The following is a 135,101-nucleotide window of genomic DNA, read 5'->3' as shown; positions in this document are numbered from 1 at the left end:
ACAATAACATTATAGCATATGTATCCATGCTTGTTAACCGATGTGGTTAAACTTTTTTTTTAAAAAAAAAAACTTACACTGTGTTTTAGTACACATGAAAAACTTAGAACAAATCCTTATTTGCTGACAAATAGCCTTTGGACTATAATGTAACTTAAACAGAAAACTATCTTTATAAAGATTTTGTTTCCTGCAAAAGCATTTTATTTTAAAAAATCCAATTTAAATTTTTAAAAATCTGATTTTTATTATTATTATTTTTAAAAATCACTGATTTTTATCCATCCTGTCCCCAACTACATTAGGCTGCTGAAATGAAGAAAGTTAGGAGCAGGCCTTTGTGCGAAAGGTCTGTGGTCTCAGTTCTGTACCGGTGCTAAAAAGAAATTCCTACACTCAAAATGTGCTCCCTCATTTTTGCACTCGGCTCTGGTTAGCAGATCTAAACAATACTGGGCAAAATGGACGAATACCCTGGCATGCCAGCTACTTCCTTCCTTTCCCTCTCTCATCTCATCAGAAAGGAGGAGCACATAAGCTGGGAACAAACCCTGTCCCCGTCAGCTTGCTGTTCCTTTAAAGCACTTTTCTCCCAGCCCAGCTCCAATAACTTAAAGGAGTCAAGGTGAAGAAAATGTTTTTGAAGCCATGGAATGCAGCCAGGTAAGGTGAGAGCAGGTAAGAAGGGAGCTGCATGTGTCTTTGGTGTGTTTAAAAAGGGAGCGACTGCCTAATATCTGCATTTCATTTTCCTCCGTTCTCATGATTAACATTTTCTCTCTCTCTCTCTCCTTTAGATGTTATCCTCCTTTCATCTACCTATTTAATGTATGTGATGGAGTGGAGTCCAGACTATGAAAGTTTATGCTGTAGCAATGCGTTAGCCTTTAAGGTGCCTTTAAAAATAATAACTTTTTAAAAAGAAGAAGTGTTCACTGTAGACGGGGAATAAATCCATAGTAGGATTCCTTCATGTAGCTCACTGCAGCTGAGAAATTTTCTTGTGCAATAATTTTTATTAGTTTTCAATTACAGTGGCACCTCAGGTTACATACGCTTCAGGTTACATACGCTTCAGGTTACAGACTCCACTAACCAGAAATAGTGCTTCAGGTTAAGAACTTTGCTTCAGGATGAGAACAGAAATCGTGCTCTGGCAACGCGGCGGCAGCAGGAGGCCCCATTAGCTAAAGTGGTGCTTCAGGTTAAGAACAGTTTCAGGTTAAGAACGGACCTCCGGAATGAATTAAGTACTTAACCTGAGATACCACTGTACAATAACCCAATAAAAGCCTCATTGTCACAATACCAAATTATAAAACAATCAGTAATGCCAATTGTTCAGATGCCAAATTATATTATTTTGTTGTCGTCACCCCGCATGCTAGAATTGATGGTTTGATAATTTACTTTAACTCTGCATTCCAGAAACTTATAAATTCCAGTTACACACCAGTCAAAATAACCAGCTGAGGAATTTTCAAGACATGCTTGAACTTTCCGAAATGGGAGCGAGGGAAGAGTTAAACTGTGCTGTCCTGAATTTACACGGAGGGTTTGCTCCCGTGGTTTGGGGGGAAATTGAGAAAGTGCATACATATCCTTCTGATTGTAGTGTGTCTCCAGTTTGAGTCCAGGAAGAAAAAAAAACATGTGGATGTGATAATAATAATAATAATAATAATAATAAGAAGAAGAAGAAGAAGAAGAAGAAGAAGAAGAAGAAGAAATAATAATAGTAATAATAATAATATTAGCAAATAATAATAATAATAATAATAATAATAATAATAGGAAAATACTGGAGACTGAGTTGCCTCAGTAAGGGTAACCCGTAAAGCAGGGGTCAGCAACCTTTTTCAGCCGTGGGCCAGTCCACTCTCCCTCAGACCTTGTGAGGGGCTGGACTATATATATTTTTTTTGGGGGGGGAATGAACGAATTCCTATGCCCCACAAATAACCCAGGGATGCATTTTAAATAAAAGCACACATTCTACTCATGTAAAAACACCAGGCAGGCCCCTCAAATAACCCAGAGATGCATTTTAAATAAAAGGACACATTCTACTCATGTAAAAACACGCTGATTCCCGGACTGTCCGTGGACCGGATTGAGAAGGCAATTGGGCCGCATCCGGCCCACGGGCCTTAGGTTTCCTACCCCTGCTGTAAAGGGATCCGGGGTGTGGATCCTGTCTGAAGCCTGGACGTGGGCTAGGGCCATGTCACAGCCCCTACAAGGACCCCTCAGGGTGCCACTATCTGATGTAAGTCATAGGGCGCCCCCTATCGGTGGTTTGCCCTTAAGTGGACTCCCTGCAGATGGGCAGGAGTCAAGACATAGACTGGCTTCACCCCAATGCCTAAGCCAAACCGCTCACATCTGTAACCCATAAAGCTGTGGCCTGCTTGAACCCATAAACCAAAATCCTTCATGTTGGTGTGTTTTATTGTTCTGCTGGGAACTTTGTGGCTAGGGTGCCTTGGCACACAATTCTTTTTTTTTTTAAATGATATTTATTAATATTTCACAAACAATAAAAACAAAATAAAAAAATTCCTTCCAGTAGCACCTTAAAGACCAACTAAGTTAGTTCTTGGTATGAGCTTTCGTGTGCATGCACACTTCTTCAGATGCACATGAAAGCTCATACCAAGAACTAACTTAGTTGGTCTTTAAGGTGCTACTGGAAGGAATTTTTTTTATTTTGACTATGGCAGACCAACACGGCTACCTATCTGTAAATAAAAACAAAATCCAACATTTAAACGTTTAAACATTTAAACTACAAAAACAAGACAAATAAAAATACACAGTAGAAAAACAGTTGATAGAGGAAAGAGAGAGAGAGAAAAAAGTAAAAAATGGAGAGGAGGAAGAAGAAGAAAAGCCAAAAAACAAAGCTAAAAATGAATTAATATTTTCAAGTCTTATATTTTCTTCACTAGTTTCTTGACCTCCTCGCACCTCCCATTTTGTATTCCAGTTCAAATATTAAATTCAGCAAATCCTTACCCTCTAGCATTTATCCTTACTCCATATATTAACCTATTATTATAAATATCCATTTCCAATTATCATTCCCTATTTACATTTTCTTAAGCATCTCTTTACCAGTACCACTTATTTTCAATCAAACGTCATTTCAACATTCCTTAATTTTACAGTGCTTCTGCAGGTAATCTTTAAACTTCTTCCAATCTTCCTCCACCAACTCTTCTCCCTGGTCACGGATTCTGCCAGTCATCTCTGCCAATTCCATGTAGCCCATGGCTTTCATCTCTTGGCACACAATTCTTTGAGGGGAATGAATGTGCTCCAAATGAGCTTGAAGGGTAGAGTGTATGTACACAATCTGTTTTGTCCGAACTGGGTATCCACTCTCCTCTGTTCCTACAGAAGAGAAAACCATGTCTGACTCACTAATGCTCACATGCAGCTAAATTCTCTGTTGGCATGCAGGGGATCGGACATCTACTGCAGAGTGTTTCAGTATTGTTATGTACTGAGCTGAATCCTAGAACAGTAGGATCCAGCATGCAGCAGTCTGATTGGTCCGCAGGAGCCACCCAATCCAGCTCCAGGTGGAAGTGAATCAGCGACCTGATTGGCCTGCAGGAGCAGCCAATCAGGCCCATGGAGGAAGTGAATCAGCGACCTGATTGGCCTGCAGGAGCAGCCAATCAGGCTCCAGGTGGAAGTGAATCAGCCACCTGATTGGCCTGCAGGAGCAGCCAATCAGGCTCCTGGATGAAGTGAATCAGCGACCTGATTGGCCTGCAGGAGCAGCCAATCAGGCTCCTGGAGGAAGTGAATCAGCAACCTGATTGGCCTGCAGGAGCAGCCCAGAATTAGACAATCACGTGGGGCCCATTGTGTGAATAATGTATATATAGCTAGACGTTTTGGGAAAAGTTTGATTCATTGCTCCTACGAGCTGAATAAAGAGCATGAAATTCACACTCGACTCCGAGTATATTTCATGCATACTTCCGTGTGCTTATAGTCTCCCCTTTCCTGTCAAATGTTAAATAGCCATGACTGCTGACCAATGGCTAGAAGGAGAGAGCCCCTTCTCCCCGTCCCTGGGGAGTGCATTCCACAAATGAGGTGCCACTGCAGAACAGGCTCATTCTCATGTTCCCACCCTCCTGACAAAAGCATGAGGAGGCACCAATCACAATTCTCCCACACCTCTTCGCAAACACCCATTGTACATCCAGGACGAAGGACAATGTGCCTCAGTGACTGGCTATTGCTTCTTTATTCTCTCTAGCGCAGCCTTTCTCAACCTGTGGGTCCCCAGATGTTGTTGAACTACAACTCCCATCACCCCTAGCTAGCAAGGTCAGAGCTCAGGGATGATGGGAGTTGTAGTCCAACAAGATCTGGGGACCCACAGGTTGAGAACCGCTGCAAGTCTAGCGGGAAGCGGGTGGCGCTATGGTCTAAACCACTGAGCCTCTTGGGCAGGCCTAGGCAAACTGGGCTCTCCAGATGTTTTGGGACTACTATTCCCATCATCCCTGACCACTGGTCCTGCTAGCTAGGGATCATGGGAGTTGTAGGCCAAAAACAGCTGGAGGGCCGAGTTTGTCTATGCCTGCTCTTGGGCTTCCTGATCGGGAGGTTGGAGGTTCAAATAACCGCGACGGGGTGAGCTCCCGTTGCTCTGTCCCAGCTCCTGCCAACCTAGCAGTTCGACAGCACTCCAGTGCAAGTAGATAAACAGGTACTGCTGTAGCAGGAAGGTACACGGTGTTTCCGGGCGCTCTGGCACTTGTCACGGTCCTCCATGCACCAGTAGCAGTTTAGTCCTGCTGGCCACATGACCTGGAAAGCTGTCTGTGGACAAACGCCGGCTCCCTCAGCCTGAAACCAAGATGAGCGCTGCAACGCCATGTGGACTAGACCTAACTGGACCTAACTGTCCAGGGATCCTTTACCCTTACCTTCACCTACTCTCTCTCTAGTTGTACCTCTTCTTGCTCTCTGGAAGGTATTTGTTATATACTGAAGTTCTCACCCTGAGCCAGCAGGGGGATACTGTAGATAGTTTTCACTCAGGTCCACATATGCAAATAAGGAATTGAAAGTGACATTCAGTGATTGGATAGTTACAGAAATTTGTTACAGTTGCGTTGTAGTTGAGCTCTATATAAGAATGTTGGCTGAACCCTTCAGTTCACCCCCAACAAGGTCTGAGGGACAGTGGACTGGCCCCCTGCTGAAAACATTTGCTGACCCTTGAACTAAACCTATTGTAAAACTAGTTTCTCATAATACAACTGAGAATGGTGCTTGGACAGTTTGCTTCATATTTCAGGTTTTATAAATGCTAGAAACATACTTTAAAAAAATAAAAATAAAACTATGGTTCATTGAGTGGGAAGCAATTCCCAACAGGGATCAGCACCAGGTTTAGGGCAGTCCAGGCAGCCCCCCACCCCAGGGTGATGAGCCAAGGAGGTGCAAAAATTGAGAAGAACCATAATTGAGAAGATCCATTGGGGGGTGACCAAATTTTGGCTTTGAACAGGGCGCCATATTGGGGACGCACAGATGCAGAGAGCTTTCTGAGCTCATAGACATTGACTGTTCCTCTAGTTCCCAGAGAAGGCTTTCTCAACCTTGGGTCCCCAGATGTTCTTGAACCACAGTTCCAACCATCCCTAACAGCTGGCTAGCGTTGATGGGAGCTGCAATTCAGCAACATCTCGGGACCCAAAGTTGAGAAAGTCCCAGACTATGAGGGGAGCAAAGCTTTCAGGGTGCACAAGGTAGGGTGGGGACTAACCCCAGGGACTGTCAGTGGGCAGCCAAGCCCATGAATGCTGCAGAGATATTGCTTCTCTATACCAGGGCTGGCCTATCACAGTAAACCACATCATCCTAGTTAAAGGTAAAGGTAAAGGACCCCTGGATGGTTAAGTCCGGTCAAATGCGACTTTAGCGTTGTAGTGCTCATCTCGCTTTCAGGCTGAGGGAGCCGGCATTTGTCCACAGACAGCTTTCTGGGTCATGTGGCCAGCATGACTACACCACTTCTGGTGCAACGGGACACCATGATGGAAACCAGAGCACATGGAAACGCCATTTACCTTCCCAACCAGAGCAGCGCACGGAAACGCCGTTTACCTTCCCACCATATTTACCTATTTATCTACTTGCACTGGCGTGCTTTCAAACTGCTAGGTTGGCAGGATCTGGGACCAAGCAACGGGAGCTCACCCCGTCGCGGGTATTTGAACCGCTGACCTTCTGATCGGCAAGCCCAAGAGGCTCGGTGGTTTAGACCACAGCGCCTCCTGTGTCCAGCATCCTAATTATAACACATTGCAAGGGGAAAACAGTGACAGACAGCATGCACTGGCAATAAGCAATTTGAAAAGGAACGTGAAGGATTTAAAACCACGAAGCTGACCTTTCCAAAACCGGACGAGCATGTTCTTGAAATTTAAAAACAGAAAGAAAAAACAGCTGAAGTAAAAATGTTTTCATTGCATGCTTTTAGAGCCAATCTACACATCAAAATGAAGCTACAGCCTGCTGAGGCTAACATTTTAGAATGCAGGTGGAGACATGTATGTATATGGAGAACATTTCTATACTATCCTTTCATTCAGAAAAAAATATATTGGGGCAGTTCACAATATATCGTGAAATCAAAATGATCAGGTCTTCAATAACAAACACTTTAAACACGTTCAGTGGTCAAATTTTAAAAAGCCTTCAAAAATCAAAAGCTTGCGAATTATTAGTATGCTTAATTATTCACCTGGTGCTGACACAGGAAAGCATCTCCATAACCTGTGGAAAAACTTTTTTGTGAAAAAATCCCTAATCCCTAACCAAAAATCTGAAATATCCAATTCACTCAAAAATGGTGCCAAACTGCTACAAATACTCCCCTGCAAGGTTTGGCGGTGCAAAAAGCATGCTTTATCATAGATCAAACAGAATAGCCCTCGGTGCCTGAACCCGCAGAGAGATATTTTTTCGAAAAAAAATCCCTAACCCGCGGGGTCACAATTTCACAAAAAAATCTGGCGTTACCCAATTCACTCAAAAATCGTGCCAAACAGTTGGAAATTCTCCCCTGGAAAGTTTGGTGGTGCAAAAAGCACGTTTTATCATAGGGGGGGGGGAAATCAGAGCACAGAAAATCTTTTCCCCCCAAAATCCCTAAACTGTGGGGTCACAATTTCACAAAAAAATTTGATGTTACCCAATTCACTCAAAAATGGTGCCTGCCAAACTGTTGCAAATTCTCCCCTGCAAGGTTTGGCGGTGCAAACAGCACGTTTTATCATAGACCAAAAAAAGCAGACCTCGACGCCTCAACCCGCGCGCTCACAATTTTTTTAAAAAAATTGCTAACCTGCAGGGTCACAATTTCACCAAAATTCCCTCAGCGCCTCACAATTACAGGGTTCCCCCTTTCTTTTCTTTCATTTTACTTCCCCACTGAAGTCTCTGTCTATCTGTCTGTCTGTCTATCTATCTATCTATCTATCTATCTATCTATCTATCTATCTGATCTGCAAGTTGGAGACCACAATAACAATATTCTCTCCCTAGTTTCCACCTGGTTCCGCCTCTTCCCCATCTCTTTTCTAAGGTAAATATTGCATGAGCGGGCTGGCCATGCATACAGATTTCCATCTAACTGTACATTCTAAAGCAATACACTTTCTCTGTGGAGAATATTCTCTGTAACGAAAAAAACCACCATGGGAATACATTTTGCTGATTACAGAAGAAATAATACTTTCATCATTTTCTCTAGAAATGCTTCACTTCTCTAGAAAACCAGGAAGCAGACTTACTTCCAGGCAAATAAACTTTTTAGATTGGATGCTATGAATTTTTAGACACATTTCTGTGTGTCTGTAATCTGTCACAAAATCTGCAGAGTCTAATAATACACATAGCATCGCTATGCGCTAGAGGCACAGTTCAGTAATTTTAGACTCTGGGCTTGATGGTCTTACCAGAGGTGTGCTGTTTTTTCAATGTTGTGTATTACTTTCCTTGTTTCAAAGTGTGTTAAGAGAGCATTGCTGTCTTGGGTAATCTTCATTCTCATTCTGGTGACTGAGGCCCTTGCCTTCTCTGTCCATATATTCTTTCAGGTGGACCTTAACCTGTACCAGTGCCAGATATTGGGTGGTGTGGGCAGTTCCACTGCACAGGGCACTGGGCCAAAGGGGTGCAAAATTGAGAAGATCCAAAATTGAGACAATCCATTTTGTGGCGCCAAATTTTGGCCTCACACTCGGTACCATATTCCAAAAGATTACCAAAGTCCAGCCCTGCCTTTCTGCATATAGTCGTACCTCGGCTCCCGAACACCTTGGAAGTCGAAAGTTCTGGCTCCCGAATGATCAAAAACCAGAAGTGACTGTTCCGGTTTTCAAACGTTCTTTTGGAAGCCGAACGTCCGACAGGGCTTCTGATTGGCTGCATGAGCTTCCTGCAGCTTTGGTTTCCGGACATTTTGGAAGTCAAACAGACTTCCGGAACGGGTTCCGTGTGACTTCTGAAGTACCGACACTTATGTATCTCTGTGCATTGTGATAGTTTTGGAGAAAGTCTCAAAATTTCCATGATTCTTGTTAGCTATCCAATCTCCCTTTACACTGAATTTGTGGATAAACTTGATATAGCTTTAATCTTACGTATTTTGTAACTGGTTCTGATGGCAGTGGACCGTTAGGCCATTAAGCATTTTCTGAGAAACAGTATGCATGTGTGAATGACGGTAAACTTTGACGGACCAGAACAGGGATCTGAGGAATATTGAGGGGACCTGGCTCCCTCCATGAAAATTTGGGGTCCCTCGCCCCCCCCAGAAGGCACCTCTGGTTAGGAAAGAAAAGGCCTGCTACTTTTTCTTCAATACTCAAAGGACCTGGCTGTTTAGCCTAAGCGATTGCTCTTCCTGCAATGCCTTGTGAGTGTTTCTGGACACTCCACAAGAAATGAATTTTCTAAATACCTGCAAAATCCATTTTTATAACTGGATTGACCTTTGGAGAGAACAAGTGGGCCAGCCTTGGAAACTACCAAAAAGCCCACATTTCAGTAGCTGGTTTTCCATTCAAGGCTTTTGTGATTACCTGAATGAGGACAGGGTCAACATGGTGCAACAGCTGCCAAGACTGAATATGCAGCAAACCTCCGGGTGCTCCCCACGTTATGATGAGACTTGAAGGTTTTGCTACCTTTATGAAGCAGATGAAACCATTTTGAAATACTTGTGGATCCCTGCAAGACGCAGGTGGCGCTATGGTGTAAACCACTGAGCCTCTTGGGCTTGCCGATCAGAAGGTCGGCAGTTCGAATCCCTGCGACGCTCCCATTGCTCTGTCCCAGCTCCTGCCAACCTTGCAGTTCGAAAGCACACCAGTGCAAGTAGATAAATAGGTAGTGCTGTGGCAGGAAGGTAAACAGTGTTTCTGTGCCCTCTGGTTTCCATCACGGTGTTCCCGTTGCACCAGAAGCGGTTTACTCCTGCTGGTCACATGACCCAGAAAGCTGTCTGTGGACAAACACCGATTTCCTCGGCCTGAAAGTGAGATGAGCACTGCAGGGGGTTGGACTCGATGGCCCTTGTGGTCTCTTCCAACTCTATGATTCTATGATTCTATGATTCTATGAACCCCATAGTTGCCTTTGATGGAACTTAACTGTCCAGGAGTCCTTTACCTTTTTACCTTTTCTTGCATAACCATTTAGTTCCACAAGACTTCAGTTGGAAAAGTTTGGTCCAGTAGTTGGTAAAGTTCATTAGGACATTCCCTGAAATGAACTAGAGTTATGGAGAACAATGGCAGGTAGGTGTGTTCTGTCCATCAGAAGCGGAATTAAGTGACAGGTCACAAAGCAGCAAGAAAGCTTTTGAACTCATTAGCACCCATTCACTCTGGCTATTAAAAAAACATGGGCGGGGATGAGAAAACAGAGACTGTTAATGGGTGTGATGGGAAAAAACACTGGTATGAACTACAAAATCTGACATCACATCAAATAACATTGTTTCTTCACGCCCACTTCTTTTCTTATGTAAGTAACGTCCAGTCTGAATAAGAATTCTGGTGAACTTGAAAGCTTAGCTCTAATAAAAGCTTTTCCATCAGTTTATGTCGTAGTCTTAGCTATCTCACCTCCCCAGGAGTAAGCCCCATTGAGCTCAGTGGGACTTCCTTCTGAGTAGACATGCCTGAGATTGTGGTGTAAAGAATGCTAATCTTCACCAGAGTCTTTAGTTGTTGGCCAAATGCCCACATAATTCAGAGGCTGCTGTAGGTTTGTCATTTCCAGAAGAGATGTATCTGATTTGCAGTTGTTTAGAAGAAGAAAAAGAGTTTGGATTTGATATCCCACTTTATCACTACCTGAAGGAGACTCATAGTTGCTAACATTCTCCTTTCCCTTCCTCCCCCACAACAAATGCTCTGGGAGGTGAGTGGGGCTGAGAGACTTCAGAGAAGTGTGACTGGCCCAAGGTCACCCAGCAGCTGCATGTGGAGGAGCGGAGACGCGAACCCGGTTCCCCAGATTACGAGACTACCGCTCTTAACCACTACACCACACTAGGAAAAAAGATCCTGCTACTGATCTTCTACTTAAGGCGTACAGTGGTGCCTCGCAAGACGAAAAGAATCCGTTCTGTGATTCTCTTCGTCTAGCGGTTTTTTCGTCTTGCGAAGCAAGCCCATTGACGGATTAGCGGATTAGCGCTATTAGCGCTATTAGCGGCTTTTAGAGGCTTTTAGCGGCTTTTAGCGGCTTATCTGCTGATCGGATCAGCTGATAAGCGGCTTACCGGCTTACAAAAGGGGGGGAGGAAAAAAAAACAGCAGGAACTCGCAATACATTTTCGTCTTGCGAAGCAAGCCCATAGGAAATTCGTTTTGCGAAGCACCTCCAAAACGGAAAACTCTTTCATCTAGCGAGTTTTCCGTCTTGCGAGGCATTCGTCTTGCGGGGCACCACTGTATTCAGGAGCAGCCCATCCTGTTTCGCAGCCTGAGGTGAATTGGGAAAGGGCTGCCCTGTGTGTGCAGCCCCTTGCCACCCCTGCCAAATCCTTGCCTGCCAGGGCTCCAGCAATATCTTGTGGGTTCTCATGAGACTTGCCAGTTCTTGGAAGCCACTGCAGCCACTTTTCTTCACTTTTCTGGTGGCAGATGCCCACAGAGGTATTGAATTCCACCGCCTGAGGCAGCTGCCTCAGTCTGCCTCATAGACAGCCTGGCCCTGGTTGTATTACACTACAGTGCACTTTAATAAGTTCATTGACTTCAGTGAGTTACATTGCTGTATTAAAGGTAAAAAGGTAAAGGACCCCATGGCGTATAATAAGGTTACCAGATTTTTTTCAATGAATCCGGGGACACTTTTCAACTTCAATGGATTTTGTAAGGGGACTGATTTGTAAATCCTGGGACTGTCCCCGGGAAACGGGGACGTCTGGGAACCTTAGCGTATAATCCAGTCAAAGGCGACTATGAGGTTGCGGCTCTCATCTCGCTTTCAGGCCAAGGGAGCTAGTGTTTGTCCACACACAGCTTTCCAGGTCATGTGGCCAGCAGGAATAAACCACTTTTAGTGCAACGGAACACTGTGACGGAAACCAGAGCGCACCAAAATGCCGTTCACCTTCCTGCCACAGCTGTACCTATTTATCTACTTGCGCTGGCGTGCTTTTGAACTGCTAGGTTGGCAGGAGCTGGGACAGAGCAATGGGAGCTCACCCCGTCGCGGGGATTGAACCACTGACCTTCTGATTGGCAAGCCCAAGAGGCTCGGTGGTTTAGACCACAGCGCCACCCACTCCCATTTACCATTGCTCCCTTTACCCACTCCCTTTACCCAGAAGGCACTTCTGATGCAATATTAATTCAGTAATTCTCTTTCTGCACTGTGCCAGAACTTCCCGCTCTCTTAAACTTCCTGTATTTTCACAGCACGCTCACACTCTCTGCATTCATTTCAACATTTCTTCTTTGCAGCACAAGGCAACCATATGGCGAAGGAGTCTCATAAGCGAGCAGGTCATGCAATTGTGTGGGGTTTCCTGTGAGCAGGAGGTTGGGGGGGGGAATGGCTGCTAGTTTTACCAGGCACATCTCAAGAGACAGAGGAGAAGCAATGCAAATACAAGAATCTCATATATATTCCAATATTTACTTCCAGTATTGATGGGTCCGTGTGGGCTGCAGATATTCTGATAAATAAATGGGAATGGTCTGCAAACAATTGGAATTTCTCTCAGGGGTCCCACTTGTCTGGGAGATACCTGCAGTAGGTCTGCATCCCTTTTCTACATTTACCTTCCATTTCTTTGCTGCATTTAGAGTTGTTGTTTTTAAAAAAGAAAGACTAATTTTGACAAAATCACATGGGGACAGTGGAAAGGCAAGATAATTAAAGCATTCTGGGAAATGATTTATAATGAGTTAAAGAAAATGTATCTGGAGACGTGTGCATGCACACAAAAGCTTATACCCAGAACAAACTTAGTTGGTCTCAAGGGACACGGGTGGCGCTGTGGTCTAAACCACAGAGCCTAGGACTTGCTGATCAGAAGGTCAGCGGTTCGAATCCCCGCGACGGGATGAGCTCCCGTTGCTCGGTCCCTGCTCCTGCCCACCTAGCAGTTCGAAAGCACATCAAAGTGCAAGTAGATAAATAGGTACCACTCTGGTGGGAAGGTAAACGGCGTTTCCATGCACTGCTTTGGTTTGCTAGAAGCAGCTTAGTCATGCTGGCCACATGACCCAGAAGCTGTACGCCGGCTCCCTTGGTCAATAAAGTGAGATGAGCACCGCAACCCCAGAGTCGGTCAGGGGTCCCTTTACCTTTATGGTGCTACTGGACTATTTTTTTTAAAAAAATAACATTTGCGGAAAAACCCCAGAGGCTTTTTTGTTAGGCGTTTTAGGCACAGAGATTCCGAGAGCAGAAAAGATGATTTATGTATGCGATGACAGCAGTGAGGATACTACTGGCTCAAAGATAGAAAGAAGACAAAGGTCCAACCAGGGAAGAATGGCTGATGAAGATGATGGACTATGCCAAAATGGCAAAACTGACTGAGAAAATCAGAGACCAGGAAGAGAAGAACTTTATGAATGGAAAAAATTATAATATATCTAAGAGAACACTGTAAACAACTAAAAACTTCGGCAGGATTAGAGTAATGCTTGTAGTGTACAAAATACAATGGGAAAATGGGGATTTTAAAAAAAAAAACAAATTAGAAAAAAATAACATAAGCAGAATGAAAAAGGGATTGATAATGGTAACCGTGGAAGGACGGAGGGAAGTCAAGGGATTCTGAGAATCCTAAATATGAAGGGGAATGATATGTTCGAATTTAAATTTGTTATGTAAAACATAATAAAAAATATTTTATACAAAAAGATTGTGTGGGGAGCAGTACTTTTTCAGTTACCTGACTTAAATAAAAACAGTGCACAGGTACTATGATAAAATCTATTGGGAACATAGAGTGATATTCAATGTAGAGATGATTTTGGGACCTTCTGAGTGCCAGGCAGGGACATTCTCACAGCTGCCTAATTTGCCTAAATCTCTAAGTGCTTCCATTGGTAGGAATGTTTTGCAGGTATCCACTTGTTTGAGGAGACTTTAAAATGCCCCTGCTCATTTCTGAAAGATGCAACTCTCAAGCTCCTTTGAAATGTTCGGAAACCAAACCAAACCCCAAAACACAAGTTTGAATAACAGCTACAATTAAACACTTTTTATTAAAAAAATGAAGAAATTCCAATAAATATCAGAAAAAGTGAGAGAAGATGATTACACACTATATCTTTCTGGCCACACTCGTTTGTTAACAGTTGGTGAGAATTGAAAGTCCCGGGTATAAGATGGTATATAAATTCAAATAATAATAATGATAATAATAATAAGTCATCAAATAATAATAATAATAATAATAATAATAATAATAATAATAAGTCTTTGAAAGTGCTTCGCATGCCTTCAAGTTGCAAGAAAGGAGATTCTGACTAAACATTCAGAAAAACATTCTGTTTTTTTTAAATAATATTTTATTGTTTTTTTCCAGATAGAGATTATTCAACAAGTTATACAGAAAACTTATGCATTTACAGAAAGAAAAAGAAAAAAGAAAAAAAAGAAAAGAAATTGGTTATTTCCAAGCTTGTTCCAGTCCATTATCGAACTTCCCCACGTCTCCCCTGCATTGCATTCTTAACAAATAAAATTTCAACAAATTATATCCTTGTTTCATACGTTTCTTTCTTTTACCTTAAAGCTTACTTTTTGGTTTAAATTACTTATTGTCATATTACTTTAATCAGCCAATATACTTATCTTTCCACCCTTTAAACATTTATTCCTTTCATTAATTCATTATTTATTTTCATTGTCCTTCACTCTCATTGCTGGAGCTGTTTTTTCCCAGTCGTGCGAAATCTTATAATTCATATAATTTGTAAAACTTTTGCAAATAGTCCTTAAATTTTTTCCACTCCTCCTCCGTTACTTCTTCTCCCAAGTCTCGGATCCTGGCAGTCATCTCAGCCAATTCCATGTAGTCCATCAGCTGCGTTTGCCATTCTTTCAGAAAAACATTCTGACAGGAAGAGCTGTTCGGCAGCGGAACAGACTCCCACAAGAGGTGATGGACTTTCCTTCCTTGGAGGTTTTTAAACAGAGCTTGGATGGCCATCTGCCATGGATGCTTTCACTGGGATTCCTGTATTGCAAGGGGTTGGACTAGATGACCCCTGGGTCCCTTTCAGCACTAAGATTCTATAATTCTTTTGACAATTTACATGTTGCCTTAACTATCTAGCTGTGCCTTTAAGTTCAGGCTGCTTAACAAAACAAAAGAAAAAACAAAAGAAAACAAAACACAAATTTCTAGTAGGAAGGACTCATTGCCATTTTTTTAAGAGGCCTTTAGCCCTTTAGTCCCTGCTGTGGTCCCGGTCTGGGTCCAGGCAACAGCTCCCTCCCAGGTTTTCTGAGGCAAGGGAGTGGGACTGAAGTCCATGATGAAAGCTGTCTTCCTTCCCACACCTGCCCTTGTTCTGCTGCTTTTGTCACCCTCCTGGAAAAAAACTGCTCTTTGGTGCTCAATTGGAGCTAACAGGAATCTGGATTTCCCCCAGATTGCCGTTTGTTCTGATGTATCACTAAAGAGCGGGTTTTTCCTTGGAGAGGAACTGGGCAAGGGGGAAACTCCTTGGAGCCATGCTTAGAAAGCGTGGGTCAAGCAGGAAACTGCCAGGACTTGTGCTTTCTAGGCACAGCACATGTGGAAGTGTGTATGAGCCCTGTATTATCTATCTATCTATCTATCTATCTATCTATCTATCTATCTATGATCCGTAATTGCAGTCACCTGTGTATGACAGCTATGTACATTGTACAATTTTTAACGCGCTGTAAGCCGCCTAGAGTGGCTGGGGAAAGCCAGCCAGATGGGCAGGGTATAAATAATAAAATCATTGATGAAAGTGATGGACTACATGGAATTGGCAGAAATGACTGGCAGAATTCGTGACCAGGGAGAAGAGTTGGTGGAAGAAGACTGGAAGAAATTTAAAGACTACTTGCAGAAATACTGTAAAATTAAGGAATGTTAAAACGATGTCTGATGGAAAATAAGTCGTATTGGTAAAAAGATTTCTAAGAAAATGTAAATAGGGTTTGACAATTGGAAAATTGATATTTATAACAGGTTAATATCTTGAGTGAGGATAAATGCTATAGGGTAAGGACTTGCTGAATTAAATATCTGAACTGGAATACAAAAAGGGAGGTGTGAGGAGGTCAAGAAACTAGTGAATGAAGTATAAGATATGAAAATACTAACCTATTTTCTGTTTGGCTTTTTGGTTTTTCTTTCCTTTCCTTTTTCCTTTCCTTTTTTTTCTTGTTAGCTGTTTTTTAGTGTGTATATTTTATGTGTTTTGTTTTTGTATTTTTCCATTTTTGTAGTTTTTCTTATGTTTAATCTTTGAAACTTTTTATTGTTTGTGAAACTTTAATAAACATTATTTTAAAAAAATAAATAAATAATAAAATCATCATCGTCGTTCTGGCAGGGAAGGAATTCAGGATCAAAGAGCTAGCTCAAACGTGCTTGGCTGATGGCAAAGCGAGAAAACAGCATAGACTGGATGCTCCACATTCAGATCATAGCATATGGCCAAAATGCTGACAATGTCCATTTCATTTTATTCATCTCCGTCTGTCTGCACGCACCAGCAGTTCCTCTTCTTGATGTGACCAAGTCCCAGTTAGACTGCTGTCTCTTCAGCTGCGATGACTCAACTTTGTTTTTTATCTGGAAATGCAATACTCTACCTCAGATAAACTCAATCATGGGTGAAGGTTGTGACCAAAGTCTTTAGAAAGGCACTAAGAATTTAACCATCAAAATACAAGGCAATATCATTTGAAATTTTAAAATGAAAACAGTCCATCCACTCCGAAAACCAGGGGGAACCAAGAATTCAACTAAGTATATCATTGGTTTTTCTTCAGAAACATCCCTTTTTTGTCAATTGCATCACGTCTCAAAGAGATTCTGTGGAGTTTTCTATTCTCTGTGTGACATTTGAGACCTCCTGCTACCTACTCCTTGTTCTCCGTTTAGGGTTAAAATTGCAGTTGAAGAGCAGTCCAAAGATTGTTACTGCCCCCTTCTGATTAAGGTAGTTTATTTTATTCTTTTTGAAGTGGACAAGGCATTAAGTGATGGCAACAAAAACCAAGCAAGTTGCTGCTTTCGACTCATTTCCCATTGTGCCTGCAGTTCAATCGTCTACATTTATTTGTCTATATAACTCACATTTCTTATAAGGTTGAAGCATACTTTTCCTCTGTACACTATAGAACCTGGCTCTTTTCGATTTGACATTTGTGTTAGAGACTATAATAAATGCCGGACCATTAATTGTACTATCTAAATGCCAAGCTGGGGTAACAGGAATGGTAGCAGCAACAGACCAAAGTCTATTGGTTCAAGAACCCAAATAATTATATTATATTTTTTCCAGATGTTTGGTAAAACAATCTGCCTACTTCAAGCTACTTCCCTCCCTTTATGTATCTGAACTACTTCATTTATTTTATACTTGCCATTTACCTATTTCATGCTGATTTTCACCTTGCCTTGCTCTGTAGATTCAGAGTTCTTACAAAACTTTAAAGTTTTCTCCCCTGGGTCTCCCCTGGTCTAATAATCTTTCCTTCATTACCATCACCACAGTCCAAACAACTAGCCCATCAAGATTAAATCTCATCTAAAGGTAAAGGTAAAGGGAACCCTGAAAGTTAGGTCTAGTCGCGAATGGCGCTCATCTCGCTTTATTGGCCAAGGGAGCCGGCATACAGCTTCCGGGTCATGTGGCCAACATGACTAAACCGCTTCTGGCGAACCAGAGCAGCGCACGGAAACACCGTTTACCTTCCCGCTGGAGTGGCACCTATTTATCTACTTGCACTTTGACGTGCTTTCAAACTGCTAGGCTAGCAGGAGCAGGGACCGAGCAACGGGAGCTCACCCCATTGCGGGGATTCGAACCGCTGACCTTCTGATTGGCAAGCCCTAGGCTCTGTGGTTTAGACCACAGTGCCACTCGCGTCTGACATTAAATCCATGCTGGCTACGCGTAGCTTTTCTCTTGCCCCTCCATATTCTCATTATTTAAATTTAATTAAATTAAGGAATGCTGAGGGGGAAATCTCATGGTTTGTCCTAATGTAGACCAGAAACACTTCTGGACCATGTAATGAGGTCCCTTCACATGCCACTATGGAAGTGAGTGGTAAAGATATGGCAAGTAATTGTGGAAAGCCACTTTTTCTATTTCCTGGTCCAGATTTGGTTATGTCTCCTACGTAGGCTGAAGCGGACCCAGACAATTACTCATACGCAATCTGTTGAGTTCAATGAAATGAGAGTAAGTCAGTAATTACTAATTTGCCCTATTGATTTCCATCGGACTGAAATGTGACTAGCTTAGTCTGGATTCACTTGTCGCCAGCGATGCATACTTAAATTCATGTCTCTGTTCTTCGTCTTCATGAGCGATACCCGGCAGTGAGTTTTTTCATGCAGAACTTATTTTCTGTGTTTTAGCCACATCGTTGTTCTTCAGATGACTCAGCTACTGAAAAGCCCAATAATCCCTTGCTTATATAACAAACTTAATGATGGTCATTGAAAGGAGTGCCTGGTTTTAACTATCCTTTGAGCTAAAATGGGACTGAATTTAACATTTTTTAATTGTTTCCATGCAGTCATAGACAACATATAACTAAACAAGGTTCCGCATGCCGCCGCCCCCCCCCCCGACGCAGCTGATAAACTTTGCTGAAATACAACCCTACAGTTCTTGTGGTTGTCTGAATTCTGTACATTTCCACTACAGCATTCATGTGGAACAGATTAGAAGTTTATGGGGACCATAAATACAGTCCTATTCAAAGCACCTGTTAATACTTAATTGGAAGCAGTCATGGAAGAGAAGGCAAGGGCGAAGACAGTGAAGTTAGGTAGCAGAAGTGTTAGCTTCCTAGCACAGGACTTAATTTTCATGCCAAAGGTCCTAGTAACAGAGCATCCCAAGTAGGCTAGGAAAAATCTTGGTGAATACAGTGCTAGGCTATACAGCAGGGACAAAGGACTCAGGATATAGGCCCATGACACAAATTTGCAGAAGTTTACATGCACTTAATACTGTATATAAAGGTAAAGGTACCCCTGACCATTAAGTCCAGTCGTGGACAACTCTGGGGTTGTAGTGCTCATCTTTACTGGCCAAGGGAGCTGACATTTGTCCGCAGACAGTTTTTTTCGGTCATGTGGCCAAAATGACTGAGCCGCTTTGGCGAACCAGAACAGCGCACGGAAAGGCTGTTTACCTTCCCTCTGGAGTGGTACCTATTTATCTACTTGCATTTTGAGGTGCTTTCAAACTGCTAGGCTGGCAGGAGCAGGGACTGAGCAATGGGAGCTCACCCCGTCATGGGGATTCGAACCGCCGACCTTCTGAGTGGCAAGTCCTAGGCTCTGTGGTTTAACCCACAGCGCCATCCGCATCCCTGTTCTGTTTACTATAGGGGTGCTATTTAAAATATCAGTTGGTGTTACAGAACGGGAAGGATAAGCTGTTTGTCTAGGTTATTTGTTGCTGTTACAATCGGGGCAATGGACATTTTTCACAAATAAAAAAGGTGGTTCCTAACCCTAAGCAAAAAAAAAAAAAAAAAAAAAAGGACCCCTGGATGGAATCAAACAAAGGAAGAGTGGGGATAGAAAAAGGAGTTTAACAGCATCTGGAATGTTTAATTTGTGGAGAAACAGGTTGTCAGGGGTTCAGGAGCAGAGGCGAGGGCAAGGGAGGAAACAGAGAGCGAGGGGGAGGAGGCAGAAGAAAGGATGAGTGATGACGACGACCCGAGAACTCCGAGTCTTTCCAGTGAATCAGAGGATTCACAAAAAGGAGCACCAGTGGCCAGGGCAAGGGGGGAGACTAGGGGGACACCCCAGGAAGATAGAGCCAGAGGGGACTCAGAGGAGAGCAGTTGGAAATCGGGACCAGCGTCACCGCCAGAGAGTAGGAAAGAGGAAGAGCGCCAGGGATCAAGCGCTGGCAGCTCGCAACAGGAGGGAGGGCACGAGTCAGGAGTGGCCACACCTTCATCGGGGAGCGAAGTGACGGTTAGACGGAAAGTGGAAGGTTGGGCGCGCGCGCCAAGTTCAAATGCACAGGAAGGTGGCGCAGTAGGCAGCCCGGAAAGGGAGCCAGGTCCTAAAGCCCGGCGCAAGGAGACAGGAGAGTCAGGGGGGGTCAGCGTCAGAAGAATCCCGGAAGGAAGAGACCCAGGGGGGCAGAGGGACCCAGAGGAGAACTGTCAGGCGGAAAAGGTGGAGCAGGGCTAGGATATTAAGTTGGTGCGCAAGGGGCGGAGACTCAGACGGAGCTTCGCCGATCTAAGCATAAGACGTAGGGTTGCACGCAGCAGCTCGAGAATGGAGACTGTAACTCAATAAAGACTTTTATTTAACAATCGCTGGCTAGCGTGATCCTCTGTGAGCTCGGATCTGGAAGTAACCCTGACACAGGTGAAAAAGAAAGCTGGGCTCCTGCAATTTTAACAGGTGAGAAGAAAAAGGAATTGTCACGAAGCTACAGCCACAGAAATTCTCTATTCTACACATCTATTAAAGGTCCTGGAGCCCCTTTTGCTACCTTAATTAGTGATGAAGCCTTTTTCTGTTTCGGAAGAAGTGACTTTGAATTTGAAGGAAGATGATATGATCGATATCATAACAAGGGAGAATCAGCAGAAGTCCTGAGTCGAAACCCTGAGAGGATTTATTTAGATTTAAGTGGCTCAATGGAATGGAGAATTTCACCAGAAGCATTTGTTTCCCAGCTGCAGATACATGACTGAATTTGTCTTCAGTTTAGCTCTTAAGTCTCCCTTACAAGCTGGAACTGGAAATGCTAGCTTGTTGTGTGAGATACCACGGGAATGATAACATTGAATTTTGCATCAGTATCGTCAATTTTCTGCTACTTTCCCCAAATACATTGCCGTCTTCATCTTGCCTGTCCTCACAACAGCTCTGCAAATGTGGCGTTAAAAAATTCCACAGGTTTACATAAGGCTTCCATTGTTTCTCATTTCCTTCTTACTGTAGTCGGAGACTCGTCATCTTTTAATGTTACGGGCATTTTGGGGCATGACCAGATATATTTCTTCAGCCTGTACTTTTCCATCCCTTTGTTGCAATACATAAATGTGTAAGAACCTCTTGAGGTGTAGGAAGAGCCCAAGGTGTGACTTTCACAATCTGAACAGAAGTCAGAATACAGTAGATTCTCAAATATGGTTTGCTTGACTTACCTGAACAAACAATCTGCTCCCCCCCCTGCATTCTCAGCAATGCCACAAGGCGGTGGAGTCCTTTCTTAAGGTACTAATTGTGATTCCAAATTTAGAAAGAAAACATTAAAGCAGAATGTAATATTCTTGCTAAGATATTGCGCCAGGCTTTTTGGCCCATCATTTATCCACTATAGGATTATCTAGGCAGTATAATTTGTGAATAATTAAGAATAACGAAGTGTGATTTTTGCAGCTGTTGTAAAAGTTGCAAAACAGTGAATCACGGGATGGAGCAATGGAGAATTTCTGAAACAACAATGGTATATTAGCTCCACCCAAGGCATGATGGAGAACAGCAACAACTGGGGAAAGATAGACATAATATTTTAAAAGGACAGGAGGAACCGTCACAGACAGAATAACGGCCACACACAGGAAGAACAAGGATATAGTTTGAGTGCCTCACCTGTAGATTTAGAAATCATTTAATGTGTCAACATAAATGGAAGTTGTTAATATTGCAGTTGTTGTATAAGGGGTTGTTATTTTGCCTGGAATGTAATTGAAATTAATCAGATTTGGGAAGGCGGAAATAAAGTAAATCGACAAACCATCAATTCTAGAACACGGGGAGCCACCTGAATTATGTAATTTGGTATCTGAATGATTGGTATTAGTAATTGTATTATATTTTGGCATTGTTATAATGAGGCTATTATTGGATTATTGTAATTGAAAACTAATAAAAATTATTATTACCAACAATATTATTATTAATAATAAAGATGTAACCCATGGCATTAAATTGTGTTTGTGTGTACAAATTGTTAATCCTTGAGCAATACAGTAGGACAGATGCTTCATGTGGAAATACAGGACCAAGTCAATGTGAGGCCTCTTTGCTAAACACACTATCCTCCCTGTCTAGATTTGGGCATGAAAGAGTCAGTGGATGAAATATGAGTTGCAAGCAAGCATTATTGATTGTGGGGAACATCGGTTATGGCATTTTCCTTGGCCTCTACTTTTCTGGCTTTGTAGAGCTTGAACCAATATGAGATAGCTTTAACTCTGGTCTCAAACTGTCAAGTTGTGTGGTTTTTTTTAATCATTTGTGTTTGTTACCTTTCGGGGCCTGGCAGGGAAAAATTAGGTCAGAAAAGATTAATGCTAAGGTTTCCAGCTTCACTTACCTGCTTTCTTTGCTAATTCCTATTTTTACTGCAATAATTATCTAACAGCAGAGGACAAGGTTGTGAGCGCTATATTCAAACTCTTCCTTTGTTCTCATACAGAATTTCGTTTGCAAATGATCACGAACCAAATTCTCTCTCTCTCTCTCTTAAGCAAATGCAAGCAAATATAGCTGAAAGAAAAACAATCCATTATTGTATTCGTTCTTTCTTACACTTTGCATTTCATTATTATATGGTCCTATGCACTTGCGATCAAGGCCCACTAAATGCAGTGAGGCTTACTCCTGAGTAAGCGTAGAACTTCACTTGTCAACTTATTTGTGGCTCCTCACCTTGCTTGACACATAGAAATTGAGCAAAGGAAGCTTTTCCTGATGTTTATTTATTTCATAAACTTTATACAGTCATACCTTGGGTGACAAACGCTTCAGGTTGTGTTTTTTGGGGTGAGGATCGCAAAAACCCGGAAGTATCAGAACAGGTTACTTCCAGGTTTTGGCGGTCGTGCATGCGCAGAAGCACTAAATCACGCTTTGCGGATGCGCAGAATTGCAACCCGTGCGTGTGCAGACGTGCGCTGCGGGTTGCGGACGCTGCGGGTTGCAAACGTGCATCCCGCACGGATCACGTTCTCAGATCGGGGCCACGGCCGAAAAAGCCCTGGCTCTGGTTGAGGCCAGCCTAATCTCCCTGTGGCCTGGGATCTCCAGGATGTTTTTATTTGAAGACCATAAGGTCCTCCGTGGGACATACCTGGAGAGGCGGTCCCGTAGGTATGAGGGTCCTAGGCCATATAGGGCTTTGAAGGTTAAAATCAGCACCTTAAACCTGATCCTGTACTCCACCGGGAACCAGTGCAGTTGGTATAGCACGGGGGGAATGTGATCCCATGGCGAGGACCCCATAAGGAGTCTCACTGCGACATTCTGCACACAGTGGAGTTTCTGGGTCAGTCTCAAGGGCAGCCCCACGTAGGGTGAGTTGCAATAATCAAGCCTGGAGGTGACCGTCGCATGGATCACAGTGGCTAGGTCAGGGCGAGAGAGATAAGGGGCCAACAGCTTAGCTTGGCGGAGATGAAAAAATGCCGCCCTTGTTATAGCTGCAATCTGCGCCTCCATAGAAAGGGAGGTGTCGAAGATTACACCCAAACTCAAATTGGTGCTGGCACTAATTGTGCCCCCGCAAGAGATGGGAGTTGCTCCCCCCAATATCATATCGTCCTGACCCAGCCAAAGGACCTCTGTCTTCGAAGGATTTAACTTCAACCAGCTCCCATATCCAGCCACAGCTTCAAAACATCTGGCTGTAGCGGCAGCTAGCCGCTCTGGCACCTGGAGCAGTACACAGGGGGGCAGGGCGAGACGCCCAGCAGGGCGATTGGCGTGGCAATTGACCTTCATTGGGGGCAACTGGTGCGGTGTGTGGCGCCCAGGGTGGCAATTGGTGTGGCAATTGGCGCCCATTGGGGCAATTGGTGCAGTGATTGGTGCCCAGGGGGGCAGTGTGGTGATCCGCCCAGGGGAGATTTTGTCACCCACCCCAGGGATGACACCTGGGGCGGACTGCCCCAACCACCCCCCTTCCTACGCCCCTGGCTGGTTGGAGTTAGGTGTTATGTACTGAAGTTCTCGCCCTGGGCCAGCAGGGGGATACTGTAGATAGTTTTCACTCAGGTCCACATATGCAAATAAGGGATTGAAAGTGCCGTTCAGTGATTGTATAGTTACAGAAAATGGTCACTTTTGCATTCTAGTGGAGCTTTATATAAGCAGGCTGGCTGAACCCTTTAGTTCAGTTCTGTTCTGGCCTGTGAATAAACAAGAGCTGTTTGAAGAATCACTGTGTTGTCTGATATGTTCACCCACAACTTAACACTGGCGACGAAGGTCGGATTCCTTCAGGCTCATTTTTGTTTCCAGGTTCTGTTCAAAGTGCTGGTTTTAACATTTAATGTCTTAAACAGCCTGGCCCCTTGGTAGGCCAAAGACAGCCATATTTTGCATGTTCTTCCCCACATACTCCATTCAACAGCCGAGGCCTTTCACAAGGTCCTGCTGCCAAATGAGATATTTTTGGTCGCTACAAGGAGTAATTTCTTTTTCATATTGCAGCACTGACAGTCTCTTATTTTAAGGTGCCTAGCCAAAACACGTCTTTATCAGAGTTTTAGTCAGTTGTTTTCTTGGCTGTGTTATTTTAGTACAATCTCTCCATGGTTGATGTTCGTGATATTTGATTATTATTATTTTTGTAAGAAGAAGAAGAGTTTGGATTTGATATCCCGCCTTTCACTCCCTTTAAGGAGTCTCAAAGCAGCTAACATTCTCCTTTCCCTTCCTCCCCCACAACAAACACTCTGTGAGGTGAGTAAGGCTGAGAGACCTCAGAGAAGTGTGAGTAGCCCAAGGTCACCCAGCAGCTGCATGTGGAGGAGCGGAGACGCGAACCCGGTTCCCCAGATTACGAGTCTACCGCTCTTAACCACTACACCGCACTGGCTCTCGAGTAATTTTATAGTGGGTATATTTTTATTTAGGGTGTTACGCTCTTCTGCTGTAAGCTACTTTGTAAGTTCACTCGTGTGGGGAAAGGCAGGGCATGAATTTCAGTAGCAAGCAAGAGTTATTTTCCTTTTCCTTAGTGCATATTTCAGAAGGTGCACTTCAAATTTCCTGTGTGGTTTCTGGTAGAATGGAATCTGTTGTGTAATGCATTTTGTGATTCACTTTCTTACCTATCAGGATATTGTTGAACATGGAAGAGTTTTTTCCCCCCGTCTGAAGGAAATTGTGATGGGTCACTACACTGATCTAAAGAATGTTATTCAAATATGCCTTATCCTGTTGCAAGAGGAAATTCATTTCAATGGATTCTTATATCTGTTTTGTGTTCTTTCTTTTTTTTCTTGTTATGGCTTGTTTAGGACCATAAAGAAGGCTGATCGCCAAAGAATTGATGCTTCTGAATTATGGTGCTGGAGGAGACTCTTGAGAGTCCCATGGACTGCAAGAAGATCAAAACTATCCACTCTGAAGGAAATCAGCCCTGAGTGCTCACTGGAAGGACAGATCCTGAAGCTGAGGCTCCAATACTTTGGACACCTCATGAGAAGAGAAGACTCCCTGGAAAAGAGACTGATGCTGGGAAAGATGGAGGGCACAAGGAGAAGGGGACGGCAGAGGACGAGATGGTTGGACAGTGTTCGCGAAGCTACCAGCATGAGTTTGACCAAACTGCGGGAGGAAGTAGAAGACAGGAGTGCCTGGCGTGCTCTGGTCCATGGGGGTCACGGAGAGTCAGACACAACTAAACGACTAAACAACAACATATGGCTTGTTAATCAGCAGATTGTCACCATTTTATCATATTTCTTCGGGGGGGGGGGGAGGAATCAACCATACCTTGGAAAACTTTTATGATGGCATCTATGTTTCATATCATGCCCCTTTACCTACATCTCTGCCCCATTATGACATTACGCAACAGTGGACTTTCTCCGCTAAGTCCTATAAATGCATTTGATTCCCTGCCACCTGCCCACTTTCTGGCAAAACTCATAGCACAGCCGTTATTTATCGTTTCCGACAGTTGTGGCTCCCAGCTATTTACATTCGTTATGTGCTAAATACCACCGGAGACTGAAACATGAATAATAGAGCTAATTGTCCTTCACTAATCCAGTGGAACGACAAAATGTTAGACAAGGAATCTTTTCCGCAGGAAGCCCATAAAGATTTAGAATTTCCATGAGTGCAATTGTGTTTTGTGTAGTTATGGCACACTTCAGTCAAACAGGATTGCACGATTCCGATAGAATAAGACTGTGGGGGCATTCTTCTGCTGGTTTAACCTTTGTCACTTCTGTAATGGCTTTCCATGAAGATGGATGTCAGGGAAGGAAAACAAAGCCAAGGCGTTATAATGGGGAAACTTTAAATGCCCACTTGGAAGAGATAGCTATTGCAAATGTTTCCCAGGTTGGGCTAGAGTGTTGTATCCAGTGCTAGTCCTGCTCCAAATAGACCCACTAAAGTTACAGAGCAAGACTAAACTAGGCCCATTAACTTTGACTGGTAGTGCATGAGACTAGGTCTCTAGGGTCGTGGATTTGAGTCCCACTGTGCTAACTGTGCACTGAGGGCTAACCGTGCGGCGAGGTCGGAGTCCAGTCCGAGGTCGAGGGTGCGGTATGGAGGCTGTCCGTCAAAGCTGAAGCGGGGTCCAAGGCAGGGAGTTGGGTAAGGTCAGGAACTCTGGCAGAAGAGCAGGACAGGGTGCAGGCAAGAACAGGCTAGCAACAACGTTGCTCCCACAACTTGGGACTGGGGCTGGCCAGCTTTTATCTGCCCCGAGGCATAGGGCGGCCCCGATCCTCTGGTGACTCGCCTCTACTGGCCTGGAGGCGAGCACTCCTCCTGCGGAAACTTAGTTCCCTTCACCTCTCTGCTCTGAGCCTCTGCAGCTCAGGAGAGGCTGGAGGGTTACCGGACCCAGAGGCAACTTCAGTTTCCTCTGACGGGGCTGAGAATGGAGACCTGCAGGCAATGGGTCCTCCATCACCTCAGGGGCCAGAGCAGACTCAGCTGGTGCCGGCACCTGAGGATCCAGCACAGGTGAGGACCCTTCAGGCTCAGGCCCCAGCCCCGGCTCAGCTGGTACTGGAGGCGGGTACTCCTGTGCAGGCTGGGATTCCTCAGGTTCAGCCTCCGAGTCCAAATCCCAGGCCATCACACCCACATTAGGTAAAAGATTCCTACACTGCGGTCCCTGCCAACTCTACAATTCTTCTGTTCATTCTACTCACAATAGGAGTTAGACTGGCAAAAATGTATAAAAACTGTAGTGATGTCTGTTGGAGATGCAACAATGGGGCAGAAACCTTTCTACACATGTGGTGGGAGTACATTAAAAACTTCCCAGGAGTTCCCTAAAGGAGCAGTTCTCTACAAAAACTCCTGGGTAATGTGGCCATTCTACAGCAATAGAAATTCTACATTTTCTTCCATTGCCTAACATCCTTCAGTTTAGTTTTTTCCTCATCAAAGGGATGTCGTCGGCTTGATATAATTTATTAAGCTTTTGGGGTGCTATTACCCCCAGATATTGAAACTGTATCTAAGGGGAGTATAGTAAAACTAATTCTTGCTTAACATAAGGAGGGAGCGCTGCCAGTGGGTCATTTAACACGATTGCCATGTTGTTGGTAAAGAGATTAAAGTTATGCTCCCTTCTCTCGTCAGATATCTCTTTGCTATTAGGATTTACTTATCCATACATATCAACAAAAGTGAACAACGTTTTCAGAGGGCTCTTGAGATCTCTAGCCCAAATCAAAACATTAGCTGTATTAAACAGGAAGTTGCAAAAGCCAGCAACAGATGTTTTCTAAGTGATGTCAGTTATCAGAGAAGCCAATTTCCAGGTGCTTAGCACGTTACAGTGGTACCTCGGGTTAAGTACTTAATTCATTCCAGTGGTCCGTACTTAACCTGAAACTGTTCTTAACCTGAAGCACCACTTTAGTTAATGGGGCCTCCTGCTGCTGCCACGCTGCCAGAGCACAATTTCTGTTCTCATCCTGAAGAAAAGTTCTTAACCTGAGGCACTATTTCTGGGTTAGCGGAGTCTGTAACCTGAAGCGTATGTAACCTGAAGCGTATTTAACCCGAGGTACTTTGTAGTTTGAGAACCACAGGCTTAGCAAATTCTCTGCTGAAATAATAATAAGAATAACAACAACAACAACAACAACAACAACAACAACCACCCCGGGCGGCTCCCAACATAATATTAGAAACAAGCTAAAACATCAAACATTAAAAACTAAAGTTCCCTAAAGGAGTAGTTCTGTACAAAAACTTCTGGGTAATGTGGCCATTCTACAGCAATAGAAATTCTACATTTTCTTCCATGGACAATCCACATGTTGATTTTTTATTTTATTTTATTTTATTTTAAAAATTTCCATAGACAGGAATTGGAAGAGACGTGATTATCCTCCTCAAGAGATTTTTTTTTGCATTCCAATATATTGTTATAGATTTGGGAGGAGGACCCCAGCCCCAAAATGCTAGAAATTAATAAATGGCAGGACTTTGATGACGTGAAGGGAGAAATACAAACTGCAGAGGAATTCCTGGGCTAGCCTATGCAGAATGACCTGGCCAAGCTAGCGTCATTAAGAAAAAAATTAGGGCCATTGACAGTGCCGGAGTACTGTCCTTCTCCCTGCCCTGGGGTATGAACAGAGACTGGGGGTTTGGAAGGTTCCCAAGTTGTGAGGTGACAGGAAAGGAAATTTTTTAGTGGGGTAGATAAAAATCAATGATTAAAAAAAATAAATTCGGATTTTTTTATTTAAATCAGAATTTTTTGTATTAGAATTGGATTTTTAAAACAAAATGCTTTTGGAGGAAAAATCTTTCTAATGATAGTTTTCTATTTACCGGTAAGTTGCATTATAGTGCAAAGGTTATTCATCAGGAAATAAAGATTTGTTTTAAGTTTTTCACGTGTGCTAAAACTCAGTCTAAGGTTGTTGTTTTGGAAAAATTGTTTAACCACATCAGTTAACAAACATGGATACATATGCTATAATGTTACTGTTTTAGTTAAATAAATTGTTTAAATTGTTCTTCAGGAAATGATCATTTTTATCCTTCCAATAAAGTACAGCATAAAAGTCTTCCAAATATAAACAGTTAACTTATTAAACTTCCCCATAATTTAATAATTATCTGTCTATGTATTTCTAATAGTATAACCAAATCAGTAATTTTTGATATAACTGTAAAAACTACTCTGAAATTTTATTATTCCAAAAATGAAACCTTCATCTGGTTGTAAATACAGTGGTGCCCCGCAAGACGAATGCCTCGCAAGACGAAAAACTCGCTAGACGAAAGGGTTTTGCGTTTTTTGAGCTGCTTCGCAAGACGAATTTCCCTATGGGCTTGCTTCGCAAGACAAAAACGTCTTGCAAGTTTGTTTCCTTTTTCTTAACACCGTTAATACAGTTGCGACTTGACTTCGAGGAGCAACTCATAGAACGCGATGTGGTAGCCTTTTTTGAGGTTTTTGAAGACTTTGGTGATTTTTGAAGCTTTTCCAAAACTTTCCCGACACCGTGCTTCGCAAGACGAAAAATTCGCTAGACGAAAAAACTCGTGGAATGAATTAATTTTGTCTTGCAAGGCACCACTGTATTAAGATTATACCAGCAAGAATGAGTCCTTTTGTAAAAAGAAGAAGAAAAAGATTTAAATCAAGTCTTACTGACTAGTGATTTAAATCCATTCGATTTAAATCAAATCCACCCTGGTTTTTAGCAAGGTGTTCTTGGAGGAAGAAGGAGGAAGAAGACAGACTGGGATCCATCTTGGGAAGGCTGGCTGGGAGAGATACCTTTAGCTTCAGGGCTGCACTACTATGAGGTACAAGCCCCTCTGGAAATGACCGTGCTCTATGCAGACTGAAGCCATAAACAGGTGAATAAACCATATTTCCTTACCTTTCCCGCCCCGACCTGCCCGCAGTGATCCATGCGACGATCATCTCCAGGCTTGACTACTGTAATTCGTTCTACGCGGGGCTGCCCTTGAAGCTGTCCCAGAAACTCCAGCGAGTGCAGAATGCTGCAGCAAGGTTCCTCACGGGGTCTCTGCCATGGGAGCATATTCACCCAGTGCTTTTCCAGCTGCACTGGCTCCTGGTGGAGTACAGGGTCAGATTTAAGGTGCTGCTTTTGACTTTTAAAGCCCTTCACGGCCTGGGACCCTCGTACCTACGGGACCGCCCCACAGAGGACCTTAAGGTCCATATATAGCAACACCCTAGTGGTCCCGGGCCCTAAGGAAGTTAAATTAGCTTCAACCAGAGCCAGGGCCTTCTCGACACTGGCTCCGGCCTGGTGGAACGCTCTGCCTCATGAGACCAGGGCCCTGCAGGATATGCTTTCTTTCCGCAGGGCCTGTAAGACAGAGTTGTTCCGCCTGGCCTTTGGCTTGGAGTCAAGTTGATTCCCTCCCCCTCTTTCTTTTTCCTTTTTCCTTTCTCCTCCTGTGATGAGGCTGCATTTTAATATTTTAATGTTTCAATATGTTAATTGTATTTTAATCTTGTTTTTAAGTTGTATTCATTCAACTTGTTTTTATTATTGCTTGTTAGCCGCCCTGAGCCCGGCCTTGGCTGGGGAAGGTGGGGAAATAAATACAAATTATTATTATTATTATTATTATTTCTTAAAGATACAACAGCCTCTGTCATATCTCAGTTACCAAAGGATCACAGACCCTGGGTGAGTGTCTGCAACGCCATGAGCTCTGGCCACCACTCAGCAGAGGAGGAGGCACCCAGCTTTGGTAACAATATTTTTTCCCCCGCAGGTGTTCCTCTATCAAGGAAAAAGCAGTTGTGTTGCAAAAGGCCCTGGATAGATGTTGACCTCAACATAAAAAATTTCCTTTGAGTTAGCACTAGAGGGTGCACTATGTTTAGGACATAAATGCCAAACCCTACCACTCTCTTCTCTTTCTTTGCTGCCAGCTAAGATCTACTCCGGGAACTCTGGTCTACTAAGGGAAAGCACGTTTGGTGCCTTCTGCCAATGGTTATGGAAGCTGGCTTCCGCAAATTTGCTCCTAAAATATTGGTAAGGACAAAATGATCTGTATGTATAGTTTTTGCACAACCTTCCCCAAAGCCAACTTGTAGTACAAGTTGGGACGCGGATGGCGCAATGGTCTAAACCACTGAGCCTCTTGGGCTTGCCGATCAGAAGGTTGGCGGTTCAAATCCCCGTGACAGAGTGAGCTCCCATTGCTCGGTTCCAGCTCCTGCCACCCTAGCCAGTGCAAGTAGATAAATAGGTACCACTGTGGCAGGAAGGTAAACAGTGTTTCCGTGAGCTCTGCTTTCTGTCACGGTGTTCCGTTGCACCAGAAGTAGTTTAGTCCTGCTGGTCACATGACCCAGAAAGCTGTCTGTGGACAAACGCCAGCTCCTTCGGCCTGAAATTGTTTTAGCCATCAGACGTGTGTCTGCTTACAGATCAGAGAACACCAATGGAATATTAGGAGCACGTAGAAGGATGATATGTCAGAGCATGACTGCTAAGGGAGGAAAATTCAATGTCAATGTCATAAGTAGTTAGAATTGGTAAGCAATATATGTGGAAGGTGACTATCAGAGTGGTACAAGCCCCGAATTATTGACATTTCTTCCTATATACATAAAAATGTAAGGCTGTTGTCACGCTGCAGTTGGCAAGGCCACTGATAGACACCCACTCCAACATGACAACAGAATGGCAGGCAGGTAAGTGAGCAAGCAGGGGGCTATGGAGTGGGGAGGGCATTTTAGAAATCAGTTTAGCCCTCACAGAATTGGAATTACCAGAGGTGCCATGGGCTGTGAAGACGCTCAAACTCAGGACGAAAGGGAGAAATGTGCTAAGAGGAAGGCATGTTGGGCAAACCCTCACCGTGATCAACTCCCACCTGGAAACCTATGTCCCCACAGTGGAAGGATGTGTGGATCCAGAATTGGCCTCCACGGTCACTTATGGAAGACAATCTTACTCGGCTACGAGTGATCGCGAAAGAAGAAAAAGACCTTGCCCACCCGCCCAACTGCTTCCACCACCACTGGAACATTCCCCTCTCACTGAGTTTCAGAGAGAGGGTGGCATTCTGGTGGGGTGGGCAGGGTGTGGTGGAAGGCAGCATATTCCCATTAGCTTCTGGTGGCAAAAGGAGCTGGGCCAATCCTGCTTGCAACTAGCAACCAGCTGAAGGAAAATTGGAAAGACTGGATACATACATCCTGGAAATGTGCCCATTTTTCAAGTAGAAAAGCTCACTTAGGGATTATCTGCAGGTGTAAACTTATTTAAGCCATTTCCACTCTTCGGGAAACCCTAGGAATTGTATTGCTGCTGGAGAAGGCTGGACCTGCCTAACAGAATTCTTCACATTCCAGGTTCCAGGAATCTTTTATTCCACGGCACTTAAACTAGTATCAGAACCATACCCTCCAACCTTTCTCCGATAAAAACAGAGGGATCCCATTATGCTATAACTTTAATAAACTTACAGAACCAATTTCTTTCTTGTTCACCTGTTACCTGCATTCTAAGAAATTCTGAAGTAATATACCCAGGAAATGTGTGTTTTTAACAGCTAATGGTCTGACTGAACCGTTTCCAGCCTAGGGCAAAGCTTAAGGATTGTTCTTTCTTTCTTTCTTTCTTTCTTTCTTTCTTTCTTTCTTTCTTTCTTTCTTTCTTTCTTTCTTTCTTTCTTTTAAAAAAATAACTCTGGAAATGACTAGTTTGTTTCAAAGTAGTGTTGGGAAATGGTATCTCTAGCTTGCAGCTCGGAGCATATTCCAGTGTTTCCCAACCACTGTTCCGCGGCACACTAGTGTGCCGCGAGATGTTGCCTGGTGTGCCGCGGGAAAAATTTAAAAAATCGAATTTTTTTTTTTAAAAAGTCAAATTTTCGATTGGGGCGCCGTCACTAGATGACCCCTGGGGTTCCCTCCCTCCCTCCCGCTCTGCGCCTCCCTCCTCCTCCTCCTCCTCCGGGGAGGCCCTTCCTGGCTCTCGGCCAAGGCTTGGCGGCTGCCACTCACTCACTCGCTCGCCCACCCGTCCCTCCATCCCTGCACCCGGCCTCTCCCCCTCTGTCCCCGGCGCGGGGGCTGCCGGGATCCGTAGTCCCCTCGCCCTTGGGCTCCGCGCCCGCACGGGATGCGTGAACTACGTTTCCCAGCGTGGCCTGGCGGGCCGGGCGTTTTGTTTGAAGCGCTCTTCTCCCGGCCATGGAATGAGCGCGGCGGCGGCGGCCGGGCAGGGGCTCTTCCGCGCAGACCCCGCGCAGCCTGTCTGCGTCCCCGCGGAGATCGGGCGGCAGGATGGAGCCCGGGGATCCCCGTGGAGGCGGAGCGGCGGAGGCGGAGGCTGCCCCCCAGGTAGGGCTGCATCGGGGGGGGGTATTTTTGCAATGCTGCATCCGCGCCGGAGGGAACGCATCGGACCGCGGGGAGACCCCTTGGCGGGCGTGCAAGGCAATGCATGCATGCAGGCGTTGCATGGAGTGCAGTGCAATGCAATGGCAACGCGGCGCCCTGCATGCATGCATGCAACTTCCACCGGCGCTCCGGACTTGGCAGGTGAGGGGGGTCCCCAGTGGGCGGCAGAGAGAGCCGGAAGGGCGAAGGGGAGCCGGGGGGAGCAGCGCTGCTCCCCGAGCCGAGCCCGGGGGGAAACTTCGGCGTCGTTGCACCGGGTGTTGGAAGCGGAGGCTGGCGGGGGCCCCTCACCTGCAAAACCTGGTCGCCTCTCATATATTTCGTGCATTGCATTCATCGCCCGCTTTCTCCTCCAAGGAGCTCCCGGGGGCGCGCGTGGTTCTCCCCGTGTTATCCTCGCAACAACAGCCCTGCGAGGTGGGTCAGGCGAGTGGCCCAAGGGAGCACCCAGGGATTGTCCTGGCCAGGTGGGGTGATTTGAAGCCTGCTCTCTGCCCGGTCTTCGTCCTCATTTAGCCCCCACATGTGCATGACTGTGCATGACTGAGGTTTTCCCCCCTCGTCTTGGCTATGGTGTGAGTCTGTGCTGTTAATTAATGGGGTTCTGCCTTCGGAGAAGATGAGCCAGCCCTCAAGGAGGTGATTATGTAATTTGCTAGCAATTCATGTCCCTCCCGGCGTGACGCTGCACGCTGACGTCATGGGGCTGTAATGGTGGTGTGCCTCGAGATTTTTTTCATGAAACAAGTGTGCCTTTGCCCAAAAAAGGTTGGGAAACACTGGCATATTCCTTCTGCTGTGTCCATTAATCTTTTAATGCCCTTCAAAATGTGTTGGGTAGAAGCAACCTTGCATGTCTCCCGTCGGCAAAGGGCAGGGTTGAGACTAACGGATAGTTTGGACTCTGGAGAAAATACACTTCAAGGTTTTCCATTAAATTTCCACGTTCTCTCCCTTTGCCTTGCTCTCTCTTTCCCCTCCTATATGAGGCAGCCATGTAACTAGCTTCTGGCCCGTGGGCTTAGGATCTGAAGCTGTGCTTGTAAATATGTAAGGAAATAACATTTTTTCCCCTTTACTAATGGAACCTTTATTTACTCTTTTTAAACAATGAGACAGAACGGGTGGTGGTGGGATTGAGTAGCTCCAGTTTCTAAGTTTTTTAAAAAAACCTCTGCTATAAGCTATACTATTTTGTTGTTGTTTAGCTATACTATATATTAGCCAATTATAAAAACAACTGAGGAGAGGAAGGGGATTACCGTATTTTTTGCTCTATAAGACGCACCAGACCACAAGACACACCTAGTTTTTGGAGGAGGAAAACAAGAAAAAAAATATTCTGAATCTCAGAAGCCAGAACAGCAAGAGGGATCGCTGCGCAGTGAAAGCAGCAATCCCTCTTGTTGTTTTGGCTTCTGTGACAGCTGCGCAGCCTGCATTCACTCCATAAGTCGCACACACATTTCCCCTTACTTTTTAGGAGGGAAAAAGTGAGTCTTATAGGGCAAAAAATACGGTATTTCCTCCTCCCCACCCATCAGTTGATCAGTCTGATGAGTGTGGAGAGTCAATGCACATCTGCACCAGAGCGCTGGTGTCGGTGGAGGGTTTTAAATCTCTTTGCCTAGTCCAGAAACATGTTTAGGATGGAAACTGCCCTGCCTCTGCTTGTCTTCTTCGGTTCCCCATCCTCTACCCCAGGGGTCAGCAAACTTTTTCAGCAAGGGGCCAGTCCACTGTCCTTCAGACCTTGTGGGGGGCCGGACTATTTTTTTTGGGGGGAATGAACAAATTCCTATGCCCCACAAATAACCCAGAGATGCATTTTAAATAAAAGCACACATTATTCTCATGTAAAAACAGGCCCCACAAATAACCCAGAGACATATTTTAGATAAAAGGACACATTCTACTCATGTAAAAACATGCTGATTCCTGGACCGTCCGCAGGCCAGATTTAGAAGGCGATTGGGCCGGATCCAGCCCCTGGGCCTTAGTTTGCCTACCTATGCTGTACCCCAACCCCTGTGCCATTGCTAATGGAAAATTGATTTGGGGGAGCTGGGGGAACTTAGTGGGTCAAATCATCCCTGCAGACTGGCAATTTGCCTTCTTTACATTAAGTGTTGAACTCGCTGCAGAAAGCTACACAGACACTCCAGTATAATACTTAAATGTAGAAGCAGCTCCAATAAAGAATAATATTCCCTGAGCAGAGGTGCCAACAGGGCTTTCAGGGTCCAGTGCACTGTATGTGGATTTGGGGATGCGGGTGGCGCTGTGCTCTAAACCATTGAGCCTCTTGGGCTTTCCGATCAGAAGGTTCGCAGTTCAAATCCCTGCGACGGGGTGAGCTCCCATTGCTCTGTCCCAGCTCCTGCCACCTAGCAGTTCGAAAGCACACCAGTGCAAGTAGATAAATAGGTACCACTGCAGCGGGAAGGTAAACAGTGTTTCCTTGTGCTCTGGTTTCTGATACAGTGTCCTGTTGCACCAGAAGCGGTTTAGTCCTGCTGGCCACATGGCCCAGAAAGCTGTCTGTGGACAAACACCGGCTCCCTTGTCATGAAAAGCGAGGCGAGCGCTGCAACCCCATAGTCACTTTTGATAGAACTTAACCATTAAGGAGTCCTTTGACTCTTTCACTGACCTCAAATAATCCTCTTCAGTGAGGAAGGAAATAGCGAAGTCTCCCCATTGCTCACAAATCCTGACTTAAGGGCGTATTTGTGTATGAATAGGGTGAGCCTGTGACCTGGATTCAGGAACTAAGTACAGTCATACCTCAGGTTGAAGTAGCTTCAAGATGAATATTTTTAGGTTGCGCTCCACGGAAACCTGTTAGTTAGATGGAGGCCCGTGGCAGTGAGATAAAGGATGGCAAGGCCATCCTTGTCCAGAAACATTTCAGTTTTTACTCACATGTGGTTATCTCAGTGAACTTTGCTCTGGTTGAGTAGTTGAAAATGGTGTTATCTGAAAGCAAGGATTTTATATAACCTTCCTCTCTAGCTTTTGCTAGTCCAGAGATTAAAATGCTGAGCAAATGATACCCTCGGGGCATTATGACCTTTTTGTCTCCCTTGTCAGTGTTGGTTGAAAATTTACAGAGCAAAAGCGGTATTTCCTTTTTGTATTTTGCCTTTTTTCCTAATGTGCAAAAGATGCTTGTGTAAGCATCTGCCTCAGGGTTTTGTGGACACTTACTGGATTCCAGGAGAGATTTTTTTTTAAAAAAAAATCAGATTGGATAGGAAATTGAGACAAAAAGAGGAAATCACTTCATCATCTGTTGAAATAAAACATTTTGGCTGCTGGATATATTTGCAGGCAGGGAACACACACACATAGAAAGAGAAAGGGGGATGTATGCAACAGCAGCGGCAAAAGTCTTGATAGCACAAGGATGGAAGAATGAGGAAATCTCGATAAAAGAACAGTGGCAAGAGAAATTGATGAATTATGCAGAACTGGCTAAATTGACATACAAATTGCGAGACAAGGACAACTGTGACTTCAAAGAAGAATGGGGACTTTATACAAATTATTTAAAAACACAACAAAATGAATTGGACTCCTTGGCGGGTTTTGAATAAACACACACAAATTTATTGATTGATAACATGGTAGATAGATAATGTAAGGATTTGCATAATTTTATAACATGCAGAGAATAATATGTATTGAGAAATCAGAGAGAGGAGCTGAGGGAAGTCTCTGGGGGAGGGAAGGGAGGGTTTGAGGGGGGTGGGAGAAAAGGGGGGGAAATAATGAATACGATATGTGTTGATAAGTTGTTATGTTGAAATTGCAAATAAAAATATTTTTTTAAACAAAAGAAAGAGAAAGGGAGGAGGGGAATCAAACTGAGAGCTGAAGTTGATGGTGAGCAGAGCCAGAGCTGTCAATGAGCAGTTTGCAGTAGCATGCATAGCGTTTTCTGTGCTGTTATGGTAGTTCAGAGGGACATAGTACGAAAGGGAAGGTGAGGCCAAACCTAGTGCAAAGAGCTGTCAGCAGCCCTGGGAAGGGGAACTAAAAAAAAAGCAGAACAGATCACTCAAAAACACAATCCAAGCCAAAAACCACAGGTCAGCTTCCATACTGCAGAGCAGCTGAATCGATTATTTGCATCTGTCTCCACAATGGAAAATATTGAGCAGAGCTCAGTGCCTGAATGAACTTTTGCAGGGAGGGAGTCTGAGGAACTGAGGCAGATAGGGGTGACGAGAGATGAAGCTCTAAGCCTAATAGACAGAATCAAAACTGACAAAATTGATGGGCGTAGAGGGCTCTGAGAGTTCTCAAGGAACTCAAATGTGAAATTCCTGATCTACTCACAGTACTCAGTTCTCATTAGGATATTTGTCCTCTTGGTTTATTTTAAAATGTGTATTGTATTCCTTCAAGGATGCTGATACTAACTTCTTATTTCTGTTTGGGCAACGAACCCGACATCACTACAGTGGTACCTCGGGTTACAGATGCTTCAGGTTACAGACGCTTCAGGTTACAGATTCCGCTAACCCAGAAATAGTACCTCGGGTTAAGAACTTTGCTTCAGAATGAGAACAGAAATCATGCTCTGGCGGCACAGCAGCAGCGGGAGGCCCCATTAACTAAAGTGGTGCTTCAGGTTAAGAACAGTTTCAGGTTAAGAACGGACCTCCGGAATGAATTAAGTACTTAACCCGAGGTACCACTGTAATTGGGTTTAATGGGGGGCGGGGTAACTGGAATCAGGAAAATGGAAACACAAGCCTCTTAATCAGTGCTTTTAAAAAAAATGTTTAGGGGTACTTTCATTTTCCTACTCATATTTAAATACTAAGGCCAAACTTAGATTCACAAATTGTTTAGGGGTATGTGTACCCCTGCGTCCCCCCAGAAAAAAAGCACTGCTGTTATTTGAGAATATATTGGCAGGCCACAATATATTGCCACCTCAATGTAAACATCAGGAAGAATTTTTTGACAATAAGAACTGTTCAACAGAGGAATCAACTCCCTCTGGAGATGGTGGACTCTCCATCAATGGAGGGTTTTGAGCAGATGTAGGAAGGCCATCTGTCCTGGATGCTTTTGCTGAGATTGCAGGGGGTTAGACTTGATGTGATTCTATCATTCCATAAATAGTGGTGGCTGGATTGGCCAAAACAATTTGGCTGGCAACTCTGCCCTTAAATGTGATGCAATGCAGACTTGTTGAACTAGCAACTCATGAAGGCAAAAGCAGACTACCTGCAGCTCACCAGGGGGCTCAGTCTATAGGTTTCGCTGTCTACCTGAGACTATAAAAATGGAAACGGAGGTGGGGGGGGTGTCAACTGGGCAGCCCACAATATATTGTTACATGCCAGGGACGCAGGTTGCGCTGTGGTCTAAACCACTGAGCCTCTTGGGCTTGCCAATCAAAAGGTTGGCGGTCCAAATCCCCGCGACGGGGTACGCTCCTGTTGCTCTGTCCCAGTTCCTGCCAACCTTGCAGCTTGAAAGCACACCAGTGCAAGTAGATAAATAGGTACCACTGTGGCAGGAAGGTATACGGCGTTTCCGTGAGCTCTGGTTTCTGTCACAGTGTCTGGTTGCACCAGACGCTGTTTAGTCATGCTGGCCACACAACCCGGAAAGCTGTCTGCAGACAAACGTCAGCTCTCTTGGCCTGAATGCGAGATGAGCGCCACAACCTCATAGTTGCCTTTGACTGGACTTAACAGTCCAGGGGTCCTTTGCCTTTATTATTATTAGTGTTACACGCCATCCCTGAGAAGTGCAAGATTTCAGGGGTATCAGCGTCTGTGTTTTCTTTTGGAACAATGAGACACAGCAGAGTCTGTCGCGTCTTTATGATATATGGTTTATTTACAAATATATTTAACCTGCATCTCAGTGGAGATGTCCACAAAAGATCCTGTTCCTCCCATTGCTGCAACCTCGGATTCTAAGAGACTCCAAGCATCGCTCTCTCTACGGCATAAGCCTCTCTTGAGTTCTTATACCAATTTAGGAACTGTGTCACCCTTGTAAATAAGCCAAGTTTTACTGCCTGTGCAACTTTTTCTGGATGCCGTTTGGAAAAGCCCATGAATCTGACATTTGGAGAGTTTATAGAACAAAAAAGAATAGAAGAAAAGATAAGAAAAGAAAAAGAAAAAACCAAACCGTTTCAACAACTTATTTCAACTTTCTATCGAACTTCCCCACACGTCCCGCACAGTGCATTCTTAACAATAAATTTATCAACAAGTTAAAAAAAAAAAAACAAACAAAAAACAGAGAGGCTTTCCCCATCTTCTGTTTGGCTCAGAGAGTCTCTGTTGATGGCCTTCTTAATGAGTTGTTGTTGATCATCTGCCAGGCCGTTTCCTGGATATGGAAAAACTGGTTTAAACTCTAGAACAGGGAACCCTTTGCCGAATCCAGATCTTTTAGGGGAGTCTTACTGCCCCACAAACTTATAACAATATTTGTGGCCTGCATCTGGCAGGGTTTGCCACATGTTGTGCAGGCATTGTGAAGAGTGTCTTGATCTCGCTAATGGTGCATGCTCTAAGGGGAAAACATGCTTCTGGTCATTTTAATTTAAAATGCATCTTTTTAGGAAGTAAAATAAGTGTGCTGTTATTCTTTAACTGTAATACATGCATCAGGAAAGCCAAACAGTATTTTGAAAACTAATGACCTGTGTTGCAATTAATAAAGTGCTAAGAGGCTACCAAATGTCATACAAGGTTATTCATACAATTCATTGAAGTAAATATCCAATAATAGAAACTGCAACCAGCATCTGCTGGAGAAATTTATACAACACTGGGGCCCAAGTGGTGGTTTTCAGCAACCCAGGCTTTGATGAATGAAATCTCTGCCCATAGCAATGTGTAAAATGTGCATTTGAAAGTTTCAGTTCAAATCAGGGAAGTTATAGAATATATTTCAAACGTGGAGGAAGCTGAATGTGTATGTGTTTTGCTCTAGCTTAATTTTAAAATAAAATTGTAGTCAGTGTAAATGCAGCTGACACTGTGATGCCATGCAATTGTTTCAAAACACTAACATAAAAAGAATTAATCTAAAAAGAATTAAACTTTGACAGGAAGTCAAAGTTGAAGAAAAGATTTTGGAAGACAAAAGGGGGGAAATATTTACTTTCATTATTATCATTTTGTGTGTGGGTGTGGGTGTGTGGGTGTCTGCACATATGTGTGTTTTTGTATGGAATGTTTGGGAGGAAGTAAGACGGTAAATAACAAATAACAAACTAAATATTGATGTATATATTTTTTATTTCTTAATTATATTTAGTGGTAGTATGGTTGTATTTTTTTTGTAACATAAAATCATTCAATAAAAAATATTTTTATTTTTTTAAAAAGAATTAATCTAAATTTGCTGGTGACACCATAACGATAACGATAAAGATATCTTTATTGTCATTGTCCCATGTGGAACAATGAAATTGAAAAACTACATAAAACTACATAAAAACTACACAAAACTACCACAAAACTACATAAAACTACTACAAAACTACATAAAACATTTAAAAAACCCTAAAAACTCTAAAACCCCATTTTAAAATACACTATACTATAGAGACCCCTTATGCGGCATTTAGAACCAGAATCGCAAGGGGTTATTCTCACTTTCTCACTAGGAAATTTAGATTAATTCTTTTTATGTTAGTGTCTGAAGTTGGGTTTTCCACTCTCCTTTCTGACCACTTTTTTTTCTCTCACTTGACACCACCACAAAATCTCTCAGGCCTCCTGCCTTTGCTATTGATCTATTGCCATAAAGTAGGCCATGGAAGACTGGGGATTAACCCTGGGCCTGCAACAGGTGGAGAAACAAAATAATAGCGCCCCAATTAAATTCTGTACCCTGGAATTAAACGGTACCCTTCCAAACAAGAATATTTATGGCAGGCTAAAATATTGACAGAAATGATGTTGTTTTAATAATATTCGTATGTTTTACACAAGGTGATGAGTCTTTCAAAAACTCCATCCAGTATGTAAGAGACCATTTCATACGGAATGACATTTTTGAAAAGAATTATACCCAAACAAAAGTCCTGCAGAGAGATGCAAACAGTCTTTAGGGCATGTGATGGTTTTCTGATGTTGATGGTTTGCAGACTGGTAGATTTAGGACAGGAAGTTGATGTTATCTGCCCACAAATTTCACAGATGACAGAAACCGATCTGTGAGTCTAGTGAGAAAGAAAGAGCTAAGTTAGTCCAACAGCAAATGACAGAAAACCACAAACTAAAGGCCACCTTTGTGACTACTTCTTGTTCAGCAGGATAATTAAATTTTGCATTTGCATTCCTACTACTGAAGAACTGCTAGTTATTCCCCCCCCCCAGATGTTACCACAGGGATACCTCCACCATTAGTTTCACATTTTCATAAACTCAAAACTTTCAGGCTACAATGGCCATTGTGTAAGGATGGAAAGGGTTCAGAAAGACAATGTTATATCGCCAGGAGGATATGGCAACAAGACTCCAGCTTCTTATTTTCCTTCCAAAACAGGTTACTTGTTTAATTGAGCTCTGATTTCAGCGAATGCAGCTTTGGTTCTCTACATAACATCACAGACATCTCCTTTTCAGCTGGCAATTTCTAGAGACAGCCTTTTTCATTTTGTACTCACATACAGAGAGGCACGTACAAAATAGCACAAGCACATGGCAGATGAAGATGATGGACTTTTGGAAGCTAGCCGACCTGACTGGAAGAGCCCGTGACCAGAAGGAGGAGGAGTACCAGGAGGAAAGGATGAAATTCAAAGACTATTTAGTTAAATATGTTAAGATAACTTAATTGGGAAAACTTGCAAATAGCAGGTAGGCTTAGGATTTAAATATGTGAAGTTAGAGAATAATATGTTTAAAGTCAAAAGGAAAACAAAGAAAGATGTTAAGTGATTAAGTTAATTTTATGAGAAAATTAGTTTTGGAAAACTGTTACAATGATATACACTGAAATTCAGCCAGTGGGATTTGAGGAAGTCACTTAACAATGTTATAGTGGTACCTCGGGTTACATACGCTTCAGGTTACAGACTCTGCTAACCCAGAAATAGTGCTTCAGGTTAAGAACTTTGCTTCAGGATAAGAACAGAAATTGTGCGTGGCAGTGGCAGCAGGAGGCCCCATTAGCTAAAGTGGTGCTTCAGGTTAAGAACAGTTTCAGGTTAAGAACGGACCTCCAGAACGTATTAAGTACTTAACCTGAGGTACCACTGTACCAAAATTGGATTAAGTACAGTTAAAATGTATGTATGTTTGTTTGTTTAATTTTTTTTGGAAAACCAATATTTTTTTTTGTAAAACCCCCCACAAAATAGCACAAGCACAATCTTCGATGTGAAGGCCACCCGCATGCAGATAGCGCTGCAGGTTCCTTAAAATGCACACACAAACACACACAGAAAAGAATCATGAGTACCTCTTAAGTAAATCATTCCAAAATAACCCCCCCTATGAGAAAAGTAGACAATATAGCCCCCCAAATAATTGTCACAAAGATGCATCTTCACAGTATGAAACCTAGGTGTGACTGTTACCTGTTTCTTCCTTTGGGCTGATCCTGACTGTAACATCACAGATGGCGTCAGAAGGTCATGTTTGCGTTCAGCCTAGGGTGTCCTCATGCCGAGAATAGTTGGCATTCAGCTTGATTCTCCAGCAAGTTTGATCTCATAACCTACGACATTTAAGCAGCAAGGATTTTAGAGTCAGGTGACACCTCTGTTTCTAGGGAGAAAAAAGAAACCACTAGCTAAACCCAAGCAGGCCTGTCTGGTACCTCTTTGGGGAGCTAACTGAAGCACCCTAAAATGTGGATTACCCTCCCTCCCTACAGGAGCAGACTTTGGTAATATGTTGTTGTTGTTGTTTAGTCGTTTAGTTGTGTCCAACTCTTCATGACCCCATGGACCAGGCACTCTTGTCTTCCACTACCTCCCGCAGTTTGGTCAAACTCATGTTGGTAGCTTCGAGAACACTGTCCAACCACCTTGTCCTCTGTTGTCCCCTTCTCATTGTGCCCTCCATCTTTCCCAACATCAGGGTCTTTTCCAGGGAGTCTTCTCTTCTCATGAGGTGGCCAAAGGATTGGAGCCTCAGCTTCAGGATCTGTCCTTCCAGTGAGCACTCAGGGCTGATTTCCTTCAGAATGGATCGGTTTGATCTTCTTGCAGTCCATGGGACTCTCAAGAGTCTCCCCCAGCACAATAATTCAAAAGCATTATATATCATAGAACTATACCACAGCAGTCTACAACAATATGAAAACATAAAACCAAACGTTCACATAGCAAAAAAATTTAAAAACAAGGCAAAAAGAAATTAAGCACACATCAAATAGACCATTGTGGTGAGTGAAGATCTACATCAGAGCAAGAGAGGACTAATGGGAGGAATAAAGATTTCCACTGGGATCTTCTGCCCTTGTGGATCCTGCATGGAACAGTAACTCATAATTGCTGCTTCCGTTTTGTTTTTGCTATGTTAGCACCAAGGTGATTTTTCCAGGGCACATGCCTGAGCAGTATGTAAAGGACCCCTGGATGATTAAGTCCAGTCAAAGGCAACTATGGGGTTGTGGCACGCATCTCACTTTCAGGCCGAGGGAGCCAGTGTTTGTCCACAGATAGCTTTCTGGGTCATGTGGCCAGCAGGACTAAACTGCTTCTGGTGCAACAGAACACCGTGATGGAAACCAGAACGCACAGAAACGCTGTTTACTATCCCGCCGCATCAATACCTATTTATCTAATTGCGCTGGTGTGCTTTCGAACTGCTAGGTTGGCAGGAGCTGGGACAGAGCAATGGGAGCTCACCCTGTCTTGGGGATTCGAACCACCGGCCTTCTGATCGGCAAGCCCAAGAGACTCAGTGGTTTAGAGCACAGTGCCACCCGCGTCCCCTCTTGAGCAGTATGTATGGAGGTCCAGGGCTACGCAGACGACAAGACGCCCCTCTTGGCCTTGTAGATGTGGGCCAAAGGAAAGCAGAGCAAGGCGTTTGGCAGCAGCTTAGGGACTCCACTCGGGATTTGTGTCGGGTTTACTCCTTAGCCTTTTCCTCCCCCAAAGATATCCCGCAAGGCGGCGGGTACAGATTTTTCCTTGAGGTTTACTCCCAAAGCCTTTCTCACATAGCAGCACAGTAGAGTTTCTCTTCTCCTAGATGGGCTACCTCTGCAGCTTGACAAGCTCCACCTGCCCCTCACTTCCCTCCAGAGTGCATGTAGAAACTGCCTTCTTGACCATTGGACCCAAGTGCCAAGTGCCAACAAAAACAAATGTATAAAAGAGAAGCTAATCATAGGATGCTGACACCCAAACCTCGCACACACACTATGTAAAAGAATGAAAGTTTACGTCCTTCTCTCTCTCCCCACCTCTCTTCTCCCCAGCTTTACACTATACAGTGGTACCTTGGGTTATAGACGCTTCAGGTTACAGACTCCGCTAACCCAGAAATAGTACCTCGGGTTAAGAAATTTGCTTCAGGATGAGAACAGATATTGCGTGGTGGCGGCACAGCAGCAGCAGGAGGCCCCATTAGCTAAAGTGGTGCTTCAGGTTAAGAACAGTTTCAGGTTAAGAACGGACCTCTGGAACAAATTAAGTACTTAACCCGAGGTATCACTGTATATAACATTAAAGTCTTATGTTACATGTAACTGATCTGTAAAAAGGACTCTTGTAATATGAAAACAAAGACAATGTATGTGCTTTTGTAACCCAAGAAAATCTTTAATAAAAGCAATAAACAAAACAAAAAAGACAGAAAAGAGGGGGCGGGAAACAGCAACATAGAGGATCTATAAACATTAAAGAAAATACAATACATTCATTCGTCAGCTTTATTTGAGTGGCAGCTTAGAGGTTCAGGTGAGCAGGGGGGCCAATTTGAATAAAATATTGGGGGGCTCTTAAGTCCAAGCTGGCATAATGAATTGCATGATCCAGCACATGCACACTATTTGAATGGCAATGTCCATCAACTTTGGGGGTTCTCGGCCCCCTCAATTTTTTTGGGGGGGGCAAAGGGACCTTGGCCCCTAGGAGTTGGCTCCTATGAAAGTGAGCCTGGAGCAAGGGTGATAATGAATGAAGCGTAAACATTGGCAGCATTAAGATAAATTCAGTGGCGTAGCGTGGAGGGTGCAGGGGGGGCCGGCCGCACCGGGCGCAACATCTGGGGGTTAGGGTTAGGGGCGCAAATCCATGGGTTAGGGGGCGCAAATCCACGGGTTAGGGGGCGCAAATTACTTGCCTTGCCCCGGGTGCTGACAACCCACGCTACGCCACTGGATAAATTCAACAGTGTAAATAAGTTTTGATGGATGTAATAATGGAATACTGAATGGTTTGGTTTATATAAAATATGCAGGGATTTAGGTTATGCAAAATGAACCATGGAAAGGAGGAAGTCAAGGATATTTTAGGCTTAGATGTGTTTGCGCGAGTGTGAACGTGAAGAGAAGGGAGCTGGCCCCCATTTTAAGAAGGATTTCCTTTGTCTTTTTCAGAAGCCCAAAGCCGGGCTACTGGGGCTTCTCCTCTCCGCAGCCTGAGCGCCTTCTCGCGCCGCCTTAAAGTTGGAGGCAGCGGCCAGCTGACTTGGCCGGGGACTCCGCCCGCCCCCGCTCGGCTCGCGAATGGCAATTCTTCCCGGGCAGCCCGCCTGAGAAGGGGAGGAGAGAGACCTCAAAAGAAAAAGAGAGACACAGAGACGCAGTGCAGGCGTGTGCGCGCGGCTCGCAAAGCGGAGATCTGCGCGCCACCGGAGGATCCCTGTGCGCTCCAAGACGGCGCTGCAACTGTAAGTAGGGCGACTTTGGAGAGGAAGGAGGCGCGCGGGGGCGCACGGGGCTTCCTTACTGAGGTTTGGGTTGGGTTGGGTTAGGGGTGGTTCGTTCGCAAGAAGCTGCGACGGGAAGGAAATAAGGAAGCGCATCGCCCGGTCCCTTAAAAATAACTTGAGAGGAAGGAATGCAAAAACTAAACACTAATTCTGCGAATTATTTTTGCAACAGCTGGTCAGATTGCGATTGGCACGGGCTAGAGGAGATGTTTGGGTCACCTGGGCAGTTGCAAACGGGATAGGCTCTCATGCCTTGGGTATTACGGAGCTTTGATTTGTTGTGTTTCTTTGCGTGGGTCAAGGATGGGGGGGGGGTGAGGTTGCATGTTATTTACCTCTCTAGGGACCAGAGAAAAGTAAGGAGCCTGTCATTATGGAGCTAATAATCATCGATTTGTAGAGTTGGGAGGAACCACGAAGTCATCTATTGCAACCTCCCTTTACTGCAGGAATCTTTTGCCCAACGTGGGGGTCGAACCCACGACCCTAAGTCTCATGCGCTAACCACTGAGCTATCCCAGGTGCACCCCAGCACGTGATGCCGTTCTCACGTGCTTTCGTGGGGATGGCGATCAAGCGCGCAAAGTATCCACAGCCTCCCTTTCTACGCGAGGGCAAGCCTCTGTAGGGTGGCCTCAGCTTCTCCGCCTGCAAAATGGGAAGAAGCGATTCGATTAAAAGCGCCCTTAACTGATGAGAGGCAAGCGCACGCATGCCTTGGGCTGAAGCAACTGCTGAGCAGGGAGACTTCAGGCCAGGAGGCAAAAGGTTTCGCAACGGCCACGGAGATGTTTTAGCAAAGGAGCTGGCAGTTTCTTCATTCTCTCTGCGCAGCTTCCTAATGCAAAAGGAGGAGGGGGGGGGGCAGGGGAAGCCAGGATTTTTGAGCGTGAAATTGAAAATATGCCCAGTGCGGAGAGAGCATTTCTGTCACTGAGACTGCAACTCTGCACACACCAAGAGGAAGTTAACCCCGTGGAATGTGTGCAAATATTGTTTGATATCTGCCTCTGCTTCCTCTAGCATCCACATAATTTGTAGATTGCTTGCGTGTTCTTTCCCTCAGTTTATCTGGTGACCCTGATGTTCACATTCCAAGCGTGACTTCATTCTCCTTTGATAAAAAACAGCATGCAATCTAATATTAATATTTGCATTTCTAGGTGCTGCAGGAAAGACTCAGGAATAGTGTGCAAAAGTGTTTTAATGCCTGAGATCTCTGAGTGGAACGTAGATTTTCAAAAGTGTTTTCAGTGCAGGGCTAAACCCAAGCCAAGATGTGCAGCCTTATAACCTAAGGAGCCCTAGTATCTGTGGCAGGCCCATCTGAAATAATTGTGCATTTTAAATTTATTTATTTTAATTTTGACTTTACTCCACCTGTCCTCCCTGACCTACGTTGTTCCTTCCTCCACCCACTTTTTTTCCTCACAACCACCCTGTGAAGTAGGTTAGGCTGAGAGAAAAAGAGATTGACTCAAGGTCACTCCAAGTGGGCTGTTTCATAGCTGAGTGAGGATTTGAAACCAGGCCTCCCTGATTCTAGTCAGACAGTCTAACCCAGGGATTGGGAGCAGGTAGATCTGCTGATCTCTAGGCATTTGGCAGTAGATCAGCAAGGGTTTCCGACTCCTATTATTTTAATACAGTGGTACCGTGGGTTACAGACGCTTCAGGTTACAGACGCTTCAGGTTACAGACTCTGCTAACCCAGACATAGTACCTTGGGTTAAGAACTTTGATTCAGGATGAGAACAGAAATTGCACGGCGGCAGCAGAAGGCCCCATTAGCTAAAGTGGTACCTCAGGTTAAGAACGGACCTCCAGAACGAATTGAGTTCTTAACCCGAGGTACCACTGTAATACCAAGCGAAATGGCAAGTGAAAACAAAAACCTGTGACTTAGCCTTGTGCTAATTGCTCGTCAACCTTTCTGTACCTCTCCTTACTGCAATTTTATGAATGTAAGTTGGTTTGCCTTTGACCAGTTCTTTTGGCACTTCCACTGGCCTGTTGGGGAGTTTGGTTCTCAAATCTCTGATGTGTTGCAACTCTGTAGTCGATTCGTACTAATACACACAGGTTATTTTGCTGTGTGCCTTCTGGCATGCGTAGGCAAACTCGGCCCTCCAGATGTTTTGAGACTACAATTCCCATCACCCCCGAACACTGGTCCTCTTAGCTATGGATGATGAGAGTTGTAGTCCCAAAACAGCTGGAGGGTCAAGTTTGCCTATGCCTGCCTTCTGGGATGCAGTAGAGGAGTGGCTCCGCCCCCCCCTTTTGCAGCTGACTCTGATTGGTAGTTTAAGCAGAAATGCAAACATAGCCCGAAAACCTGCCCACCCTGCTCTAACCACAGCACCACATTGGCATAAGTAGCGCCTCTAAGCTAGTTGCACATTTAAAGGCACAGATGCTGCCAATTCATAGAGTGATGCTGGGATAATGAACAGAATCAACAACTGCATCCTTAACTCAGGGATGGGAAAAGACATCCTTGGACCACAGCTTCCATCATTCAAGACCATTGGCTGTGTTGGCTGGGGCCAGCTAAGAACATCTGGAGGGCCACAGGTTCGCTACTCCAGGGCTGCGGGTGGCGCTGTGGTCTAAACCACTGAGCCTCTTGGGTTTGTCGATCGGAAGGTCGGCGGTTCGAATCCCCGTGACGGAGTGAGCTCCCATTGCTCGGTCCTAGCTTCTGCCAACCTAGCAGTTTGAAAGCACACCAGTGCAAGTAGATAAATAGGTAGTGCTGTGGTGGGGAAGGTAAACGGCATTTCTGTGCGCTCTGGTTTCCGTCACGGTGTTCTGTTGTACCAGAAGCTGTTTAGTCCTGCTGGCCACATGACCCGGAAAGCTGTCCGTGGACAAACACTGGCTCCCTCGGCCTGAAAGCGAGATGAGCGCCGCAACCCCATAGTCACCTTTGACTGGACTTAACTGTCCAGGAGTCCTTTACCCTTATCTTTTTTTAAAAAAACTCCAGCTTACTTTTTCTGTTTTACACAGTTTATAAAACCTCTCTTTGGTGTTCTTGAGACTAACTTATAAATAAAAAGGAGAAGGCTATGGTCTTCGGGAGTCTTGCTTCTTTACTTCTAACAGTTGTTGTTGGCATAGTATTAATGACATTCTGCAGATGCCCTGGGGCATTTTGTTCTCCTTTGATGTCATCGTCTGTCTCAAGAGACAATGCAGTGCACCTCTGGGAGTGAAGTCAAACCAAAGTGACCTCTCCAGGGCGCAAGCCGGGGCAGTGTGCGTGGAGGTCCAGGGCTGCGCCCTCACTGATGTGGTTCAAAATAAAGCAAAGCAAGACATATGAACAGCAGCTAAATTAATTAGATCAGGCTTCCTCAACCTTGACCCTCCAGTTGTTTTGGGCCTACAACTCCCATGATCCCTAGCTAACAGGACCAGTGGTCAGGGATGCTGGGAATTGTAGTCTGAAAACATCTGGAGGGTCGAGGTTGAGGAAGCCTGAATTAGAAGGTGTGGAAGGATATGAAAGACCTTGAAAGGATATGAAAGACCTTGAAAGACCTACATTGGCTCCCAGTACGTTTCCGAGCACAATTCAAAGTGTTGGTGCTGACCTTTAAAGCCCTAAACGGCCTTGGCCCAGTATACCTGAAGGAGCGTCTCCACCTCCATCGTTCTGCCCAGACACTGAGATCCAGCGCCGAGGGCCTTCTGGCGGTTCCCTCACTGCAAGAAGCCAAGTTACAGGGAACCAGGCAGAGGGCCTTCTCGGTAGTGGCACCCGCCCTGTGGAACACCCTCCCACCAGATGTCAAAGAGAAAAATAACTACCAAACTTTTAGAAGACATCTGAAGGCAGCCCTTGTTTAGGGAAGCTTTTAATGTTTAATAGGTTATTGTATTTTAGTTGTTGAAAGCCGCACAGAGTGGCTGGGGAAACCCAGCTATATGGGCGGGGTATAAATAATAAATAAATATAATAATAATAATAATAATAATAATAATAATAATAATAATAATGATGTAGCACAACTAAGAGTAAAAAGGAACCCATGGAGGTGCGGGGAAGTCAAACAATGTAGAAGGATAATGAAGAATATTGTGACATGGATGTACTCATTTATTGTAAAAGCATAAAAAAGGGATATTTGGCACTAGTTTGGTTGCAGGAGTTGCCAGAAGTAGGCATACAAGGCGCTATCCAACTGTTTTAGGGACTCCACTCCAGATCTGCTAGCATTTTCCTCTCCCAAAGATAAATAATAAGGCAGTGGAGATTTAGGATTAGAGTTTTCCTTCTCCCAGATGGGTGGATAAGCCCCAGCTGCCCCTCATTTCCCGCTATGACATGTGCTGAAACCACCTTCTTGACCATTGGACCAACTCTTGGTCTCGTCCACTCAGTCTGCTGCAGCCTGTCTTTGCACACAGGGGAAGTTCCTAACTCACCAAGAACTTGAGACCCATTGGCTACCATCACCTGGTTTAGCCGACCAATGAAAGCCGTTCCAGGGATGTGGCTGCTGTCACATGCTGGCAGCTTCCAGGAGCCACAGGTGAGATCTGAGTGCATGGTGGGGACCAAAGGTGGTCAAAATCCCCCAATAGATGGACTACCCCACCCTTTGCACCCCATTTTGTTCCCCAAGTACAGACAAAAACTGCTTTATTTAAAGTAGTGCTGACAGCCGCTAGCTTAGATTGTTAAAAACAAAATACTGGGCAAGTTCATGGAAGATTAGGTGTGTCAAGAGGTATTGGTCATGGAGGTTAAAGAGACTCTGTGTTCAAAGCAGATTTTGGGGGCAAGTAACAGTTGAAGGTTGTTACCTTGATGCTTTGCTTGTGGCTATCTTGTAGGCAAAATGGTGCTGGACTAGATTGACTGGTTCTGATTCAGCAGAGATCCTGTATGGCAGGTTGTCTAGCCTTGTCTTGAGCTTCTGAAACCTAACTGTTGTCCACTTCTGCCCTGAGAGTTGGTTTAGGGTGAGGGTGAATAAATGATTTGTAAAATGATTTTAAAAAAATTTAAAAAATCAGATTTTAAAAAATTTAAATCAGATTTTTTTAAAATTTAAATTGGATTTTTAAAATAAAATGCTTTTGGAGGAAAAATCTGCCTAAATATCGTTTTCTATTTAAATTACATTATAGTCCAGAGGCTATTCATCAGGAAATAAGTTTTTCATGTGTGCTAAAACTCAGTCTACATTTTTTTTGTTTTTGTTTAACCACATTAGTTAACAAACATGGATACGTATGCTATAATGTTACTGTTTTAGTTAAATAAATTGTTTAAATTGTTATTAATGAAATGTTTATTTTTCTCCTTCCAATAAAGTACAGCAGAAAAGTTGTCCAGATATAACCAGTTAACTTATTAAACCCCACATAATTTCATAGTCATATCTCTATGTATTTCTAAGAGTAAAATCAGTAATTTTTGATATAACTGTAAAAACTACCCTGAAAATTTATTATTCCAGAAATGACACCTTCATCTGGTTGTAAATATTAAGATTATACCAGCAAGAATGAGTCTTTCTGTAAAAAAATAACCATTTAAATCATGTCTTACTGACTAGCGTTTTAAATCGTTATTTAAATCGATTTGATTTCAATCAAATCCACCCTGTTTAGGGCACAGAATTTAGGGGAGGTCCTGGGCATCAGTACAAAAGCAGCATCTCATATCTTCATAGACATCAGTGGGTGAGAGCCACAAATTGCTTAAACCTCCTCATTGCTCCCTCAAGGAATCTTGTTTAAGTACTGTACATCATTGTGCTGGCATAGCTTTATTGCCTGGTACAAAATGCAGCCTTAGGACTATTATTTATATTTATTTAACAAGGTCTGGAGGGTGGCAACATGAGAACGGGGCCTTCTCTGCAGTGGCTCCCCGTCTGTTGAATGCTTTCCCCAGGGAAGTTTGCCTGGCGCCTTCATTATACACCTTTAGGCGCCAGGCGAAAAATTTCCTTTTTAACCAGGCCTTTGGCTGATCTGATTTACATCCTATACCCCTTTAAAATGTTTTTTTTTTTGGGGGGGTGCTGTTGGGTTGTTGTTTTTATTTTATTAGGTATTTTGTGGTTTTATATCTTTATTTTATTCCGTGAACCACCCTGATACCTTTGGGTATAGGGCGGTATATAAATTCAAATAATAATAATAATAATTACATTTATAGAATCATAGAATTGCAGAGTTGCAAGGGCTCACAAGGGTCGACTAGTTCAACTCCCTGCAATGCAGGAATCTTTTGAACCCACAACTCTGATATCACATTTATCATCTAATAATAATAATAATTAATAATTAATTTTATTTATACCCCGCCCTCCCCAGCCAAGACCGGGCTCAGGGTGACTAACAACCGATATAAAAACAAATTGATTGAAACTGTTGTTGTTGTTCAGTCGTTTAGTCGTGTCCGACTCTTCGTGACCCCCTGGACCAGAGCACGCCAGGCACTCCTGTCTTCCACTGCCTCCCGCAGTTTGGTCAGACTTATGTTTGTAGCTTCGAGAACACCGTCCAACCATCTCGTCCTCTGCCGTCCCCTTCTCCTTGTACCCTCCATCTTTCCCAGCATCAGGGACTTTTCCAGGGAGTCTTCTCTTCTCATGAGGTGGCCGAAGTATTGGAGTCTCAGCTTCAGGATCTGTCCTTCCAGTGAGCACTCAGGGCTGATTTCATTAAGTATGGATAGGTTTGATCTTCTTGCAGTCCATGGGACTCTCAAGAGTCTCCTCCAGCACCATAATTCAAAAGCATCAATTCTTCGGCGATCAGCCTTCTTTATGGCCCAGCTCTCACTTCCATAGATCACTGCAGTGGTACCTCGGGTTACATCAAAACATTAAAATGCAGCCTCATTTCAATGGAAACTCAAATCAAAAACTTTTTTGGGGGATGAAAACATCAGGTCTTCACCAAGGCTAAGGATCTCACTAAGGATCTCAATGTGGTGTACGAGTTCATCCTCAGAACAACCTTTCGAGGTAGGTTAGGCTAAGAGATGCTGACTGGCTCAAGGTCACCCAGTTAGCTTCCTGGCTGGGTGGGGATTCAAAGACTGCTCTCCCAGGATTTTCATAGAATCATAGAGTTGGAAGAGACCACAAGGACCATCGAGTCCAACCCCCTGCCAAGCAGGAAACACCATCAGAGCACTCCTGACATACGGTTGTCAAGCCTCTGCTTAAAGACCTCCAAAGTAGGAGACTCCACCACACTCCTGGGCAGCAAATTCCACTGTCGAACAGCCCTTACTGTCAGGAAGTTCTTCCTAATGTTTAGGTGGAATCTTCTTTCTTGTAGTTTGGATCCATTGCTCCGTGTCCGCTTCTCTGGAGCAGCAGAAAACAACCTTTCTCCCTCCTCTATATGACATCCTTTTATATATTTGAACATGGCTATCATATCACCCCTTAACCTCCTCTTCTCCAGGCTAAACATGCCCAGCTCCCTTAGCCGTTCCTCACAAGGCATCGTTTCCAGGCCTTTGACCATTTTGGTTGCCCTCCTCTGGACACGTTCCAGTTTCTCAGTGTCCTTCTTGAACTGTGGTGCCCAGAACTGGACACAGTACTCCAGGTGAGGTCTGACCAGAGCAGAATACAGTGGCACTATTACTTCCCTTGATCTAGATGCTATACTCCTATTGATGCAGCCCAGAATTGCATTGGCTTTTTTAGCTGCCACGTCACACTGTTTAGATCTGGTCCTAACCAATGTTGATGATCTGGTTAGTGGGCTAGAAGTGGAAGGATCATTAGGCGCGAGTGGTCATGCTCTTCTGAAGTTTACTATACAGCGGAAAGGAGCAGCCAAGCATACTAGGACTCAATTTCTTGACTTTAAGAAAGCTGACTTCATAAAACTTAGGGAAGTGCTGGTTGAGATCCCATGGACAGTAATACTAAAAGGAAAGGGAGTTTCCCAGACTAAGTTGCACATGCTATGTTAGACATGCAGTTTGCAGCCATGCCTGTTGTTTTTTTTTAATTACTTTAATTAATTAGAGGAAGAGGAGGCGGGTTGTCATTGGACCACCACCAGCATGCAGGGGACAGAGGTGTGAGCCTCAAATCCGTTTGAGGGGGTGGAATTTTGTCCTGGATGTGTTGGAATGGGATAAACCACCTCTTCTGCCAGTCTCTATGGTCCCAATGATTGTTGGCTCCAGTGCCTGTAATTAAATAAAGTAAAACACAGATGTTTCTGCTTACTGCACAAATTAAAGTTAGCACCTCGTTTGGCCTTTAGCGTCAGCTGTTCAGCAGTGTTCAATTTATGTGGGTCAGTAATAATCTTATCCCCCCTCCTGCCCCAACCCCATCTCATCTCTTTTGAGGACATCACAGCAATTCAGCAGCGGAGTGGACTAGACAAAACAAAACATTATAATATTTAACATGCATTTCGCTTCATTCAATAAGATGGTCTTCATTAAAATTGATAGATTCAATGGGTCGGGAGTACTTTTTTTTAAAAAAAGTCATCTATGTTGTGTTGATCTGTAAAAAAGGAATATTGATAACTACATTTTTTAAAAAAGCTTTCTTTCAGTGGCCTGATTCAGCTCTTTCACCACTGACGTGAAACAGTTTATTGTGAAATATGAAGAGAAGCAGCAGGATGATGATTCTATGAAGAAAGAGTCTTACAAAATTTCCTGCTGCGTAAATTATTTGTGAGGGAGAGAAAGACAGCAGCTGCTGACGGCTTCTCAAAGATACCTTTGTAGTTTAAAGTAAGCTCACAAGTTAGGTGGGAATTATGTTCCTCAGATCACCCCTAAACATAGCTGTCAACGTTTTCCTTTTTTTAAGGGAAATTCCCTTATTCCGAATAGGATTCCTCGCAAGAAAAGGGAAAAGTTGGCAGCTACGCCCCTAAAGCCCAAATGGTGTATAGTAAAAACACATTGGATGCAGTGGGGTGTGGGATTACCGAAGTTTCTTTTCTTGGAAGCCTGCCCCTTTCTATTTATTTTCTTCTTCTCCTTCTTCTCCTTCGCATATAAAGCTGAATGTGCACAAGTTAAAATCACAAAAGTTGCAAACTAAAGCAGTGCTTCTAAAAAAAAATGAACTGCCTCCACCAGGTTGCACTGCCTTCTGGAATTGCCTCCTAAGACTCTGATGAAAGTGGGAGAGCACTACAGTCAAACCTCGGTTGTCAAACTTCATCCATCCTGGAAGCCCATTTGGCTTCCAAAATGTTTGACAAACCGAGGCACAGCTTCTGATTGGCTGCAGGAGCTTCCTGCACTGAAGCGGAAGCTGCGTCCGGCACCCAAGCGGCTATCAACGCTGCTGGTTGGGGTTTGACTGTACTTTACAGTGGTACCTCAGGTTACAGACACTTCAGGTTACATACGCTTCAGGTTACAGACTCCAGTAACCCAGAAATAGTACCCCGGGTTAAGAACTTTGCTTTGGGATGAGAACAGAAATTGCACAGCAGTGGCGTGGTGGCAGGGGGAGGCCCCATTAGCTAAAGTGATACCTCAGGTTAAGAACAGTTTCAGGTTAAGAACGGACCTCTGGAACGAATTAAGTTTTTAACCCGAGGTGCCACTGTATTACAGAATCAAACTGGTTCAGCAGTCATTCCTCCTCTAGGAATTGCAGTTTTTGGTGTGTGTTGGGATCGCTAATACAGTGGTACCTCGGGTTAAGTACTTAATTCGTTCTGGAGGTCCATACTTAATCTAAAACTGTTCTTAACGTGAAGCACCACTTTAGCTAATGGGGCCTCCTACTGCCGTCGCACCGCCAGAGCACAATTTCTGTTCTCATCCTGAAGCAAAGTTCTTAACCTGAAGCACTATTTCTGGGTTAGCGGAGTCTGTAACCTGAAGCGTATATAACCCGAGGTACCACTGTACAGGCTTCCTCAACCTCGACCCTCCAGATGTTTTTGGCCTACAGCTCCCATGATCCCTAGCTAGCAGGATCAATGGTCAGGGATGATGGGAATTGTAGTCTGGAGGGCCAGTTCTTTCTCCCAGAGGAACTAGGCATTAAAGAAGAGATGTCTTTTTAAAAAAATAAAATCTCCAACTCATGGAGTTCTTAAATTTCTAAAGAAATGTTGTACAGTGGTACCTCTGCTTGTCAAAGATGGCCAGTGTGGGTAGGAGTAAAACCCTGCCCATCAGCCGATGGGTGAGAGAGCAGTCCTTGCAGCCATTTTTTTTAACCACCTATCAACCAGATGACATCACCTGAGGGTCAGAGGGTTCAGTCCTGCTTGGTTCTGCTGTGCACACTTGCTCCCCACACAAAACTCTGTTTCTGGAGAAAGCAGGACTGGTCTCTCACCCATTGGCTGATGGGCAGGGTTTTACTCCTACCCACACTGGCCATCTTTGACAGGCAGGTGGTCCTGTCCACGTGTCAATCACCTGGCAGCAGTATGACAGGAGATGAATGATAGGTGGGCTGTTTTTCCTTTTACAGTGGTACCTCGGGTTACATACGCTTCAGGTTACATACACTTCAGGTTACAGAATCCGCTAACCCAGAAATAGTACCTCGGGTTAAGAACTTTGCTTCAGGATGAGAACAGAAATCGTGCTCCAGCGGCGCAGCAGCAGCGGGAGGCCCCGTTAGCTAAAGTGGTGCTTCAGGTTAAGAACAGTTTCAGGTTAAGTACGGACCTCTGGAACGAATTAAGTACTTAACCCGAGGTACCACTGTAGTTCCACTTTCCTAACTGCTTTGGTTACGATGACTAGCTTTATGTTGGAGACTTCTCTTTTTCTGAAGCATTGATTAGCTGCAGTTTAAAGGCATCCGGATACCGGAGTGTGAACATGAGGCTCATGCATGCTCAAGGTTTTGTTTCAATTGCTGTGTTCTGAGGCAGGGATGAGGAAATGCACACGTGAACCAGATCTGCGTCGCATTTTACGCTGGCTGCTTTGTTTCCCAAAACAACATTTTTTTTTTCTATGGAGGAGATTCATTTGCCTCTTCACGGCAGGGGTAGCTAACCTTTTGCTCCCCAGATGTTGCTAGACTACAACTCCTATCATCCTTGACCATTGGGCATAATGGCTGGGGCTCATGGGAGTTGAAGTCCAGCAGTATATAGAGGGCCACAGGTTAGTCACCCCTGTTTCAAGCAGAAAAAGCTTATCGTACTTGTTTTGAAAACGTTGCACCCTTTGATACATTTTTTTAAATAATAATTTTTATTAAGTTTTCCATTTAACAATCCAATCATATCACATTGATTATTCCAAATTATACCAGTACATATCATAAAGTCCAAACATTTTGCCAAATTATAATTTTTTGTTGGGGGTTCCCATGCTTCGAGTTCAGTAGGGTCCAATCATCTCAAATTTCTGCTGCTTTTAGTGTTCACCAGTCCCTTCTTTCAATCTTCTTGTTATCCTTTTTCTTCTTAATAGCCTCTGAGCTGTTTCCACAGGCGAGTTAAAGTAAGCAATATTATGCTTCTGTGTGAACTTTGTAAGGCTCTCCCTTTTTTTTAAAAAAAAGCTGGTAAGTCTTTTATTTGCAATAAATCCTCACACACTGATCCAAAAGTCCTCCTTGAGTGGCAGACGCCATATTTCTCAGTTCTGATGAAATAAAATCTAGGCGTTTGCTCATTAATTTTCCCAGACAAGCCTTTGATACATTTTAAGGTGCCAATACTCTTTGGTCCTTCTTTGTGAAGTTGATTGCGTGTACAAAATATATTTAGGTGTTTTCAGAGAGATGGATCTTGCAAGAAAAGAGGAAACACAATTTGACATATCCCTTGGTGTGCTAGGGAATGGTATATTTGGCTTGGATTTGTGTTCAGATTTTAATTATGGGCTGATGCACAGATTTTATGGAGATAAACTTGGGTTTGCTACTTCAAGTGCTTGGATTTCTAACGACTTTTTATTGCTGCTGTTGAGTTATTTCTCGCTGCCGTTTTAACATTAGATTGTGGGGGATATTTTACAGGGTTTCATCTTCATTGCTAGCTGCCTCGAGCTCTCTGAAAGCAAGGCTGAGTTTAAGTGTTTTAAATAAGTATGTTGTTCTCTGACTTAGACCAGATCCATTGAAACCGGTGGTTTCAGTTGGTCATGATTAACTTTAATCCATTGGTTTATTTTGCGCATGACTTGGGTGGACTCTGCCCATAATATAAAAACATCTGCTCAGATGAGAGCTGTAGCTGCTGCAAGGAGACTAATGTTACATTGTGCTGTTTTTTCTTTTTGTTGGAAATGTTAAGTTTAGCCCTTTGTTCTTTGTTTGCAAATATTTGCATCCATATACAAAAGAAGTACCTGGGACACGGGTGGTGCTGTGGGTTAAACCACAGAGCCTAGGGCTTGCTGATCAGAAGGTCGGCGGTTCAAATCTCCGCGACGGGGTGAGCTCCCGTTGCTCGGTTCCTGCTCCTGCCAACCTAGCAGTTCGAAAGCATGTCAAAGTGCAAGTAGATAAATAGGTACCGCTCCGGCGGGAAGGTAAACGGCATTTCCGTGCGCTGCTCTGATTCGCCAGAAGCGGCTTAGGCATGCTGGCCACATGACCCGGAAGCTGTACGCCGGCTCCCTCGGCCAATAAAGCGAGATGAGCGCTGCAACCCCAGAGTTGGCCACGCCTGGACCTAATGGTCAGGGGTCCCTTTACCTTTACCTTACAAAAGAAGTAGCTCAAATGTATCACTGTAGCTCCATTTCCCAGAGCCAGAACTCTGGAGGTTTCGTCCAAGTTGTTGATTCCTTATGGAATCGACAAAATAAATTACAGGTGGTCACCATTTTAGGAGTGTCCAATTGACGTGTGAGCGCCAATGCGCGGGTCCTTTTGGACTTGGAAGAAGAAGGCAGATCAGGGACGAAATGGGGTGGGGCAGAACAGAATAACAGGGTGTGGTTGGTCATTGCCAGTATTCAGACTATAAATATGGACACATTTATAGGCTGGCATGAAAAATGTACAATTTCTTTGGATTTTTTTAAAAAATTATTTATTTGGTTTTTCAGATTAAAATTTTACAGTCATATATCAAACATAGATCATAAAAACAAAATTCCAAGGAATCACCTGGAATTCCATCCTCCCCTTTGTTGGTCCTATTTATTACTCATTTCCTCCTGCATCTTTTATGATGATCCAAATCTTTTACAGCTCCATTATATCCAAATTTCACTATCAAACTACAAGTGATATTCCAATCCTACTAACGGGTCACTAAAAAGAAATGAAACTGGTACAGCCAACACTGTGATATATCTTGCATTGAAGAGCACATGAGGGGGTTGTGCCTCAGAAAAGCCCCATGTCAGGGAACTGACATCAGAGCGAGAGGCAAAGGGGAGGCTCACAGATTGTGCTGGCGAAGGAACCAGCAGCAGGGGGAGAAACAGCTCAGTAGAGGGGGAAGCCATTCAGCGCAACACCAGGGATAAAGGGAGGCAGACGGTGGAATCGTAGAGAGGGCTCCGGGACTCTTCACTGGACATCAGTGAGGAGAGCCCAGGTCCTCCGCTACCCATGCCTTCCCTGCGCAGAAGACTCCCGTGCAGTGAGAGGAGGAGGAGACTGGGTGTCAAACAACTTTTATGTTGGAAGAGGTTCAAGAAACGCCCACTGACGGATTCTGCCAGTGACTGAGGCAGCCGCGATGAGCAAGGGCTGTGCAGTCAGAAAGGTTTAACAAGGCAAATTAGCCTAGAGAGGCACTAGTTTACGCACGAGTAACTCATAGCCATTACACCCCACTGGCCAGCATATTCAAGGGCCATGTTCAGAGGCCCTATGCATATCCATTTGTGTGTGTGTGTAACACAGTTACTGAATGAGTGTGACCCCTTTGTGCCTGTGATGACCGTGGGGGTTGTGTGTACCTGTGAATAGCACTCAAGAGAGTTCTAGTTTGGCTTCCTCTCTGTGACATGAGGGCAGCTGGGCCAGTCGCTAGCATACAATTTTATCGTAATCAGCACCACAAAACTGCACACTCCTTTTTCCATTATGGTATAGAATAATTTTACAGTGGTACCTTGGTTGTTGAACTGCTAGATAGGCCAAGCATAACATCTTGCAATCAGATGTAAGCTTTTTACCTGCTCAGGTTTAGTGCAGTTCTCTCTTTCATTTTTTTCAAACATTTGCGCAATAACCTCAAATATTTATCAAATATCAACCTCAGAAATCAAATACCTTGTTTCATAAATTGACTTCCCACCCTCATTTCCACAGTGTTTTTATCCAAACCTTTTCTACTGCATTAAATCTTTATCTATTGCAAAAAATTTATCTATTGCAATTATGTTGTCATTCTCCTTCTGCTGCTTTTATCTCAAATCCTGCCTGTGATTTCATCTGGCTGTAATATTTTTTAATTAGTTCATCATTTTGATCTCTTAATTTCAAGTTTGCCATTACTTTCAAAAGCCACTCTTCCTTTGTTGGAACCTCCTCACCTTTATTTCTGTGCGTATAATATTCTAGCAGTTAGGTTTAGAGCAGTTATTTACCTATCTCTTATTGCATTTTAAGACATGTACTTGCTTAATTATTCACATTTCAACATGGTGGTTGCCTAATTGGTTTCTTAGCCAACAAGCTAGACAGGTCTTAGCTGAACCCAAATACCTTGAGCAGAACAAAATTTCAAGCTGCTCTGCATCTTAAAGCATCTGAAGAAACCTTCTCAGACGTTCTTGTTTCCAGCACATATTTTTAGGTGGATAAACGAGGTGTATAAATGCCAGCAATCTCTATTTTTCAAGTTTTTCAAAAATTGGCAGGTATTGTGTGTTTAAACGTGCCAGGGATCTAAGTGTCTCTGTGTAAAAGGTGCATATTGAGTTGCATTGTAAGATTTTGCCTAGGGTGCCAAAATACTACCAGTTGCCCCTGGGAATTTAATAACAGGTCTGGGCCCATGCCAAGGGCTGGAATTTATTGCCCTGTGGCTCCTCAGTTCCTGTTGCTGCAGTCAGTAATAAACACTACATAGTGCTGATGGTAGAAGCAGCCAAGAGCAAGTTGAAGCCAGCACTGCCGTTTTTCTTGGGGGATTTTTGCAGCAGCAATAAGCCCTTGTTAGCTTCCTCTGTGGGTTAAACCACAGAGCCTAGGACTTGCTGAACAGAAGTTCGGCGGTTCGAATCCCCATGACGGGGTGAGCTCCCGTTGCTCAGTCTCTGATCCTGCCAACCTAGCAGTTCGAAAGCACCTCAAAGTGCAAGTAGATAAATAGGTACCGCTCCAGCGGGAAGGTAAACGGCGTTTCCGTGCGCTGCTCTGGTTCGCCAGAAGTGGCTTAGTCATGCTGGCCACATGACCCGGAAGCTGTACGCCGGCTCCCTCGGCCAATAAAGCGAGATGAGCGCCACAACCCCAGAGTCGGTCACGACTGGACCTAATGGTCAGGGGTCCCTTTACCTTTACCTAGCTTCCTCTTCTAACTGAAGAATGAAAAAGTGAATGCTGGATTGCTCATCATTTGGCAGATTTAAAGGTGGCGGCCTTATTCTAGCTGTCTGTTATAACAACCCAGCCCCTTGTAATCCGCAATAGCTGGGGCTCTTCTCATCCCAGAGGTATGTGTCATTCTTGGATTACACAATTTATGGACCATTTCCCTACAAAACGTAACCATGATTCAGCCTTGAGGTTAAAGCTTGTGTCTGTCGGGTAGGGTGGGGGCAGTCCCCCGTCAACATTTGTAGTAGATTTCCCTGCAGATGTGATTCCTAGCACGATGTGATTTTGGAAGAGGAGTCAGCAAGTCAGCCTTTTACAGGTTTTAAAAACAAGGCAGCAGTTAAACTTCCACATGTTACTGATTTCTTCCGGTTCCCTTTTTGTGGGGGAGGAAAGCGAGAGGAATCTGGATCAAGTTTTTACGTGTTTTGTGAAGTTAACTGTTGCGGACTTTGAGGAAACAGAATGCTGTCGTTTGTAGAGCAGAGAGGCAAAAGTGAAATTAGCATTAACAAAACGTTGGGCCAAAGCCTGAATTTTAGCGTTTTTGATTTGTCCTGTGTGATAAGAATTTTAAAGTCTTAGATATATAATAAATGTTCATAAACGTACCAACCAAGCACGTACATAGATCAGCACAGGAAGACCGACCTGAAACCATTTTTGATTCCCAAACTGACTAAATATTTCCTCTGCAAGGTCAAAGGAAAATGGAAAAGCCTCCCCATTGTCTTTTTCTTCACAAATCCTGCCATAAGGGTATGTCTGTCTGTGTTTGAATAGGGTGAGCCTGTGACCTGGCTCAGGAACTAAGTATTTATCATTACAAAAGACTGGCCAGGCTCCCCAGGGTATCCAATCAAGTGAGCATTAACAGGTAACCTGTCAGACGAGATAAACAACAAACTCAGATTTCTGCTGTAGACCGCCTTTTCTGTGATGTAGGTATGATGTATCTGGGGGGGTGGTCTTGGGTTACACCCCTTCTATGATGTATGTATGATGTATGGAGGGGTGGCCTGGAGCTCCAGGGCAGGGAATTTAAAATGTCTATATAAGGCCTTGCACACCGTTGTTTGAGGTCCTCCTCCTTTCCTGTGTGTGAGGGGAGCTCCCTGTTGCAACAGATCAATAAAGATCAGGCTTACTAGCTGCTTTGCTTCTCAATATTCTCCGGTTGGCCTCGTGTTATTTTCTCCTACGGGCTCTATATGGACTCTATACAGGCTCTTGGATACCCCATAAGGGGAAAAGGGCAGATTGATTTTGTTTACAACACCTGTCACGAGGATAAGCATGCAGATGTGATGATATAATAATAATAAATAATAATAAATTTTATTTATATCCCGCCCTCCCCAGCCGAAGCCGGGCTCAGGGCGGCTAACAACAATAAAACAGTACAAAAGTACAACATAAACAACATTCTAAAATCATTCATTATAAAAATTAATTAATTCAAGCCACTGGCAACCATTGGGCCAGAGCTCTGCGAAGATTGCCGAGGGAGTGAGTCAGGCTGTGCCCTGGCCAAAGGCCTGGTGGAACAGCTCTGTCTTGCAGGCCCTGCGGAAGGATGTCAAGTCCCGCAGGGCCCTGGTCTCTTGTGACAGAGTGTTCCACCAGATCGGAGCCACAGCCGAAAAAGCCCTGGCTCTAGTTGAGGCCAGCCTAACTTCTCTGTGGCCTGGGACCTTCAAGATGTTTTTATTTGAAGACCGTAGGTTTCTCTGTGGGGCATACCAGGAGAGGCGGTCCCGTAGGTACGAGGGTCCTAGGCCATATAGGGCTTTAAAGGTTAAAACCAGCACCTTAAACCTGATCCTGTACTCCACCGGGAGCCAGTGCAGCTGGTAAAGCACCGGGTGAATGTGATCTCGCAGCGAAGACCTTGTAAGGAGTCTCGCTGCAGCATTCTGCACCCGCTGGAGTTTCTGGGTCAGTCTCAAGGGCAGCCCCACGTAGAGCGAGTTACAATAATCCAGTCTGGAGGTGACCGTCGCGTGGATCACAGTGGCTAGGTCAGGGCGAGAGAGGTAACGAGCCAACTGCTTAGCTTGGCGGAGATGGAAAAATGCCGCCTTTGTTATAGCTGCAATCTGCGCCTCCATGGTGTTGTATCATAAACTGATTTTGGAAAGCCCTGAAATATGTGAACCTGGAAGAGAAAAAGGCCGAGACGCAAATCGCTGTGCAAGTTGTGTCCAAGTTGTGAAATGTTTTGCTCCCTCCCAACCCCCTTGAACTGCCAACTCCCGTGTTGTATCATAAACTGATTTTGGAAAGCCCTGAAATAGTTTCAAAACAGTTTGCCATGTGGCTATGGGGAGCTGCTATCTTAGAATCATAGGATTTAAAGCCCTAATCCACCCAGAGGAAGCAAAAATAGCAGTTGATTAGGTTATATGCATCATTTTGTTGTCCAGATTTAGCATAGGTACCCCTCTCAAGTATCTTTGGGAAGACTTCATCTTTCTTTCTTTCTTTCTTTCTTTCTTTCTTTCTTTCTTTCTTTCTTTCTTTCTTTCTCTCTCTCTTCTCTTCTCTTCTCTTCTCTTCTCTTCTCTTCTCTTCTCTTCTCTTCTCAGAAGCGATGCTCTACTTTCCTGTAGGACTTTTGGATACTCTGGGCTTACAGGCATTTGTGAAGCAGTAAAGGTAAAGGGACCCCTGACCATTAGGTCCAGTCATGACCGACTCTGGGGTTGCGGCGCTCATCTCGCTTTATTGGCCGGCGTACAGCTTTCGGGTCATGTGGCCAGCATGACTAAGCTGCTTCTGGCGAACCAGAGCAGCGCATGGAAACACTGTTTACTTTCTCGCCGGAGTGGTACCTATTTATCTACTTGCACTTTGCGGTGCTTTCGAACTGCTAGGTTGGCAGGAGCAGGGACCGAGCAACCGGAGCTCACCCCGTCGCAGGGATTCAAACCGCTGACCTTCTGGTAGCATGACTTATATTACTATTGGGAAGCAGTTGTAGGTCTTAAGAAGAGCTTTGCAGGATCACACCAAAGGGCCGCCCAGCGGTTGTCAACCTGTGGGTCCCCAGATGATGTTGGACTACAACTCCCATCACCCCTGAGCTCTGGCCTTGCTAGCTAGGGATGATGGGAGTTGTAGTCCAACAACATCTGGGGACCCACAGGTTGAGAACTGCAATGTGCTGTTCTCACAGTGGCCAGCCAAATGATTTGTCTTAGCTTAACATGGCCCATTGTGGAAGGGATGGAAAGTATGCTTCCTAGTTAATTTAGAATTGTAGAGTTGGAAGTGATCCCAAGAGTCATCTAGACCAACCCCCTGGAATTCAGGAATCTCTGCTAAAGCATCCATAACAGATGGCCATGAAACATACGCCCAAATACTGTAACTTCTTGGGTATGGGGAACTAGGTGCACAGATCTTGGTTTCCTAGCTGGAATCACACACTGTTCCATTGCTGTAGTCAATAGGCTTGCTTATGTGTCATTTCTGGGTAGAAAAATGGAAGAAATATTCTGAAAGCCAATTTGGACTGATCGCCACGCTACACTGGAAGGTGCAGAAACCTTTCCCAGCCTGGAGGTGGCATTCACTTCTGGCCAGCCTGCCAGGGACAGAGGCAGAATTAGTTGGAGCAATTTACACAAATCTCCCCTTTCATACACGAGGCTAGTTTTTGTGCACGCTCGCATGCCCTGCTCTATTATCGACGAAGCGGTTTGTACATTTTTTCAATTTATTTTAAAAATGTAACTTTAAGACGACATTCCTAAACGCTGGATTGAAGTGTTCTGGAGCTGAAATGAAGTGTTTGTGCAAAATAGATTAGATGCTGGCCAAAAAAGCTAAATCCTCATTGTAAAGCAGTTCGTGAATTGTGTGAGCTGCTAGCTCCATCCAGTGGTCCAAACAAAATGGCTGCCACAGGTTCTCTGCCTGTACCCGTGCAATACTAGTAGGTTTTCTGTCCAAATTGTGCAGAGATGCTTGCCATCCTTTCCTTCGCTCTTGGCGCTGTTACTTTGCCCTTCCTTACAAAGGTGATTCAAGGATTTCTTCACTGATTAGTTAGGTTAGTTTGTGCCCGTTGCTGACTCCAAAGCATACATTACTTGGACCAAAAAACCCCCTACTATTCCGATTCATTCAATCTTAAATTTGATGTATGGCATTGTGTGGTAATGCAGATTCTAAAATACAAAGAAATACAGTACATCCTATGCCCTTTTAAAATGTGTTTTTTTGGGGGTGGCGTGGGTAGTGCTGTGGTCTAAACCACTGAGCCTAGGGCTTGCTGATCAGAAGGTCAGCGGTTCGAATCACCGCGACGGGGTGAGCTCCCATTGCTCGGTCCCTGGTCTTGCCAACCCAGCAGTCCGAAAGCACGTCAAAGTGCAAGTAGATAAATAGGTACCGCTCTGGCAGGAAGGTAAACAGCGTTTCCGTGCGCTGCTCTGGTTTGCCAGAAGCGGCTTAGTCATGCTGGCCCCATGACCCGGAAACTGTACGCCGGCTCCCTCGGCCAATAAAGCGAGATGAGCGCCGCAACCCCAGAGTCGTCTGCGACTGGACCTGTCAGGGGTCCCTTTACCTTTACCTTTATTGGGTTGGAGTTTTTATTTTTATGATGTATTTTGTGGTTTTATATCTTGATTTTATTCTGTGAACCGCCCTGAGACCCCCTTGGGTATAGGGCATTACAGTGGTGCCTCGCAAGACGAAATTAATTCGTTCCGCGAATTTTTTCGTCTAGCAAATTTTTTGTCTTGCGAAGCACGGTTTCCCATAGGAATGCATTGAAAATCAATTAATGCGTTCCTATGGTCAAAAAAAGTCCAAACAAAGCCAAATTTGGTACAACAAGAGTTTATTAAGTGCTCTTTAAAGTCACACATACTGTAAAGAGCATTTCAAAATTCAAAACCAGAATTTTTTTTTAAAAACAGCAGACTGGCCCAATGGTCACAGAAAATCATAAAAATGCAGAAAAAAACCACAAGCTTCCAGATTCTTGCAAACCCCTCCCCAACTGTTCCCCCAGCCACCCAGCACACAGAAATTCAAATCCTGAATTTTTTTAAAAAAACAGCAGAGTGGCCCAATGGTCACAGAAAATCATAAAAATGCAGGAAAAACACACACAAGTTTCCAGATTCTTGCAAACCCCTTCCCAGCACCAAGTCCTTGAATTCCAAACCCAAAATCCAAAACCCCCCAAAAAGTTTTAAAAGCTTAACTTACCAAATGGCTGCAAAAGAAGTTTTGGAAAAGCTTCAAAAATCACCAAAGTCTTTAAAAACCTCAAAAAAGGCTACTATGTACACTGCATTCTATGAGTTGCTCCTCAAAATCAAGTCGCAACTGTATTAACGGTGTTAAGAAAAAGGAAACAAACTCGCAAGACGTTTTCATCTTGCGAAGCAAGCCCATAGGGAAATTCGTCTTGCGAAGCAGCTCAAAAACGGAAAACCCTTTCGTCTAGCGAGTTTTCCGTCTTGCGAGGCATTCGTCTTGCGGGGCACCACTGTATATAAATTCAATAAGTAAATAAAATAAATATTATCCAACCAGGAAGTGAAGGCGTTCCAAGGACACGTTTCCAGCCAAGCAAAAAACACTTGGGGTGCGGAGCAGGGCGGGTGAGAGGATGTAGCTAGGGAGAGGGTGTGGCTTGGGGACAGTTTCAGGGGCCAGGTTGAGGGGTCTGGAGGGCCACCCCTGAGGTTTCCCATCACTGCCATAGAGTGGCCATATGCAAAGGGAGGCAGGGATTACATGCCTTCAGGAGCTCTGTAGAAAGAAAGAATTTTGGCACGTTCCGCTTGTGTTCATGTGGAGGTTAGAAAAATTGCAGCAGCCAGAAATTCCCTGTCCGTTACTTACTTTCTTACTTACTTACATGCCTTTTTTCCACAGTTCAAACCATACTCAAGGCTGCTTGCAAGATGAAATGAATGCATAACTACAGCATAACCAAAGTACAGTGGTACCTCGGTTCTCAAACTCAATCCGCTCTGGAAGTCCGTTCAACTTCCAAATCGTTCAAAAACCAAGGCACGGCTTCTGATTGGCTGATTGGCCCCGGAAACAATGCTGACAGCTGAAACGGATGTTTGGCTTCCGAAAAACATTTGCGACCCGGGACACTTACTTCTGGGTTTGCGGCGTCTGGGAGTTGATTTGTTCGTCAGCTAAGCCATTCGGGAACCAAGGTACCACTGTAGTCATAAACAATATGTAATAAACGAAAATCTGCCCTTATTCCTTTATGGGGGACACAAAACCCCTTATAGAGTCTTTTGCAGGTTCTCCATCGGTTGGAGAAAGTAACAGAGGCCAACCAGAGAATATTGAGAAGCAAAGCAGCTAGTAAGCCTGATCTTTATTGAACTGTTGCAACAGGGTGCCCCCTTCACATGCAGGAAAGGAGGAGGACCCCGAACCAAGGTGTGCCCGCCCTTATATAGACATTTTAAATTGCCTGCCCTGGAGTCTAAGACCACCCCTCCATACATCATACATACATCACAGAAAGAGGTGTAGCTCAAGACCACCCCCCAGACACATCATACCTACATCACAGAAAGGGCGGTCTACAACAGAAATCTCAGTGCGTTGTTTACCTCCTGTCTGGCAGGTTACCTGTTAATGCTTACTTGATTGGATACCCTGGGGAGCCTGGCCCATCTTTTGTAATGATAAATACTTAGTTCCTGAGCCAGGTCACAGGCTCACCCTATTCATACACAGACATACCCTTAAGACAGGATTTGTGAATGAAAAGACAATGGGGAGGCTTTTCCATTTTCCTTCAACCTTGCAGAGAAATCATTTGGTCAGTTTGGGAGTCAAAATGGTTTCAGGGCTGTTTTCCTGTGCTGCTTCAGACATGTGGTTTATATATTTATGTACGTGTTTGCTTGGTACATTTATGAACATTTATTATATATATAAGACCTTAATTTTTTATTTCAAATAAATGAAACATTAAACAAAAATACAAAACCAAACTGAACAATTGCCACATATATCACAACAAAATCTAAAATAAAGATACAACAAACTACCAGCAGCAGCAACCCTCACCCATCAACAAACACCCCCCCCCCTTGTGTCACTTGGCTTTGTCATTAGTGTCTCCCGGGAAGGGAGTTTAAGAAAGAAGGACGTGGCTGGCATATCTAGTCAGGGGATCTATTTCATAGAGTGACCAAGGTTGGATAAATTTGGAGAAAGCACTTTAAAACCTTTAAAAGTACTTAATTGTGCAATACCCTATGCAGCAGAATGTGAGAAAGCTGGGTTTATTATCGAACCTCTTCAAGAGTTATCAGTTAGTCATTAGCTGTGGCTGCATGAGGCAGTCGGACTGGTTTGATTGCATTCCCAAAGGATGATGAAGACAAGTAGCCTTAAGGATCATTGGAGTTCATTTTTAAAGAAGACTTTCAACAGGACTGGACAACTTCTGGCCCACCAAGCCAAGTGCAGCCCACCAGTTGTATTTTGTGGCCTGTTAGGTGTTTGGTACTCCCGTTTTGTTGGTCCAAGGTAAAGGAATAGGTATAATATGAGAATTCCTGGATGCCAAGATCCAGGGTTGATGCAAGCACTCTTTGGTGAGAGAATTTCAGCAGAGATTTAAAATCACAAGAGATACAGAAAAGTAAAGTGTGGAAATATAAGCTGTTAGACGTTTAAACTATACCATTCAGTGGTCCTTCCAAAATTTCCCAGTCCCCCAGCATACAAAAAGACCGTGTTTGGTGAGTTAAAAATGGTTTACTTACAAAGGTCTCCAAAGGTCAGTTTCATGTGCGACAGAAAAGTTGCGCAGCAATAAAACTTAGGTTAGTTACAAAGTGGTGAAAGTTCCTAAATTTCTGGTATAGGAACTCAAGAGTGGCTTGTGGTTGCCATATGGTCTGAGCTGGAGCAACCAGCTCAAATCTCTTTATATGTTCAGCTTCTCAGGTAGACCGAGGGTGAACAAAGGCTTGATTACTTAGTCCCTCCCAAGGTGAGGGGAAGTGGACATTTCTAAGCCTGACAGTACATTTCTAAGCCTGATAGTACAGTTTACTCTATGGTATTAACCCCTCCATGCATTGGTTAGAGTTAAGCATGTTGATTATATGAAGCTGTTTATCCAACACATTTAACTGCTGAGGAGGTAAGTGTGGAAGGAGATATTCCCTAAGATAGTCAGAACCCAGGAAGGTGAGAGCTTTAAGACTGAAAGCAGTACTTGGCCTGGAAACACTGGTAACCAGTGCATATTTTTCAGAATACAGAAGATACGGGTACAATATGCTGACTCTAACCTGCCAATAGTCGAGCATTTTGTGCTAGCAGGACTTTTCCAACAATTTTCTTATGTTGAGCACAGAGCTGTGCTGCAACCTGGGAAATTTATTTGTTTGTTTGTTTATGTTATTACATGTAAAGCTCACCTGTACTCCAATTTGCTAGGCTGAGGGGCAGTGAGTGGCTCACCATCACCCAGGGATCACCATCACCCAGGGATCACCATCACCCAGGGATCACCATCACCCAGGGATCTTCACCACTGAGTGGGAATTTGAACCTGGGTTTGCCAAGTCCTAGTCCACTGCTCCTAACCACTATACCCCACTGGATCTCACCAGTTTGAACAATTTTTTAAAATATATTTTTATTAAAGATTTTCTTGATTTACAAAGGTATGTGCAGTTTCTCTCTATCGTTCCCCCCTCATGTAACTTGTTTTGTTTTTTTTACAAATCAGTTTCATTTGTTGAGACATTAGGAAGAATAGGGGGAAAGGTGGGGGGGGAAAGATGAGTGGGGGGGGTCGGGTGGTGATGTTTCTATTTTACTTAATATATGTGGGGTTTTGTGTCAGCGTTGCTTGTGCAAGTTCTCTGCTGTTCACTTGTGTTCCTTTGGTGGTGAGAGAGGTTGGGGTTGGTCTAGGGTGTGGCTGTTCATTTGTGGTTGGCTGTGGTGGTCTTTGTTTTCATGTCTGAGTGGGGTGGGCGGGTGTTTTGGATCAGGTTAGCCATATTGATTTGTATGCTATTGGTGGCTTTTTGTCATTGTCTTGTTGGGGCTGTGTATGTGATAAAGGGGAGCCATACCAGGGTGAAGGCATCTTCTTCTATTTGTTCCAGTGTCAGTTTCAGTTTACAGTGGTACCTCGGGTTAAGTAATTAATTCGTTCCAGAGATCTGTTCTTAACCTGAAATTGTTCTTAACCTGAAGCACCACTTTAGCTAATGGGACCTCCTGCTGCTGCCGCGCCGCCGGACCACGATTTCTGTTCTCATCCTGAAGCAAAGTTCTTAACCTGAAGCACTATTTCTGGGTTAGCGGAGTCTGTAACCTGAAGCGTATGTAACCCGAGGTACCACTGTATTGGTTACCGTATTTTTCGCCCTATAGGGCGCACTGGCCCATAGGGCGCACCTTGGTGTTTTTTTTTGGGGGGGAATATATATACAGTGGTGCCTCGCAAGACAAAATTAATTCGTTCTGCAAGTTTTTTCTTCTTGCGAGTTTTTTGTCTTGCGAAGCACGGTTTCCCATAGGAATGCATTGGAAATCAATTAATGCGTTCCTATGGAAACCGCTTGCCAGGCTGGAGGAGCGGAGAAGGGCTTTTCTCCCCACCCCAAGCCTTCAGGACAGGTACGGGAACAGAGGGGAAGGGGCGCAGCGCTTCTCCTCTGTTCCCGGGGCTTGCGGTGGGAGGAGGGTTTTTCCTCCCCACCGCCAACATTCAGAACAGCATTCTGAATGTTGGCGGTGGGAAGGAAAACCCTCTTCCCACCGCAAGTCTTCAGGACAGCCATCCGAAGGCTGGCGCGGGGAGAAGGGCTTTTCTCCCCACCGCCAGCCTTCAGAGCATCCTTCAGAAGCCTGGCGGCAGGAGGAGGTCTCTCCGCCCCACCGCCAGCCTTCGGAGGAGGTCCGAGGACAGTGGGGAAGACACGCTGCGCTTCCCCGCTGTCCCGGAGATTTCCCTATGGGCTTTCGTCTTGCGAAGGAAGCCCATAGGGAAATTCGTTTTGCGAAGCGCCTCCAAAACGGAAAACCCTTTCGTCTAGCGGGTTTTCCGTCTTGCGAGGCGTTCGTCTTGCGGGGCACCACTGTGTGTGTGTGTGTGTGTATATATATATATATATATATATATATATATACACACACACACACACACACACACACATATATATATTCACCCCCAGCCGCGGGGCTGGGGAGGGGGAAGCTCAAGCTTCCCCCGACCCCCGACCCCAGAACAGGCTCCTATCCGCAAGCCTGGGGAGCCCGGCGGCAACTCCCGCCAGGTTCGCAAGGCTTGCGGATAGCTTCCTGAAGCCTGGAGAGCGAGAGGGGTCGGTGCCTCTCCAGGCTTCAGCGAAAGCCTGCATTCGCCCCATAGGATGCACACACATTTCCCCTTCATTTTTGGAGGGGGAAAAGTGCGTCCTATAGGGCGAAAAATACGGTAATTTTTCTAGTAAGGCTGTTTCCCATACTATTTGGTACAGCATGAACAATGTTTGCCGAGTTTCTGTTTACCTGAAGCAGCTGTAGCTGGCACAGGTAGCAAAGGCTACAATAGGAGCAGTGTGGAACCCAGGAGTTGAAGCCATCAACCTGAATCTTACAGGCGAGTGTGACCCCCACCCATACCAGTCATATCGCCAGCCAACGGATCTACTGAGTAAAGTTCAATCCAGATAAATCAAAACTGATAGCAAAGCACTCATTAGACCAGTTGGCTGGGGATATGTCTAGTCTGGGTGGAGTCACACTCCCTTGTTATGGTTCACCCATATCCAGTTCCAGGATTTCATCTTATTCTTGAGAAGATGCCAGCAAGTTGCAATAATACTTCATAATAAATGACTACTATAAAGGGCATAGCCTTTGTTACTTTCCTTTTCCATTTATTTGAGGAACAGACACTTAGAGCTACCTAACGAAAATGACACAAGCTTATTTTTTTAAAATTGTGCACTCTGACCAAGGGTATCACATCATACTTCAATAAAAGCAAATATACAACTTCAAAGTAATGCCATTGTTGAGTCACAATGAACGGAAGTTCTGAATGGTGCCTGACGTACAGAGCCCTTTCTTCCATTGTTGAGTTTTACTGTTATGAGAAAAGTATTTAACCTTCTTGTGGCTAATTATCGCTGACTTAATACCTTTGAACTGCAGAGTTTTACAACTTTTGTTTTCATTCTCATGGCAACCCTGTGAGATAAGTCACTGGGAGAGGTCAATCCTAGGTGGAAATTTGAACTTGGAGCCTGCACCACATACTATACTGTACAGCCCATTGGTTCTCCACAATTGAATAAAGTCATCCGGTGTCTGTTAATTGTCATTTAGTTTGGTCTCCCGAGGTGACAATGTGTAAGTGTGAAACATATGATTAGCCAGTTCTTTAAGAATCATAGAATCATAGAATCATAGAGTTGGAAGAGACCACAAGAGCCATCGAGTCCAACCCCCTGCCAAGCAGGAAACACCATCAGAGCACTCCTGACATATGGTTGTCAAGCCTCTGCTTAAAGACCTCCAAAGTAGGAGACTCCACCACACTCCTTGGCAGCAAATTCCACTGTCGAACAGCTCTTACTGTCAGGAAGTTCTTCCTAATGTTTAGGTGGAATCTTCTTTCTTGTAGTTTGGATCCATTTCTCTGTGTCCGCTTCTCTGGAGCAGCAGAAAACAACCTTTCTCCCTCCTCTATGTGACATCCTTTTATATATTTGAACATGGCTATCATATCACCCCTTAACCTCCTCTTCTCCAGGCTAAACATGCCCAGCTCCCTTAGCCGTTCTTCATAAGGCATCGTTTCCAGGCCTTTGACCATTTTGGTTGCCCTCCTCTGGACACGTTCCAGTTTGTCAGTGTCCTTCTTGAATTGTGGTGCCCAGAACTGGACACAGTACTCCAGGTGTGGTCTGACCAGAGCAGAATACAGTGGCACTATTACTTCCCTTGATCTAGATGCTATACTCCTATTGATGCAGCCCAGAATTGCATTGGCTTTTTTTAGCTGCCACGTCACACTTTTGGCTCATGTCAAGTTTGTGGTCAACCAAGACTCCTAGATCCTTTTCACATGTACTGCTCTCAAGACAGGTGTCACCCATCTTGTATTTGTGCCTCTCATTTTTTTTGCCCAAGTGCAAGAATTCATTGTGATTGTGTAGTTCTTTCAAAACACCCTTATAGGGGGTGGCATACAGGGGATGAATAGCTCAGTTGGTAGAGCGTGAGACTTTTAATCTCAAGGTTGTGGGTTTGAGCCCTATGTTGGGCAAAAGATTCTTGCATTGCAGGCGGTTGGACTAGATAACCCTTATGGGCCATTCCAACTAAACAATTCTATGATTCTAAGGAGGTCTGTATACAGTGGTACCTCAGGTTAAGAACTTAATTCGTTCCGGAGGTCCGTTCTTAACCTGAAACTGTTCTTAACCTGAGGTACTACTTTAGCTAATGGGGCCTCCCGCTGCCGCCGCGCCGCCAGAGCACGATTTCTGTTCTCATCCTGAAGCAAAGTTCTTAACCCGAGGTAATATTTCTGGGTTAGCGGAGTCTGTAACCTGAAGCGTATGTAACCTGAAGTGTATGTAACCTGAGGCACCACTGTATTTTATACAGCTTGCCTAATGCTTTTTCTCAGCTTTATGAGTGAAACTATGGGAAACTTTTTTAGCATGTTGTAACAGCACAATCCTGTGCATGTTTACTTGGAGCTAAGTCCTTCAGTGTTCAGTGGCACTTGTGTATCAGCTGTAATTAAATATTGGTAGCGCTATCAGAATCTAGGTATAATGACTGGGATGTGACTGGTATATGATATGATATGTGGGGCACAGCACCTGGGAATGTGTGTAGAAATGGCATAATATAAATATAATGGTCTGTTTTGTATAGCTCTTGATATTTCCTGAAATGTATGTTTGCACAATTTTGCATCTCGCCTTACTGCTTACACGGAAGATGTCTCCTTGTTTTTCCTTAATCTTTCCATTATTGTTTTGAGAGATGACTCTTCGCAACACCTCTGAACAAAGCATTTGCTGTTCAGACACCAGGAAGTAAAGCTGCATACATGGCGTACCACTACAACTTGGTTTTGATATAACAATAAAAGTTTCAGAAGTATGGAAATACCAAAGCTACGTCAACAATTGGCATGGGGTTGTCCTAAGAACACAAGAAGATGCCCTCTGTGGGTTAGACTAGGGTTTTTGGAAAGGAAAATTTAGAACTGCCCAGTGGTTATAATTCATGTGCAAAGTGTGTGATGATACAACACCTATGGATTTTCCTTGTGTGCATATACGGTGGTACCTTGGTTCCTGAACGGCTTAGTTGTCGAACAAATCGGCTCCCGAATGCCGCAGACCCAGAAGTAAGTGTTCTGGTTTGAGAATGTTTTTCAGAAGCTGAATGTCCGACGCAGCTTTCGCTTGAGTGCAGGAAGCTCCTGCATCCAATCGGAAGCTGTGCCTTGGTTTTTGAACTGTTTCGGGAGTCGAACGGACTCCTGGAACAGATTAAGTTTGAGAACCAAGGTGCCACTGTACATGCTATCTTGCTTAGAGTTGCATTCCATGATCATTTAGAAGCCTACAAAGAGTGGGAGGAAATCCTCAAAAATGGGTCTGTGTGTCTCTGTGGGCTCTAGGACAAGCCTGAGAGAGTCGAGAACTCATAATCCCTTAATGCCTCTTTGAGATCAATACATGGTGGACTTTTGTTGCAGTGATAAGTCTAGAGCTCCATTTTTATTTTTGAAGCTCAAATTCAATAATTTTATGCTGTGGTGATACTTTCAGACATAAATGTTTCATGTAGCTTTGCCCCTGAAAGATTCCTCTTAAAAATGCCATGTTGGAGATTTCTGACAATGCCGTCCTTATCATGACATCTCAGGAAAAGGCGGTCCGTGTTCTACAGTACAATTACTTGCTTCATATTATAAATATTGGTGAATGCTCTGTGGAGAATAGCAGTGGAGTCTGTGGGGAGTGGCTCTGGCAGGGAGAAGGAAATATGGATTTGCTTGTTTAGGGTCTTCTTCCACATTGTTCCCAACAGCTTTTTTGCATCACTTAATACAATATTTGCATGGCTTGAATTATGGAACTGTCCAAGTGTTCATTTTGAACTGCTCATAAATATGGCCGGCACATCACCATAGTTGCTGACATCACCATATGATTTCAGGCTCCCTCAGCCTGAAAGCGAGCTGAGCACCACAACCCCATAGTTGCCTTTGACTGGACTTAACCGTCCAGGGGTCCTTTACCTTTACCTTTTACACATAGATCTGTCACTGCTGTTGGAGATACAGTAGTTGGCTACATGCCCCACTGGACAATGAAAACCTTGCAGTCGTTAGCTCAGTTAATTCTGAAAGACAAGTTAGAAATATTTTTAAATATATAAGCTAAATACTTGCAGGTATAGTGACTACCTTTGAAAAACGGACAGCTGTATTGTCTGCATTTTATTCAGAGTAAGCCCCAATCAAATACAGTGGTACCTCAGGTTAAGTACTTAATTCGTTCCGGAGGTCCGTTCTTAACCTGAAACTGTTCTTAACCTGAAGCACCACTTTAGCTAATGGGGCCTCCTGCTGCTGCCGCACCGCCGGAGCACGATTTCTGTTCTCATCCTGAAGCAAAGTTCTTAACCCACAGTACTATTTCTGGGTTAGCGGAGTCTGTAACCTGAAGCGTATGTAACTTGAGGTACCACTGCACACTAGGGCTTCCTTCCTTCCCGTTATGCCTGCTTAATTTTACACGTGGAACTCCATAAATTTGAGGCACTGGAAAGAAATTCTGGAAGGCTCTTTCCACCTTAGTTGAACTGAACTTTGCAAAGCCCCCTCTCAACGAAGAGAGAAAAATGAGGTGCTGGAACACAAACCTGCCACCGGGACTTTTAAACTAGCAGCCTGAAAGATGGCAGGTTAAGGTTTCAGCCTGTTAGGCCAGCAGGAAGTTGGTTTGGCACAAGAGAGGGTTTTTTTGGTGGGTGGCACATTAGGGGCATGGTATTATGTCTTGAGATTGGCTGCAGAAATAAAAAGAGTTAAAACTTTTTTCTGGCTTTTTAAATTATACAGCCCTTAGAAGACTGTGTGAGTCCAGTGTGAAAAGAACATTACATCAGCAGCGGATAACATCGTCCACCGCCTGTTTCAGGCAGTTACCGAAACCAAAATGTCTTCTACAGATCCTTTTCAGCAAATTATGGTGAGTTGATTAGACTTTCTATTCCCAATGCTCAGGATAAACTGTGGCTAATAACAATGGCATTAACTACCACAAATTATTTTAACGAGGCTTGCAATTTTAGGGATTGTGTGTATAAGCATTATGCACTGTAAGTTTGGGCGAGCCGGGAAAAATGTGAAAAAAACTTGACGTGAAAATATTTTAAGTGCACTGAGTAAGGAAAAAAATATTCCAGCTGGCCTCAATTCATGTATTTCTGAAGATAAGGGGATATAAACTCTGTAAAAAAACAACCGTATACCCGAAAGCTGATATGTTTAGTAAGATAAATTCTGTACTAGCGTGTAACTAGGTAACTAAAACTTTAATTACAGATTAAACTGATTAGTCGAGGGGCTGAAAATAAGCAAAGACTTCAGGATTCTGGTTTGCTGTTCGCTTTTCAAGAAGACAGTTCCCCCTCTGACAAATTACGGAAACTAGATGTGGAAGGCTTGTATTGAAAACTTGCGAATGACCTTCCTTCAAGCAAGAAGAACTAAAAGCAGAGAAAGTTAAAGGAGCTCAACCGCAAGAAATAGTTGATTTCAAGTTTTAGAGGTGTAAAATTTGTTGAATTATTGAAGCCATGGAAAAATACCTGTGCCTCAACCATGGGCGTAGCCAGGAGATTTGTTAGGGAGGGGGCAGGCCTTTTGCTAGCTATGTTTTTTTATTAATTTAGGGCGGGGGCAATTGCCCCTGCCTTGCCCCCCTTTGGCTACGCCCATGGCCTCAACATGGGGGTGGGGGGGGGAGGATGACATTTTTGGGAAAAACCAAAATATCCGCTAAACTTACTTATGAACCCTGCACCATAGCTGTCAACTTACAGATTTGAAAATAAGGGACCAGCAGCCTCGAAAATAAGGGATCAGCAGCCAAAATAAGGGATTTTGCTTAGCTTATACAGAAATCTGGCACTGATGGATCCTTGCTGCTTTTGCTGCGACTGACTGTGTTTTGCAGGGGGTTGGACTAGATGATCCTAAGGGTCTACAACTCCCACCAAAGAAGAGGGGCAGACAAAACTGATGAACGACGTCGAGATGGCAAAGCTTACAAGAAGAATTAGAAACCAGGAAGAGGACCTCTTTCATAAAGAATGGGGAAAGTTTATAATTTAGTTGAAAAGCTATTGTAAAGAGTTACATACACATTGGTAGGATTGGCAGAAAACTTGTAGTAAAAATTTGAACTATGGATGGACAAATGATTTATAAAAATAGAGTTATAAAAGGGATGCAGAGGGGGAAATCACTACATTAAGATGCTGCACTGGTTGGAGGGGATGCTAAGCAGCACGTCGGGGCTGCCATCGTCCTGGCGCGAGGAGTTCCATCAGCCCTTCCCCACCCGAGGGGGGGAGGGAGAGAGACTCTCGCCCACGCTGCCCGCGAGCCCAGCATGAGGCGGTTGCGGCGCTGTGGCAGCCGCTGAAGCGCCGCCCTTCTGCGTCCCTCCCCATCCCCTCCTCTTCCTCCTCCCTCGGGCAGCCTCCTCAGCCACCGCTGCCGCCTCCAGCTTCCCGTGGCAGTGCGGCGGAAGTCTCGCAAGAGAGGGGCTGTCTGCCCGCCCACTGCCACCTGTCTCCTCATGACGCGCCCCTGAGGGGGAAAAGGGAGAGACGGAGATGCGGCAGCTCGTGTGCGCTCTCTCTCTCGAGGCGGAGGACCCCGAGCCGCTGCTTCCCTCCTGCGCCGGGCGAGCATGAAACCCGGGAAATTTAAGGGACATCATCAATAAGGGACAGCAGCGGGACATGGCACTGGGATAAGGGCGTTTCCCGCCAAATAAGGGACGGTTGACCGCTATGCCCTGCACCCATTTTACTGTTTTAACTACTTAAGTGGGTTATTTTATTACTTGTTTGGAATATAAAATTGTACTGCTTGGTATACAGTGGTACCTCGGGTTAAGTACTTAATTCGTTCCAGAGGTCCGTTCTTAACCTGAAACTGTTCTTAACCTGAAGCACCACTTTGGCAAATGGGGCCTCCTGCTGCCGCTGTGCCGCCGGAGCACGATTTCTGTTCTTATCCTGAAGCAAAGTTCTTAACCTGAAGCACTATTTCTGGGTTAGTGGAGTCTGTAACCTGAAGTATATGTAACCCGAGGTACCACTGTACAGGCAAAATCGCACAAAGCCAGAACACCCCCACAATGACCACATCCAGTTCTGAGTGGGACTTGCTCCCCTCATGCAAAGTGGGTAGCTTTTTAAGCCCCCTTTGCCTTGCTTAGCGGCTCTGGGAAGGCCATGCGAGGCCTCTGGAGAACCTCTCACAAGATCTTACAAGATTGCAGAAATCTTGTGAAATCTTGCAGGAGGTTCTGCAGAGGCGTCACATTATATTCCCAGAGCCCTGTAAGCTAGACAGGGGCTTTAAAATGTTCTTTATGCAGCAAGAAAACACGTCACAGAAAGAGCTTTTTTCCTGGAAAATGTCTCTTCCCCACCCCCTAATTTTTCTGGGGCCTTTACAACTCTATATCGTTCAGACGTCATTTTACAGACTTGATCAGGAAACACCGCTTAAGATTGTGAGGGATGCCAGCTGAGTAAATTGGTCAAAAACCAGTCGGCATAATTAGAAACTTAGCGGACAATCCTTGAGTATCTAAGACTCTCCCTCTGTCCTTTACTCAATGGGCTGAACAGGAGTAGTGCAAATCAACTATCGCTTATGGATTATTCATTTTTAGTTAAGGCAAAATGGTTCAGTTTGAGTTCTGTTTGCTTCGGTTCAAATCATTATGGGCAAATACATTTTAATTTTTTTTTACTGTGAAAATTAGTAATTGCACCCTTAAATTCAGGTGTACTTTTGCTGAAAATAACACGTGGGTTCTTATTCTCCCGAAAACTGTATGAAAATATTAGCTGTAGTATATCCAGATTCTCTGGAAATAGCTGGTAGCAGGAAACGAAAGCAGCGTCTGTTCAGAGGTAGCTGCCAAATTATTCATCATAACGCTAAACTACTGGGGTGCTAAAAATACTTTTCTGGGCTTCCTTAAGTGATCCTTTATCATCTCTGTGGCTTTGGGTTTCCCTCCACATACAGTCACATCCTTTTCAGTGAGTCTGCTGCAAAGAGGCTGTAAAAGCGTGTATTTCACCACTCTATGGCTTTACCAATGGCAGTCTAATGTGCGCATGTTTGTTTGTGAGGAATGAAGGACGAACATGATCATATTAGGGGTTTATCCAGTTGCAGGTTGTCACGTAGTAGTAATCCTGCGCAATGGCTTGCATCTTTTCTGTAAGAGGATGAGGTTAGCTACTTCTGCCACCTCCTGGATGAAAAGTGTCACTTGGAATATTTGAATATCTGAAAGTTTTACAGTGTGCTCAAACACCTCCAACGACTTCCAGGTCCAGCACTGTCTACTGTGCTGCAGAAGCAGCTTATTGTTTTATTTTCTTTTTAAGTTTTCTTTCAATCGAGTGGTAAATAAATGTTGTGAGATGAAACAAATAAGCAAACGACTGATGCCAGGTAGCCAGAGTCAGGATAAAAGGTAAAGTTAAAGGGACCCCGGACCATTAGGTCCAGTCGCAGGTGACTCTGGGGTTGCGGTGCTCATCTCGCTTTACTGGCCGAGGGAGCCAGCGTACAGCTTCCGGGTCATGTGGCCAGCATGACTAAGCCGCTTCTGGCGGACCAGAGCAGCGCACGGAAACGCCGTTTACCTTCCCACTGGAGTGGTACCTATTTATCTACTTGCACTTTGACGTGCTTTCAGACTGCTAGGTTGGCAGGAGCAGGGACCAAGCAATGGGAGCTCACCCCATCGCGGGGATTCAAACTGCCGACCTTCTATTGGCAAGCCCTAGGCTCTGTGGTTTAGACCACAGCGCCACCCGCGTCAGAATACCAAACATATAATACAAAACAGCTGAAGCTTTACATGGTAACAACAACCAACTACTATGAAGTACAGTCCTGGTCACCACCGTCAAATAGCATTAAAAAGCAGAAATTTCAGTGAGTTCTGTTTTCGTTATGGTCCCTCGCAGCTACTTAGGCCTGCATTTTGCTCCAAATAAAGCAAACCTCTGCAATTGTTTTAGAAATTGTCACACGTCCAATTTAGAGCTGGGGCATAAGAAGAATAGGAATCCTTTTTTAAAAAAACCAGCCATCTTATTATCTGCATGCAAAGGACTGATTTTACTACTACAGTTCATGTTTTGTTAGCCCCAAAATAGAAAACGAGCAAAGTCCCAACTAAAGAAGAACGGCAACTTAAACTGATGGAATATGCACAGCTTGCGGACCTCACATATAGAATAAGAGAACAAGAAGAACATACGTTTAGAGAAGATTGGAAAAGGTTTATGGAATATATGGAGGAAAATTGTGTATATCTGAAAACGTGGGCAGCCTTAAGATGAATTCAACAGTGTAAATAAGTTTTGATGGCTGTTATAATGGAATACTGAATGGTTTAGTTTATATAAAATATGCAGGGATTTATGTTGTGCAAAATGAACCATGGAAAGAGAGGAAGGGAAGTCGCTGATATTTTGAGGATGTTTAAGTGAATATTCTAAAATGTAAAACAGAAATTTAATAAAAATTATAACAAAAAATGATGATTTTACCAATACCACCAATCCATCAGTTTAGCTGATAAATCAGCTCCTTTTGGCTCCTCCAAGCCTCAGCTGTCACCTATTAGCAACTGTTCCAATTGGCTGGAGTGAAGGGGAGAGAGAACTTTCAGGCCACTCAATTGGCTGCCTTGAGAGACCAGCTCTGATTGGCTCCCCTTCTCCCTGCCTGTTTCCATTCAAGCTGCTCACTATTAAAAACAAATGTAAGAATTTGTTTGCTTGTCATCCTTTTCCTTCTTCAGACCTTTTCCCTTTTGTGTTTTGTCTTTTAGGACGTGAGCCTGCAGTCAGGGATGTCTTAACTGTTACTGTCTAAGGAACACTGGGAACCTTTTTGGTTCTAAAGCAAAGCTTTAAAAAGTTTTAAAATACATAAATAAATGTAACCACTCTTATGCATTATTTTTTTTTTACAATGGTAGGTTTTCCTCATTCTTTCTGTGCATGCAGATGGGTGAGGCATAGTCTCCAAATCCATACACCGTATTTTTCGCTCTATAGGACGCACCCGACCATAGGACACACCTTGTTTTAGAGGGGGAGAACAAGGGAAAAAAATACCCCCCCTCTCTGCTCAGCGCCCCTTCAGCGAAGCGGCAGGAGAAACGGAGCCTCTTCCATTTCTCCTCCTGCTTCGCTGAAGGGGCGCTGCACAGCTCTCCCTCTCTGCTGAAGCCAGGAGAGTCTTGCTCTCCCAGCTTCAGCAAAAGGAACTGAGCCTGGAGAGCGAGAGGGGTTGGTGCGCACCGACCCCACTCGCTCTCCCGGCTTCAGCGAAAGCAACGCGAAAGCAGCAAAAGGAGCCCTCCCTCTGTGCTTCAGAGGCTTCGCGTTGCTATCGCTGAAGCCAAGGAGCCTGCATTCTCTCCATAGGACGCACCCACATTTCCCCTTCATTTTTGGAGGGGGAAAAGTGCGTCCTATAGAGCGAAAAATACGGTAGGTTAGTGTGAGTAGAGAACCAGGATGGTGTATGGATAAATGAATGCAGGCTGGAAGAAAATGATGTTGTTTATGCACACTCAAACACTCCCCTTTCCTTTTGTGCAACAACTGCTATCTGGAAAGACTGGGGAGAAGCTATTTTCAGTTCCAGAGTAATGTTGAGGTCTCTGAGTTTAATTATGCAGTATAGCTGGAAGAAAATTGACAGTTACCATTCAGCAGAACCTGTATTTATCTAAATCTTATTTGCAACAGAAGCATAAGCCTGCAGGACACATGACACCTTTTATGCTCACTGTAGGGGTAAATGGTTGCATTTTCCTCTGCCTAACCCTGGCATAAATATGTTTGTGTGTTGGGTGTTTGTGTGTGATAGGATTGTGCTCTAACTCTGTCTTTTTTAAAAAAAGTTTTTGAGTTCCTAAGACAATAAACAGGAGCAACAGAAGTAAATATTTATAGTAGACCAAAAGAATAAGCTTAAGATAAACAGGCTGAGAAAAAGGAAGCCTGTGCAGGAGGAAAAGTGATATGATTAAAACGAGAAGTAGAACGTTCATGGAAGGTTTGGATGACATATAAACATAGAAAGCTTATTCTGAGTGAGATGATTGATTCATGTTGCGTTCTTCTACTGAGCTATAGCCCTTCCTCTCATGAATACACACCAGTCAGGAAGCTAGGAATCTTGAAGTCTTCCTGAAGTCTAGATTGAGTGATGATCTTCTATTGTTGTCAGTCGAGTGAAGTCTTCAGTACAAAAGACTTCATAGATGAACTTGACTTCTGCATTTGATGAGTGAATGTTTTCAGAAGCAGGGAGAAGTAGTCATCAGCATCTCTTGCACATTTCCATGTTAGGCTTCAACAGAATACATTCTGGGTTATTTGTATTACCTTTGTACGGTACCTGAAGTATGCAATGTCTTTTCTTCATCAAATTTAATATATAAATGTCTCCTCTGGTAGTTCACACTGAATTCTGCCCATTATAGAAATGTTTATAGCTTCTGTTAGCTTGGTAATCTGACGTAGCAACACTTTCCAATGAGTTCCTTCTTTAGGATTTGAATGAGTGTTGTGATTTCTCACCCTATTAGCAGTTCTGTTGAGCTATAGTCAGCAGCTATTGATTGTATTGAGTTGTCACTTAAAATAGCAATATATGGGCAATTGTCTCTGCCTTACAGTTTGTGCTTAGTGAGGGCTAGTAAGAATGGCTGAAATTCTACTGCCATAAGCTGGGTTGCATGGTTGGTCCAAGCTCTTCTGAAAAGCCGAAGTAATCAAATATATTCTTCAGTTGTGCAACAATGCTATGGCAGGTAATGTCAGGCATGGGGAGTATCAGTACTTGAATAGTACGTAATCCACAAAAACCCAATAGTGCTGAGCTCCCAGGTGCTAGCCTTTTCCAAAATTTATTGGTAAGGTGCAGTGATGAATGGTTCCTTTTCTTCTGATGTGTCAGCAAAATCGTTTCTATCTTAATCACTGAAAAACAAGCAAACATCAGACCAAAGGCCCATCTACACAGGGTCAGCCAGATCGCCTCTGTTATCTGCTGTTTAACACTGTCACAGAACTCTCAGCAGTTAGTGAGACAGGACTTGCCCTCACAGAGGCCATTTTGGTTCTCCCTCAGCAAGACTTGTGCTTATATGTGCTTGGTAGTCCCACCTTCTACAATGCTTCCCACCAGTTCTTCCGGAACGGGTGTTAAGTTAACCGGCTTATAGTTTCCAGGATCCCCCCTACCCCGGATCCCTTTTTAATAATTGGTGTTACATTGGCTGCCTTTCCCTGACAAATGACTCAGTAGTTTCTCTAGGCTTTTGAGCAATTTGATAGAAGTAGGGCCCTCTCATAAACTACATTCTTCTTGGGAGTTGTGTCAGAACAGTCTCGCCTTACAGCTGTGCTTTTGGCCCTCTGCTCTTCTCTCCTGTTGGTCTTCAATATAAGGATAATAATAATAATAATAATGGCCTATCTTGGAAATTAGTTATAAGGAATGTATGTGAAGTGTTCTGAATGGTCTATAAAGTGCTATTCGTGCATGCTAAGTAATTATTATACTTAATATATGCAAGTATATAACTACCATAAGTGTTTCTGAGGAGAGCCCAAAGAGAAGGGAGCACATAACCACCAGTGCCTGAAGGAGCCCATCGGTGGCCTGAGAAGACAGTTGGAGAAACCCCACCCGCCATTTTCCCCAGGGCCATTCAAGACCTGGGTGCCGTGAGGGAAAGCAGACGCCAGGGAGCTAGTGTCATAAGCCGCTGAAGGCTGTCTTGGGAAAAATCTGTACCTTTTTTTGCTTGTGTTAATGCTTCGCATTGTAAACTGCCCTTGTTTGCCTTTGGTGCAGAAAGGGAATATATAAGTGCTATCAATAACCAATTAATAAGTAATTGGGAGGGACGCGGGTGGCGCTGTGGTCTAAACCCCCGCAACGGGTTTGAATCCCCGCAACGGGGTGAGCTCCCGTTGCTCAGTCCCTGCTCCTGCCAACCTAGCAGTTCGAAAGCACCTCAAAGTGCAAGTAGATAGATAGGTACCGCTCCGGCGGGAAGGTAAACGGCGTTTCCATGCGCTCCTCTGGTTTGCCAGAAGCAGCTTAGTCATGCTGGCCACATGACCTGGAATCTGTATGCCGGCTCCCTTGGCCAATAAAGCAAGATGTGCGCCGCAACCCCAGAGTTGGCCACGACTGGACCTAATGGTCAGGGGTCCCTTTACCTTTAAAGGTAAAGGTAAAGGTACCCCTGCCCGAACGGGCCAGTCTTGACAGACTCTGGGGTTTGTTCGCCCATCTCACTCAAGAGGCCGGGGGCCAGCGCTGTCCGGAGACACTTCCGGGTCACGTGGCCAGCGTGACAAAGCTGCATCTGGCGAGCCAGCGCAGCACACGGAACGCCGTTTACCTTCCCGCTGGTAAGTGGTACCTATTTATCTACTTGCACCCGGGGGTGCTTTCGAACTGCTAGGTTGGCAGGCGCTGGGACCGAGCAGCGGGAGCGCACCCCGCCGCGGGGATTCGAACCGCCGACCTTTTGATCGGCAAGTAATTATTTTATCTTTAGTTCTCTCTGTCCCTGTGCAAAGAAGGAAACGTGCTTTTGTGAAGGGAGCTGTTGAAACAAAGCTTTCCCCCTTTCTTAAACGTCTCCTTAAGCTTCCTTGCTGCTCCCAAGGAAGTAGAAGGAAAATGCGGGTGCGGACATGATGCATTCAGTTTCAGCACCATGACTTAGCGGTTCCTGTCACGGACACTGTGGGAACGGTCAGGGCGAACTCTGGGCTTTTCCAGTAGGCCTAGAAAGCTTTGGTTGGCTTTACTAGGGAACGCTCTATCAATAGAGGTTTGGGAGGAATCATCCCTCCCTTCTTGGAAACTTTTTGTTTTGTTTTGCAACGCATATTGTTTAGAGTCGGCCTTTGAGGTATGAATCTTCTCTTTTTAACCAAACAGTATTTATTGATCTGTTTAAAGACATTTTCATGAATGAATGGTTTTCACTGTTATACTCACATGCTGTTTGTTTGTTTTGGGGAGTTTTTCTCCTGTACTTCCTCCCCAAGGATACATTTGAACAAAAGTGCTGATTATAAAAAGAGAAGCAAGATCAGCGTGCTTTCCCTAAGGAAGTTTGCTGGCACCTTGTTAGCCATGCAGTAGTACCAGCCAGTTAGAAGCAAAGGACCCTAACCCCACCAGATATTTTTCGCTTCTGTTGATGGCATGAAGGAAGAAGAAGAAGAACAAACTTTCGCTCCATGAAACGGGAGTGGGGACCTTTTTCAGCCTTGAGGTTGTGTTCCCTCATGTTGCCACCTTGTTCTAGGTGGACTCTTGAGGGCCAGATACAAAGGCCTGGGGGCCTGTATTTGGCCTGAGGTCTCCCACCCCTGTTATAAAAGGTTCTCTGCCTATTTCCTGGAGTGGATCCTTATTTGCCCCAGGCAACTAAGCTAGTTAATAAACTAATATTCTGGCAATAATGTCAAGTTAACCCTGCCATTGTATTGTTAAAACCCAGCCTTGTTTATGGTGTTTGAGGTGCGTTAGCTGGGCAGATACTGTCGGAAAACAGGAATTCCTAAGCAGCATTTCTTTTAAATTATTTGTTTTTTACCCTCATTATGTTTTCCTCTTATCAACCAGCTCCCCACCCCAATAAATCTGTTCCTGGACTAGCTGTTGAAAGGACAATAAAGTTGAGTGACCTCAGTACAGTGGTATCTCAGGTTAAGTCCTTAATTCGTTCCGGAGGTCCGTACTTAACCTGAAACTGTTCTTAACCTGAAGCACCACTTTAGCTAATGGGGCCTCCTGCTGCCGCCGCGACGCCAGAGCACAATTTCTGTTCTTATCCTGAAGCAAAGTTCTTAACCTGAAGTAATATTTCTGGGTTAGTGGAGTCTGTAACCTGAAGCGTATGTAACCCGAGGTACCACTGTACGTTGGGGACAGCTACTCCATAAATGTGTAGGGTCTCCCAATTGCAGATTCAGTATGGTCCTACACAGTGCCGGGTTTACGTATAAGCTAACAAGCTATAGCTTAGGGCCCCACTCTCTTGGGGCCCCCAAAAAAATTTAAAAGGAAAAAACTGGATGCACCTTTCCAAAATATAACATAAAAAACAAATAAAATAAAACCTATATACAGCAACAGTGTTTTGTGTTGTGTAGGCTCCTATGATGTAAGTAATGGGCCCCACCTGATAGCCTGCTCCCTAAAATATCACTGGTAATTATTTCACTATTAATAAACTTCTTAATTGTATTTCACTATTAATATACAGTACTTCTTCTTAATTGTATTTCAGTTCAACAATTACTTTGATAAAATACATATTTTGTTATGTGCAAATGGCTTTAGATACCTATTAGGTACATAAATTACCATATACTGTAGCATATATTCAAGACAAAACAGCGGCAATTTGTTGTTGACAAAGGACAGCTGGACATATAAAGGGCCCCATTACCTTCAGTAGCTTAATCAAACTTAAATCCGGCCCTGGTCCTACAAAACTGCAGAATATATCTTGCCAGGGTCCAAGGAAGAACCTGGGGCTATTAGAAAGGAACCTGGTTGTTAAAGAACGCCGATGGCACAATACTGAACTTCACCCTCAGCTAAAACTCATAGTTGGGCTGATACAAGAATGCAACTCACTGTGTCAAAAGCCACTGAGAGAGGAGACCTGGAAGAGGCAGCAGAAGTCAATTGCCCTTCCAGCCAATTTCCCTTCCAGCTGATGTCAAAAGCTGCCTTGATTGCGCAGCCAAACTGGAAGGTGATTTGGGGTAAAGCAGAGAGTCTGGCCTAACAGGTTAGGGCAAAACGTTGGGGTACTACATCACAGAACACAGTGTTACTGGTGGCGTCAATAAAGCTGCCTGTCTTGATAGGAAAGGACATTTGCATGGTCCTGGCAAGCCGTTGTGTGGCTTAGCATGGCGTTTGAGCCAGGCCAGTGTGGAAAGGATCCTGTGAAGTTAGAAAGTTGGAAAACAACTGCTCTAGTATATGTAAGTATCCTGAATGTAAACCCATTTCCACATGCACATAGGCATACAGTATGCCTTCTGCAATATAGTATTTAGGTATAATTGTACCTTTCCCGTAGGAGGGAATTACAAGCACAGGGTGAAGTTAAAGGCATCTATAAAACAACTTTTGGCTTCCTCAGCCCCTGCTGTGTTTTTTGATGACTAACGAAATGTCTGTGCAAGACCAGTGCTTGGAGGGGAGGAGTGTTGAATTCATTGAAGCTAAAAATTAAAAACACAAAGGTGTGGTGGCGAGGGGAACGAGCAGTTGTGCAGGAGTAGTTCTAGTCGGTTACGCTCAATGTAGTCTCAATGTTCAGTAAAGCTGAAGACTTCTCATTCAGGATGCTGTGTCTTCCAGTGGGTGCTTCATTTGCTTTTGGGAAAACAAACTTGGGGAGTGTCTTAGACAAGTTGAAAATGGGTTGGAGAGGGTTGTTTGATTTATGCGCTCTGTGGCCTTTCATTTCCTTCCTAACATCAGCTGTTGTTTTGGCACGCAGGTGGAACACCAGTATTCGCACATCTTTACCGTGACAATTAAGCAAGCCAAGAATGTCACCAAAGGGTCTTTTGGCGACATGCGTAAGTATCACTTCAGCTTTGTTCCTATCGCTCTGTGGGGTATTTTGGTGTGTGCATGCGCTCCAAGTTACACATGCTGGGTTCTTCCCGTATGAGAGGGGTCTAATCTTAAACTAGCTATTTTTATCTGGCTTTTAAATTGTAATCAGCCAGTTAGAATCAATGTCTAAGGTAATGCGGGTTCCTTAAACATCATTTTTGTTGACTGTATTATTTTTTAAAAAATGATAGGCTTACTTGTTATTTTACACTTCCCAGTACAGTGGTATCTCGGGTTAAGAACTTAATTCATTCTGGAGGTCTGTACTTAACCTGAAACTGTTCTTAACCTGAAGCACCACTTTAGCTAATGGGGCCTCCTGCTGCCGTTGCGCCGCCGCTGCACGATTTCTGTTCTCATCCTGAAGCAAAGTTCTTAACCCGAGGTACTATTTCTAGGTTAGCAGAGTTTGTAACCTGAAGCGTATGTAACCTGAAGCGTATGTAGCCCGAGGTACCACTGTAGCAGCAAAGTCAATGAGTGTGTTTGCTGCCTTTACTTTTCTTAGACTGACTTAGAATTCAGCAGTTCATTTACTGAAACTTAGAGGTTAGCTGTGGTCAAGAAAGGGGTGTGTGCAAAAGTTCTGCTGAGTCCTTATGGCAAAACAGAAAGTAAAGCCAAAAGTGTGCTTTTTGTTTGAAAGGCAATCTAGTATGAGCATTTAGAATAGGAGTGACCACTGCTCTTCCTCTCGGATGTTTCAGGCTACAATTCCCATCACCCCTGACTATTGGCCATACTGGCTTGGACTGGTGACAGTTGTGGCCCACGACATCTGCTATATGCCCCCTTTAGAAATTAATGTGTGATCATTTAATGTATCAATGTGCTCTTTCCTATGCATTCTCAGCCTTGCTCAACAATACCAGGGGCTATTACAAAAGAAATAGAGAGATGCTGAAATTTTGAAACTTTGGCACATGTTGCTTAACTTTACTACAGTACTGATGAATTTTCAAATTAGTTGCATGCATAGGAAACCGGGTGGGTAGGCAGAGTTATATCCCATCCAGAACCCTGTGCATGTGTTTGTTGTTGTAAGTTTCTGATCTATTTTTCCTTCCTTCCCTGCATATATGAATATATGTTTTCTTGGAATTGGCAGAGCCAGAGGTTTATGCAATACTTGTGGGTTTCGGTGGCAAATGCTGTCTCATATTCCTTCGAATGAAACTAATTGCTTGTGAATGGTAACATATATATATGGCACAAAGCACTGTGGGGCAGTCTCACGTGGTGAGAGAGTCTCTTGCCCTACAGATTGCACAGAGGGGCAAGTTTGTTTCTCATATTGGTAGCTGATAATCTCGGGACTTTATTGATGATTGTGAAGGAGGCCAGTGATACTGTTCCAAGGAAGTGTTGAGGGCAACCTTTGATGACAAATTTTGCAGAAAACCTTTCTGCAAAGAGAAAAAAGTAGTCATCTAAAATCCTTGACTGAGAGTTGCCATTGCGTCTTGGCTACCTGCTGAAGTGAAGTTGCTGCTCACCTACAAATATTTGCAGATGTAATTGGAGTCTCAGCAACCTCAAAAGCTGAATTAGTAAATTTTGTGCAAGATGATAACTACAATGAAAAGTGATATCTTTGTAAGTCCTGTAGGTACTTATAAAGGTAAGAAACTGGGGTGGGTATGTTTGCTAGCTTCTCCCTGGCAACTCTTTTGCCTTGACTGGTTACTGGTATCACCTGCTGGTGATGGGATGCGGGTGGCGCTGTGGGTTAAACCACAGAGCCTAGGACTTGCAGATTAGAAGGTTGGCGGTTCGAATCCCTGTGACAGGGTGAGCTCCCGTTGCTCTGTCCTAGCTCCTGCCAACCTAGCAGTTGGAAGGCACACCAGTGCAAGTAGATAAATAGGTACCGCTGTGGTGGGAAGGTAAATGGCATTTCTGTGAGCTCTGGTTTCTGAAATGGTGTTCTGTTGCACCAGAAGCAGTTTAGTCGTGCTGGCCACATGACAAACGCTGGCTCCTTCAGTCTGAAAGCAAGATGAGCGCTGCAAACCCATAGTTGTCTTTGACTGGACTTAACCGTCCAGGGTTCTTTTATCATTACCATTACCTATCACCTGCTGGAAGTGATGCAGGTGGTGCTGTGGTCTAAACCACAGAGCCTAGGGCTTGCTGATCGGAAGGTCGGCAGTTTGAATCCCTATGACGGGGTGAGCTCCTGTTGTTTGGTCCCAGCTCCTTGCCCACCTAACAGTTTGAAAGCACGTCAGTGCAAGTAGATAAATAGGTACCGCTCTGGCGGGAAGGTAAACAGTGTTTCCGTGTGCTGCTCTGGTTTCGCCAGAAGCGGCTTAGTCATGCTGGCCATGTGACCCGGAAGCTGTCTGCAGACAAACGCTGGTTCCCTCGGCCTATAGAGTGAGATGAGCGCCGCAACCCCAGAGTCGTCTGCGACTGGACCTAATGGTCAGGGGTACCTTTACTTTTACCTTTATCACCTGTTGGAAAACCCTGGGAAGAAGGCGGTGGAGAATGCTGGAAACATTTGGCCTGTCTCAGGGCTCCTTGTTCTCTAGCCTTGTATACTACCAAGGCCTGTTGGACTGCCCTGACAGGGTGACCTCAGACTGTGGACATTTTTGGGTCACTGCTTTTGCCATTTTGGAGAAAATGGTTCACTCCTGAGTGGGAAACAGGAATGGTAGACTGTGTCAGGTGTGTATTTCCAACACAGCAAGAGGGGGAGTCCTGAGGGGGCCGACACTTGGTTGAGATCATAGTTGTGGTTACACACTTGAATAACTGGAAAGCCATTAATTCCCCCGTTGTCTGGGGGATTCCAGCCATGTCAGAGCCTGGTCAGCCAATCCACTGGCCGGAGGGGCGTGGCCGGGACCATTTAAGCGGAGGCGCGAGCCGGAGGGCTTCCTCTTTGGCTCGCTTCCTTAATCACTCGCCCTCCCTCCCTATTTTGCAGGTTTAGGCACTGGCTTTGCTATGGACCTTGGTTGGTCGCCGTTGAGGGGCCTGGCAGGAATTTTTCCACTTGGCAAATTGGCACTGGCCATTTGGTTTTTGCCTACCACGTAGCAATCCTCACAACTTTGTTAGGGGTGGGGAGGTGTGGCCATCACCTGCCCCTCCAAGCTTAAGGATATTCCGTTAAAGGAATCCGGGGGTGTTGATCTTTTCCAAAGCCCGGGTTGGGGGCTAGGGCCATGACACGACCCCGACGGGAACACCAGGGGGAGCATTGACAGGGCTCCCCCTTCCAGTGGTTTACCCTTACCAGACTTCCTGCGCATCGGTCAGGAGTCAGATATAGTTGGGTCCATTCAGTGCCTAAGCCAATACCACTCACATTCTGCAATCAATAAAGCTGTGGCCAAATATGCCCAATAACATTAACCTAATATCTGTGTCTTTGTGTGCGTTATTTCTCAACGAGGGGGTGGCTTCGGGGTCTTGACACCCAACTCCTGCAGCCAAGCCGGTGCCAAACACGTTGCTCTGTTTCACTCCTGGAGGCAACATTCCATTGTCTATCGAGACAGACGAATACCAACAACAACTACTGTTGTGAAATGGTCTGCCTGCTAAAATATGCATTGACATTCTACCAGCTTCTCACATGAGCATTCCTTTGATCTCCTGACCTGAACCTCCTGCTTTAATTGCCGTATTAGCTATTATGATTTTTGAGCTCTTTTAATAGGCTTGTTTTATTGGATGTTTAGCTTAATGTTTTGATGGACTTGTTTTATTGCGTATTTTAATTATGTGTGTGTGTGTATATATATATATAAATATGCTTTCGTAGATTTTCACGGGTACAGGAATGCAGGTTTTGGTGTCTTCGGGTGTCTTCCCGTGTAAGAGTCGGGGTGTCTGTGCGACGTTTCGACGAGGTCTCACTCGTCATCTTCAGGCTGGTGCTTTCGGCTTCTTGTTACTGGAACAGAGCAGAATCTGGTGTTTGAGTTCCTATAAATACTGTTGAGGGGTGTGGTGTATAGCCTCCAACGTTCTGGGCAGAGAGGAAGTTCCTAGATTAGTGTGCCTCTTCTTCTTTTGTTCCTTAATTACTTGAGGGATATCTTGAGTGATTTCATGAGTGATATTCTGAATACCACTGGGTGGGTCATTAAGTGTAGATTAGTTGCTAAAGCTTTTGTGTCTTGACCTCTTGAGCTTGTGAAGAGTTTTTCTGAGAAGATGGCTGTGCTGCATTTAGTTGTGCTCTGGCTTGGCTTCGTTAGGCACAAGCTCAAGAGGTCAAGACACAAAAGCTTTAGCAACTAATCTACACTTAATGACCCACCCAGTGGTATTCAGAATATCACTCATGAAATCACTCAAGATATCCCTCAAGTAATTAAGGAACAAAAGAAGAAAAGGCACACTAATCTAGGAACTTCCTCTCTGCCCAGAACGTTGGAGGCTATACACCACACCCCTCAACAGTATTTATAGGAACTCAAACACCAGACTCTGCTCTGTTCCAGTAACAAGAAGCCGAAAGCACCAGCCTGAAGATGACGAGTGAGACCTCGTCGAAACGTCGCACAGACACCCCGACTCTTACACGGGAAGACACCCGAAGACACCAAAACCTGCATATATATATATATATATATATATATATATATATATATATATATATATATAGGTAATTGGTTTTATACTTCTAAATCACTTAGAAGACATGTTGGCAATTAAGCGGTATATTAAGTAAATAACACCTGTTATTAAAAGGCCAGTGTGGCTGTGCCCTAAGGAAGGTTCTGGTTGGGAAAGAAAAGGCTTGAGCAGAAGGGAGCCAAGGGAGCCAGGTTTCTTCTTCCTCTGGCAGTGGAGATGCAGGGAGGTCCTCCATGTGGGGTTTCCCCAGCTTTCAGACGGCAGCTGTTATCTTTGCACAATTTTGCATATACATGCTGCCCCTGGAGTTGAACTCTTTCATAAGAGGTGACTGCACAGTAGGTGGTGCTATGGTCTAAACCACTGAGCCTCTTGGGCTTGCCGATCAGAAGGTCGGCAGTTAGAATCCCTGCTATGTAGTGAGCTCCCGTTGCTCTGTCCCAGCTCCTGCCAACCTAGCAGTTTGAAAGCATGCCAGTGCAAGTAGATAAATAGGTACCACTGTGGCGGGAAGGTAAACGGCACTTCCATGTGCTCTGGTTTCCATCACGGTGTCCCGTTGCGCCAGAAGTGGTTCAGTCCTGCTGGCCACATGACCCGGAAAGCTGTCTGTGGACAAATGCCGGCTCCCTCGGCCTGAAAGCGAGATGAGCGCCACAACCCCATATTCGCCTTTGACTGGACGTAACCGTCCAGGGGTCCTTTACCTTTACTGTACTTGTTTCACGTATTTTATTGATGTCATGTGCTACTGTAGGAGCAAGGTGAGGGCTCTGAGCAAGCAAAATATTTGACATTAAGTCTACTCTTTCCATGCCAGCCTGCTCTGTTCCTTTCACTGGCAATGGTGATCAGTCAACACTGCATTCTGTGCTTCAAATCCTGTTAGAGCAGGGCAATTGTGGGAGGTGTATCGAAGATGCACCAATGTAAGGACTTCTGCCAAATTTTAGCTCTCCCTAGCCAGCACCTCTTGGGCACAGGGCTGTGTCCTTAACTCGATTTGTTGTCTTACGTGCAAAATAGCATCTGTTCAGCCCAGGGTTTCATATGTCTGCGCAGAACAAACACACAAACAGAAGTGCAGTTGGTGAAGAGTCTGTTGAGTGCAATTGGCTGTTCGATTTACCTCCATGTTTTTGAAGAGTCTGTTACTGATTCCTGCGTGTCTTTGTTTTATTTCAGTGGACACTCCTGACCCCTATGTGGAACTGTTCATCCCAACAGCCCCAGATAGCAGAAAGAGAACGACACACATCAACAACAATGTGAACCCCGAGTGGAATGAAACCTTTGAAATAATTTTAGACCCCAAGCAGGAAAATGTTTTGGAGGTACCAGCACACATTATATTGGCTCCGGGGGTCATATGTGCAGGGCTGCTTATATCTTTCGCTGGTTTGTTCCAAAGATATTTAAACTTACCTCAGGAAGACTGTAGTATTCAGAATAATTTATACAAGTTTGCATTCTTTTAAGTCTATCCATCTTTTTTTGCTGAATTTGCAAAATGGTGTCCGGAAGCATGGTTTGACAGAGGGAGGAAGAATGTAGCATTGGCAATGTGTTTGCAGAACCCTCAAGCTTCCAGTCCACAGTGTTCTAGGTATGAATTTCCTGAGTTTACAAGGACATTGCTACAGGCTGGGGAGTTCAGCAAAAAGTGAGCAAAAATATTACTAGACTAAGGCATTTCCTACAGAGACAGTACACTGTTTGTAGTGTAGTGAGTGATGCTGTGGTCTAAAGCACAGAGCCTCTTGGGCTTGCCGATCAGAAGGTTGGCAGTTCAAATCCCTGCGGCTGGGTGAGCTCCCGTTGCTCTGTCCCAGCTCCTGCCAACTTAGTCCGGAAGCACACCAGTGCAAGTAGATAAATAGGTACCACTGTGGCGGGAAGGTAAACGGCACTTCCGTGTGCTCTGGTTTCCATCACGGTGTCCCGTTGCGCCAGAAGTGGCTTAGTCATGCTGGTCACATGACCCGGAAAGCTGTCTGTGGACAAACACCGGCTCCCTCGCCCTGAAAGCGAGATGAGCGCCGCAACCCCATAGTCGCTTTTGGCAGAACTTAACCTCCCAGGAGTCCTTTACCTTTTTACATCAGGTTACAGGTGAGAGCTCACATAATGGAACTCTTCCCCCAAAAGATAGCTTTGTGTGGGAAATGGATATATCAAGCTATGCTTGAACTGTTCCCATTTACATTGAGTTTTCTATGGTCAGGGAGTTAATTTGTTTGGAGTAACATGTGAATCCCCACTGGCAGTCTGAAGTGATATAGCCCAGCCAGGAGTCGCCCACCTCGGTGAGATCTGTCTCACTCAGTATGAGAAGAGAGAGCAATCTGTGGGCTTCTTGAGAGGTTTGGAGAAGAGAAGGTCATCGACCTCGTTCCCCATTTGTAGAATGGCTTTAATGGCGGGGTAAATAAGATAAGGAAATTTTGTGAGGCAAAGCTTTTTTTTTTATAATGCTTTTTATTGACATTTTCCAAAAAAGGCAAAAAACCCCAAAATAAAACACTCTTTACAATCATTCTTAATGTCATCTTATTTACATTGCGCTAAATGTAAAACTTCCTTCCTTTCCAGTCGTGGTTTTTTTGGTATGCATCTTCTCTTACAGTTTCTTCTATTTTTTTATACACGTCACAAGAATTATGTTAATCCTGCTATAGTTCTTAGATTTCTACAGTTAGTTTCTATATACGTTACAAATTTACTCCATTCTTCTACAAACTTTGACCCTTTTTGGTGTCGGATCTTATATGTCATTTTCGCTAATTCCGTATATTCAAAAACTTTTTCCTGCCATTCCGTAACTGTTGGGATCTCTGATGACTTCCATTTTTGTGCTACAAGAATCCTAGCTGCCACCACGGCATATTGAAGTAGCTTGTGATCATCCTTTTTTATTTCATCCCCTATTATCCCTAATAAGAATGCCTCCAGTTTTTTTGGAAAGGTATACCTGAAAAGTTTCTTTAACTCATTATATGTGAGGCAAAGCTTTCATATCTCAACAGAACTGAGCCTTTGACTTTTTTAAAAAATGCTACAACTGGAACAAACAAAACGAGTAAAGAAATGAGCAACTCTGAGAACATAATTGAGTGTGGTTCTCTTCACTCAACGCTGTGTAACCACATCCATTCACCACATTATCTAGGAGATTATGAGTAGTAGCAAGGGGCCTGCAGAAGGTCTACTGGTTCTTGTGATAGAAGGAAAACCAATACTCTCATGCATGGTATATGTGTGCTGAGCTTAAATGAGTATATCTGTTCCAAACTGGGGCTTTCATTCCAGCAACATCCTCTTTTACTTCTCTTTATGCTGTTCTTAGTACGCATTATATGAACTTCCCTTATTCTCGGAGGCAGGAAAAAAATATCGAAAGGAATTTTCTTAAGGGGCTAGCTAGTTCGCTCATTTCTGTTGCTATGACTATGGTGAATTGAAATAATTTCCCACTGGGCAGCTTTAAAAAGGAACATTTGGGAACCTTCTTTTATTGTAATAGATTTAATAATTTAAATTGACATGCTCAGCTGCTTATGGAAACACATGACGAAAAATCTGAAAGCTAACACTAAAGAACCAATAATGTTGTGTAGGCTGGATAAGAGTGTTTATCTGACAGTAATGCAGTGCCATTTGCAAAAATGCTTTCTCTCTACTATCTATTATCCCATTTCTATAATGTACACATTATAAAATTTAGTTTGTAATTCGGTGCTTAGAAATGTATCATTGTGGAGGCCTACCCTTCTCTGCTTAAATTCTATTTTTCAAGCAAATTTGTTAACCAATGTTGTTAGTTTGACAACTGAAAGAATGACACCCATGAACTAGCTAGTGATGGGGGAAATGCAAAGCTGGTGAAATTTGAAATAAGGATTCAAAAAGATGGAAACACTCCATTCTGAGCTGGGCCCAGACCCTTCTGAATTTGGTCTAGCTGGAAATGGGCTTTGCCAGCCATTCCTACTGGTCTCATTTTCTCCCCAGCCCTATTCCCAAGCAAATAAACCTGGCCTTTGAGAAGAAGAGGGGGAAATCTAACAGCTAGAAGAGCTTAAAAGTGGCAGGCAAAACCTTGTCCACCACTCTGTAGTTGGAAATGATATTTCTGAGCATACTTACCAGAGTTCATGAAATTCAAAGTTTCCTTTACCTCTTGAATTTAATTGCCATTTACTTTCTCCTGCCTCTGGTGTATGGGGCCAGGCTGAAGTGGAGATTAAGTGTCCGCTTCAGCTGGTGTTAACTACAAAATAATAACACAAAATTTTGCAAAATTATATGGTCATCAGAGTAATGTATATGTTCAGCATTTCCTTTTACATTCCCCTGCCCTTGGGGCCACTTACTGATGATCTCCATTCTACACTGTGAGAATGAGCAAAGGAGGGAAAAGTAAAGAAATGGCTATAGATCAACATCTTTATGATGTTGGAATGTCATATTCTGTGCAACTGTTGGCACACATCTGCGAGTTAATTATTTTAATAGCTGCAGCACCAAGTACAGTGGCACCTTGGTAGCTGAATGGCTTAGTTGTCAAACGAATTGGCTCCCAAACTCGGAAGTGAGTGTTCCAGTTTGCGAACGTTTTTTGGAAGCCGAACGTCGGACACGGCTTCCGATTGAGTGCAGGAAGCCTTGGTTTTCAAACCATTTCGGGAGTCGAATGGACTCCTGGATCGGATTAAATTCGAGAGCCAAGGTACCACTGTAGTGAGTTGTATGCAGGAAATGGACTATTACAGATAAGATTCACATATCACCTCAGAATAAAACACTGTTTCAAGGGAATCAATTCCCACAAGTCTCAATTCATACACTGAATACCCAACTGATTAAAAATCATATCATAATATTGCATTTTTTGAACTGGCCCCCAGATGCCTGTCTTGATCTCAGAATACTTTCCATGCCTCATTCTAGTATGTGGCTGCTCTGACATTAGAATAGTCTGTGTCTTTGGGCAAATTTTGCCCACTATTTCAAAATGTTTTTGTCTACTGATGGTGACTCTTCATTAAGCATATTTCTGCCAGATTTTAATATTTTATTTTCCTCATTCATGCTCTGTTTGTTGTGTACTAATGTACACAAATGCTTGAATTTTCCTCTTTCCTGCTTAATTTGATTTTTTTTCTACATTAATATTTTTAAATGACCCATCATGGCTTAGGAATGAGGTGGGCAAATTTGCAGCTGCCCTAGACTCCTGGCAAGATATATTGAAAAATAGGTGCTTGGTACATAAGCAGATTCTGCCCATTCATACTGAGGAACAGGAAACCAGATATCTATACTAGTGGTCTAGATAGAGAACGGGACCAAAAAATGTAAATCAGAAATGGCAGTAGAGAAAGGCGATTGGATGACAAAAGAAAAAGAAAATGCTTAGATATATCAAGTTTGGTCCCTCTGTGCAATTGCTTTGCCATATCTGACAAAGGTGTACTAATAATTGCTTGGCAAATATGTAGCCTTTAATGAATGTCATCATAAAGGCAAATAGGTGGTTTTTTTTTTAAAAAAAAAAATAATGTTTATCTTTTGCAGGTCACTCTTATGGATGCAAATTATGTGATGGATGAGACAATTGGTACAGCAACGTTCCCCATATCTTCTTTGAAAGTGGGAGAGAAGAAAGAGGTCTCACTCATCATCAATAAAGTAGGTTTCAAAATGCCGCTGGTAGAATATCCGTTCCATTGATGTCAGTGGCAAAGCTGGCATTGTGCAGTATTATGGAGGGCTAAGAGTGTCTCTAGTCATTAAAGTATTTCAAATCTGCTCCGCACCTGAAGGCCCCAGTGTGGAAGTCCATAAGCTTCAAAATCAAACTTTTCAGTAGGACTAACAGCAGCCTACTGTAAAATGAATTAAATGCAAAATGCAAGTTAAAAGACAGCAGTATAACCCAAAACATATAAATACATTGATTCAATGAGTGTATAGAAGCAGTTCTTTTATATAATGTATCCCATGTAACCATGTCAAACGGTGATATCCTTTTTTAATCATGGTGGAATTTAGTATGACGTGAAGCCAGGGCCCTTTCAAACAATAGTAACTTGGCTTACAAGGCTGTTGTGATTTACTTGTATAATGAGACAATGTTATTAACTGTGCTGATCACAGGAAAAGAGCATGATGTGCATTTAAAAAATGATTAAAACTAGATCCTTATTGCCGTTGGATTAGCTTGGTAATGCTTTCCCAGGAGAGAAAGAGCTTGGGGAAATGGCAAGGCAATTGCAACATTTTTTACACTATTAGTAATATTACCATTTTCCTTGGTGAAGACTTTATTTCCCACCCATCTGGCTGGGTTTCCCCAGTCACTCTGGGCGGCTTCCAACAAAATATATATATATATATATATATATATATATATATATATATATATATATATATATATATATATATATATATTTGCTTTCGTAGATTTTCACGGGTACAGGAATGCAGGTTTTGGTGTCTTCGGGTGTCTTCCCGTGTAAGAGTCGGGGTGTCTGGGCGACGTTTCGACGAGGTCTCACTCGTCATCTTCAGGCTGGAGCTTTCGGCTTCTGTTACTGGAACAGAGCAGAATCTGGTGTTTGAGTTCCTATAAATACTGTTGAGGGGTGTGGTGTATACACCACACCCCTCAACAGTATTTATAGGAACTCAAACACCAGATTCTGCTCTGTTCCAGTAACTAGAAGCCGAAAGCTCCAGCCTGAAGATGACGAGTGAGACCTCGTCGAAACGTCGCCCAGACACCCCGACTCTTACACGGGAAGACACCCGAAGACACCAAAACCTGCATATATATATATATATATATATATATATATATATATATATACACACACACACACACACACACACACACACACACACATTAAAACATCATTAAAACTCTGCCAATTTGTCCTTACCCACAACAACTTCAAACTTAGTTGGTCTTTAAGGTGCTAATGGAAGGAATTTTTTTATTAAAACATCAGTCATTGAAAAAAATCCCTAAACAGGGCTGCCTTCAGATGTCTTCTAAACGTCAGATAGTTGTTAATTTCTTTGACAACTGATTGGGGGGGGGGTTGTTCCACAGGGCGGGTGCCGCTACCAAGAAGGCCCTCTGCCTGGTTCCCTGTAACCTCACTTCTCGCAGTGCGGGAACCCCCAGAAGGCCCTCAGCACTTGACCTCAGTGTTTGGGCTGAATGATGGGCGTGGAGACGCTCCCTCAGGTATACTGGGCCGAGGCTATTTAGGGCTTCAAATGTCAGCACCAACACTTTGAATTGTGCTCGGAAACGTACTCGGAGCCAGTGAAGATCCTTTATATATATAGTCCCAGTGGCCACTTCCAGTCACCAGTCTAGCTGCCACATTCTGGATTAGTTGTATTTTCCAAGTCATCTTCAATGGTAGCCCCACATTGTGCGCATTGCAGTAGTCCAAGCGGGAGATAACTAGAGCATGCACCACTCCCGCAAGACAGTCTGTGGGCAGGTAGGGTCTCAGCCTGTGTACCAGACGGAGCTGGTAGGCAGCTGCCCTGGACACAGAATTGACCTGCGCCTCCATGGACAGCTGTGAGTCCAAAATGGCTCCTAGGCCATTTGCCCCATTCAGGACCAGGGAATCCCCCATACCCGCCTGCCCCCTGTCCCCCCAAAACAGTACTTCTGTCTTGTCAGGATTCAGCCTCAGTCTGTTAGCCGCCATCCTAATAACCACCACTGAGAAGGTTGATATGGGGGAAGGCACACTTCTAAAATGTCCGTGGAAGAGAGAAGGGCGATATTTATTTTTATGATCAGCACTATCAATATATATGGTGCTTTCAGGAGCTGGGCAGACCAAAAGAAGAAAAAAGACTTTATTTTTGCCACCCAGGGAGAAACAATTGACCTGGAGCCAGGCTGCTTGTTTGGCTCACCACTTGGCAAAGAGAGCCGGAGGGGAATCTAAGTTAAGCACACAGGAAGGGAGGATCTGTCGGCTGGCTTTTCGTTTGTGGTTTGCCTCTAATTATGTCTCCTTAGTGCTAAATATTTTTAAGGAGTTGGGAGCAGATGGAGCTGGGGAAAATTATCCACAAAGGGAAGAGGGCTGTGGACGAAGTCGGTCCAAGACACTTGGCTGCCCGAGGCGGAAGAAGTCAACCTTTTCTTCTGTAAACTGCCTTGGGGGTGTCTTGTTTAAAGGCACCAAACAAGCAAATAACCCAACAAGAGCAGAGAAGGTGGTCCAAGTTAAGGTGGTGCTGTATTTACAGTAGTAAATGGATACAGTGGTGCCTTGGTTCTCAAACGCTTTGGTATTCAAAACAGCTTGGAACCCAAACACTGCAAACCCGGAAGTGTTCTGGTTTGCGAACTTTTTCGGGAGCTGAACGTGCTCCGTTTTGAGTGTCACGCTTCCAATTTGAGTGCCACACTTCCGTTTTGAGTGTTACGCTGAGGTTTGTCTGTTTTTGCAATTCATTTTGCATTTTTGTTTTCGCGGCTCTTTTTGTTTTGTTTTTGTGACTGTGTGGAACCCAGTTCAGCTACTGGTGGATTGATTATGCGACTGCAGTACACTGTTTATTGCTTTCATTTTATGGACCGATGGTCTCGTTAGATAGTAAAATTCATGTTAAATTGCTGTTTTAGGGGTTGTTTTTAAAAGTCAGGAACGGATTAATCCGTTTTGCATTACTTTCTATGGGAAAGCACACCTTGGTTTTGGAACACTTTGGTTTCGGAACGGACTTCCGGAACAGATTACATTTGAGAACCAAGGTAACACTGTATAGTGAAAGTAAGGTGAATTGTAGAAGTTAAAGAGGGTATTTTGCAGCAGCTTAGGATTAAAGCAGTGTCGTGAAAGTTGTAAGGCCGCTACACCAGGTGATGGTTTCAGGAACAGGTGACAGGAAAGGTTAGCAGTACAAAGCCACCAGGGTGGGAAAGATGAAGAGCAGTAGGGAGTTCAGTGCTGTACACGCACACCAATGGAAGCGTGACATGCACTGCCACCCCTTTTCTCTAGCCACTCCTGCATTGTCATAATAATAATAATAATAATAATAATAATAATAATAATAATAATAATAATAATAATAATTTATTTATACCCCTCTCATCTGCTGGGGTTTTCCCAGCCACTCTGGGCGGCTTCCAACAGAATATTAATAACATGACAAAACATCAAACCTTAAAAACTTCCCTAAACAGGACTGCCTTCAGATGCCTTCTAAAAGTCAGATAGTTGTTTATTTCCTTGGCATCTGATGGGAGGGCGTTCCACAGGGCAGGTGCCACTACTGAGAAGGCCCTCTGCCTTGTTCCCTGTAACGTCGCTTCTCGCAGTGCGGGAACTGCCAGAAGGCCCTTGGAGCTGGACCTCAGTGTCCAGGCTGAACGATGGGGGTGAAGTAACCTACAAGCTTTGGTCTGTTTCTTTAAACTTGCTGGAATTCTGCCTAGCCATTGTGAGAAACAGGACCTTTGGGTCTGATCCTATGAGGGTTTTAATTTTAATCTTACTTAGTAGCCCTCTTAAGTTCTGTACTTTCTGAAAGTTTCTGCCATTCCACAGCTTAATTAATTGCATCGTTGAGTGAACTACATTTTTTTTGTTGTGGGTTATCATTTAACTGCAAAGAAAGACCATGAGCATTCCACACAAGAATCTGATCCTATTGTAACTTGTCTTGTTTAGGTCATTACCGTTACTTTGGAGGTATCTCTTGAAGTTTGGTAAGTCATCTTGATGCAACAAAAACAGAAATTTAGAGATTTCAGAAGCAGTGTGGTTTTGAGAGTAGGTTTTGGTTGTTGTTGCCTTGCTATGTTTCGTAAATTTAAGTGTGAAGCTGTAAAATTAACTGTGTAGAGCTAACTGTTAGAATAACTTAGCATTAAAAATATCAGGTAGGAAGTTTGTATTATCCAGCAAGCCCCATTAATCTTCAGGGGAGGCACTTGAACATGTGCTTAATTATCCCACTTATTTAAACTGGTGGGATTCAAATGTACCATACTAGATTCTAAGCAATATTTGCAATATTCTAAAAATGTTGCAGATTTTGGGTACATAAAACTAGAAAGCCTAGAAATCTGTTAGACTATAACCTTTCTGCAGAACACAGAATATGACTTCTAACGTACAGTTCAAGTTTAAAGGGCAAATGTCTAGTTTTCATGGCGGTTGCTGTTTTTTCTTCTTTTAAAACACAGAGGGAACAATTAAACACAGTTAAATGCGCTTGGCCCATTGATTTTAATAGGATTAAAGATGGTTAACTGTCTTTGTGTTGGGAAAATAAAGTCTAAATGAAGTCTCTTGGTGGTCGCAGAGTAGAGTATCAGCAACTATCAGCCACTCCCATATAAAAATTTACAACAGCACTGACATATAATTGCCATTAGTTATCATAGTCAGTTCTCACTGCTGTTGTTGCATACATAAAAAGTATTTTATCCTCTTTTGGTAACTCTTCAGCTGTTAATACCTCACAAAAGGGCTTCTGGTTTCTTAACAAATGTATTCTTAAACATTTTCTTTAATTCATTATATATAATTTCCCAGAAAGCCTATACATGTCCACCGCATATGATAAAAACAAATTTGAGCTTGTTTTATACATTTTTGCAATTTTACTTGGTGTTATACAGGCATAGGCAAACTCCAGCCCTCCAGATGTTTGGGACTACAATTCCCATCATCCCTAGCTAACAGGACCAGTGGTCAAGGATGATGGGAATTGTATTCCCAAACATCTGGAGGGCTGGAGTTTGCCGATGCCTGGTGTTAAATATCATCGGTACATCATTTTCATATAATTTCATGCTGTAAAACTTCTCTGTTTTTTGCCGGGCAGCTCATCAACAGACCTTCGTTTCAGCATGGCACTGTGTGATGAGGAAAAGTCTTTCCGAGAGCAGCGGAAAACTAAAGTAATGCACCATCTGAACAATTTCCTGGGGACAGACCTCACCTCTACCCGTGATGTAAGTTTGAAAGGCTCATGTCAGTAGCTAAGATGGCTGTTGCTGTCAGAATCTCAGTAGTGAGTTTTTTTAATGCAAAAACTCATAAAACAACAAAGTTCCGCAACGAAGTTACTGAACAGGTGTGTCTGTAGTCCAGACTGTTAAAATACCACAGCAGCATATCTGGTGCTGAGCATATTTACTCAGTTGGCTTTGTTAATGCTTGACTTTGAGATTTATTCTCTGTTCCTGCTATCTATAGTCTTGCAGTTTCTTGTTTTAAAGTTCAACACACTCATTTTCTAGCCTCTGCTGGCAAAATCTGGATGCTAGGATTTGTTTTCTGGAGGTTGTCGCATGTTTGGGACTTTATTTTAATCTTAATTTTAAACAATTAGACCAGTCTCTCTCTCCCTCCCACCCTCATTTTTATTTTTCCTTTAGGCTTAGGAGAGTGGGAATCTTAGTTTAGATGGTATGATATCTAATGTAGCATCAGACTCTTTTGTATAAACCTGAAAAAGTGACTGTGGACCACCAAAAAGGGCAGAACGACTGTGGGAGTTGAGGAGAAAGCAGTATCTAAATAGGATCAGATTGTTCAGTTGAGTCAGAAGCAAAAGTCAGAGGTGTACCAGTCGAATAATTTTGGCAGCTTGTTTTAATTCTAAGGTAAAGGTAAAGGGACCCCTGACCATTAGGTCCAGTCGTGACCGACTCTGGGGTTGTGGTGCTCATCTCACTTTATTGGCCAAGGGAGCCGGCGTACAGCTTCTGGGTCATGTGGCCAGCATGACTAAGCCGCTTTTGGCAAACCAGAGCAGCGCACGGAAACGCCGTTTACCTTCCCACCAGATTTATCTATTTATCTACTTGCACTTTGACGTGCTTTTGAACTGCTAGGTTGGCAGGAGCAGGGACCGAGCAACGGGAGCTCACCCTGTCGCGGGGATTCAAACCGCTGACCTTCTGGTCAGCGAGTCCTAGGCTCTGTGGTTTAACCCACAGCGCCACCCGCATCCCTATGTTTTAATTCTGCAGCAACATAAATGTATAATTTGATTTACAAAGTAACATAAAGAGGGGTTTGCTATGTATTTACACTCTAAGGAGCTTACATTGTAAATTTTGACAGCAGGGAGGGCAACAGAAAATGGAAGGGTGAGGCATGGATAGAAAAGAAGAATGGAAGAGAATGTTTTTATTTGAAGCTGTGGAATATATTTCACACTGACCCACAGTCTTTCTCAGAGGTGATTTTATTGCCTCTGGGTGATCCAGAAACTATCTAGGTCTGTAGGAACAAAATAATTTCAGTAGACATAATATTTCAGTGTTATGTTGTAAATAAAATTTCCAATAAAAATTCATTTAAAAAAAATTCAGTAGACAGATAAACTAAGCCACACACATTGAATGTTTAAAAACCCATCTTTATTGTATGCTTATCCAGGTACCGGTGATTGCAATATTGGGATCTGGTGGTGGATTCCGTGCCACAGTGGGGTTTGCTGGGGTGATGAAAGCACTGTATGAATCTGGAATTCTGGACTGTGCAACATATATCGCTGGCTTATCTGGATCCACATGGTATGTTTCCCCACTGAACTGTCCTCATCTCAACTTTCTTATATAATAATAACTTCCTTCAAATCTCATTCTTTCTATGTAGGTCAATGTATGAAAAGTTGGAATGGTTTTGAATAGGAACTTCCTGAGTTCCTTATCTGCAGATCCTGTTAACCAGGTTGCAGGAATGGAAACCAATGCAGAAGCAAATTCCTTTTCAGTTAATAGTTGACGGAGCGTCTGGCTTGTGCCTCTAGGCCAGTGATGGCCAAACGTGGCCCTCCAGCTGTTTTGGGACTACAGTTCCCATCATCCCTGACCACTGGTCCTGTTAGCTAGGGATGGTGGGAGTTGTAGTCCAAAAACAGCTGGAGGGCCATGTTTGGCCATCACTGCTCTAGGCTCTTCTGGTGCTTTGATTCTGTGATTTTAAAATACTTTCTGAATGAATGAAATTTTAAAAAGGGATTTTTTTTTATGGGTTTGTGGCAGTCATCTCGCTTTTCTGGCTGATGGAGCTGGCGTTTGTCCGCAGACAGCTTCCCAGGTCGTGTGGCCAGCATGACTAAACCATTACTGGCGCAGTCCGCAATGGGTGCCAGAGCACACGGAAACGCCATTTACTTTCCCACTGCAGTGGTACCTATTTATCTACTTGCCCTGGCGAGCTTTCAAACTGCTAGGTTGGCAGGAGCTCGGACAGAGCAACGAGAGCTCCCCCCTTTGCATGGATTCAAACTGCCGACCTTCTGATCGGCAAGCCCAAGAGGCTCAGTGGTTTAGACCACAGCACCAGCGGCGTCCCTACATGAATGAAATATTGCAGCGTAGGAAATTTTGTAATTTCATCTTCAGATGAAACAGAAACACCCCCCCCCCCAATAAGTTTGCTCCTGATTCATATATTTTACAGTATATCGTTTCTCTTGCCATCTTAAATCATCCGGAGGGTGGAGTTAATCAATATTTTTATCCGGAGGGTGGAGTTAATCAATATTTTTACCTTGGTTCTGAAACATCTTCAGCTGCTGGTGGAAATGATTTCAGATGTTCACTCTAAACTTGGTTGTGGCCATTTGCAGGTATATGTCAAGCTTGTACTCTCACCCAGATTTTCCAGTAAAAGGACCAAAGGAAATAAATGAGGAGCTGAAGAACTGTGTCAGTCACAACCCATTAAAACTGCTCACTCCTCAGAAAGTAAAGCGATATATTGAAGCATTATGGAAAAAGAAGAGGTCTGGGCAGCCTGTTACATTTACAGATATCTTTGGAATGTTGATTGGAGAAACTCTCATCCAAAATGTAAGTTTGCAAATAAAACTTGGAGGCAGCGCAGGTTTTACTGTAGCACGGTCAAAAATCTTTTGGGCCGATCAGTTTACTTTTTGCTTTGCAAATCAGTACATCTATCTGTTGTTTTGTATGTGTGATGTCAAGTTTTGTATTATGAGCTTATTTCTCTCTCAAACCTTCAAAAGAATTCACAAAGTCCACATATTTATTTATCAAGACTCTCCCACAGTTTTTTTTTTTTACGCTGTATAATAATGTTACAATTGATAAACAATTTGTGTAACTTCAGTGTCCATTGAGGCAGTGTCTGCTGGCCAAGCCCACAAGTATGGTATAAAATTCTGTTATGTTGCAGTTCTAAAACAACATTTGTTTATGATGCAAACATTTCTGTGGAGATGGAAAAAGGTGCCCCAGCAGCTCAAGTCTGCTTTGTGCAAAACCTTTTCGCTCTTTGACACTGCTGAAATATTTCAAAATTTGCCTTGGTCTTGAAGTTTTGTTTATGGAATGTTCTATGACGATCTGGTGTATAATTGGTGCTTTAATGCGCTCTACATGGGGCTACCTTTGAAGGTGACACGGAAACTGCAATTAATCCAGAATGTGGCAGCTAGACTGGTGACTGGGAGTGGCCGCTGGGACCACATAACACCGGTCCTGAGAGATCTGCATTGGCTCCCAGTACATTTTGAGCACAATTCAAAGTGTTGGTGCTGACCTTTAAAGCCCTAAACGGCCTCGGTCCTGTATACCTGAAGGAGCGTCTCCACCCCCATCGTTCAGCCCGGACACTGAGATCCAGCGGCAAGGGCCTTCTGGCGGTTCCCTCATTGTGAGAAGTGAGGTTACAGGGAACCAGACAGAGGGCCTTCTTGGTAGTTGCGCCCGCCCTGTGGAACGCCCTCCCTTCATGTGAAGGAAATAAGCAGTTATCTTCTTTTTAAAAGACATCTGAAGGCAGCCCTGTTTAGGGAAGTTTTTAATACTTAATGCTGTATTGTTTTTAACACTTGATTGGAAGCCGCCCAGAGTGGCTGGGGAAACTCAGCCAGATGGGCGGGGTATAAATAATAAATTATTATTCTAAATTATTGTTTAATGCAGATATAGGATACCTGTGGCCTTCTAGATGACGTTCGGCTCCAATTCCCATCATTCTCAAGTAGCCACTGGTTTTAGTTGCCATCATTCTTAATCCAGTAACATCTGGAGGACCACAGGTTCTCCATTCCTGTTTTAATTACTGTCTTGTTGTTTTAATTAATTAAAACGAGCACTAGCAATTAATCAGCACAATAGTTAATTAAAAAGCCAATTGAAAGTATCTATTTCCTATTGGACTGAATTGCACATATGCTGTTTTGTAGTTTTATTACTGCTTTAATCTTTGTATATTGTTCAATAATTGATTCTGGGCAAGGCTTTTGAGAATAGGGTGGGCTTGCTTGGCTTATTATTATTAATCAAATCTCTATAGCGCTCTTCATCTGAAGATCACAGGGTGGTTTGCAATCTAAAAACACAAAAAATCATACCACAGTAACAAACAAAAACAATCTCCACCCCCAGTGTAGAAGGCAATATAGTTAGCCTGGGGTAAAGGGATTTTTTTTGCATGGCGCTAAGGGACGCGATTGGCGCTGTGGGTTAAACCACAGAGCCTAGGACTTGCCGATCAGAAGGTCGGCGGTTCGAATCCCCGCGACGGGGTGAGCTCCCGTTGCTCGGTCCCTGCTCCTGCCAACCTAGCAGTTTGAAAGCACGTCAAAGTGCAAGTAGATAAATAGGAACCGCTCCGGCGGGAAGGTAAACGGTGTTTCCGTGCGCTGCTCTGGTTCGCCAGAAGCGGCTTAGTCATGCTGGCCACATGACCCGGAAACTGTCCCTCGGCCAATAAAGCAAGATGAGCGCCACAACCTCAGAGTCGGTCATGACTGGACCTAATGGGCAGGGGTCCCTTTACCCTTTACCTTTACTATGTAATGAAGGTGCAAGGTGAGCCTCTTGGGACAAGGCCCATTCTTGTGTCGCCATCCTCCAGAACTTTCGTGGAGAAGGCACACGAAGAAGGGACTCAGATGACTACTACAGTGTCCCTATTGGTTCATATGGGGAGAGACAGTTTTTGAGGTATTGCAGTCCTGAGTCATTTAAGATTTTACAGGTCTTAAACCACCACTTTGAATTGGGTCCAGAAACTAATTGGCAGACAGTTTAATTGAGCCAGGATTGACACTATATGCTTAGCAACCTGGTCGCTGAATTCTGCACCGGCTGAAGTTTCCAAACCATCTTCAGAGGCAGCCCGACATACAATGTGTTGCACTAATCAAACTTAAGAAGATGGGGTATAAATAATAAATTATTATTATTATTATTATTATTATTATTATTATTAGTTTTCTGTGAGTAGTTCTGTTGTCCTCTGCCTTCTTGAACGATTTCACAAAAGCGACCAGATACTAGCTGGATTGCTAACTCTATTCTTTAAATTATTTCTGCTCTCTTTTTTCCCTGTAGAGAATGAACAACACTTTGTCTGATATGAAAGAGAAAATCAACAAAGCACAGTCTGCTTTGCCGCTCTTTACATGCCTCCACGTTAAACCTGATGTATCAGAACTGATGTTTGCAGGTAGTCAAATCACATCATTATATATATGTGTATCTGAATATAGGCCAGATAGAAGGATCAAAACAGCCTTATTTAAGCCACTTCAACTTGATTATTTGTTTCTGCATGTGTCATTTGGCATATCTGATTTAAGCACGTCTGTGGCATTGGCTACTTTTGCCTTCTGGCCCCTCTCATTTTTTTGGCATGTGTCTCCCAAAAAGAAGATTCCCTTCCCCTGTCCCACTTATACTAAAAGGTCTGTTTTGAAGAGAAATAATTAGTTCTCCTTTCATGAGCTGATCTGTGAATTCTTAGGATTAATCTTGCATTCATTCTTGGTACTTTTGCTATTCTGTTTAAAAGAACGTTGCTTAGAAAAGCAACGGATAAATGTATTTGCCAGCTGAGAAGAGTTTTCACAATTTTGGTTGAGTTCCCATTATCCATAATATTTTTATTCTGAGAGGGCGCTGATCACACCTACGACTGCTCGTAATTACGATGACTCAGACATAATTTAGACCTATTTCTGGAAAGCTGTTGTGAAATTTCAGAGTTTAAAATGGAAACACATGAACTGTATAGGCTGGAACAAAATAGAGTCTACCGTGGCACCTGTTGCAGCAATGGGTTTTGTGGGGACTTGTTCACAGACCTGTTTTCACCTATTAATCTGTAAATATCTTCCCCCCACCCCGATTTCACTGACACTCTGTGTGGGTGTCATGTATAATTTGCTGAAGGGCATACCATAATAACACAGTAAAGTTCCTGGAAGAACACAGAAAAAGATGAAAAGGGAGGTGCAAGGAGGTGCAAAATTAGCTGAGGAAAATAGCAGTGTCTGCTTGCCTTAGTGCAAGCAAGAATCTGGCTGAATATAGAGGTTGGCATGCAGTTCGAAAGCACGCCAGTGCAAGTAGATAAATAAGTACCACTGTGGTGGGAAGGTAAACAGCACTTCCATGCGCTCTGGCTTCAGTCATGGTGTCCCCTTGCGCCAGAAGCGGTTTAGTCCTGCTGGCCACATGACCCGGAAAGCTGTCTGTGGACAAATGCCGGCTCCCTCGGCCTGAAGCAAGATGAGCGCCACAACCCCATAGTCACCTTTGACTGGACTTAACCCTGCAGGGGCCCTTTACCGCCCCCCTCTTTTTTTCACTTTACCACATGGGCTAGTAGTTGTTGGCATATATGAAGTTTGGCAAGGAAAGACAGCAGATGGAAGTCAAGATTTTGTTGAGCCTTGAGAATCTTTTGCACACCTCTTCTGTTCCTGTGCTGTATTAAAGCTCCTCCTCCTCCTCCTCCTCCTCCTCCTCTTCTTCTTCTTCTTCTTCTTCTTCTTCTTCTTCTTCTTCTGCTTCTGCTTCTGCTTCTTCTTCTTCTGCTTCTTCTGCTTCTGCTTCTGCTTCTGCTTCTTCTGCTTCTTCTGCTTCTTCTGCTTCTTCTGCTTCTTCTGCTTCTGTTGTTTGTTAACCAGTGCCCTTTTTATATTTTTCTTTACAGATTGGGTGGAATTCAGTCCCTACGAAATCGGGATGGCTAAATATGGTACCTTTATGACTCCTAATTTGTTCGGCAGCAAATTTTTTATGGGAACGGTAGTGGATAAATATAAAGAAAACCCTTTGCATTTCTTAATGGGTAAGTAATTGAGTGGATATGTGAGCATTGCCAGAAAGTGAACAATACCTCAGTGTCAGGGGGATCGGGGAGCAACTCTGACACTCAGCATCTACCAATATCTTAACAACAACAAGAGGCGGGCAGGTGGTGGTTATTATGATGGCAGTTAACAGATTGAGGTTAAATCCTGACAAGACAGAAGTACTATTTTGGGGGGACAGGGGGCGGGTGGGTGTGGAGGACTCCCAGGTCCTGAATGGGGCAACTGTGCCCCTGAAGGACCAGGTGTGCAGCCTGGGAGTCATTTTGGACCGACAGCTGTCCATGGAGGCGCATGTTAGTTCTGTGTCCAGGGCAGCTGTCTACCAGCTCTGTCTGGTACACAGGCTGAGACCCTACCTGCCCACAGCCTGCCTCGCCAGAGTGGTGCATGCTGTAGTTATCTCCTGCTTGGATTACTACAATGCCCTCTACGTGGGGCTACCTTTGAAGGTGACTCGGAAACTACAACTAATCCAGAATGTGGCAGCTAGACTGGTGACTGGAAGTGGCCTCCGGGACTATATAACACCAGTCCTAAAGGATCTTCACTGGATCCCAGTACATTTCTGAGCACAATTCAAAGTGTTGGTGCTGACCTTTGAAGCCCTAAACGGCCTCGGTCCAGTATACCTGAAGGAGCGTCTCCACCCCCATTGTTCAGCCCAGACACTGAGGTCCAGCGCCGAGGGTCTTTTGATGGTTCCCTCACTGCGAGAAGCCAAGTTGCAGGGAACCAAGCAGAGGGCCCTGTAGAAGGCCCTCCCACCAGGTGTCAAAGAGAGGAACAACTACCAGACTTTTAGAAGGCATCTGAAGGCAGCCCTGTTTAGGGAAGCTTTTAAGGATTAATAGATTATTGTATTTTAATATTCTGTTGAAAGCCGCCCAGAGTGGCTGGGGAAACCCAGCCAGATGGGCGGGGTATAAATAAATTATTATTATTATTATTATTATTATTATTATTATTATTATTATTAAACATTGTTATATTTCATTTTTTTCAGGTGTCTGGGGAAGTGCATTTGCTATATTATTCAACAGAGTCCTTGGAGTTTCTAATTCTCAAAATAAAGGGTCTACAATGGAAGAAGAACTAGGTAATGTTACAACAATAAATTTACAAAGACATTAAACAATAGGTCCAGGACAGAACCCTACAGCACCCCATTTGCGTGTTCAGACCCAGAAACCTCCTCCCAAAATAAATTCACACTTGACTCAAATTTTGGTTTTGGTTTTTTGGCAGAATTTAGGCCACAACATTATTGATTACAGAAAGTGACTGGTTGCATAGGCTCTGGTTCGACTAGCTCCCTGCCATGCAGATAGCGCTGACCCAGGGTTCCAGCATAGGTCAGCCAAGTGTGAACACCTGGATAAGCTGAAAGCCGGGAACGGGCTAACTCCGCCACGCAAATGTCCCCCTGGACTCAGGCACGGGCACAACCCCCTCTCAGGGGTTGACCAAACCATCGAGTCCCTGGATTCCTTTAACGGAATACCCTTCACATAGGGATGGTGAGAGTGTTCCCCCACCCCTATCACCTGAGCCAGAGCCTATCTGCAACCTTACAAGTTGTGACGATTTGCTACGCGGCAGGTGAAATCCAAATGGCAACAGCCAATCAGCCAAGTGGAAAAAATTCCTGCTGTGCGCCTGTCCCAACGACAGACAACATACGACGGCATAGCAAGGTCAAGCGCAAAGCCCTAAAAGTAGGGAGAGGTGGGCGGGTGTTCTGAATGCACGTGCCGAAAGAGGAGGCTTTGGGTCATGTGCATGGGCATAAATAGGTCCCTCAAACCGTTTGGACTGCGTCCCATTGGCCAGATTGTACCCAGCTACAAGGGACCTACCAATCAGTTGTTGTGGCTGACCAATCGTACCCACCCACAACACAGGGTGTCGGTTTCCAGGTCTCACCGCAATACGTGCCCTCTTTAAGGGAGGATCCGATTTGTCACTTTTTTCCAGGATGACCTGGGACCATTCATAAGCACTCTTTTGGTTTGGTCAATCAACCAGCTACAAATCCACCTCACGTTACCTCATTCAGCCCACATTTTACTAACTTCTCTGCAGTAATATCATGGGGGACTTTGTCAGAAGCCATACTGAAATCATTATTCACTAAATCCATAACCTTCCCCTGATCTTCCAAGTTTGTAATTCTGTCATCTCCTTTAAATGTCTGTTGCTTTTCTTTAGGTGTTAGCTTTTAGAATGGCTTGAGTAGTGTGAGTAACTGTGAAGCTGGGAAGATTACATGAAAATATGTAAATCTGTCATTGATGCTGATCTACACAGATGTAAATTGCATGAGGATGTAAATTGCATGAGGGCGTGACTCATAAAAGTCATTGTAATCAAATATACTTGTAAGGAACCTATCTGTTTTTTGGGTGCAGATCTAGTTGAGTTAAACATTCCTTTGTGAATTAATAGAACCATTTAATATTCAGCCTACCGAGTCTGAGACTGTTTCATAAGGATCTTTTGAGATAATGTAGGAAGAATTTCTGAGACAAGCTGAGATTTTTCTAGGGTCAGTAAAAAGCAACGGTCTGTTTCAGACATTCGTTCTTGGTTTCAGAATGAATGTTTTTGGAGTTGGGAATGAGAGTAAGGGCCACACATGCCTTACTTAACTCCTCCCCTCTTTAATTCCTCCAGTCTGGTTTGTTTTAAACCACAGTTTCCAGTTGTATACAAAACGAGAAACCCTGGCTTAATGTCTTTTAACCTGGCTTAATATCCTAGTTATCAGACGCCAGTACAAATACACTATTTCATCTTTATCAAAGGGGATGCTGCTGTGGGAGAGACCCAAACCAGAGGCAGAGTTTAGGAAGCACTTCCCTCTGCTGATGCTTTTTGAGCTTGGTCCATTTGTTACCTCAGCAAGGTGGTTGCTTTCCATGGCTGGCTTCTATGTTCCCAAGGTGAGATACAGACATTTCTTGTTTCGTGGTCCACATTGTGTAGGTTGCTTCTCCTATCAGCAGCCCCTATGGAAGGGAGGAGGACTGATAGGACGCGGCCTACTCACATGTGAAGATGCTTTTATTTGTTACAGAGGGTAATGTGGGAGCCAGACATGGGGCAGTGGTTTTGTGGCAGGAACCACAACACCAAGGTAATGTAGAAACCTGGCCTTGATGTGGTTCTGAGAGGCAGGTTTGAAGAGTTCAGCAATAGGGTGAAGTCAAGAAGAGGCTGAGAGGGGAGTCTTTGCCTTCTAGCACTTTTGTAAGAGTTCTTTTTATGGTTCGTAGTATGATATTTTGGCAGCATATGCTTCAGAAAGCGCTTGTCTCTTTGATATTCCAATTCCTTTTTGTCAACTATGCAGCCTTTTGAGTAAAGGGGAGGGTAACAAAATGCCCCCCCCCCGGAAGCATTCAAAGCAAGGCAATCCTAAACCACCATGTTGTATTTGTATTACAGTGGTACCTCAGGTTACATACGCTTCAGGTTACAGACGCTTCAGGTTACAGTCTCCGCTAACCCAGAGATAGTACCTTGGGTTAAGAACTTTGCTTCAGGATGAGAACAGAAATCAACGTGGCGGCGGCACAGCAGCAGCAGGAGGCCCCATTAGCTAAAGTGGTGCTTCAGGTTAAGAACAGTTTCAGGTTAAGAACGGACCTCTGGAACGAATTAAGTACTTAACCTGAGGTATCACTGTAGTCTGGAAAGCCAACATGTTGTACATTAGGCTGGTGACTGTCATATAATGCAAGTTAGCCATGTTTCTCTGCTCAAGCTTAAATTAGTGTTCTTCTCTGCTTGTATGTTTTGAATTTGGTAGTGTGGGAAGAAAAACGGAGGCCTCGTCAGTTGGTCAGGAAAAAAAGTAGTTTTGAAACATATTAATCTCTTGTTTAACTTCCTTCAAAAGACAGTGCTCTGTATTGTAGTTTTAACCCTAGAGATCTCCAAGTGTCCTTTAGCTTGGCAATCTGCTGGTTTTATGGATGTGGAAAATCCTTTGGTCATAAAGTTAGCTTCAGGTCGTTTATTGTTTTATTCCAGCGTTACTCTCTCCTTCCAAGAACTTGTGCAGCTCCTTTGGTTGCCATTTTACCAACCCAGCCATTTAAGGTACCAAAATCTTCCTTTGTTTATTTCCACAGAAAATATCAGGATGCGGCACCTAGTGAGCAACGATTCAGACAGCGATGATGAGTCACAGGGACCAAAAGGTAAGAAAGGTCACCAGATGTGATACTTCATACAACTATTTTTACTGGCGTGTCCCAATAAAGCAAGACATCATGAAAAGGAGAAAATTCAGGTGGTATTTAGGACCTGAGAAAGGAATAGTCGGCTTTTTGATTAACTATTTTCTGGTGCTTCATAAAGTTAGGGAAGGTGGAGGTGGTTGGGTGGTGTCTGTGTGTGCGTTAAGATGAAATGTGAGACCTTTTTTGGTAGCAGAGCAGAACACAGTGGCACCTTGGTTCTCAAACTTAATCCGTTCCGGAAGTCCATTCCAGAACCAAGGTTCGCTTTCCCACAGAAAGTAACGCAAAATGGATTAATCCGTTCCGGACTTGTAAAAACAACCTCTGAAACATCAATTTAACATGAATTTTACTATCTAACGAGACCATTGTTCCAATCCATATAATGAAAGCAATCAACAATGTACTGCAGTCACACAGTCAGTCAATCAGTACCGTATTTTTCGCCCTATAGGACGCACTTTTCCCCCTCCAAAAATGAAGGGGAAATCTGGGTGCATTCTATGGGGCGAATGCCGGCTTTTGCTGAAGCTTGGAGAGCGAGAGGGGTCGGTGCACACCGACCCCTCTCGCTCTCCAGGCTTCAGGAACACATCCGCAGCCCAGGCAGCCCTACGGGAGGTCCGGCAGGGATGTCTAGGCTGCGGATAGCAGCCTGCTGCCCAGCACGAGGGGCGCCCTGAAGCAGAGCACCCCCCACGCCAGCCAGACATCCGCAGCATGGGGAGCCTTGGAGGAGTTCCCCGCAAGGCTCCCCACGCTGCGGATAGCAGCCTGCCGCCCGGCGGGCGGGGCGCCATGATGCAGAGCACCCCTCGCGCGGGGCAGACATCAGCCAGCCCCACAAGCTCGGGGGACAGCAGGGAGGCGCAGCGCCACCATCTCGCTGTTCCTCGACCTGGTTCTGTTTCCCCGACCTGCTTTTGGGGGGGGGAATAAAGGGATTTTCCCCCCCTTTATTTCCCCCCCAAAAAACTAGGTGCGTCCTATGGGACGGAGTGTCCTATGGGACGAAAAATATGGTAGCTGAACTGGGTTCCACACAGTCACAAAAACAAAACAAGAAAGAGCTGCAAAAACTCAAAATAAATAGCAAAAACAGACAGACCCTCAGCGTAACACTCAAAACGGAAGTATGGCACTCAATCAGAAGCATAACACTCAAAATGGAGCACGTTTGGCTTCCCAAAAAAAGCTCGCAAACTGGAACACTTACTGTATTTTTTGCCCCATAGGGCGCACCACCCCATAGGGCGCACCTTGTGGGTTTTTTTGGCGCGGGGGGGGGGGAATAATGAGGGGAAACCCCCCCCCGCGGAGCCCGGGAATGCAGGCAGCTCTGCGCAACCCTTGGGAGACCGGCACGACTTCACACTGGCAAAGTCGCGCCGGTCTCCCAAGGGTTGCGCAGAGCTTCCTGAAGCCTGGTGAGTGAGAGGGCTCGGTGCGCACCAACCCCTCTCGCTCTTCAGGCTTCAGCGAAAGCCTGCATTCGCCCCATAGGACACACATACATTTTCCCTTCATTTTTGGAGGGGAAAAGGTGCGTCCTATAGGGCGAAAAATACGGTACTTCCGGGTTTGCAATGTTTCAGTTCCAAGGTGGTTGAGTACCAAGGCGTTTGAGAACCATGGAGCTGTTATTCTGTGGAGGAGACCTGACCTCTGCCCCATTTCCTGGGGTTTCAGGGGTGCAGTAACTATTGACCAGCCAAGGCGCTCCATGTTCCTAAGCCAGTCCATTGCCGTGTGAAGCCTGGAGCTTGTGTGGCCAAAATAGGTCTCCTCACTTTCCATCTTGCAGGACTTTGGATGCAGCAGTGACTCCAACTAATTTTTGAAATAGTCGAAGTCACTTTGTGAATCACATGTTCTTGTTGACGAACCAGGCTGTGGTTCATTAGAAACGTCTGGGGTATTTATGAAACCTGGAATGAGAGTTCTCTTTACGGTCAAAGGAGAGCCCACCCTTCTGAACAATGTTGGGCAGGGACAGTATGGCTCTGAGCATGTTATGCCTTCCAGGGGAACATTAAGACTTGCGTGTGCCTCTCTCAATTACATCAGTAACAAAAAAGCTCAGCTGGGCAGATAAGATCTCCCTTTTGGCCAGACAGTTTCCCCTTCTACTTTTCCACATGCAAATCAGTTCCATTTTCTCACATCTACTCTGGTCTTGGAAGATTTTTCCTTATGGCATATCAGTAAAGTGAGGAAAAGGAGTCTTCCTTCCTTTTAAGATAGAAGCAGATTAGTATGTCCTTTTTTTATTTGTTACACAAGAAAATATTTAATGAAAACCCCAGCTTAAGTTGCCCTTCTTCTTTGGTTGGGACCTTGCTTGTTTTTCATTTTGAGTCCAAGAAAACACGGGCTACAGTAGTGGCATACATAAATAACATTTTTTGACCCCTGGGAATTTCAGTCTGAATTATCCCCAACAGAAAGGCCTCTGGTTTTTTTTTTTTGGGGGGGGAGAGAAAGTACTTTTAAACATTTTTTTCCCAATTCATTATGAATCATTTCCCAATACCCTTTTACAAGTCCACCACATGTGAAAGAACGTTCCCTTAAACTCTTTGCATCTCCAGCACTTATCTGATTCAGTCTTATACAAGCCTACTTGGAGTTAAATACCATCTGTAAATTGTTTTCAAGTAGTTCTCCTTTAAAGAATGACACACTGTGAACTTAATAATAATAATAATAATATCTTTATTGTCATTGCCCCCTTCGGGGACAACGAAATTACTTGACTACTCCATAAAAACACTAATTAAACAATACAGTATAGTATAGCAAGGAAGATTAGATGACTTTCAAAGTCCAGGCTTCCCATTCAGGGCCGAGATCGCTCTGGAGAAGAAGCTGTTCTTAAGACGGCTCGTTCTTGTCTTCATTGTCCTGTATCTCCGTCCCGACGGCAGGAGCTCGAAGAGACAGTGACCAGGATGTGATGGATCTTTTACTATGTCCAGTGCCTTCCTATGGCACCTTGTGGCATAAATCTGCTCTAAGGTGGAGAGTGGGCAGCCAACAATGCTCTCTGCTGCCTTAACAACCCTGCACAACCCCATCCTGTCCTGGGTAGTACAGCTTCCGTACCACACACATAAGCCATAAGTGAGCACGCTCTCAATGGCACAGTGATAGAAGGCAAGCAGCAGTTTCTGCGGAAGATGGTTTTTCCTTAGTATTCTCAGAAAGTACAGTCTCTGCTGCGCCTTCTTCACAAGCCCCCTTGTGAACTTCAAATCACTTTTCCAGAGTTCCCCCCATATGCTGAAGTTCTTTCTGCTCCTACTCGGTCTACAGGCTCAGAAAATCCTGATGCTGAGAAAGAACGTGAACAGAGCAACCAGGAGAGCTGGGTCCAGCGGATGTTTATGGCTCTGGTGGGCGACAGCGCTCTTTTCACCACCCGGGAAGGACGTGCAGGCAAAGTACACAACTTCATGCTGGGCCTCAATCTCAATACTTGCTACCCGTATTCTCCTTTGGCCAGCTATGGTGCTCAAGGATCTGTGGACGAGGATGAAATGGATACGGCTGTCGCAGGTAAGTGCATACACTTTCATTTATTCTTCCTCTCTCGTGAAAGCCTCCGAGTATGTGAACGGCAAATGTGAAACCTGGTGTGGGACTTGCTTCCCAATAGCTAAAGGTAAAGGACCCCTGGACGGTTAAGCCCAGTCAAAGGTGACTATGGGGTTGCAGCGCTCATCTCGCTTTCAGGCCAAGGGAGCCGGCGTTTGTCCACAGACAGCTTTCTGGGTCATGTGGCCAGCAGGACTAAACCACTTCTGGTGCAACGAAACACCGTGACAGAAACCAAAGTGCACAGAAATGCCATTTACCTTCCTGCCACAGTGGTACCTATTTATCTACTTGCACTGGTGTGCTTTCGAACTGCTAGGTTGGCAGGAGCTGGGACAGAGCAATGGGAGCTCACCCTGTCGCGGGGATTCAAACCACCAGCCTTCTGATTGGCAAGCCCAAAAGGCTCAGTGGTTTAGACCACAGCACCACCCACATCCCTGGAAAGGCATTGGAAAGGCCTTCTGCATGGGCCGGTAGGCAAGCCAATGTGTTTGGTGGAGGAGCAGCAGCATTCTGCTTTGCCATCCTGGCTGGCTGACTATTCTGTGCTGCATGCCGCGATAGGGAGCCACTTTCACATCTCATACCGTGGATGCAACAAGGTGAATTTCCTGTGTGTGTGGGTGTGTGTGCAAGAGAGAGATTGGTGTTTTGTCTAGGCCTTGGACCTGCCCATTTTAGGCCATGTCTCCACTCACCAACAGAATGCAACCCTGAACAGTTTTCCTGTGACAATGCAGCCCTTTGGGTGGGGATATTCCCCACCCTGGTCTAGGGATGTACTTCTCACTTCAGCTGGTGCAACTCCCAAGTGACCCCCTGCAATTGGAGAAAGAGTGCCTGGCTTTTCTATCAATAGCTATTATCCATTGTAAATACATGGAGCCAGTGTGGTGTAGTGGTTAAGAGCAGTAGACTCGTAATCTGGTGAACCGGGTTTGCTTCCCTGCTCCTCCAGATGCAGCTGACCTTGGGCTAGTAATACTTTTCTGAAGTCTCTCAGCCCCACTCACCTCCCAGAGTGTTTGTTGTGGGGGAGGAAGGGAAAGGAGAATGTTAGCCGTTTTGAGACTCCTTCAGGTAGTGACAAAGCGGGATATCAAATCCAAACTCCTCCTCTTCTTCACAGGGAATATGCCTAATTGAGACATGAGATAGTGGCCACTGCTTCTGGGCTCCACAGATGCATGTGGCTGGTCCCTGTTGGCAATAATGGATTTTTTTTACCAATTAGTCAAAAAATATTGCTCTCTTTTAAATGGTTCAGAGTCCATTTTCAGTGAATATACTAACTGCCCTGAGGTCACTGGAAATAGAACTAGACATTCTGTGGCACAGTGTTTACTAGTTTTCACCGCTAAGACTTACCACATTAAGATAATTGAAGTTGTCTGAATGGGGAACTAAGCCATTTAGGTTCATAACTTAGGAAGTTTGTAGTCACGGATCTCCATATTACATCACTCATGCTTAGAGCTACATCATTGCAGAGTATCTCAAAATAACAACAATTATGCCTTGTTTTAAAAGTCATTAGGTAAGATGGAATTTCCCTCCATCGTGCAATTGTGCTCAGATTTTGCAATAGTGCAACCTTTTATATCTCTGTTCAGTGGGACATTCGCCCAAGTGAGCCTAAACATTCAAATAACTCAGGAACATGCAGAAAAGCACATGCTTCTCTTAAGTGGCTGTCTCATCATTTCCATCTGTGCTCTGCTAAATATTTTTTTAAACTTATTATAGATGTTTATAACTATCTAATCCTAATATTTGAAGAAAGAGTAAAAGTGGACATCCATCTTAAAGAGTAGAATGCTGAAAAATAGTAGGGAAAATATACTGGATGGCAGCTTTAGGCTTTGAGTAGATCTTTACACAATTTTCTAACTACACACATGAGGTCAGTATGTGCTTTTGGGTGGCCTGTTGACTGTGGCCTGGTTCAGAAGATCTTTCAAGGCTCTATAAACCTATTAGAAATGAAAACGTGATGGTCTTTTTCAGACAGTTACCCAAAGCTTCATAAACCATATTTGGTTGGATAAACCCCCATAGAGGGTTTTACAATATTTGCTTAGCATTAGAAAATAGCTCATACCATGCATTTAATATAGTTAAATTATTTTAAATTAGCATTTCCAATACTTTGAGATGTGTAATCACTTGAAAGAACTATTTAGGCCTAGGATTAAATTAGGATTAAATAAATAATAAAGAAAATGTATGATAAGAAAAGTCAGGAAATTTGATCATGACCGGAATATTGTTATATGAAATAATGATATTGGAAATTTACCACATTTAATTACAAGGAAATTCAGATGGAAAAGATTAGAGGAAGTCAAGTAATATGTTTATGAAGATGGATCTTAATTAACTAATTAAGTTTTAGTGTATGTGGTAGTATATGGGATGTGGGAAGTATTTTATGTTCTTTACTTTTTCTTTTATTATTGTCTATTCTATTTTTTGTTATGTTATGCTTTTGTATGAAAATTAATAAACATTATTGTGGGGTGAAAAAAGAATTCTGTTTTGAATTGTGTTTGTCAACAAATGGCATCGTTTGTCTCATTCTGCCCAGATCCTGATGAGTTTGACAGGATAATGGAGCCATTGGATGTGAAAAGCAAAAAGATTCACATTGTGGATAGCGGGCTTACATTTAATCTGCCATACCCAATTATCTTAAGACCACAACGAGGGGTTGACCTTATCATCTCATTTGATTTTTCGGCACGTCCCAGTGATTCTAGCCCTCCTTTCAAGGTGAGAAATCCAGGATATTGCAATTCATGCAGAGGAAGTGCTAAAGAAGAATTTTTTCTCCCCTCACACAAATGATGATAGGTTGTTTTACATGAAGTCCTTGTGCAAGTGGAACAACTTATGCTCACCCAATGGAATTTTCTCTCCCTCTACTCCCCCTCCCGCCTTCTGCCCCCCCCCCCAACTGCACACATCCAAATATGCTCTACAGCATGGGTAGGCAAACTAAAGCCCGGGGGCTGGATCTGGCCCAATCGCCTTCTAAATCCTGCCCATGGATGGTCCAGGAATCAGTGTGTTTTTACATGAGTAGAATGTGCCCTTTTATTTCAAATGCATCTCTGAGTTATTTGTGGGGCCTGCCTAGTGTTTTTACACGAGTAGAATGTGTGCTTTTATTTAAAATGCATCTCTGAGTTATTTGTGGGGCATAGGAATTTATTCACCCCCCCAAATAATCTGGCCCCCCTACAAGGTCTGAGGGACAGTGGACCGGCCCCCTGCTGAAAAAGTTTGCTGACCCCTGCTCTACAGATTAGGGAGGAGCTGAGGGAAGAGCAGTCCTGTTGCACAATTAGAAATCATCTCCCCTCTTGTGCAAAGGCATATAGAATCATAGAAGGAACCATGAGGGTCATCTAGTCCAAACCCCTGCAATGCAGAAACCTTTTGCCTAACCAGGGGCTCAAACCCACGAACCTGAGATTGAGAGTCTTATGCTCTAGCAATATCCTTGGACTCAACCCAATATGTGAACTTGGAGATGCCATTTTTGGTGTCAGTTCAACAGTGCCATGAGTCTGCCAGGCAAACATGGGAACTGGTCCATTATCTTGCTGCCAGCATGCTTACATGCTATTCTTGTATAAATATCAATGGCAACTCTAAATTTGTGTGCATTTGATGCATGCAGAACCACGCACACATGTGTCATGCTTGGCACTGGAAGGGAGCAGAACAGGCTGAAGGAGCATCTCCACCCCCATCATTCTGCCCGGATGCTGAGGTCCAGTGCCGAGGGCCTTCTGGCGGTTCCTTTACTGCAAGAAGCAAAGCTACAGGGAACCAGGCAGAAGGCCTTCTCAGTAGTGGCACCCGCCCTGTGGAACGCCCTCCCATCATATGTCAAAGAGATAAATAACTACCTGACATTTAGAAAACATCTGAAGGCATCCCTGTTCAGGGAAGTTGTTCAGGGAAGTTGTGACAAATGTGTGACATTTTGATGTATTTTTAATCTTTGTTGGAAGCCGCCCAGAGTGGCTGGGGAAACCCAGCCAGACAGGTGGGGTACAAATAATAAATTATTATTCTTATTATGCACGCTCCACCGATGCGCAGTGACCTGGAACATAACCCTCTGCCTAAATGGAGGTTTGCCTGTATTCTCTTTCCATTATTTATAACTAAGGTGTCCACATATAATGTCATTTCTGCCCATCGCAGCTTTCCTTTTCTCATGGCTTTTTTTTTTGCTTTCTTCCTAGGAAATTTTACTTGCTGAAAAATGGGCGAAAATGAACAACCTTCCTTTCCCCAAAATAGACCCAAATGTTTTTGATCGCGAAGGTTTAAAGGAGTGCTACGTCTTCAAACCCAAGAATCCTTCTTCTGACATAGACTGCCCAACAATAATCCACTTTGTTTTAGCCAATATAAATTTTAGAGAATACAAAGCGCCAGGTCAGTAGGCTAAAACGACAACACAAAATTAAAGATACGGTTATAGTACAGTTTAATCTTTCTCTCTGTGTGTCTTTTCTCTTAATTATGTGCATAGTTTTTTATCACCTCTTCATCATCATCATCAGCAGCAACATCTTTATTTCTCATTTTCCCCAGACTGGGACTCAAGGTGGCTTAATAACTTACTTTTACTAAGTAGATATTAAAGTGTGGTATATCAACTGAACAGTTTGCCCTTTAAAATGCCTACTTTTGTTGTGGTCTACTTAACAGGTGTTCCAAGGGAAACTCAAGAAGAGAAAGATTTTGCTGAGTTTGATATTTTTGATGATCCTGATACACCTTACTCCACCTTCAACTTCCAGTACTCAAATGAGGCCTTCTGCAGACTGCACGATCTAATGGAGTTTAATACCCTGAACAACTTAAATGTATGTTTAATGCACAATTTGCTTCAATTCAAAGATTCTTCGGTTGCTCTGTGGAAGTGAAGTGGTGGTTCTTAATGACTTTTCCACCCTCTGCGTGCAGATTTTTATGGGTGTGGTGCCACAACCCTCTGATTTCTGTTTATTCTTAAGAGGGCTGCTTATCGCTTTCAAGAGCTGTTTTTTTATTATTATTTGTATTTCACAAAGAAAACACGGCCAATTAATGTGATACAAAGGAATTGCTGTAAAAGAAGAGCCAGAATACTTTTAAGAGCGGGGTTATGCCTTAGCTGTGTTCATAGGGTTCCTGCAATATGCTCTGTACAACTGGGTATGTTCTTTTAGATTTGGGTCTAAAAGACTCAAATGGCGGGGTGTTGTTTTTTTTGCCAAATTTGGTTTGAAAGGCTAACAGTCATTCCTTCTCACAGTAAAATGTGTGATCTGATGGAGTATGGCAGCACAATGGAACTGTTGCGTGGACAGGCGGAGTCCCCAGATACCGAGCGGCCCCCCCGTCATGTGGAATAACGACTCAAGACAACATGCTATGGGATTAAATTGGCCACAACTTTATTAAATTTCAAATGTGGGTAGACCTTGGCTCAGGCATTGGGCGTTCTCCTTCCCCAGTCCCCAGCCGGGGACCTAGGGAGCATCAGGGTTATCCAGTGTGTGTGTGTGGGGGGGGATGGGCCGGCTCTGGAGAACATATGTTCAAGCAGAGATGGCCGCCCCTGTTATGCCGCTGCCGCAGGGGAAAGCAATGACGACCTCTCGGCGTACGGTCAAAGCCTCCCTTCAGAAACCCCTTTAACGGGGAACCCTGGTATCGCCGCCGCAAAGAGAAAGATGGACTAAAGGATTCCGCCCAAGGCCTGATACCGCCAAAGTTGTGATGTTTTGCTATGGGAAAGGCGAAACCTGCCAATGCAGGGAAATTCCTTTCCAGCCCTTTAACAGCGACCTTAACGTAGCAGCGCCCGCATACCTGTGAATAAAAGTTAACCTGCAAAACCTATGAAGAAAAGTTAACCTGCAAAAGAAGACATTAACTGAGGGTGGGCAGGGTGGGAGAAGCTCTGGAGCCAAGTGAGGATTCCCAGGTAAGATCCTCCCTCTATTGTGTGGGCAGGTAATCCCTCCCCTACCTGGCCTGGTCTCCTTGGCAACGCTTCCCCCAGGTGGGATTGGACAACTGACTGAGGTAGGCGGAGACCTCCAGGTATCCCACCTGAGGGAAGGCAAAGCCAAGACTATGCTGATGGGGCCGCTCCAGATCTAGGGCTGCGTGCGTCCACGCAAAGGGCACCCCCCGTTTTAAGCGGGGAGCGGTCATTGTGAAAGAAAAGGGGTTTTTCTGATCATATGGAAAAAGCTCTGCCCTATGAAAAAGTGTCGAGAGACAAAACTAAATTAGAATCTGAGGACTGTACATACTTCCTACTTTTGTGATACCATGAAGCTCTCTTGGCAGAAACTGGAGGCACTGTGTGTTGGGCGGTTTGTTACGCTGATGGGAAATACGTTTGCTGCAGTCCTAATTAATCCCACACAGTGTAGCAATCACACTATAGATCCTGTGATCCTAAGATGAAGGACAGCAATACAAAATTACTAAAGAAAGTAGATAAATAAAAATAAATACAGCTTCCCATCAGCCGTGGGGTAGGAAAAATATTTAAGCACTCCTTAATAATATTTAAGTATAATATCACAACTTAAATGATTGCTGTACTTCTGGTATTACGTTAAAGACTGAATGGTTATTACTATGCAGAAGACTAGAGTTTAATATTAAATGTATGGGTTTTTTTTTTGTTTTTGTGCTAACAACTTAATTAAATGAAAGTATTAGTGTTTTTTCTGCTGTGGATGCCCAAATGGACAGTTAGAATGTGATCAAAATATGCCACCTACTGGCTAAATTTCATTCTGTATTTCTTCTGTGAAAATACAAATAAGGATCAAAATTGCTTGGTTGCATTAAGAGCAAGAGATCCATTCCAAGTTTAAATGGATAAAATTTTCATCAGAAACATCAACATAGTTTGTCTATGCTGATGCAAATCTTTTTTCCCTGTTGTATACAATCAGGTATACAATCTACCTGTATGTAGGCATGCATGCTCACGTGTGTGTGTGTGTGTGTGTGTGTGTAAATTGCTATCCTGAGAATACATATTTCCAGTGGTGAAACCCTTACAGTTACATAGGGTCGGCTTACTTTCAGAACCTAATTACTAGTGAGTCTTGTGCAGCTGCTGTCTGGAGAATAAATCTCTCCCATGAGTTCACCAGCTCTGCTGCAGGATGATAATTTCAGGCTAATAATAATAATTTTATTAGTTATATGCCACCCATCTGACTGGGTTTCCCCAGCCACTCTGGGTGGCTTCCAGCATATACAGAAACATAATAAAATATCAAACATTAAAAACTGAAGAGTTGCCTTCAGGTGTCTTCTAAAAGTCAGATAGTTGTTTATTTCCTTGACATCTGATGGGCGGGTGTCACTACTGAGAAGGCCCTCCGCCTGGTTTCCTGTAACTTCACTTCTCGCATTGAGGAAACCACCAGAAGGTCCTCAGAGCTGGACCTCAGTGTCTAAGCTGAATGATGCGGGTGGAGACGCTCCTTCAGGTATACAGGACCAGGCTGTTTAGGGCTTTAAAGGTCATCACCAAACTTTGAATTGTGCTTGGAAATGTACTGGGAGCCAATGCAGGTCTTTCAGACCAGTGTTATATGGTCCTGGCACCACTCCCAGTCACCAGTTTAGAGAAGACTTGCTTTAAAACATTTAAACAGTTTTCATGGATACAAATGTACCGAAGGCATGTGTAATGGGAATTGGGGTTGCTTGTGCGTAAACTGCAAACTGCTCCAAGCTAGCCGTGTAGCTAAAACTTTCCCCGGTTGACAGCCCTTGAAACGCGACTGTCTTAGTCACTGGCAGAATCCGTCAGTGGGCGGGACCTAAATTTGCGCCAACATAGGAGTTGTTTGACTCCAAGTCTCCGCCTAGTTTCCCTGCGTGGAAGCCTTCTGCGCAGCGTGGGCGTGCCAAGCGGAGGTCCTGTGCTCTCTCCGCTGATTTCACTGGAAGAGTCTCTGAGCCTTCCCTCCGCCTTGCTCTCGGCTTCCCCTTTCTCCCTGGTGTCCCCTGGATTTCTTTCCCCCGTGGGAACCCTCTCTCTCTCCTTGCTAGTTCCCTCCCCTGCATCACTGGAGCGACTTTCCTCTCCTCTTCCCTCTGATGGCAGTTCCCTGACAGCATGCAAATCCACCTGCCATTTGAAGAAAGGGGAGGGAATGCATGTTTATTACCTGGTTTTCCAGGTTATGCAAAGAAGACAAATAGCATCTGCATCTGATGACATTTGGTTGTTAGTTGGTTTCTTCTGCGGCATGTTTCCTGCTTGGCAGGGGGTTGGACTCGATGGCCCTTGTGGTCTCTTCCAACTCTATGATTCTATGATTCTATGTTTACATGCTTTGAAAAATCACCCGCGTAAACAAGCACTTCACATCCACTTAGCATGCGGTGACTTGCGGAAGAAGTGGCTACTAATGAGTTCAATGTTGTTTTGTTTCTGTTTTGCAGATAGTCAAGCAAGCAATAGCGGACAGTATTGAGTACAGAAGACAGAACCCGTCGCGCTGCTCTGTGTCCCTCAGCAGCGTCGAGGCAAGGAGATACTTCAACAAAACACAAAGCAACAACCATACATAGGGATAACACATCGCAGGCTGTTACCCAGAGCAGAGTCTTCCTGGATTGGTCGGACAGACATCATGATGACGAAAATTGCTTCTGGTATAAACAGTGCAGAAACACAATGTGGGCGTTTTATAGACTTTAAAATGGCACTGAGTTCTCTTACGGTCATGACAATATCCTAAGCCACCTGTCAAGGTAGCTCATGTTACCTCACAAATGTGCAGCAATAAGCGCTAGAAAATTTTGATACCATTGTCTGACGATGAGTTCATGCTAATGTGCTCTGTGTACAAAACGCCAGTTCACTCGTACATTAGCACCAGTGGGAATATAATTGGCTTCTTTAAAATGTTACTGTTTATTTTTTATTACATATACTTATATATAGATATAGATATGGCTGAATATTGTTTCTTGTTTCTCTTTAACTTGGCTGGTAAATGGGCTAGACTTTTTCTTTTCTTTTTTAAAGCAAGGTTGAAAATTCTGGGATGGGGTCTGAAATGTCACTCAGATGGGGGCACAGAAAGCACTTTATCTACAACCCTTTCACTTGTCTTCTGCAGTAATATTATAGCGTGCAACAGAGCAACAAAAAGAAAATCTCCATGAAGTGATTTCTTCCTACTTGCTAACTGCCTCAATTTGCTACATGAAACCATTTCGTGCATCCTTCCTTCATGGGATTAGAACAGGCATGGGCAAACTCGGCCCTCCAGATGTTTTGGGACTACAGCTCCCATCATCCCTAGCTAACAGGACCAGTGGCTAGGGGTAATGGGAATTGTAGTCCTAAAACATCTGGAGAGCCGGGTTTGCCCATGCCTGGATTAGAATCACATGAGGGGGAAACCAGGGCCCAGTGGACCCCTGTCACCCCTGTAACTGTCCACAAGTTTTAGGGGATAGTCTGCAGTGGGGAGCTTGTTACATTCATGCTGGCTCCTAACATAATTTTGAACTTTGGTCACACAGGGTTCTAAATCTTAGAGGGATCGTACACATGTGGAGTAGGCTGGCCACTTCAGACCTTCTCCTCAATGTGTGGACAGGGTGGGGGAATGCAGATGGGGCCAGTAACCATGACCCCCATTCCTTCCCTCACACTGTGGGGCATAACATCTGAATGGTGCTATAGTCTTCCCCCCTTCTATCATACTGGACGCGGGTGGCGCTGTGGTCTATACCACTGAGCCTCTTGGGCTTGCCGATCAGGAGGTCGGCGGTTCGAATCCCCGTGACGGGGTGAGCTCCCATTGCTCTGTCCCAGCTCCTGCCAACCTAGCAGTTCGAAAGCACACTGGTGCAAGTAGATAAATAGGTACCACCATGGCAGGAAGGTAAACTGTGTTTCCGTGCGCGCTGGTTTCCGTTGTACCAGAAGTGGTTTAGTTCTGCTGGCCACATGACCTGGAAAGCTGTCTGTGGACAAACGCCCACTCCCTCGGCCTGAAAGCGAGATGAGCGCCGCAACCCCATAGTCGCCTTTGACAAGACTTAACCGTCCAGGGGTCCTTTATGCTACCATTTCTATGTAGCCCCATGCCACTGTTGGAATATGCAAGTCTTTTATTTGTATCTGATTGGTTGAATGTTTAGGTTGTTCTAAGGCTGAGTGTGTAAGGCACTGCTCATGCATACCTGGAATGAGACACTTGCTGCTGAAAGCTTCTCTCTTTCTTCACTACTTGAAGCTTTGAAGAGTTAACTACATAGTTCTGCCATTAGCACCTGAGGTGTCGTGAGACAATGTGATGCTAGTATTTGCCTGGAGCTGGATGATACACATTGTGATTTAAGGACCCGGTCCCCACTTGGGAATAAAGACATGTGGACACAGTATATTAGGTTAATGGGCTAGAAAAAGGCCACAACTTTATCGATTACAGCATGTGAGAAGGTATTGGCTTAGGCACTGGACCACAGAAAATTTGACTCCACCCACTCGGAGAGGGGTGAGTCAGACGGGGGTTAACCGCCAGTAGGGGGAGCCTGTTGATGCAGGAGCGCAATGGCGGGGAGAGCTGGCACGACCGCATTTGAGTGGCTAAACAACGCCCCTGCGGTGTCACCTGATGGGGTGCCCGACCGGGAGGCGTTGCGCGCCAGCAATGGTGACAGAGCTGGGGGCAGGAATCGGCTCCTGCTCACAACCCCAGAAGGAGGAGAGGCTTTCTGGAAGGGCCACAGAGCCCTTTGGCAGGCTGAAGACGTTTTCAGTATCAACGGCAGGGAATACATTGGGCAGCAATAAGGTTATACTGCAAGCAAAACAAATGTTCCTTCCTGGTTACTTACAAAGCCTTGTTTCAAACCTCGGAAAACAAAGAAACAGTGCCTTTGAGAAAAGGACTAAGGGCTAATTAAAGTGTCATATTTTAGAACTTTGTTTTCAGGATAGGTTGAAATATGGTGGACCAGTTCTCTGCAGCTGACCACGAATCCTCTTCACCAGAGAGCTCACAGTGATCTATGAGCAAAACGATCTAGCTGATTTGCTCTCCGCAGTGGACTGACTTTCCCAGACATTCCCATAACTACTGTAAATAAGGTTTTTCATTATGCTTTTGTTGGATATTTTATGTCTAGCTGCCTCCTTTGTTTTCCCACAAAAATGCATAATGCATCAGTCACTAGCACTGCACCCCAGTTCTGCAAAACGAGAGTGAATTCATATACACCTTTTCTCCCCACTTGATGATTGTACAGTGGTACCTCGAGTTAAGTACTTAATTCGTTCCGCAGGTCTGTTCTTAACCTGAAACTGTTCTTAACCTGAAGCACCACTTTAGCTAATGGGGCCTCCTGTTGCTGCCGTGCCACCGGAGCACGATTTCAGTTCTCATCCTGAAACAAAGTTCTTAACCCGAGGTAATATTTCTGGGTTAGCGGAGTCTGTAACCTGAAGCGTATTTAACTTGAAGCATATGTAACCCGAGGTATCACTGTAGTTATTTCACGCAAGCCCGATTGTTGGCGATAAATCAACACTTTCAAGAAATTCTGTCAGCAAAGGTAAATTTTACCCATGATGACTTTATCACCATATCCATAGCTTCTTAATTGTTTGTCTGAATTCAACCGTGGTCTTTTGTGTTAATTTGCTTTTACTGTCAGAATTTCAGCTAATGGCTAATGATTCTGGTTCGTCTCCCAAGGTGCCACTGGGCTGTTAAATCTCAGCCGAACAATGTTATTGTGTCATAAGCTTTCATGGCCAGAGCACACTTTTTGCATAGATACCCGGAGTTCGGAGAGGTGGCACTTTATCGAAGCCAAAAGGCCAAGCAATCAAAGAGACAAAAGGCTTGTCATCGAGCGGAACATATTTGAATTGCTCTGTCGTGTTCCTTGTTTTTATTTATTTATTTAAGACTGTAAGCTGCTTTGTGGAAGTCAGAATCAAATGAATCCAGAATCCAGTCCAAATGAATGCAAGGTCCAAACGTCTGGATGCGACCTACTCCTGATGTCAGCCACATTGATGTGGTCTTCCATTGAGACCCCCCAAACCAAGTCCCTCACCAGCAACTCTGCTCTGCATTCTCTTTGAGTGCTTTTCCCTACCTGGAATTTAACTTTCAACCTTGATAATGGCAACTGTTAGCTTGTGAGAGCCCTTTGGTAGCAACTACCTGCTAATTTGAAACATTGATCCTGAAAAACAAATGACTTAAGCCTTCCATGGTGAGAAGTCTTATATAACCCCTTTCTACGATTTAGTTGGGGATGGATGCATTCTGATCTGGCAGGTGTACCTGATAGCTCAGTTGGTAGAGCATAAGACTCTTAATCTCAGGGATGTGGGTTTGAGCCCCACATTGGGTGAAAGATTCCTGCATTGCAGGGAGTTGGGCTAAATGATCCTCATGGTCCCTTCCAACTCTATGAGAATCGTTTTGATAAAGCGTGTTCTCCTTCATGGAGAGCACGTGTTCCGGTGGGGGCCTCCAGGACACTCCAAAGTTGGGGGCAGGCTAATTGATCATTGGTCACTGATACGATTGGGCTTCCCTTGTTGTTGGGAAGAAGTTAATGTTGCCATTTGTTGATTGACAGCCAGAAATGCTAAAACTCCTTGCACGAGGCTAGGGCTTCCTCTTTTCGCCTGTGCATCAGATTGCCCGTCCCCCCCTCCCTAGAATAGGGTTGTTTGCTTTGACCTTGCTATGCCTGTCATGGGGTCGTCTGCTCTTGGGGCAGGGGCCCGGTAGGAATTTTGTCCATCTGGCTGATTGGCTGGGGCCATTTGGTTTTTGCCTACTGCGTAGCTAAGCGTCACAACTTGTAAGGTTGCAGTTAGGCATTGGTTTAAATTGGTTGGTGGAGGGGTATGGATTGGCTGTGCCTGCCCCTCTAATGCTGCTGCTGCAAGGGATTCTGTTAAAGGAATCGGGGGCTAACTATTGCTTGTCCGCTCTGTCAAGGGGGCTCGGGCCATAGCAATGAGCTCCTGGTTGCATTTGGGGAGGGCTGAGGGCAGGTTCCCTGTGCCGACGCTACCCCAAGTGTATTCCCCTTTTCTGACTTTCGCATTGTGTGGAATGTCAGTCTGTCCCCCATGGTGGGGGCAGATAGTCGCAACCAATGCCTAAGCAACCACTCACATTTTTGTATTTTAATAAAAAGTTGTGGCCAAAATTATGCCAAAATCCTTAAACAAAAAATTCTGTGTGATGTGTGAGTTATTGGGGTGGCCCTGGGGACCTCGACACGCAACCAAACTTTCTGTGCTTAGGTGCCATATTGGGATTTCTTCTTGTATCTGCTGGGTCAGAAATTTTGAAGCATCTATAGTCTCTTGAATTCTCAACTCTGGTCCAAACTGTCTAATTGCTTTCCTTGTTTCTGTCAAAACTATAAATAACAATCATTGCTATAATGAGTTAAAGCAGTTTTCACAGAGGGTTAGTAGGAGCTAAACTAAATTTGTATATGATTCTGTCTGCAGTAATTTTTTTCAACAGCTTTTCGTTTATCAGAGAGATCACTTATCCAATGTTGGCTGCATCTATAATAAACAATTCCATTTTTCAATTGTCTACAATATGTGAAACCTACAAGTGAGAACCTGGTAGAGTTGCTTTCTTTCTTAATAGCTACTTCACAACCCACCTTCAAATGTTTGTATAATACTAAGGGATTACTAAAACTCCTATCCTTGATTAATCAAGTTTTATGTTAGTTTTAATTAGTACTTGTTTAAAACTGCATGAGTAAAATAAGCACAATGTATTTTACAATTGTATTTTAAAAGTATTTACAATGAAGCAGAAAGAAGCCGGTACTATATTTTTAGATATATCTTTTTAAATATTTTGTTCGTAAATACGATTGCACTGGCTTATTCAGTTTTATACAGAAAGCAATTTTGTATGCGTCTTTTCTGATACTTGGAGAATCTCCTCTGGATCTGTGTTGTAATATGAAAATATTTGTTATTGTCTTGTTACTGGGTACTTAAAACAATAAAATATGAACTTCAATATATTACTTTCATTTCTCTCAAATTTGTGGTTTGTTTCGCCCGTGGTCTGCAAATCAAGAGATGGCTTTGGCTATGTCTGTCCCATGGACTGCAAGAAGATCAAACCTCTCCATTCTTAAGGTCACTGGAAGGACAGATCGTGAAGCTGAGGCTCCAATACTTTGGCCACCTCATGAGAAGAGAAGACTACCTGGAAAAGACCCTGATGTTGGGAGAGATGGAGGGCACAAGGAGAAGGGGATGACAGAGGACGAGATGGTTGGACAGTGTTCTCGAAGATACAAACATGAGTCTGACCAAACTGCAGGAGGCAGTGGGAGACAGGAGTGCCTGGCGTGCTCTGGTCCATGGGGTCACAAAGAGTCGGACACAGCTAAACGTTTAAACAACAGCAACAACATGTCTGTCTTGGTCCCTTCTCATCTTCCCAGAGGTATTGCCTCACTGCCTTTCCTTCTGGTGGCTTTATATTACACGTGAGCTGATGCAAACTAAACTAGGTTCCCTTGTGACTATGGGCTCAACCACATTTTTTCCACTTGCCCCACTGCTTTCCCCCAGAGAAAACCTGCTCTTTACCTCTGAATCAGACCCTTTCTTGCAGAGGTTCACAATAGTGGAATTGCACATGTCTTGTTCCCAAAACTGCAAGAGGAGGCTGTGGAGGTATGTCTGACATTGAATTCTACTCAGTATTGATCCAGAGTAGATTCCAACGTAGAGTTAGCAGAGTAACAACTTAAACACATTGCAGGATTCCCAAAATATAGACCAGAGGCAATTACGGTATATTCCATATCCAGCAGAGCTTTACTGCTACTGAAGGCAAATGAGCATCATGGTCACAAATCCAATACATACAGGATTGGCCCTGTCCTTAAGAAATCCAGTTGCAGCCGATTTAACTTAAACTTACAATAACTTATAATATGTCTAAACCTTAATACTAAGCGTACTATGTACAAAACACCACATCAGAAGGAAAAGAGATCGAGAAAGTGAAAGCCAAGCTCCTTCTGGCCTTATTATTATAGTCAGTATGACCTTGACAGAAGAGGTAACGGAACCAGTTTAAGCCAGCTGTACTCTGCTTCTCTGAATGAATAACCCAAACATCATGAACCTTCTGCTTGTTTCTTTCACACAGAGAAGCTTCCAGATCCCTCTTGAATTAATTAGAATAGGAAAGATCTCTACACATCAGATCAATACTTTCTGCACTAATAAATGCAAACTGACAACGTTGTGAGGCAGGAGTTGAGGCTGACTTTCAGCACTTCTGTTGGGATTCCATCCTGTCCTGGGGTTTTCTCACATGCCTGCAAGTTGATGCCATTCTTTGACTCAAGGGAAGAAGGCACTTTCAGCTCTTCCAAGACAGGCAGTCTGGAGGCTGTCAAGTGCTGTGTTTTCCCTTGAGTACAGTTCTTGATAGTGCTCATTGGGTGAATATGTAGTTAATAAATTTTTACCAGTTGATCTAATTATTTAGTCATTAAAAATGCTATTAATCTACACAGTATTTATATATATATATATAGCAATTGTACTTCATGGTTAACAGATGGATACGGCAGCATAAATGTCAAATTCCACAGGCAGTGGATGGTGGCTGTTGGTTCATCCGGGAAAAGAGAGTTTTAGATCTGACCTGGGTTACGTAAACAAGTTTCCCCTCTTGCTTACTCACGGTAGACGCAAGTAGACATTTCCTAAAGCTCTTAAATGTCATTCCTTGCACTTTATAGTTTTATTTGTTACGTTGCATAATAGCCAGATCTCTTTATCTGTTGATTCAGCAGGTAGAATTTAGGCCTTTCTCACGCTAGGGAGTAGGAAAGACCAT

The 135,101-nt window shown here is 44.1% G+C and overlaps 1 protein-coding gene and 1 long non-coding RNA gene across 2 annotated transcripts; both read left to right on the top strand.

The window, feature by feature from the left end:
• The first annotated feature begins 45,876 nt into the window (after positions 1 to 45,876).
• Positions 45,877 to 129,574, top strand: PLA2G4A (phospholipase A2 group IVA). Its single transcript, XM_082225469.1, has 18 exons — positions 45,877 to 45,997; positions 76,643 to 76,772; positions 88,434 to 88,515; positions 94,343 to 94,491; positions 98,735 to 98,848; positions 102,877 to 102,914; positions 104,039 to 104,168; positions 105,604 to 105,740; positions 106,802 to 107,024; positions 109,539 to 109,653; positions 111,145 to 111,282; positions 112,311 to 112,403; positions 115,444 to 115,512; positions 118,870 to 119,112; positions 121,742 to 121,926; positions 123,414 to 123,609; positions 123,886 to 124,043; positions 127,651 to 129,574. Exons 2-18 carry the CDS (start codon positions 76,740 to 76,742, stop codon positions 127,777 to 127,779), a joined length of 2,232 nt encoding a protein of 743 aa, XP_082081595.1. The 5' UTR covers positions 45,877 to 45,997; positions 76,643 to 76,739; the 3' UTR covers positions 127,780 to 129,574.
• LOC309533923 lies at positions 74,026 to 133,257 on the top strand. The gene is made up of 2 exons (XR_014220534.1): positions 74,026 to 74,123; positions 130,707 to 133,257. It is a non-coding gene; the product is annotated as an uncharacterized lncRNA (long non-coding RNA).
• Positions 133,258 to 135,101: the final 1,844 nt, after the last annotated feature.

The sequence above is a fragment of the Podarcis vaucheri genome (genome assembly GCF_965113315.1).
Source record: "Podarcis vaucheri genome assembly, chromosome: 6".
Classification (NCBI taxonomy): Eukaryota; Metazoa; Chordata; class Lepidosauria; order Squamata; family Lacertidae; genus Podarcis; species Podarcis vaucheri.
This window is presented reverse-complemented; position numbering and strand designations above follow the sequence as displayed.

Bases quoted from the DNA above. Each gene is read 5' to 3' on its own strand.
- PLA2G4A (XM_082225469.1), top strand. From the start codon at position 76,740: ATGTCTTCTACAGATCCTTTTCAGCAAATTATG. The intron at 105,741-106,801 runs GTATGTTTCCCC...GGCCATTTGCAG, and splicing joins GGCTTATCTGGATCCACATG to GTATATGTCAAGCTTGTACT. The intron at 123,610-123,885 runs GTCAGTAGGCTA...TCTACTTAACAG, and splicing joins TAGAGAATACAAAGCGCCAG to GTGTTCCAAGGGAAACTCAA.